This window comes from Papilio machaon, chromosome 17, assembly GCF_912999745.1.
Source record: "Papilio machaon chromosome 17, ilPapMach1.1, whole genome shotgun sequence".
In the NCBI taxonomy this organism is placed as follows: Eukaryota; Metazoa; Arthropoda; class Insecta; order Lepidoptera; family Papilionidae; genus Papilio; species Papilio machaon.
In genome coordinates this window covers 5,410,250-5,536,745 of record NC_060002.1, presented here as the reverse complement: position 1 = coordinate 5,536,745, position 126,496 = coordinate 5,410,250, and the positions used below count along the sequence as shown (strand labels likewise).

At 33.9% G+C, this 126,496-nt stretch overlaps 11 protein-coding genes across 11 annotated transcripts; 6 read left to right on the top strand and 5 right to left on the bottom strand.

The window, feature by feature from the left end:
* The first annotated feature begins 1,692 nt into the window (after positions 1-1,692).
* Positions 1,693-4,834, top strand: LOC106721434 (sodium channel protein Nach-like). Its single transcript, XM_045682011.1, has 7 exons — positions 1,693-1,817; positions 2,193-2,319; positions 2,404-2,553; positions 2,986-3,175; positions 3,577-3,754; positions 4,116-4,231; positions 4,689-4,834. Exons 1-7 carry the CDS (start codon positions 1,693-1,695, stop codon positions 4,832-4,834), a joined length of 1,032 nt encoding a protein of 343 aa, XP_045537967.1.
* Positions 4,835-5,632: 798 nt separating this feature from the next.
* On the top strand, positions 5,633-9,567 carry LOC106721435 (NAD-dependent protein deacetylase sirtuin-2). The gene is made up of 7 exons (XM_045681827.1): positions 5,633-5,847; positions 5,945-6,187; positions 6,390-6,596; positions 7,400-7,549; positions 8,049-8,241; positions 8,760-8,943; positions 9,169-9,567. The coding sequence occupies exons 1-7, from the start codon at positions 5,727-5,729 to the stop codon at positions 9,295-9,297; spliced, it is 1,227 nt and encodes a 408-aa protein (XP_045537783.1). The 5' UTR covers positions 5,633-5,726; the 3' UTR covers positions 9,298-9,567.
* Positions 9,568-13,816: 4,249 nt separating this feature from the next.
* LOC106721547 (DNA repair protein RAD51 homolog A) lies at positions 13,817-16,822 on the bottom strand. Its single transcript, XM_045681882.1, has 6 exons — positions 16,616-16,822; positions 16,345-16,544; positions 15,658-15,805; positions 15,069-15,277; positions 14,595-14,724; positions 13,817-14,104 (listed from the first exon to the last, which is right to left on the bottom strand). Exons 1-6 carry the CDS (start codon positions 16,697-16,699, stop codon positions 13,859-13,861), a joined length of 1,017 nt encoding a protein of 338 aa, XP_045537838.1. The 5' UTR covers positions 16,700-16,822; the 3' UTR covers positions 13,817-13,858.
* Positions 16,823-17,372: 550 nt separating this feature from the next.
* Positions 17,373-19,645, top strand: LOC106721436. The gene is made up of 4 exons (XM_014516374.2): positions 17,373-17,560; positions 17,652-18,661; positions 18,732-19,078; positions 19,352-19,645. Exons 1-4 carry the CDS (start codon positions 17,423-17,425, stop codon positions 19,585-19,587), a joined length of 1,731 nt encoding a protein of 576 aa, XP_014371860.2. The 5' UTR covers positions 17,373-17,422; the 3' UTR covers positions 19,588-19,645.
* Positions 19,646-22,298: 2,653 nt separating this feature from the next.
* On the bottom strand, positions 22,299-71,966 carry LOC106721672 (unc-112-related protein). The gene is made up of 11 exons (XM_014516691.2): positions 71,668-71,966; positions 29,841-30,076; positions 29,263-29,501; positions 28,926-29,149; positions 28,630-28,843; positions 28,214-28,416; positions 27,231-27,369; positions 26,871-26,969; positions 25,890-26,114; positions 24,742-24,978; positions 22,299-22,528 (listed from the first exon to the last, which is right to left on the bottom strand). Exons 1-11 carry the CDS (start codon positions 71,811-71,813, stop codon positions 22,328-22,330), a joined length of 2,163 nt encoding a protein of 720 aa, XP_014372177.2. The 5' UTR covers positions 71,814-71,966; the 3' UTR covers positions 22,299-22,327.
* On the top strand, positions 35,913-36,979 carry LOC106721673 (transcriptional repressor CTCFL). Its single transcript, XM_045681769.1, has 3 exons — positions 35,913-36,248; positions 36,325-36,461; positions 36,677-36,979. Exons 1-3 carry the CDS (start codon positions 36,132-36,134, stop codon positions 36,948-36,950), a joined length of 528 nt encoding a protein of 175 aa, XP_045537725.1. The 5' UTR covers positions 35,913-36,131; the 3' UTR covers positions 36,951-36,979.
* Positions 71,967-72,399: 433 nt separating the features above from the next.
* LOC106721542 lies at positions 72,400-74,933 on the top strand. The gene is made up of 3 exons (XM_014516500.2): positions 72,400-72,638; positions 73,146-74,162; positions 74,535-74,933. The coding sequence occupies exons 1-3, from the start codon at positions 72,578-72,580 to the stop codon at positions 74,897-74,899; spliced, it is 1,443 nt and encodes a 480-aa protein (XP_014371986.2). The 5' UTR covers positions 72,400-72,577; the 3' UTR covers positions 74,900-74,933.
* A 740-nt stretch (positions 74,934-75,673) lies between these two features.
* Positions 75,674-76,765, top strand: LOC106721544 (ATP-dependent Clp protease proteolytic subunit). Its single transcript, XM_014516503.2, has one exon. It carries the CDS (start codon positions 75,910-75,912, stop codon positions 76,657-76,659), a length of 750 nt encoding a protein of 249 aa, XP_014371989.1. The 5' UTR covers positions 75,674-75,909; the 3' UTR covers positions 76,660-76,765.
* Positions 76,766-77,099: 334 nt separating this feature from the next.
* Positions 77,100-79,254, bottom strand: LOC106721600 (chymotrypsin). Its single transcript, XM_014516564.2, has 4 exons — positions 79,040-79,254; positions 78,662-78,853; positions 78,316-78,454; positions 77,100-77,211 (listed from the first exon to the last, which is right to left on the bottom strand). Exons 1-4 carry the CDS (start codon positions 79,244-79,246, stop codon positions 77,189-77,191), a joined length of 561 nt encoding a protein of 186 aa, XP_014372050.2. The 5' UTR covers positions 79,247-79,254; the 3' UTR covers positions 77,100-77,188.
* A 1,466-nt stretch (positions 79,255-80,720) lies between these two features.
* LOC106721438 (chymotrypsin) lies at positions 80,721-82,697 on the bottom strand. Its single transcript, XM_014516375.2, has 4 exons — positions 82,391-82,697; positions 81,840-82,031; positions 81,209-81,348; positions 80,721-80,877 (listed from the first exon to the last, which is right to left on the bottom strand). Exons 1-4 carry the CDS (start codon positions 82,667-82,669, stop codon positions 80,721-80,723), a joined length of 768 nt encoding a protein of 255 aa, XP_014371861.2. The 5' UTR covers positions 82,670-82,697.
* A 4,286-nt stretch (positions 82,698-86,983) lies between these two features.
* LOC106721647 (neuroendocrine convertase 2) lies at positions 86,984-108,165 on the bottom strand. The gene is made up of 15 exons (XM_045682010.1): positions 108,162-108,165; positions 106,679-107,061; positions 97,082-97,186; positions 95,962-96,196; positions 95,522-95,559; positions 93,551-93,627; positions 92,024-92,112; positions 91,347-91,522; positions 89,713-89,825; positions 89,303-89,503; positions 89,082-89,157; positions 88,640-88,797; positions 88,185-88,349; positions 87,664-87,781; positions 86,984-87,523 (listed from the first exon to the last, which is right to left on the bottom strand). Exons 1-15 carry the CDS (start codon positions 108,163-108,165, stop codon positions 87,350-87,352), a joined length of 2,112 nt encoding a protein of 703 aa, XP_045537966.1. The 3' UTR covers positions 86,984-87,349.
* Positions 108,166-126,496: the final 18,331 nt, after the last annotated feature.

The following is a 126,496-nucleotide window of genomic DNA, read 5'->3' as shown; positions in this document are numbered from 1 at the left end:
ACAACCCTTTAATTCTCCTTTAAAAAAAACAAAGACAACAATATTTTTTTTGTACATATATGTATCGGCAATCATATCTTAAGGTTATCTTTTGCAGGATTGTATGGTTGGTGGTTTTTGGTTTAATGTGCGGAGTAGGTGGTTACTTCTTCTGGTATCTATGGTTCGGAAGTCTCTCTGTTCCATTGACGGTCACTATGGAAACATCTATGTACCCGATATCCGAAATTGAATTCCCAGCAATTGCCATTTGCAATACAAATATAATAAGCAAAAAAGCTTTGTTAGAATTTGAGTGGAACATGTAAGTAAATAATTATTTTATATGTGAAATAAAAGCTTTGTTTAACAATTTAAATTAACGTGAACGTCAACCAACCCGCGCTGTTACCAATCAGCGTTGTTAACTAAGGTTTAGTCACCCCTAACTTAATGTAGACTCCGAGCCCCTCAGTGGGGACATTTCGACGGTATTTTTCGAGGTTATGCTATGTCCGTTTTCTGTACATGTACAGTCAGAGCCTCGCGTGGTGTTCCACTTACAGAAAAATTGACTTGTTCCTTGCAACGAAACCAACTCCGCCCCTTCTTTCAAATAACCATTTAGATAGCAGTGAATTACGCAAACGATGACGTAACAAGAAAAACAATTATTCGTGTACCACTGGCCAACTTTTTCCAAACATACATATTTAAAAGCTGCATCCTATTTATTGGTTATTGTTTCCGCGCCATTGTCTCATTGCTTACGAAATGTTCAAACGACAGTCGCTTTAAATATGGAATACCGCCAGTTTCCCCAATAGTACATACCTATACTAAAGGAAAAATTGTTATCTCTTTCTGCTTTTAAACGTATGAGAGGGATGTTTTTTTTTTCAGTTTTAAGACAAATGTAAGTGGTAATCTGACTTATAGCAGAGTTAGACAACTAGGCAGACTGCTCGACTATTCCTACCACGATCGTGTGAAATCATTTCTAGAACCATACCTTGAACGTTATAACGGAGTGAAGTTTGCACCTAAGATCGTTAGTATTATGAAAAACGTAAGTTTATAAAGTATTATATCTACAAAACTTACTGCGCTTCGTTAAGGCTGACATTTATTTTTTTAAATATTTCATTACAATATTTAAAATATGGCATGTTAATGAAGTATTATGTTCAATCGTTGAAAACCGAAAAAAACTTGCCTCTTTATATATTAGTGTAGGTTAGAAATATAACAAACTAGCTGTCCCCCCGGACTCCGGCTGCACGGTTTTATAATAAACTTAAACCTATGTGATCATCCATATTAAGTTCTACATCTATGAAAATTTTCATCATTATCCGTTAAGCCCTTCTGGAGATAACTTCTTACAAATATCCATTCATCTATCCATATATCTAGGTAAAATTTTGCCTTTCTAATATTAGTAAGATTAAACAATCAATGTTGAATGTCGCCGAACGATTATGAAAGTCGTCAATTTGTGGTAACTCAGAGTAATTTAACAGTTGTTAACTTAGGCAATGCCCTATTGAAGACAAAGTATGAAAATTTTACACGGAGGGATTCTATATATCATCAATAAAAGGTTCTGAGATTTGCAGTTAGCCTCGTAGTATCATTAATTAACGAAGTACGCAGTTGATAGGTGTCATAAGCTTTGCTAATAACATCTAGTTGGCGCCTAAGTGTAGTGAAATGCTCCTGCTCTGCATATGGGCTGGGAAGAAAGTAGATTGTGAGAGCATCTTCGATACCCGGCGCACCAACAAAGGATTCTGTTGCACTTTTAACTACGTTCGTGATTATAACGCTAGTGAAAAGTAAGTAAATACAATGTAACTTAAAGCAAATACACACAACTCATTCTCATCACCCAGAGGAGTAGGAAGAGATTACGAGCTCACCTCACTTACCTCTTCCACATTTCAACATGTCCGCATCCATGTAACACGTTTCCGGTACTCCTAATACCTCTCTTCATGAATACTTCATGAATCGGAACGGTATACGTTAAGATGGGACGATTCCGACCAACACTGCCACTAATTTTTGCGTCATTAATTTTATTTCTTAATATGCATTCATTTATCCCCAAACATTTCCAAACCATTGAAGCATTTCTCAAATTTAATTACTTTTTCGTTTTTCCCTTAGAGTTTATAATGCCAATAAAAATTGTTAATTTTTTTTTTCAGTCCCACAAAAGTAAAAACCGAAACAAAACGTCAACATTATCCCGGTCCCGTTTACGGATTAAATGTAATAATTGATCCTCTTATAGAAGACTATGCTTATATAACACGAGGTGTACAAGGTGTAGAAGTAATAATTTATTTCTTCTTATTTAAGTTTTATCAGAGTTTTATTAACAATATTTGCAAATTGACGGTAACATGTATGTCGTAGATACTAATCTTCGATCCGACGCACTACGCGGATACGAACAGTGGCAGAGTGTCGCAGCGGCTGGCACAGCCGAGCCAATCTGTGCACCTGGGCCTCAGATCTACAAAACAAATCGCTACACCCGAAGTGCGCAAATACAGCGTCGAAACGGTACGTGTATACACACGTACATATGTGTAGCCAACTAACACTTTCACCGCTACATACGGAGATCGAAATTTCATTTGTGTTTATAACACCCCTGATGCCATCACCATTCAATAAATAAACTTAACTTAAAAAACCTATACGTAGATTGTCGCTTTGTCCGACATAGTACGTAAATTCGGGGTAAGCAAGTACTTGGAACAGTATTTTCTATTATCGTAAGATAATTATGATGTAAGTTTACAAGGGAGGGTTATACACACCCAATACCCTCTAATGGATGCGTGTTACAGTTACATCGTGGCCTCCTGCAGCCTAAATAGCTAAACGAATTTCAATTGTCCAGTCGATATTTTTCACCCGAGACTTACGGAGTTAGAATATAAAAATAAAATAATAAAATATCATTAATACCAACAATTTTATTCCTAACAGCGAGGATGCCTCTTTCGCGACGAACGTAAGAAAGAATACAAAGGCATGTATTCATATAGTGCGTGCATCTTAAACTGTCGAATAAGAACCATACACTCACTATGCGGGTGTACTCCATACACTTATCCTATAGTTTCGGACATGCCTACTTGCACTTTGGACGAATTACCGTGCCTGAATAAATTTAAAGGTAAAATTATTTTTTTATTAATTAAAATTGGAAACTTATTTTCATAAGGTAAATATTCTTCGTCATTATTACCTGTAGCTGATGATATTTAAGGCAATATAAGAAGTACACAAGGAGCGAGGTTACAAAGGTGCTACTGTTGTACGCCAATGTGCGATCTCAAAATTGACTTATTTGAATAGACTTGGATTTTGTTTTTTATTTATCGTTGGCCAAGTTTGGAAACCAAGAACATCTTTACATACATTTGTGTTTGCGTAAAAATTTATATGAATTCAAAATATATTTAACCTACATTGGTTTATTACCATTGTTGAACCGTTGCAATTAATTCCTACAAAGGTGAAGATGTCGCTACATCGTGTGTAGGTCATAGCTTATTTTACAATGCTCTGTTTCAGAAAAGCTGCTTCTTTTATATCCGATGCGCACAAAATTTACACAAGGCCTAGATAGAGAGTTTCAGGACTCGTTGTACTGCGAAGAATGTTATCCAGACTGCGAATTCACAAGGCACGACATCAAATCTTCCAAAATCAACCACCAACAAGAATACATTAAACGCTTTAATTTATATGAGTGAGTATTTTATACTTCTGCACCAAATACGATTTACAAAAACTATGACATCTTTTAAGTTCCATTAAATCACAGTTACGAAATTACTAGATTTTTAAATAAAATATAATAATGATCTTGTATATTTGGGTGCCAGCGAGTATTAAAAATGAATTTATTGCTTTTGTTTGCTCTGAAAGTCTATTTTAATAATAGGATTAAAAAATTGCATAGTACATTTCATTTTTATGGCAACACTATTCATTTATTCTTCGGTGTTTTTATTCGATGTATCGTTTAAAATCGATTTTTTAATGAATATTCAGATGTCAAAGATTTATATTAAGTAAGATGTAAATTATATATTTATTTCTGTTCGTAGTGGTGAACTACATACCTTGAATATAACGAATAAATGTTTCGTGTCCATATATCAATCCTCATCCCATGGGACCTTGAATCGCTTGGACGCGGTACGGTACTGGTATGAACTAGTTAGTAAGTACATAAAGTTTTTCTTTCAACATTTCCACGATGACCGAGATTTTTGGTAAAACTTTATATCAGCGAATCATGACTAATTTTTAAAATTAATTTCAAACGATAGGAAATGATCTCTTTTACATGGTTTTGAAGTTTTTTTGGGGTATTTGAAATAAGAAAAAACTTTTTGATATAGGAATTGTTTGCATTAATCGAATATTATTATTTATTTATTAATTATTAATAAATAATATATTTATTATTTCGCCATAAATAGCTTTGAAATATATTCAAATCATCTTCTGCTGTTTCAATTTTATAATCGAGTCCTCAGTCCTCTTAATACGTTTATTGCCACCAAGCCGTGGTAATTCACTTTAGTCCGTGAAAATCGTAATGAAACTGAAGATGTTAAGTTTAAATAGCAAGCGTTTCTATGTAAAGTATTACATTTACATTACTTCCCTTGCAGGTAGCGTCGGTGGTGTAGCTGGAATTTTATTAGGAATATCTATAGTCAGCGTATTTGAAGTTCTTTATTTTTTTATTTTAAAATTCCTCATTTTAGTTGTAAAGCTATATTTGAAGAGGAAACAATACAATGCTCTTAAATGCTAAAACTGTATTAACACTAATTTGCAATAAAATCTCTAGCTACTATTTCACATTAATTACACATTGAGCAACTTTTTCACTATTATTTTCAGTCACAAACACTACTGCATTCATACTTTTCGAAAACACTACTGCATTCATACTTTTACACTTTGCCTAATACTTGAGATACAAATACCACTAACTGATTCGAGGTTCAATTGCAATCCAAATAATCAAGCGTGAAAAGACCGAATTAATTGGTTCGAGAATGTATATTGAAATTAATATAGTGTAACAAGTGTCGCCACAATAAGTGTGAAATTGTACATTCAATTTACAAGAGTCTGTGCAATTCTTGCATATTATCAAATTAATTTTTAACTTTTAACGATTACCGAAGTTAACGTTTTAATTAATGAATCAACGATTAACGATGTTAACTTTTCCAATAACTGTGCCCACCTGTGACTAAATTATTTTTTTAGTTAATACCTAGACAAACTCTTGGACCAAAACTTTATATAAACTTTATAACGTGGGTATCGATTTTAACCGAATATTAACGATTTAAAAAATCGATTTGAAAGTAATGAAAATCCAAAATAAATCCGATTGTTAAAACATTTGATTATATGTAGATATATGTTTTGATATAAAGCCGATATTAGAATGAATTATTATGTACAAAATTTACATTTTCCTTATTGTACTACAGTAAGTTATATTATATGTCGTTTTTTTTTTTAATATTAAGTATGTTTAATTCCATAATAGCACACATTACAATGTTAAATTCTTATTATTAATTTAATAATTACCTTACAAAATGGTTACATAATTTTTTGGATTCGCGACAGTACGCAATTGATGCAAGTGCGTATTTAGCCAAATTTTTCCATAGCTATTTCCGAGAATGCGCGTCATTTATCTGTCAAAAAGACCGTGGCAGATTTGGACAAAGTTAAAGATTCAGAGTCGCAATTTGCGATATTTATCAAAAATGTCCGACAATTCTCCACCGGGCCAAAGTGACGGTAAGAAATTATAAAATCTGCGTTATATTTATGTATTGTACGAATAACATTTTCAAATAAATCAATCTTTTTTTTATTGCATTGTATTTGTACACAGAACCTGCAGTTGACAACATCCCGCCAAATGCATTCGAAAGCTTTGGTTCTAGACTTCGCGATTTAGATGTGGATTCAATTCGTCGTTATTTAGCATCAAAGCTAGGCTTTTATGAGCCATCGGAACCTTCAACACCGACAGAACAAGTATTGGAAGAAGTGTCCGTAGACGGAATTGTTAAATGGATCAAGAGTGAAAAATGCAAAAACATAATAACACTGTCAGGTGCAGGAATCTCTACTTGTAAGTGATCCCTTACTTTTGTAATGTAATGTAATGAAATTAAACAAAACAAAAGGAATGCTAAAGACAATTTTACATTGTTTTTATACCTAAATTAGATAAAATAAATTTTCATTAAACAGTACTATTTTATTAACATGAAACGCTTCTATACGAGGATAGACTTTTAACTCTTCTCTTTAATAAAACTTGTGTATTTTAGCGGCAGGAATTCCTGATTTCCGAAGTCCTGAAACAGGCTTATATCACAATCTCCAAAAGTACAATCTTCCGGAACCTCAAGCAATATTTGATATTAGCTTCTTCAGAGATAATCCTAAGCCATTCTTTACATTGGCCAAAGAACTTTATCCAGGAAGTTTTAAACCAACAATTTCACATTATTTCATCAGACTTTTACATGAAAAAGGTAACATTTTATATTCTAAATCAATTTATTGAATAAAACATATTAAAGTGCAATGAAATTAAGAAAAGTGACTTATATCAAACTATATTACTCCAACTTTCAGAGATTAATGTTATATCTCAGTTAAATTTGTACAAATTCCAAATGTGATTTGTAAAATATTAAAAAATAAGTATGTTAATCACTAACTTATATAGAAACGGCTAAAACACTCACATATATATATATCGGGTGTTGTCACCGACTAGTTTTGAGCCCTTCAAGGGCCCTTCATCAGGGTGAGTGGGACTGGTATAATTTCGCGGACGTGGCCCGTCGCTCACTGACTAGTCGGTGACGACACCGGATATATATACGTGAGTGTTTTAGCCGTTTCTATATAAGTTAATGATAATGTCTCACGAAAGTTTGAATAATTTAATATGTTAATCACATTGTTTTATGCATTCTTTGAAATTTGGAGTTTACAATTGTACCAATATAAATGCATTTGTGATGCAACCTGAACATTTCGGCAATGAAATTCAAAGATATGTGTGAAGTCAAAAAAGCCGCATTGGACTAGCATAGTTAACTATGGCCTTTTCACCTTATTTGGGTAAGCTCAGAGCCGCCTTCGGTGAAGACATAAATGAGCTTATGATGCAAAATGTGGAAGTTTGGATGTATATTACCACACAACTCCAACGACTGGATGGGTTTGGATAAATTTTCAAACTGACCGTGTGCAGTGGATAAAGTCACAGTATAGCATAAAATAAACAACAAGACATCTTTGACACTAATTTAAAGATAATTTTCAGGATTACTACTTCGTCATTACACACAAAATATTGACACATTGGAGAGAGTCGCCGGATTGCCGGAGGAAAAGATTGTTGAAGCGCACGGAACATTCTACACTTCGCACTGTTTAAATTGTAGGAAAGAATACTCCTTGGAATATGTTAAAGGTATGTCTAGTTTGTTTTGAAGTGGTAAGAAATGAAAATTTATTTGTAGTTATGTAAGATTTTAATTTTAAGATGCTGCTATATGCAGTATAATAAATTTGCAAAACAATATTTGTTTTAAAACACAGCAGTCTTATAACAAACTAGCTTTTACCCGCGACTCCGTTCGCGCGGAATAAAAAAAAAATGCACACAAGATAAAAAAGTTCCTATGTCCGTCTCCTAGTTCTAAGCTACCTCCCCATCAATTTTCAGCTAAATCAGTTCGACCAATCTTGAGTTATAAATAGTGTAACTAACACGACTTTCTTTTATATAAATAGATTTCTTTCTTTTATAATAAGAAGTCTAAAATGATTTTGATGACATTATATAGACAAGATAGAATTTAGAATTATTGATTTTTTTTTTTAATTTTAAATGCAATAGTCATCGTAGGATTGAATGTTTGTGTGGTATATCAATCTATCAAACAACACACAATAAATTTATTTTTCAGAGATAATATTTGCGGACCAAATACCAATATGTACAGAATGTCCGGGCATTATCAAACCGGACATTGTATTCTTTGGTGAAAGCCTGCCGGACAGATTCCAGAACTGTCTCCGGGAAGACTTCCAGCATTGTGATATGCTCATTATAATGGGATCATCCCTTGAAGTGCAACCATTTGCATCACTCATTGATATGTGAGTACTAACATAGTAGCTTAAAGTGAGTGAACTTATAACATTAGGGAAACCTTTCAAGGTCCTTAAAATGTGTGTACGAAAAAAGGTTGGCCAATAGTACACAACTAATTGCTTTTTACTATGTATTTGTTTGCATGACTTACTGCTATCTAATTAGTTATTTTGTATTAACGGCTGAGTTTGTCTCCGTGCAAAGAACAAAGCATTTTTTCTATAAGAGGATCACCGCAAAATTCCCTGACTGTACATTTATATCCCTTGTTTCAATTGAAAGCAAGGGACTGCAATATCTTTCTCACATGTAGAGGTCTCAAAAATGAGTTCTTTGTCCAGGTTCTATTGTATTTTATGAAAATTATGACATTAAGTGAAGTGATATAAAATAAGGGTAACTATTATTATGTGACCTGAATCTGTGTAATATTTTGAAATGCTCTAGTTTTAGAGTACAGTGCAGTTTGTCTGTGGTTATAGGTTTTGACTGGTACCAGTTATAAGTGGTCAATGTTGTGTAGGGTGCCGGAGTGGTGCCCCCGCCTGCTGATCAACCGTGAGAAGGCAGGAGAGCGCTCTCCATTGCTGCGGCTGTGCGGGCTGGCGGGTGGCCTTCAGTTGGACGAGGACTCGGTGCGCGATGTCGCTCTCCTCGGGGACTGCGACCAAGGCTGCAGGGACCTTGCCCAGCGCCTCGGATGGGGGGTAAGTCAAAAAACTACTAAAAAACACATAACCAGCAAATGTAAAATGCTGTTTGTTATTTGCCCCGACAAAACATACTCACATTACATAAAACAAATTTCTTTACAAATTTACGTGTTTTTAGAATATACTTCGGTAATTTGCAAAACTTAATTCATTCAATATTAGTTAACACTTCATTATTACTACAAATGCCAGTTTCTTTAATAATATTTCTATTTCCAGGAGGAATTACACGCTTTAGTGAATGTAGAACATGAGCGTTTGGAGCGGGAAGTGGGTATAAGTGCACCACAAATGTCCATACATGAGACAGCGGATGCTGCAGGGACCAGCGCTGAAAACAAACTGTAAGCATACTAATATATGTTTCAAAAAAGATTGTGCACGATTCTGCGCATTGTGACGTCACAGATTGACAAGAAGACAAACATAGATATATTTTAAATAATACTTTTTGGTACTGAAAATACCCGACTGACTAGTCATTGGCACTCGGGGAAAGCCATACCAATTGAATAACATCTTAGTACCCAAAATTGGTATAACTGTTTAGACTTTAGACCAGTGATTGTCAAACTTATGTCTTTCACCGCCCCCTTTGAAAATCAATTATATTTCAGAGCCCCCTAATTTTTATTCAGCCCAAAAACTTTAAAACCACAATTTCATTACTTTAATTAATTTCAATACCCCCCATTTTTTGGGCCCTTATCGCCCCCTCCTAGATTTCAAACGCCCCCAAGGGGACGTTATCGCCCACTTTGGGAAACACTGCTTTAGACGGTCACAATGGTACTTACATACAAACTTACATACGCGCATAAAAAATTTCCCTCTTGTCATTAATAATATTTGAATCTCCGAGTTCCGACATTTTGAAAAGGCTCAACTCCCTTTTCAAAATCATTTCATGCACAATCTTATTTGTCACATTGTATTTATGGTCTATGTTGTATTGCTTTATGTATACAATGACAAGGCTATATGAATTGGTGGTCATAAGTCAAACTAAATAATGTCACCTCACAAGCCCCTCTTGTCAATGTCAAAAAATGTCACAAGATCCGCTTTGTACTGTAGCTGACATGACACTTTTCTTTCATGTCATCTGTGTCATGTATATAATATGTATTGTGACATAATCAAAAGCGATAACAGCGCCTCTCACCGGTTCAAATACTCTTGTTTGAATATAAAAGCAAATTCATATTTGTGAAAAATTAATCAATGGTTGGACGGCTAAATATAAGAAAAAGCTACCATTTTTTAGTGAAACTGTATAAAATTTTACTGCGAATGGCAGATTCTTAGTCATAGAAGTCTTATTTAAACCTATAAAGGTAATTTTTTTTTTTATTAATTAATGGTGTCGAAAGAAATCTTGAGAATCTATGTAATTTTTTTGGTCTCTTGAAAGCAGTTTTTACGTACTTATACTTAAAAATTAATTTATTATAAAGTGAAGAAACATTTTATGGTATAGATCAATAAAATTATCTGACCCAGTGGAGGACCACCACCACATTTAGGAAAATCAAACTAAATTATGACCGCTCACTAGCGCCCCCCTGTCAACGTCAAAAAGTGTCCACAAGAGCATTGCCAGACATTAATATACAATTATGAATTAGTATTGTGATTATTAACTGACAATTAGCATTCTAGAGTCCTAAAATAACAGCTCACTTGACAGGTGTCAAACTAAAATATATGATAGTCAAAAGACGGAATTCAATGTTACATGAGTTCGTAATCGCTAAACATGTCGCGAAGTTTTTAGAGAAAGGTAGAGGAAAAAACACGTTTTATGTCAATAATTTGACAAATGCAACTGTCAAAATGTCTGTCATTTGACAAATACAGTTTTAGGTTAGGTTAGCATGTTTTATGCATTTCGTGTTTCGTGTAAAATATAATAAGAAAAGGCAACGCATTTTAAATCTAGAATTAGATTTTTTATAAATAAATTGAAAAATCGATAAAAAATATATAGCGTTTAGTTTTTTTTTATAATGGCAATAATTGTCTTTGCAATACGTCATATTACAGGGTGTGTTCCGATATGCACTGCGACCACTGTAGAGTGTGACGTCAATTCAGTATACTGTGAAGCCGTTCCTTTATAGCCAGTTATACTAGTTACGATTTAAAACGGAACACAATCTCGTATACTGTCAGCCGCATTTTTTGACGCGACATTCAAATGAGTGTATTCAAGTTTTCTAGTACATTAAAAAAAACTGTTTTGGAGTGCTGTCAAATTAAAAATATTTTAATTAATATTAATTATAAATTGAATTTATAATGTTATAAAAATAAGTACTTTTTCATAAAAAAGAATATGTTTTTCATTATCAACACAGTCTAATAAGGTTAATTTTTGCAATTCTTCCATTGTTTTATTTATTTATCCAAACAAATTACAGAACTTTAACATTTTCTGATTAAACTGTAGCTTTGTTTATAAGATGTGAGGCACTCGGGTGGTTTTGACTGATCACGTGATCAAAGTACTACGAATACCTTACCTCGAAAACGCCAGTGCTCACAGTAGCATATGGCGGCGATTTATGACGTCATATATTTCCCTAGGGTACTGCGGCAGCATACTGGCAGTCCATAACGGAACGAATTTTTCTACAGTGATAGCACTGTGCAGTGCTCGCAGTGCATATCGGAACATACCCACAATGAGCTTATTTATCCATAGTCAAATGTGGATGTTTTGTTAATTTAAGCCTCAACCGTAATCTTATATAACTCATAACTCCAATTATAAAGGCTTTCAAAATATTCCTAAAATAATATATTCCTAATAAATTATTTATAATAACAAATAACACTTTAATTATTTAAAGTAGTGTCTCGTAAATAGTTTTATTGGAGTTATTAAGTATTTGAATAGTGCTGGAAGTCATTTTCATGTGGGTGCAGGAAATAATTCCTTCGACTAAACTTCAGCCATTTTTTTTTTAATCACAAATTCTGTACCTGCTTTCATTACTCTTTAAAAAAAAATTCTAGACGTGTAATTTGTTGCTCTAAAATTTCAAACCTTTTTTTTATAAACTAATACAAATATAAAAAAATACTTAAATCGAGAAATTAAAAAATTTAATTAAAAATTCTAGTACTTATGATATTATCACATAATTTATTATAAAGATAGTATTTTCAAATCACGTGTTTCTGCTGGAAAAATATTCATACATACAAATAAATGGATTGTATGGGAGATTTGTGTAAGAAAAGAGTGAATTCAGATATGATAGATATGTTTAAATCATCCCTGAACCGGTTCAAAACTTGAATCATTGAGCTGCGGTTCGACAACTAAATTAACAGCTCATCGGGATGGCGTTCACTCTGTGAGTTGAGCCATGAGCTGTCCGGTGACTCGCAGTTCGTGGCTTGAAACGCAAATCATTACGGTTCACTGATCTACTTCATATGTGAGCCGTGACCTAATCTACATGTAATCAGTTTTAGTTGAGTTACCCATGTCTAATAGAAGACTTATACCTAATTAATTAAGAAACGGCTTAACTCACGTTTGATCGTCCGGTGACGGCACCGACTAGTTTCGCACTGTGCGAGACGCGACGCGACCGCGAAGTCTTCGGATTAAACACTCGCCCTGAAGATGGACCCCCGATGGGTTCGAAACTAGTCGGTGCCGTCACCGGACGATCAAACGTGAGTTAAGCCGTTTCTTAATTAATTAATTATGATGTCTCACGAAAGTTTAAACAATTGAAGACTTATACCATCAAGACCCTACATAGAGATAAGGGCAGGGTTACAATAATGAAATTGTTATTCTTTCTTCTCTTAAAATGAGGTAACTATATTTTTCTGTCTATATTTCTGCAGTGGAAACCGACTGTAATATCACTTCATATTGATACATCCTTTATTCCAGCTTTGAAATCATAGTACAAGAATAGTTTTACTTTTGAAGTACAATTATTTATTGCTCGTTAAAAATGAAACATATGGAATATTACGATTGGTTCTTGATTTAATTAAGTTTAATATTTTATTTAAATTTTGATATGAACCATTTTAATTCCTAAAATATAATAATGACAACATATTTTATTCCAAACTAAAAATAAGAAAAAAATCATTGTTCCAAATAAGCAATAAAATATTTGAAAGTTGTGAGATTCATTAGTTAGTATTTAAGACTCCTTGAATTGAAATTTTTAATATAAATAATTCTCAGAAAACGAAACATAAAAAGATGCATTTTTATTTCTCTCGAGTCTTAAATACTAGATGAAAATCAAAGACTGAAATGATAAGCAATATTAAATAACACCCCAAATGCCTTTACCTGTATATATTTATATATGCCATAGGTACATTATATTTATGTATAATTGTAAATTATAAAATCAATTATAGATCGTAATTTTTAAGGTGATTTTGGATTTTATTTAAGATTATTTATAATTTAACTCGATAAAGGGATAATGTTGAAGTGCTTAAATTAGTGAGTTAATAAAATGATTTTCTGCCTATATTGTTTTACTTATTTTTTTTCTTAATATGAAATAAACCATCATCATTAGCTCACTATACGTCCCCACTGAGGGGCTCGAAGCCTACCCTAAGTAAGGGGTGACTAGACCATAGTCAACCACAGCCAAGTGCGGGTTGACTTCACACATATCATCAAATTTCTTCTCAGATATGTGCAATAACCATTGTTTGACCATAATCCCGTTAAATTCATGCAGATCGTTATTAAAAACTAGTTTAGGAAATCTAATCCTGTGCAGGAATTAAGACATACCAAAATTTTTTTTTTTTATATATGGAAGATAAATTGAAAAAAAAAACTCATTAATTCATATTAAAATAGATACATTTTTATTTAAAAAAGCCAGCTTTACAATTAATTAATTTATTCCTTAGCATCAGTGATACCTTCCGTGCTAATAGCAAACATAGCCTCTGTCTCCGGAAGACATGGGCTGTCGTATATCTTGCACACTCTGTTATCTCCTCTTCCCTTCCTCAAGTACAAGCGCGTTGTGGACGCATGAGCTATGATATGGCCACCGATAGGTTTCTTTGTGTCAGCGTTGAAAACACCCACAGCATCAACTTGAGCAACTACTTGGTTGGTAATTATTACAGCTACACCGAACTAGAAAATAAAATAAAATTTTTGTTAATAAAAAAAATTTTGTGGAGTAGCCCTTCGTACACAAGATAATGTATATCTTATTTACGTTTAGTAGTTTAGGAACATATTCAATGAAAACAATATTTTTTTTATTAAATTAGGATGAATTACAAAAAACTAGAGTATTGTGACGGGTTTTAAACGAAATTACGAATAAATTATATAATTACTCATATGTTATTAAAAACGAGAATTCCTTAAAAAAGAAAATCTTATATTCAAGCTAGTAGTAACAAGTATATTACTGTAACTTGATAATTTACTATTAACTTGTTCACAGTAGGTTTCTGAAACCATTTAAAACCTATTGTTATATATTTAAGTCAAAGATAACATGGATGTTGATATGTTTTAGACAGATTTTCGTTGCAGAAATCAACGGTCAGTGCTACAGGCCTGCAAGATAAAAAATCCCAGTGACATTGAAAGTGTTAAAGTAAAAAAATGTCACCTCATCAGCCAATCGTAGCAACATCCTCATAAAGCGGCCGAGATGTAATTGCCTAGAGTTCAACTCTCCTCTGCCAGAGTAGTCTGTTCTATACAATGCTGTTGCACTGTCAACTATTAGTAATGAATATCTGAAAAAAAAAACAATGTTGTTGATACAATATGCAGTCACAAAATATAGTTTTGAGAATGCCACTGACAAAGAGGGTACATCGGAACAAAACAAATCTAGTGGATGTAGGGTAAAATTTCAATTCGAATCTCACTTGTAATCTTTTTTTACATCGCTAAATCAATTTTTGGTTTTTTTTTCGAGTATATTTTAATATAAAAAAGTGTTAAGTAAAATCAATGTTAATTTAAATTCAATAAAAATTTTAAACATAAAAATTTTGCCAATTGTAATCCAGCACTAAATACAATCATTGTACTGGAATAGTACAAAAGAAAGACAACCAGTACAAATTTCTCTTACCTCGATTCAGCCATCATAGCACAAGCCTGTACTAGAAGTTGGGTCTGATGGTCAGTATTGTAGGCGCGCGCGTAGGCGACGTTGTCGAGTACAGCGGCACCCTCCATACCGTAGCGCTGCGCCACCGCCAGCAGTCGCTCTGGACGGAATGTGCCCTCTGTGTCTATGTACATACATTTACCCTCACCTCCAGACTGTTCGATTGGCAACTGAAATAAAAAAAAATTGTTGACAATACAAAGAAATGGTACATTTATAACTACTTTGCAAGTATTTCCATAGGTGAATATGGCTGAGGCCCAATAGACTGTCCCAGGGATCTGCTGGAGCTCCAAGTCTTAGTTTGTACCAATGTTGAGCAGGACCATGAAAGGTGGAGACTTTCGCCAAGTCCCACTTAAGGTCAATGCACCACTCTAGTTAATAATTCTTGTGTCAAATTTATGAAGGCAAATGGATCAAGATTGATAACTAATTCTAAAAGGAAATAGTGATGTCAATGCACAGATAGGAGTTACCTAAGGCCATAAAAACAAAGTGTACATAAATATGAAAATTTTATTAAAATGCTTTAAAAAATGAAATATACCTGACATGTCACTGCTAATGTGTGACATAATTGTGTTTTTCCCGTTCGGAATTCACCAAAAATTTCAGTAATAGAACCTGTTTCTATTCCTCCACCCAACAATCTGTCCAATTCTTTTGATCCTGTTGTTAATTGAATAATTTCTGCTCTGGAAAATTAGTGTTATAATTTGTTAAAAGTAAAGTCTTTAACAATAGAGATTGATAAACATAATTACTTAAAAACATATTTATTAAAATTTAAAAAATTAGATTATTCCATATTTAAATTTCTCATTATCCTTATATATAGACCTTAACATATCCCACACTACATTTCCTAGATATATATAGACCTTAAACATACATAGATCTATCTTGAAGCTTACTACAGGATAGAAATAATCAATTAAGATTGATGTAAAAAAGTGATTATAAGTCATTATTTTCTCCTCGTATAGCATCTTTAATTGGTCATTCTTTGAGTTTGTAGACTGAACTCTTTTATTGTTGAAATCAAGACTAACATTGTATGGAAAAGAACACTTAATGTTTTTTAATAAAATTTGATAAATTTTAATATATTATTTTCCAATTTACATTTCTGATGAAAATATAAGAAAACTCTTTACGTGAGTGAAGTTTGTTCATAACATTTATTACGTCTTGAATTGGAACACTGAAATACATGTCTAAACAAGTTTGGTACCTCTTCTGGTGAAATTCTGTTGCAGTTGTGAATCCCATAGGAACCAGCTTTGAAGCTTCCAATAATATTTTATCCGCTTTGGCTTCTGATATTCCTTTTATTGTTATTAACCATTTTTTTGGAGCATACGCAACAGATTCCACAGTGTGATAACCCGCCTCCTCCAACTTCTTTATATCACCCGAAGTTATTCCATTTCCCTGAATAAATAAACTTGGTTATTTAACTGTTTGTATTTAAAATTAATTAACAGCGTAAAAATTGATATTACTTCTAGTTTACTAATAAGTTGTGGTCCACAGTCGTCCAAATCTTCGTCGACAGACGCAGTTACAGCGGATGCTGTGGCTGTCATTTCTTATCATTAAATATTAAATTAATTTTAAGAATTATAAATATTTCAATCGGTCGCTATTTTCTTTATCGTCTTGATTATTGGAAACAAAATTCATAAACACAAGCACATCTCTTTGTAATTTACAAATTGTCAATGTCAAAAATAGGAGTTGAACTTGAAGTTTTACTTTTCCCGCTTTCCTCTCCTTATTTTTTTTTTTTTTTTGAAGATGTTATTTAGTACGCCGAAACCATTGTATAAAGTATACCAAAACTTTAGAAAGCCGAAGAAAATATTTATTTATTAATTTTTCAAGGTATTAAATACGAAGCTTAAGTCTACAAATATGTTACCTGTGCCACTGCTATTTTTATCTAGGGATGGTAGTTAACGGTTTTAGCGTCAACTACACCAAATGGTTAATGGTTTTTGCTACAAGTCGAAAAACTAGTTGATTTTGTCAACTAGATTCATACATTCAATAAACAAAGACCCCGAAAACTGGCAGAGAAATAAAAGAGTGTGATTCCTACGTAAATTTACATTGAATATTGAAGGGTGATCAACAGTTGATTTAATTAGTTCGTTGAATCAACGCCAACCCTACCACTGTCACACGCTGACATTTATCAGCTGGTGTTGACGTTTTTTTAGCGGCAAAAAATAAAAACTGTGCTGCTACCTGCTACTGTATTGAAGTGGAGCTTTTACATACTTACTATAGTTTATATTTTCTTGATTATGGAGGAAATTTCGCTTTTAATTCGTGGAGAAGAGTTTATAGTGAAAAAAGAGGTATTGTGTGAATATAGTGATTATTTTAAGGCAATGTTCAGTGGAAATTACATAGAAAAAGAGAAAAGCCAAATTATCATAGATGTAAGTTTCCCGTTTTAATATTTTTATATTAAATCAAGATGTTAGAAATAGTTTAGCTCTAATAATCGCTAATTTAAATATTAACTTGCAGGTCTTACCGCCAAATATAATGCAAATTATTCTTCAGTACATGAACATTGGTTTAATAGACTTATCAGATTATTCGCATCAAATAATTGGTGAAATAGCGATGGCTGCTAATTTCCTTCAAATATCAGAACTTATAAAACAGATTGAATACACATTAGATATTCAATTATCTGTTAACAACTGGATTGATACAATGACAATTGCTGAAAATGCTTCTTATATAAAACTGGAGGAACATGCAGTTGCATTTGGTCTTTTTTCCTTTAAATTAATGAAGCCTAGTTTCATATCGTCAATAAAAAAATTATTCTGGTACCTATCACATCCATATTTAGATGCAGAATGTGAACTAGATGTGTTTAAATTTGGTCTAGATTGGGTACTGAATAATGAAACTGGAGCAGATGCTATTATGATTGTATTAGGAAGTCTAGACTTAAGTAGGTTATCACTTAGTGATTTTTTAGAAATGAAATCATTAACAACTGATTACAACAGCAGTCTGCCAGCTAAAGTAATTGATGGTCTGGTCTCTTTACACAAAAAATATGGAGAACTATCACCACAGATAATATCTGAACAAAAGGAATTGCAATGTGAAACATTTACGAGAAGAGTTTACGATGAAATTTGTAATTTGGTTAAAGAAAGTAAACATCGGAAGTTAAAGTTTACATTATCTCTTCCGATGACAATCAAACAACCATTAGCGGATGAATCTCCACACTATATGTATACATATACTTTAGGAGTCGGATTTGGCAAATGGTTAGAATTGGTTGAGAAAAATTTATGGGGATGGAATGTGGTGTCATATAATGGGACAAAACTTGTTATTGTCTGTGGTGAGTATGGCAAAGGCACTGGTATGTTTATGAGAGATGTAAAAGAATATGATACATTGAGAAGAGAATGGAATAGACATGGAGTTCAGTTGCCACAGAGAAGACATGGCAGTGTTGCCGTTTTGGGTGACTCTTTATACATTATCGGAGGTGTAGGTGGGTTTAGGTTAGTAATATTATTTTGAAATAAATAAATTTAAGTCTAGATTTATTTTAATATGTAATTTAATTTACAGGGTAGTATTAGATACAGCAATAATATATAACATGAGAGAAAAGACTTTTAGAAGTATCGCAAAACTTCCAGACGCGATACAGAATCCAGCAATTTGTTGTCACAATAATTATATATATACAGCTGGTCACAAACACATTTATAGGCATGTGGAATCTGATGATAAAGATCAATGGGAATTAGTTGCTACCGTTAGTTTTCGAGTTAAATGCATGGTGTCCCACAAAGGGTACATATACTGTACACAAAGTTATTTTAACGAATTGTATAGATTTAGGCCATTTGTTGACAATGAATTGCAACCACTTACTGGGTTTTACAACATACCTACAGTATTATGTAATTTAGGTAAGTGTCGTTAATATTTTTTTACATTTTTATAAATATTTTTCAATACTTTCTTTATTTCTGGAAAAAAAATTAAGGCAGGAAACTAATTTAACTCAATATGTTAAAACCATGGAAACAAGTAATTCCTAAAGCTACAGGTTCAGTGAGTCCCAACATTGGTGAATGATGGAAAATAAACCAGCAATGTATTCACCGGAACCAGCATAATTTAGATAGATATTTATGAAAAATGAGAATGGATATCTCTGATGTAAACCATTTAACTTTTAGGCGGACGATTGTTAGCATTCACTGAAAACAATAAACTCTTCAAACACACTGACGTTTTGTCTTTAGAAGAATACACGGACAATGCAGAGTTTCCCGAAGTCCTTTACACACAGACAGATGCTCCGATGACAGTAAACGAAACTGCAGGGTATTGTGCCTTAGTGATGGAAACACCTCCGTTATGCAAATCTGTGTCAACATACCATTTGCAATATTTGACAAAATATCCAGATTGAATTGTGACTCAAATTTAGTATTTTCTGAGAATGTTTTTAAGACTTAAGTATAATATTTATGCAACAAATGCTATGTTTCATTACCATTTGAAATTAATTATGTTTTCTAAATAATTTAATAAGTTTTATTGCAATATAACCTTTTTTTCTTTATATGAATTATAGGATACCAAACCTTTTCAATCTAAACTCAAAACCTATAATGATGACTCTTTTCTACCGGCATCTTATTGAAGCAACCTTCTTGTTGAATTTAAACATACATTATTCACAAATACGTAGTACAGTCAGCTGCATAAATATAGTGGCAGTCAATATATCCAAATATATAGGAACACCTAAAGTGATCAATTATATAAGTACAACCAAAGTCATCAAATTAATTGAAGCATCCACTCTGCTCAAAAACATCGGAGCGTTCACATCGTCATATATATGAGCACATTCAAAGTGCCCATAATTATAGTAACAGACAGAGCGTCAATAGTAACGAAGCATCGAAAGTATGCAAAAATATCGTAACATTAGACAAAATTAAACTCTATTTCTAGTTCCTTAAGATACACTATGAAATATACTACTTCTGGTAATTTTTGATGTTTAATATTAAAACATTTTCCTGCTATTTACTACATGTTTACGTCCCGCATGACAGATACTAGATCTATATATATAAAAGAAAGTCGTGTTAGTTACACTATTTATAACTCAAGATCGGTCGAACTGATTTAGCTGAAAATTGATGGGGAGGTAGCTTAGAACCAGGAAATGGACATAGGATAATTTTTACCCCGTTTTCTATATTATATTCCGCGCGGATGGAGTCGCGGGTAAAAGCTAGTAATACATAATTTATGCAGCTGACTGTACATGAATATAAGAATCTCAAACAATAATTATAACATAATTAAAAAAAGAAAAACAAAATTTGTTATTAATTTACATTTATTTAGACATTCATTTACAAACATACAAATTTATTTTCATTTAAAATGTACCATACATTTTGTACAAATAAGGCGTATAATTTTGTTAATACTCATACAAACTACATTCAAATAAAAAAATGTGACAGCATTTCATGCGATCTCAATGAGACTAGTGAGTCACCAAATGCTAGTTTCACACGAGGGTAGCACAATGCAGAACAGATTCAATGCAGTATAACTGTTTAACATTCAAAATAGTACTTGATCCATTGAAACAATAGCAGTACTACCTCACTGTACTGTCCTCGTGTGAAAGTGGCATACAAGAGAATTCTTTTTTTTAGTTTATACGAATATAGAAGCAATATATATGTATATAAATCCAAATAGTTATATCTTCAACACTGGTGTTATATAACTTATGTTTAATGTTATTTACAATATATAAAAACCTTAGCATTTGTATGTAGACTTGTTCATTTATTTTAGTATGTGTTTATAAAAAAAATTATACAATGGTCGCCCATTTGTCGAAATTCATACATAATTTAGAAACAAAGTATTGTTTATTTTTCATTTAAATATATTTATGAATAACTTCAAATCAACTTTAACTATATCAAATTTCATCCGTTCGCATAATTTCATTTTGCAACAAATATGACATCAATTTATTACAAAAAAAAAAAAAACTTTAATATATTTAGGATTCGTTATATAAAGTGTATATTAAATTAAAATTTCTACCAATCTTTTTTTTACATTTTTTATATTAAATCTATATTAAAAGTGGGGTAAAAAAAATATTTTTTTACACATACTAAAACAAACAATAAGTCTAGATAATTAAAATTACATATTCTGTAATAATAAAAGCACCAGAGAACCTGAAATGTAGTAATTTATTTTTGTTGCGTTTTGTGAAGGCACTTCGAGAAAAGAATTTTATTTTTGTACTAGCTGTCGCCCGCGACTCCGTCCGGGCGCAGTTAAAAAAAAAATGAAAAATAGATGTTGGCCGATTCTCAGACCTACTGAATATGCTCACAAAATTTCAAGAGAATCGGTCAAGCCGTTTCGGAGGAGTACGGGAACGAAAACTGTGACACGAGAATTTTATATATTAGATACATTTTTGTTTCCTGTTTGCAAATATTAATTTTAGATCACTTTATTATAAATACTAACAGAATAATAGCGTAAATAATCTTAAATAACTAATTATGTATCTATAATTTGTATTAAATCTATTAAAAAGCTCATTTCTATCGCATTTCATTTAAATCTTAATTTTCAAATTGACTTTAAAATATAATTAAATAAGGCGATGTTTTATGCAATTTGGATATTTTTTTTATGTGGCAATTATATATTTGGCATTTACAAGTTTCGTGATATAGATAAAAATATTGGAAGCACTACTTTAATATCTAAAAATTAATGCAATTTTGAATGCAAATAAATCACCTTTATTATTTTAAAGTATACAGTCAAATAATTGAAAGAAAAATAGTTTAAATCGTTAACCGATAGATGGCGCTATTTCAAATATCAATAAAACACTTGTTTTTTTTTTTTCAATCTTTCCTACAAAGTTTCCAGTAATGTTTGCTATTGCTCAACTATTTTTTTTTTCTGGAAACATTACAGTTCATATCAATATAACTTTTATTAACAAAAATATTTTAATATTCATAGACAATATAGATTAAAAAAAATTAAATTAATATAAAAGTTAAAGGCACAATGAGACTTCTGTATATAACAGAAAATTCTCAATTTAACATTAAATTTTTATATATTTTACAATTTTACGTCCAACCACCGGTCAGTTTGTGGAATAATTCCTCATCTAGTGTTTGATTTGCGTCTTTGGAGCGCATTGAGAGGAAAATGTAACCTCCGATGAACTCGTGAACAACTTTACAATCCGCAGACTGCACAGAGAATATTATATTGCCTTCTTCAAATTGCACCATCATGTGTTTTATTTCCCAATTCACGTTCCATGCCTGTAAAATAAAATAAAAATTATAAATCACTAACAGTTGCACGCGACTTTGTCCGCACAAAAATAAAAAATCAAATTATAGCTTATGTCATCTGAAGATAGTGTAGTTTTAGATCCAATTCAATGCAAACAAACAAATCATCTTTATAATATTACAGCTGTAGCCCGCGACTCCGTCTGCGCAGAATAAAAAAAACTTAAGTAGCCTATGTGTTCTTCCAGACTATATTCTATGATGATACCTTCAAACAAACATTCATCCATCCATCTAAGTATAATCCATCCATCTTTTAGTAAGATATAGTACAGATAACAAAATATATTTAGTTAATAGCAACATAAGGCACCCCATACACCGGAGACCAAAATTCTAGTCTTCTTTCCCTTCCCGATATCTTATAATGAAACGATAGCTAGGGATAGATTTGGCAGGGAAGGGGAAATATAGGATTTTGTACCAACTCTTAAGTCTTAGCAAATATATCACTACCCTATTTTTGTATATATCACAAGGTGGCAAATAGACAATTAAATTCGAAATTGCAGATGCGTTACCTTTTATAGATAGAGGAGGGGACACATTAGGGGAAATATTCTTTTTTTGGACATGTCTACGTCAAATCCACTTTCTTTTACCATCTTTTACTTACAAGAAAAGGATAGGAAGGGGAAGGGGGAATTAAACAAATCAAGTTTGCTCGATTGTTTATCACAAAAATATTGTATACTAGCTTTTACCCGCGACTCCGTCCGCGCGGAATAAAAAAAATAGAAACCGGTGTAAAAATTATCCTATGTCCGTTTCCTGGTTCTAAGCTACCTGCCCACCAATTTTCAGTCAAATCGATTCAGCCGTTCTTGAGTTATAAATAGTGTAACTAACACGACTTTCTTTTATATATTAGGTCCTTACATATGAAATTGGCGTTTTGTATGGGAGGAACAAAAAGTCGAATATTTTTTAATATAATATATTTAATTAATCAAAGTATGAACCATTATTTTCTATGCACTTTTGCTATCTCATAGGTAGTTCATTGATCCCTTTACTAAAAAAAAACAGTCTGACGGGAATCAATAAAATCTTTGAAGGCGATTTGGACTGCCCATCGGAGTTGAATTTTTTCCCTTGCAAGAAGTTATCCAAATTTCGAAAAAAATGGTAATCTGTTGGAGCAAGGTCCGGGGAGTACGGAGAATGTCTTAGACTTTCCAATTGAAGCTCTTCTAATTTAGTAGCCGTCTGTTGCGCAGTGTGTGGTCTAGCGTTGTCGTGAAGCAGCAGTTGCGTAGAGCGATTGACCAGCCTAGGTTGTTTAGCCGCTAGCTTTTCCATCATGGTTTGCAATTGCTGACAATAGACATCAGCCGTAATAGTCTGGCCAGATTTGAGAAAACTGTAATGAACAATACCGGCACTAGTCCACCAAACGCTTACAAGTAACTTTTTTGGGGTTAATTTTCGCTTGGGGCAGGATTTGGCTGGCTGGCCAGGATCCAACCATTGCGCTGAGCGCTTCCGATTATCGTAAAGAACCCATTTTTCATCACAGGTAATGATTCGGTTTAAAATACCTTCATTATTGTGCCGGTTTAGTAATGTAACGCAACAGTCGACGCGCGTTTGCCGGTTTGCTTCAGTCAATTCGTGAGGTACCCACCTTTCAAGCTTTTTAATCTTCCCAATTTGCTTCAAGTGAATTAAAACAGTTTTATCACTAACATCGCAGCCTGCAGCTAACTCGGACGTGTTTTGCGATGGATCCGCTTCCACAATAGCCTTCAACTCTTCATTATCAACTTGAGTCACAGGCCGTCCACGGAGCTTGTTCTGCAGATCGAAATTTCCAGAACGAAAACGTTGGCACCAAAAACGAACTGTGTTTTCTTTTGCAACACGACCGCCATACACATCATTCACCCTTCGAGTCGTTTCCGCAGCACTAGTGCCACGGCGGAACTCGTACTCGTAAATAATGCGATATTTTAAGTTTTCCATTTTGTAAAATGAGTGACGCAAACAGAAAAAAACAGAAGAAAAAAAACAAATGAATGACGGTCATCGAACCACAAATACATGAGTCTATAGCTGTACAAATTTGAATTTGGAATTCCTTACCAAAGAGGAAAAATTCGTGATTAAAGTGGCTAGTACGAAAAACGCCAATTTCATATGTAAGGACCTAATATATAAGATATATAAGATGAGCTGACCTTCATGGTGCTGTATCGCCAGGTCTTGATGTGATCGCCAGTGTTGGGGTCGAGGCGCATGATGCGGTTGTTGGCGATGCTGATCACCTCGTCCTTGCGATGTCCCATGAAGCGGACCACGAACAATGTCTGTCCGTACTCGGCGAGGTTCTGCCAAGTCTTTATGTACTGCAGCTTCGCCTCCAGCAGCGGCAAGTCTTTCACATTCGCATGGCTCTCCAGCACACGCTGTGTGAACTGCAATTTTTAACATATTTATTATTATTTTTTTATATGAAAAGGTCACCTAAATTTGCCGAAATCGCGAGGCGACCGTTGCCCATAGACAGATGCGTTGTTTAACTTTAATCAACGGAGAAGGGGACGCACAGGAAGAGGATAGTTCTCCTTCCTATGCGTCCCCTCCTCCGCCAAATCCTTCCCTAACTTTTCTAAAAAAAAAATTAGAAAATGTCTAAAATTCAGCACCAAATTTAAGATAATTAAGCCGTGGATCTGGACCTGGAATGTCTCCAAAGTTTGGCGGTGGTGGTCTTTTGTGTCTTTGGGCTGCGCCAAGGAAGTACTTATGTTTGGTGTGGTTGATATCTTAATTAACTAAGATCAGGTTGGTTAGAAATCTTCACGCCCTTCGTCTAAAGTTCCATTGGACTAGGGAATATTCTAGTATTATTTCCTTTAATTAAACACAAAAGATTAACGTTGTTTGTTAAAAAAAAAATTTACGGAATACAAAATAATGATAATTATACTTCTATATCCCAAACGCGGAGAATGAAAAATTTCATACAAAGACCTTTTAGTCCACTGACAGTGGTGACAAACATTTTATGTTATGTGCAATTTAACTTGTATGAGACAACATTTTTAAACGCGGAATGGACAGCGAGTTAGTTTTCTTTTTAATTCATAAAAAAAAATCACTCCTTTTTCTAATATATCAATGAAAACTTTAGTTTGTTAATTATAACATAATTCAAGGTCAAACAAAAATATAAGTAAAATGATTACAATCCCTCAAACAGGAGATCATTGTATCAAAGCGAGGGAGACACATAATATTTAAACAGAAACGAGAGAGATGACTAAAAAACTATTGTACGAAGCAATTCCTTCTGCGCTTCATCACTTTAGATGTAGATATTTACCTTTCCCTTGAGCTTCTTGAGATATTTGGGCGCGAGGTAGTTCTCTGGCAGCAGATGGTCGAGATGCGGCAGTGCTCGGGGCGGGGGCGAAGCGCCGGGCTGCGGGCGCTGCAGACGGAGCAGGGCGCGCACTCCGGCAGCCTCCTGCAGGAACGCCGCGTCAGCCAGCGAGCGGCCGCGCGCCCCCAGGCGACACGCCGACACCCACTTCGCGTACTGATCCTCCTGCATGTTACAACATTATTTAAACACGACATGACAACTAATTTCAAACTTTTTTTAAATATTATTAGATGGCTAGCGAAACGATCGTTGTTCATAGACATCTCGCAATTGCAGATGCAATCTACGGAGGAAGGGACGTACAGAAAAAGAATATTTTCCCTTCCTATATGTTTTCTCCTCAATCAAATCCACTTCTTCTTAAAGTCATTTCATTATCAGAAAATGGTGGTTGTTTAATGAGAGTGGTGACATTGAACACGCGGCCGCTGCGAACTAACGTCAGTAGCAAGAAGCGCTACGCTGGTGATAATATCAAACATATGATGCTGTATGAGAGTGGACACATGTAAATAGCGACGGAGCTCGCGATTTACTAACAAAAATATCTCCCTAACAGATCTTGATAAAATTAGGCACAGATGTAGAACATAGTCTGAAAGAACACATAGGCTACTTACTATTTTTTTTTATTTCGCGCAGACGGAGTCGCAGACGACAACTAGTATTTAATATATTAACCGGTTTGAAGTAATCAATCGCGCAAAACACTGACGACCAATTTGAACATTAGCTCGCCACATAGAGCTCATATAAGTATTAGCTTTAGGAAGTAATTCCATGTTCTGATGAGTTATTGAGTTCTGATTACCTTTAACATGGTGCACGTAACAGTAGAACCAACATCTAACTTCATCAGTACAAACTAACCGAAGTAATCATTAAGATTTAAAATATAAATAGGTATATAGAACTTACGTCGTCACATTTGAGCCACATCTCGTTCATGGCGTCTTCAGCCGGCACCTCCAGCTTGATGCTGTAGCGACCAGACGCGGGATGTGCGTCCGGAGTCACCTGCACATAACACAATATTTTATTTAAAAAAAAAATAATTATCCGAAAGGACCTTAGCAAAATATCAACAGCGCCCCCCTTTTATAGGAGACATACCTTCTAAAATAAAAATAAACACAAAAATTCATTATAAATACGAAAGCAATAGATTTTGTTCAGTGCCCCCTTCTTACTAGGTCTGGGGGTGGGAGAGTTAAATGAGACTTTTGGCGCCCCTTCCTATAGATAGCTTTTGCCCTACCCAAGGCATTGAGAGCATACCTCAGCACCACGCAGTTCTACAGCATAGGAAGGCGGGTCTCCACGTGCGGCTGCCTCACTGGAGGAGTGTATACGCAGTACACCATCACGACATGACACCCAGCCACGTTTGTATGCCTTCAGCGTGAACCGCTTCGGTCTATAATAACAATTACACCCTTCATTATTATTATTAGTTTAATTTTTTTTGGTTCGCTCATGGTCTTTCCCCCTCCGCATCCCTTTATCCCACCATGCATAAGATTGGGTTATGCATTTCTAGAGTTTTGAAGCGCCAAGATATTGAATAACTTTAACCCCTTTAAACATCTCTAAATAGAAAACTCAAATTTATATACGAATAGTACAACAACAAGCGGATTTAGGGCTTAAAAGATTTTCACATGAACAAAATTATCTATAGTGGGCCATAATTTACATTGTATACGGATCTAAAAAAAACAATAAGATGTTAATTAAATAAATCTAAATTAATATGAAAAAAAAATTACAGAACAAGTTATTGACAAAAATCATCACATTTATCACAGTATTTTAATTGAAAAAAAAAAATCAGTGATGTAAGATTAGTACATATTGATACTATTTTTAGTAATGAAAGAAAAAATAAAAAACAATTTATACACAGGGGAGGGGGTTTAACTCTTACGCGATCAAACAGCGTCCGTTGCTACACTCACTTGTAGCGCGCACGCGACGAACGAAGTAATGATGCAAAAAAAATCGCATTGTCAATATTGTATATGTAATAATTCTACTGCATATGTTTAAGCTCCTTCTATACATATAAATTGTTAAAAAAATTTGACCCTAAAATGTATTCACCATTGGCCCCAGTAGGTGCTACTAACTGATCTTAGAAATCGTTGACGAGACTTTATTAAGAAATTACAAAGAACTGATCACGTTAATCAATAATTATGCCACCGCATGTGTCATAAACAGTTTTATGTAAGATATGATGTGAGCTAGTTGTATGTTACCTGAGGTACTTGAGGTTGTCTGCGAGTTCGGGCACGTGTGTGATGTCCTGGCGCGCGGGCGGGCCGCCCTCCAGCTGCTGCTGCAGTTGGCTGAGCGCCGCGTCGATGTCGTCCTCGGGCGCGCCCTCGGCCCCGCCGCCCCCCACTGCACCGTCGGCCGCCTCCGCGCTGCCCCCCGCCAGCGTCTGCAGCTCGATTTGTAACTGCAATATACAAAGTAAACAGAGTTGAAAATACAGCGAAATTATTTTTCTTGTCCTTTATTCATACCTGCTTTGTCATGAATAGGATATCTGAAAATATTATAAATCGGACTCGAAGGACCAAAAAAAATCACCATCATAAATTTCAAACTAAACTGTAAACATTAATATGATAATTATACTTATAAATAAGGATCAAGATTGCAATTTTACCTGTAATGCGGCGAAGAGAAGCATCTCCTCCTCAGTGCAGTGCACCTCCTGATTGAGGATCTGCCAGCGCGCCTGCTGGTAGAGCTGGTTGAGGCGCGCCGCGTCCTGCGCCCGCGCCGTCAGGTCGAAGAACGAGTAGAACTTGAAGCGCAGTTGCAGCGTGTCCCACTCGCGTACGTACTGTTCCATTATAGACAACGACGAGTCCAGCCACCTACAAACAATGGCTATACACATTAGCTGATCTCATTTTATCGAAATCCTGTTAAAACAGAGATCAAATTATTTAGGCTTACCCGACATTCATCCTGGCGCGTTCCATAAGAGACTTGGGAGTGAGTAGTGATTCTCGCGACTGTGAATCGGGCTCCAGCGGCGAGTCAGCGAGGGACAGGTCGCTGAGAGCATCCAAAGCGTCAAGAGAGGAGGCGCGCGGCGGAGTGCCGCAATAGCCACCATCGCTGGAGCCGTCGCTCTGTGTACTGTATATGTGACCGCCGTAGCGCCGGATTGTGCCATTCTGTAAAAAAAGGAACATAAATTTAAGCACGATTGATTCGACCTTCCATTATCCCACCACCCAAGAGATACAAATTAATTTAAACCATTTGAAATAAGACTTGCAGTTCTTACATGATTAGAAGCGACAGGCGTAGCTGAAAGGGACCTCGGTGGCGGCGGCGTGGCGGGGCAGGGCCCGTTGGATCGGTCCAGACTGTTGGAGGAGCCGCGCGTAGCCGCTATGAATGTGTTAGTGTCCGGTGGCTGTGTGGACTTTATTTTCTTTGCCTCCTTTAAGTTCTGGTAGTTCTGCTTCAAATGTGAGGGCTCGAGGGGATAGTATAGGGACAGTTCCTCTGGATGCCTTATACCTGAAACACAGCAATCACCGTGTCACATTACTATAGACACGTAACAACTTACCACAAAGTCTTACATCAAGTACTTTGGTCAGAAAAGGGAGGACCTTTTCTGAACAAAATGCTTGAAGTAAAATGACTTCATAAGTGGTCAGAGCGTTCTCTTCTCTACACCTCTGTATTTTTTTCTCATCTATATTACTTCTCTGACCTACGTAAATGCTGACAGTACACCACGTCAGACTAACAACTTGCTCAATTGCCAAATATTCATCCATACACAAATAATGCTCTATAAATAAATGTATAAGTATCAAATTGATTTAAATACCAAAGAAAACATTTTCTTACCGAGATTCTTACAGAGCTGTACAACAGCACTAAAGGTGTCAATAGAGAAGTCTATCTTGCAGTCGATGTATCTTAGATCGGGGAGTTGTATGCGCAGCGGCTTGTGCATGGGCGTGAAATGCAGGGCGGCGTCTGCGTGCACGCCGTATTGGTCGAGCGTGTGCTTCGGCCGGGATAGCCATTTGTTGCGCGTCGGCCACCATAGCGCGTGGTCTGACCAATCCTTTTTGAAGTCTGGAACAGATAATTATAAGAAGTTAGATTATATATAATTCTCATTTTCCAAAAATAATTATATTTTTCTGGTAGAACCAGGTACTGGATTGCACACTACGCTAAATATGTATGTAGGTAGTCAGAGATTTCAAACATAATGATAGGCAACGGAACGTCTTGTTAATATCTAATTTACTGTGGTACATCTAAAATAAAGTTCGTAATTTGTTTCTTCATACAAATTCAACACTTAAAAAAAAAAAACATGTAACATCAGACGATTAAAAAACCAAGATATCCCGTTTCATTTCCGTTACAAAAACGAAAAGGCAAAGAGTAAAAAACCATCACAGCGATGACGTCAGCACTGTGAAGATATCTTTGTTACAAATGTTTTTTTTTTAATAAATGCAGCACTGAGGGGATATAAATTCAGTATCTCTTGTGAGCGCACATTCCCTTTCGGACCATGACTCAATGATATTGATGGGGCATTGCCAGACTAAAGTAATATCGTCTAATTATTTGGGTGAGCTCATTGCTCTAAAAATCTATGTACCACCGTTATCTATGACGCCAGTAGCTGAACTGGTACACTCGTGAGGAACATTAATATACATTACTGTTTGTATGAGTATTGTTCAAAAACTAGAGGCATTTGATAATTGTAGAAGGTACAACAAGATTGCACAATAAAAGCAGCCAAATGAATTACTTATAATTTGATTGGAACCACAATCTTACTAATATTATAATTGCGAATGTTTAGATGGATGGATGGATGTTTCTTTGAAGGTATCTCCGGAACGGCTCAACGGGACTTGATGAAATTTGACATAGATGTAGTCGTGTAGACCATAGTCTGAAAGAACACATAGACTTATTAAGTTTTTTTTCAATGCCACAAGGACACAAATCTCGAATGTGTTGACTGCACGGCTCAAATTCTTTAAAGTTGCCATTTTTAAAATTATCAATTAAAAATAACGTGAACCACATATAATATGACAGATTGAATTGAGATATAATTGAAATAGATATATCTGGTATTTTAGACGACATCTGACAATATAGCAACGGCGTCAGGTCATTTGTTCACCCCACAACTTGCAGCCTGACATTTTTACTGCGACATTTTATAGAGGACCGTAAAGTGAAATGTTACTGCGCTTTTACTATTTTACGATCGAAAATTTTGTACAAAAAATGCGCTCCCCGTAAATCCTCGTTAATCTGTGATTTACAACGCTACTTCTGATTTTATTATATGTTTAACTTCAAATCGCTTTAATGGTGTTTGTTTGATAGGTTTGCAGAGAAAAAGATATATATCCATATTTTTTTTAATGACTTGTTTTCAATGAATTGACAAGTTACACTTTCATTCCATAAAAAACACTTTCTTTAATTCAAAAATTTAATTTATTACTCTCTTTAGTAACATTTACTGTATAGAAAAATAGTCATTATGGCGTCAACGTGACAAACCATTCAATTGTTTAATAGATGTTCCACTTTACTATGCTTTCAAAGAACGACTAAACTCATTAAACAATCACCACGAGACATATATGATTGACGTATTGACATAGACGCCACCAACCTGTGTTTAAATAGTAAAGGAATGGACGAACACTACTAACTTCAACCCTAAGTAGGCTTTAGCCTTCGAGAATAAATTTTTGGAAAGCTACAATTCTTATTTTAAAAAAAATCTTTAAAAATATAAAAAATGAGGGTACTATTATTGTTGCTGTTATAAATAACATTAATATTGGAAAATATAACAGGGTACATAGAAAAAAATTATAAATAAAAAGGTTGGGCATCACTGACATCGGAGACAGTGTAATAAAAGTTATGACTACGCGCTTTACTTATCTTACTTTGAATAAGGTTATAATTTATGTTAAAGTACCTCGTGTTTACTACCTCATGCTTTTTATTGCTAGATAAATCATTAGGCATTTCGTTTAAAGACAAGTGTGAATTTTAACCTTAATTATGACACTTATATGAATAGATAACACAATTTTATTTTATAAGTTTATAAAATATTTTATTCTATGAAAAATCAGTATCACAATATATTTATGTAAAAGTGACATTGATAATTCTTTTACGAAAAGACATGGTAATACTTTTCACTGCCTTATTTAATCTTTGGTTCCGTGTTCGTAGTTCACGCGTCTGCCGTCCGCCATTTTGGCGTGATTGTCGCATTTAACACTGAGTTTGTTAATCGAATTGGAAGATTTGTGGTCTCGTTTTCATTTCACAGGTACGAATTATTTACTGATTTAATTATTGACATTTATAACATGGTTTGAACATAAAATTCAGCACCACTATAGATTTTCTTTATTAATAACACAAGAATAATCGAAATGTGGCATTGACGACAGCGCCGCGCCGTCTGTCTACGTTTAATTCGTAAAAGTATTTCCTAATAAGAATGTACAAACGATTTATACAGATGGCGTTGATGTATCTCTGCGTTTATACTTGTTAGATTTTTATAAGTTGTGCACAAGACAAGAACTTAACAAAAACAAGTACATAGTGTTATGTACAATACTTTTGTAAAGATCCTATATACAAGTGTAGCTATATTGGTGTAAAAAAGTACATAATACAAGCAAATTATGTCTCAATCTGATTTTTATATTACGAATTAGGAATCATCTTAGGCTCTTACAACGAATATACGTCTATATCATCCTTGTGTAGTTAATTATTTTTACATATTTTCTTGACTAGGAAACCTAACAATAGATTTTGTTTTATAAAATAGATATTATAGCTTTTACTTGTATGACCTGTAATTTATATATTACCAATAAAATTGTAATTGTAGCTAATTTTGCAATAGAAATTCTACAAATTATGGATAATATTACTAGATAAATTTTAATTTATTTTATATAAAATGTTGCAAATGTACTCAGGAAATATTAATACCATTTAAATGATTTTCAGATTCCTTACTTTGAAGATAAAAAAATACATTATTACTTTTTCAATAATGACAACTAAAAGAATTGTAAAGGTAACAAAAATAGTACCTCCTTAACCGTTGCTTTAACTTTATTTATTTTTAGCAAAGTAATTATTAAATTTATAACAAATAAGCAAACTAAATAACTACATTGATATAAAATTGCAAAATACAATTTAAATTTTTCAATTGCTTAAAAAAAATCCAATAAACTTTTAAATTATATTCTTGTGAAGAGATAAATAATTAGCTTTATTTTAAATTTATGTTATTTTTACTTTATAGCCTATGCAAGAAATAGATGTAAAAGAAATTGACATAATGGTGGAAAATTGCAATAATGAGTGTGAAGGAGTAACTATGATGCCACTAAAAAATATATCTGGAGACATAAACTATGTGATTATGGTACAAGAAGACACAATGCAAGCTAACAATAATATCCAGGTATTTAATTAAGCCTAAAAAAAATCAGTGCTACATTTACTTAATCAAGAGGGGACTTAATATGATCTAAAGAAAAGATCAATGTAATTTCTAGTATCTAAGGGGGCCTTACCATAAAAAACTTATCGTGGGTTTCTGAAATGAAAATCCCCGTTTAAAACATAATATTACCTCTATTTTGTCAAAAATAATGACTTCCCAGATGATATATGTTTTATACAAAGAATTTGATGTCAGAAACCAACGGTTAGTGTTTCAATTACAATTTATCGCATGCTTATTTTAGAACTACCAAAAATTATTTTTTAATTATTTAGCGTAGGCTTCCGAAATGCGATCTTGATAAATAAACAAGGTATTTTTAAGGAAAGCCGTTTTGGTGATACATATTTAAGGGTAAAACTTTTATAACCACGTTCCCGTCCATAATATCAATCACAAGCAGTCAAAGGGTTAAAAAATGTGTTTAACTAAACATTGTCAAACTATATTTTTTGGAGTAATACAATTAGCGTTGCCAGGCGTCCAGATAAAGCCGGACATAGGTAAGCTTTTTGATTGGGTGTCCGGCCAAAATAAACGGTGTCCGATTTGTCCGGCTTTTGTTAGGCTTTTTACATTTCCCAAACGTGAGTGTACCTATTAATACTGAGACAAAATTCTAAATAATATAGGGTGTCCCGACTTTTCTACCCAAATGTCCGGCCAAACAAGGCTGGTTTGTCCGGCTAGTAGGCTTGGCGACCTGGCAACCCTAAATACAATAGATGTTTCCAATTATTAATATAGGATAAATAAGTAGTAGAAATAAATAATAAAATACTTGTCAATATTTTTTTTCTATTTTAGGATGACGGTATTCAAATTTATGAGTGTGATAAAAATGAAAATCTTAATATTGATACTAACAATATTAAAGCTGATGCAACTGATAAAAAAGCAAACACGAAGCATTTCCGAGGACATTTCGAGTGCAGTTTCTGTTCCTACATTGCAACTCGACGGTAAGCCAGTCATTTATACACAAGAAATTTTTTTATTAAAAAAAAAACGGAAATTCGAAAACACAATGGTACTAGACGGCGATTGAACCCGGACCTGCTACTTATTAGACTGTTGTTAAACTACTCATGTCTGTTTATACAATTAGTAATAAAACCTATATATGTAACAACATAACTCAATCAGTAACTAAGAGGGGTAGACAGAGACCACGGACATCAATTTGGCGTAGTCCTGACTCTCCCCATAAACCTTATATTTACAGATATTTGCTCTTGAGACATGTGAAATCTCATTCGGAGGTTCGACAGCACAAATGCGATGTGTGCGGGCGTGGCTTCAAGACTGCCAGCTCGCTGCAAAACCACATCAACATGCACTACGGCGTCAAGCCGCATCTGTGTAAATATTGTAACACTTCATATACGACCTCAGGTAAGTTCAACGTCGTACATAACATAAGACTCTCAACATTTCAAACATCTTAGCGGCTAGAAATATCACAAAATTTTAGTTCTAGTAAGGAGCAAAGGTATGCACTTCGCAACTGACCTTGAACCGCCAAAATTATGTAATCGGCCAATATTATGTTAACAAATTTGTTTAACTTTTTGTTGTTAGAAATTTAACCATTTTAACCAAATTACTAAAAAATAATAAAAAATTCCAGGTGAGTTAATACGTCACATCAGATATAAACATACTCATGAAAAGCCTCACAAATGTAACGAGTGTGACTACGCGTCCGTGGAACTGTCAAAACTACGCCGACATCTACGATGCCACACAGGCGAACGTCCGTACCAGGTATAGTTTCGACCAATTTTCATAGCGGCTAGAAATGTCGCACAATAGACTGAACACAATTTTAGGTGTAGACAGAACGTAAAAGGGCGCGGGGGCGGCGCATAATTACATCTTGAATATAATTGAATCTGAATCTGAATTTGAAGAACATAATTGAATCTTCTAATACAAATAATAACAATGATTTTACCCTAATTCAGCTATCATAGTACCAATAAGGTTTAATATTCGCAGGTATTAAACATATTTAATGAAAGATGTCCGTTGAAATTATACTTTTAAAAAATACTTTTGTATTACAGTGTCCACACTGCACCTACGCATCGGCGGACACTTTCAAGCTGAAGCGACATCTGCGCACACACACCGGTGAAAAGCCCTACAAATGTGAACATTGCAATATGAAATTCACTCAATCAAATTCATTGAAGTCACACAAACAAATACATAACGGTAAGAGTTTATTTACTAAATAATGTGAAATCACAAACCAACAGGTTTACAAAATATTTTCGGTTTTTCCGCAACTAGATCCTCGGAAAGTGTAGACTGATATATCGTATGCGTATATGTTTTTTATCTTCAACCTTCTCATTGTCGCTGAACCAGAACCTATTTTGACAAGAGTGCACCGACCTCTATACATGGACTGGCAATAAACCGTGATAATTTGTGCCTATTCGATTTTCGCCATTTTAGTGCTGACGGTTGCGATTGATTTTTTTTATTTTACTACCAGTTATAATGAAACCAAGATTTTGTTTAAAGCAACCGAGAGGCAGGTGTTCGCGTGTGACGTGTGTCCGACAAAGTGTGGCCGCATGACGGACCTGCGCATACATATACAGAAGTTGCACACCTCCGCTGATCAGCCCTTTAAATGTAAAATATGTGATGAAATGTTTCCTGATCGTTATACCTGGAAAATTCATCATAAGGTAGGTTAAAGGCACCGAGCTCGAGAGATCCTGCATGTTTTAGCAATTAACATTAAACAAATTTAATTAATTGTAGACGCACAAAGGTGAGAAATGCTACAAGTCTAAAATCTGCTCATTCGCCGGATGTTCGATGGCCAGGCTCAAGACGCACATGCTCAAGCACATGGACATCAAACCATTTGCCTGTAAACAGTGCGAGCAACGCTTCAGGTAACTTGCTTTTAAGAAGTAATTTTCTTAATATTTCATTTACCATATTGTTGGTCAGGTTGTCGTATAAAGAAGTAGTAGAACTATTAATTAATTAATCAGTAAACAAAAATTTTTGTGGTGAAGGAAAACATCATAAACCTGCACATATCTGTGAAATTCAAAGACATGTGTAAATTCAACTCACTACTAAACTGTTAATAATATTTCTTCAGACAAAAGCAGTTGCTAAGACGACATGAAAATTTGTACCACACACCGGGATATGTACGTCCACCATCGAAAGAGAAGACTCATTCTTGTCATGAATGTGGTCGCGCCTTTGCTTACCCAGGCAACTTGAGTCGCCATCTTAGCTTCCACGAGCCAAAGCCTGCACCATCCGAACAGGTTGTAATTCCTGATCGAATTAAAGAGGTTCAATGTATCAGTGGACAGCCAAAGGTTGGTATTGGGTTTTATTTGTATGAAAGTAGCTACAGTATATAATGCATGCCAAGAAGTATCATCGATTGACTATTTTTGTTAAATACCAAAACCTTAAAACAATTAGTTTAGTTTTTTATCTATATATATAAAAGAAAGTCGTGTTAGTTACACCATTTATAACTCAAGAACGGCTGAATCGATTTGACTGAAAATTGGTGGGCAGGTAGCTTAGAACCAGGAAACGGACATAGGATAATTTTTACCCCGTTTTCTTTTTTTTTTTTTATTCCGCGCGGACGGAGTCGCGGGTAAAAGCTAGTTATTTATAATTTCTATATAATACAAAACCTTCTATTTTAGGTAAAACCTGAACTGTCTATAATTGAGCCAATGTATATAGATGAACAGAAGCATAACAAAAAAATAACTTTGTACGATACCGACACAAAGTCATATTTTCTCATAGAAGTCATCAACTATGATAATTCTGAATCTATGATTGCATTCCCCACTGAATGTATTGAAGGAAATATACAAGGTAATTTAATAAAAAACTATTTTATTCGACACTACGCTAACTTTGACATGACTGAAATCTTTCAGCTTTTAACTTCCGAAACATATGCAGAGAAATATATTGTTATCTCTTTCTTGTGAAAGACACAGGAAAAATCTTGATAGTAGACACCAACGGTTCAGAAACAACTAATATTACGTCAAACAGTTGTATTTCAGCTTGAAAGGTTAAAATTATAGAGACATCTTTATTTATAGGCGAGGAACAAGAGGTGGAGGATGCAGAGGACGTAAAGAACAATCTGATCACGAATGTGGACACATGTTTCGGATTTGATGTATAAAAGCTTTTAAATAATAGTACAATGATATCGTTTGATTAGAATAATTTGTTACAACTGAAGCAGTTTTCTTAGTAAGAAATAATTAAGTTCAAGCTGGAAAAGTTTAAAAACAAAATTAAATCCTCCGTTTAAAAATAATCACTTATTTTTGTTCTATACATGCGATATTCGCATACTATTTTAAGGTAGCATACGATTTATTTTCTTTATTTGTTTTCTATGTGTTTAAGGTAAACTAAGTTTAATTTTGTTTCATTTGATCTACACAATGTAAAAAATTGTTAAGTTTACATAAATAAAAAAATTTAAAAAATTTTAAGAGATTCAATTTTACAAACATTTCTAAGTTCCATTTCGATTATCTATATATGTATTTTAAAATTTGTATAGTTCAAAACTTTTTCGGAATTTACCTGTACAATAGAGCAAATCAAAAGGAAATTTTCGTTGTCTCGAAAATGGCAACACTTTAACATAGAACGATAATAATCCACCGAATAAAATTGATATGTTATGTTGAATAATTCTAAAATAATGACGTACATGGCAAGTGTCGATATTGCATGAATTTAATTTGCATATAATTGCAAAATTTATGTAAAGTTTAAACGATGAACAATGATTTGTTATGCATTTTCTTGAGATCGCTTTAATAAGGGTTATGTTACTCAAGACTTCAGGACAAGTTTTAATTTTCATGGCTCTCGGTTTATTATACTTTAAATTTTAAACGATCAAAGTATCGTCAACACTATACGAAAAAAAAAATTGAAACAAAAAACCAAATAAAGTTATCGTGCTATATAAAAAAATGTTATCTGCAACCTACATTACAATTTTCAACGTTAAGCCAATGCAGATAAAATTCAAATTAAGATAGTAATGTAAATTTAAAGGTGATGTTAGAGGACATTGGTAGGACGCGAAACTTGCAATTATATGCAATGATTTTAACGAGCTCTTATATAATCGTAATTGTTGCCTTAATAATTATTCCAGTGGTGTCTCGTGTTATACCTTACTTGGTTGTAGTCCTTTAAAGGGGCGCCAATACTTGGTAGCTTTATCTTAACCTTGATTTAGTACTCTCTGCATATGGCCGTCAATAAACTACAGGTTGCCAGTGTACTCAATATTTCTGGAATTTTCTAGAACTAAATATTTAAAGGGAATATGACGATAAATAATTAGTAACACGGTACCAAATATAGACAATTTATATCCCGAACCCAAAAGTCTAAATTTATCGTGGTACAAAATTAAGAGGCAATATCCATTGGATTGGATTTCGTAGAAAACAAAGCCAAGTTCTTTAGATGTTTTATTGTATACTAGCTTTTACCTGCGACTCCATCCGCGCGGAATAAAAAATAGAAAACGGGGTAAAAATTATCCTATGTCCGTTTCCTGGTTCTAAGCTACCTGCCCACCAATTTTCAGTCAAATCGATTCAGCCGTTCTTGAGTTATAAATAGTGTAACTAACACGACTTTCTTTTATATATATAGATTTTAGATAAAAAGAGTTCTAAGTGATTGTAGATTTCATAATAAATACAGTCGAACCTGAATAAGCGGAAATCTCTACGAGAGTCATTGTTCAGTCCAGATGGTCGACCTCCATAAGCGAGAAACTCGGGTAAAAGAGAAACCTTTATAAGCGAGAAATATATCGTGGTCCCTTGGATTCTCGCTTATCAAGGTTTTTTTTTTAGTTTGAATTTTAACACAATAAACTTTTAGAGAATTATTAGTCAAGATCATCTCGAGCGTATTGCGCGCTAAAGTTCCCAAAACCAAGTGACAGATAGCTGTAGTGAGGCGACGTAAGCGTTGATATTTGACATGTCTAGTGCTGCGCCGATACACCGGCACAGTGTTGATTTTTGTCTCTAACAGTTCGGCCATCCTGCATTTCCTTCGTCCTCGAAGGAGTATTGATCCTTGCTGCATCGTTTTACACGCTGTCCCAAGCGCCATGAAGAGCCAGAACACCTCCAAGAAAAAGGACCTAAAAGCAAATCAGCCCCGTAGGCAGAAAATATAGCCCCGTAGGCAAACATATAGCCCCGAAGGCAAACATACAGCCCCGTAGGCAAAACATATAGCCCCGTAGGCAAACATATAGCCCCGTAGGCACAACTTAGCCCCGTAGGCACAACTTAGCCCCGTAGGCAAAACATATAGCCCCGTAGGCAAAACATATAGCCCCGTAGGCAAAACATATAGCCCCGTAGGCAAAACATATAGCCCCGTAGGCACAACTTAGCCCCGTAGGCAAAACACAGCCCGGAGGCAAACATATAGCCCCGTAGGCAAACATATAGCCCCGAAGGCACAACTTAGCCCCGTAGGCACAACTTAGCCCCGTAGGCAAAACATATAGCACATTTTGTATCAACCATGTATCTGAAATAAAACTAATAATAATTGTTATTAAACATACGCCCGGAGGCTAAACATACGCCCCATAGGCAATCTTTGATTTTCTTTTATCAATCATGTGTCTGAAATAAAAGTTTTATTAATCATACGCCCCATAGGCAAAACATACGCCCGGAGGCAACATATACGCCCGGAGGCTAAACATACGCCCCATAGGCAATCTTTGATTTTCTTTTATCAATCATGTGTCTGAAATAAAAGTTTTATTAATCATACGCCCCATAGGCAAAACATACGCCCGGAGGCAACATATACGCCCTGAGGCTAGACATACGCCCCATAGGCAATCTTTGATTTTCTTTTATCAATCATGTGTCTGAAATAAAAGTTTTATTAATCATACGCCCCATAGGCAAAACATACGCCCGGAGGCAACATATACGCCCTGAGGCTAAACATACGCCCCATAGGCAATCTTTGATTTTCTTTTATCAATCATGTGTCTGAAATAAAAGTTTTATTAATCATACGCCCCATAGGCAAAACATACGCCCGGAGGCAACATATACGCCCGGAGGCTAAACATACGCCCCATAGGCAATCTTTGATTTTCTTTTTTTTTTTTTTATATCGATCATGAGTCTGAAATAAAAGTTATCATTATTATTATTTTTTACTACCATGTCAAATACCTGGCATTCCGCGCACCCTGTACTCCATGACATCTATACATCAAGACTCTCCACAGATTCGCGGCCTCGGCCTGCTCGCGACAGGCACTTCACGAGCGTACTACTCGCGACGGGTGCTCCACAAGCGCCGTTGCTCGCGACAGGTGCTCCACAAGCGCCACTGCTAACGACAGGCACTTTACAAGCGCACTGCTCACCACACGCGTTTCACTGGTGCGCTGATTGTAAACAGGCACCGCTCAGGCGCGCTGATTGTAAACAGGCACCGCTCAGGCGCGCTGATTGTAAACAGGCACCGCTCAGGCGCGCTGATTGTAAACAGGCACCGCTCAGGCGCGCTGATTGTAGACAGGCACCGCTCAGGCGCGCTGATTGTAGACAGGCACCGCTCAGGCGCGCTGATTGTAAACAGGCACCGCTCAGGCGCGCTGATTGTAGACAGGCACCGCTCAGGCGCGCTGATTGTAGACAGGCACCGCTCAGGCGCGCTGATTGTAGACAGGCACCGCTCAGGCGCGCTGATTGTAGACAGGCACCGCTCAGGCGCGCTGATTGTAGACAGGCACCGCTCAGGCGCGCTGATTGTAGACAGGCCCCGCTCAGGCGCGCTGATTGTAGACAGGCACCGCTCAGGCGCGCTGATTGTAGACAGGCACCGCTCAGGCGCGCTGATCGTAAACAGGCACCGCTCAGGCGCGCTGATTGTAGACAGGCACCGCTCAGGCGCGCTGATTGTAGACAGGCACCGCTCAGGCGCGCTGATTGTAGACAGGCACCGCTCAGGCGCGCTGATCGTAAACTGGCACCGCTCAGGCGCGCTGATTGTAGACAGGCACCGCTCAGGCGCGCTGCTCTCGACACGCGCTTCAATGGCGCGCTGCTCGCGACACGCGCTTCAATGGCGCGTTGCTCGCGACACGCGCTTCGATCGCGCGCTGCTCGCGACACGCGCTTCAATCGCGCGCTGCTCGCGACACGCGCTTCAATGGCGCGCTGCTCTCGACACGCGCTTTAATCGCGCGCTGCTCTCCACACGCGCTTCAATCGCGCGCTGCTCGCGACACGCGCTTCGATCGCGCGCTGCTCGCGACACGCGCTTCAATCGCGCGCTTCTCGCGATATGCGCAGGTTCGGACCCTTAGGCGGTAACTCGATCTACATGATTTCTCTTGTCATCTCAAACACCAAGTATCTTTATGGATCTATAACATTCATCACATGACCATGTAGGGCAAGCATGTCATGACATACCAAACAATAAAATCAAGTTTTAATTCAGAAGTATCCTGGTGACACACAAATTAAAATAAACTGAACTTAGAAAGGACATCAATGACTTAAGACATAATGATATCCATCTGACTCAGGTAATGGCTTTAATTTTATCACAACTCTGCTTTACCAGACCCTCACTAATAAACTGATCTATATTCTCAATTTCAGTTGTTAGGAAAATTCTTTAAATTAATTGAAAAACCTGATCTTGTCTTATTAAACATCAACACTAAAAATATAAAAAATGTTGGTTTGATCTTACCGCAGTACAAATTGAATAAGTATCCATGCCAGGACATCAGGCAGCTTATACCAATAACGGCTTGAGCAATCATGCTATCTGTCATATTACATGACATGTGACATGCCAATCCCAAGTTTGTCATAATAAAATTTTACTGAATCCTCACCCTTTGGTTTAACTCAATTGGCATGTTCCCTAGTCTGAACTACTACTACTGTTCTTAACAAATGGAAACACTTGAATTAAATTTGTCATCAACTGACATAATGAATACATGGGGTCCTCCATTCATATCTTGGCAAAGTTATCTTTGCCATGCAATTGCATTGTAACATCTTTTCATGCATATTTGTCACAACTTCAAAATTATATTCCACATAATACACCACTGACTTGTATTTTAGTTTTTGTACCAACTCCTTTAATACCTCAATTTGACTGTCTTTTCTCTTTATTCCTCTTTGTGTGTCTTAAGATCCAGAAAAGTATTTTTAATTATCCTGTTAAATTATAACATAACCTGTAGTCTTTAAAAGTACTGTCTTAAAGCCAACAGTATATTTAAATATTCTACACAAAACTTTTATCTATTAACCAAATTATAATCTTAATATTAAATGTATGATTCATATTAATTTACACACCACTTTTGTGTCTCAACATAAATCATACCTTGTTTTAAAATGAAAGGCACTTTTAATATTTTACACAAACTTTTGTGTCTTGACAAACCATAAAACCAAAACTTTAAATCAAACATTAAAATAGAAATAAACACAACAAATGTTGATTTTGTGTTTTCAAGCCAATGGTCTTTTCATGGTCTGTTAATAAAACAATTTTCGTAATATGACTTTATGATTGTACGATTACGGACTTTAGGAAAATGTTTTCAAGTCTTTTAGAAATCACCAAATTAAGAAATCAGTAAATAATTTTGTACAGATAATTAGAAACATGGAACAATCTCACCAAATATGAAGATTTTCACGCTGGTGTGCGTTTTAAGTTTACCATTTACTCGAAGTTCTCAATATCCTTACAAATTTAAAAATCTTACTCTCCGGTAAACAATACGATTCTTTTATGCAACAAAATCACTTTGTGAGTTTGGGTAATATCCCTCTTCTGAACTTTTAGAAAATTATTAGTCAAGATCATCTCGAGCGTATTGCGCGCTAAAGTTCCCAAAACCAAGTGACAGATAGCTGTAGTGAGGCGACGTAAGCGTTGATATTTGACATGTCTAGTGCTGCGCCGATACACCGGCACAGTGTTGATTTTTGTCTCTAACAAAACCAATATAGTAGAAAAAACAGCTTCATACTTAAATCTGTACAAATCGGTACAGATAAATTCAAGCACTTCGAATTATTTTAGTTAGGTATCAAAGTATATTAATGCGTTTTTCATTACCTTAAAATGGTACAGTTTTAAGTTTACGACGTTATTGTTTCATAAGTTTCTCCAACTAATTGGGTATTTATTCTCGACTTTATCGACTGCTGACGGCTATGTGGGACAAGACAGAAATAATCTTGTCTTTACGCGTCCGGCGTCGGAACGGACGAGCCGATGACATCTATATAGAGTTCGTTACTCAAGTACTCAGTTATGAAAGAGGAGACATGACTAATGTACATAAGGAATGCATATTTAATATTATGTATCAGTTATTACACACACACATTACGCATCTGCATTATATACTAAAGTCAAGGCATAAAATATAAAAGGATAATCAAGTTTTATATTAAAACTTATTGTAGTTTATGTACGTATTAAACTGTATATACGAGTACAAAAGTTGTTTTGAGACCAATCGAAACTAACGCAATAACAGCTAATAATGGAACACAGCGCATCGACCTATTTAGTTCGCATAACAGGAAGTTCGGCTAATTTAATTGGGTCGGCATTGTTGAGATTAGCCGGCAAGTTTGCATTCTAAATATCCGCTAAAACGCAATGGATACCGCAGAAGTAAATTTTGCCTGTCGATATCCATAAACTGCGTGCTTGAATCCATTACGCACCTCGAACCGCGAAGTTACTCGCACTGTTATGCACAGAGTAAATATAAAACAGACAAAGTAATTAAACAGTACCGCTATCTGCGCATTGTAAATAAATCACAACTGGTGTAGTAAAACAAACGGGGGCAAATACTGGTGCGTCCGTTCTGTTTATTTTGTTTAGTCTTCGTACAATTTGTATTGAGTGGTGCGGCAACGACAGCACTTAGACTTACATCAGTCAATATTTAACTCGATAATTACTACTTTCTCCATATTTACAAAGCTACCGCTTCTAAGATTGACATTACATGTCGTTTTCAAATACTAAATGGACAATTTTTTGTATATATTATTAAATGCGTAAATTTTAACCTAATATGAGATGTTCATATTGACTTAAGAATTATATTTTTAAAGTCTAATATTCGAGTTGGTTTGGAATATAAAGTCAATAGTATTTTAAGATAAACCAATACAAAGTATATACTACAAAACAATACACATCTCTAAATTTTTCATATCTTCTAGTACAAAACTCTACGAAGGTCTATATTTACGCTCGGCTCTTTGACACATTAGAATGTATGTGACATTTGCATAGTAGTAATTTCATTACATTACGCCTACTTTTAAATCGGAATGTAGAGTGTGGCACTTGCATGTTAGCACAACCGCGCCATGATTACCTGCGTTCAATTATTGGCTAGATATAAACATAGTGCGGTAGATTTTACGATTTTGTTATACTAAAGATATTAGAAGCACATAGACTTACTCTTGTAGTACACATTGAAGCTTTGAATCTAGTATATTCATTTGAGATAGGTATCAATTTGTGATTATATGTAGATAACATCGCCATATGGTGACCTAGATATAAACAGAAACACTAAGGCTTTAGGCATTCTTAACGATAAATCTGATAAAATTACAGATCACAGTGTTCTTTAAGACTTGGTTGCTTAAGATATTTGGAAGGTGGGAAAAATAGATTCCTTTTTTAATTGTAGTTTTTAAATATTGATATAGGTGGCGTTATACATTATTTAAAAACATCCTAATGACTGATGATACTTTGCAATCGGTGAAACTTTGTGAAAACAATACAGGGGACAAATCTATATATATAAAAGTCGTGTTAGTTACACTATTTATAACTCAAGAACGGCTGAATCGATTTGACTGAAAATTGGTGGGCAGGTAGCGTAGAACCAGGAAACGGACATAGGATAATTTTTACCCCGTTTCCTATTTTTTATTCCGCACGGACGGAGTCGCGGGTAAAAGCTAGTTTTAATAGGTACATATTATTCAACTTTAAACAAGTTAAAATTAAATCAAAATACAAGACAATTAAAGCGTGTTAACAAATATATAAATGTTTTTATAATCTGTTATAGTAAACAAATAGTATCCTACACAGCTGGTGACATGACGTAAGGGCGTAGGCTTCAGCCTCCCACGGCTTCCGTCAGCCCACGGCACCTGATCTCTGAAGCAATGGACTACAAGTTAGATGGATCGCTAATTCTCTTTTATATGCTACTAGCTATCGCCTGCGACTCCGTCCGCGCGGAAAAAGAAACGTAATAAGTAGCCTATGTGTTCTTCCAGACTATGATCTACATCTGTACCAAATTTCATCAAGATCCGTTTAGCCGTTTCGGAGATACCTTCAAACAAACATCCATCCATCAATCAATCTAAATAGTCGAATTTATAAAATTAGTATGATTAGTCGATTTTATACGAATAAACAATTGAAACAAAAGATGAGAACACATCACAATATGATGTATGTACAGTAAATAGCATCCACCAGTTATAAAACGTAAATGAGAAATTTAATTTATTAAAGTCGTATCAAGGATAAAACTATAAAAAATAGTTTGAACAAAAAATTACATTGTACATATTTATTAAATCGAACCTACGACTGACTAAAGCAGTCAGCTTAATTAGACACTGGGTCATTAGCGCTTCTGACTAATGAGTCGTTTAAAACAATTTTTAGCCGACTTCAAAAAGAAGGAGGTTATCAATTCGACTGTATTTTTTTTTTTTTTTTTTTTTTTTATGTGTGTTACCGCGAAACTCGGCCCCTGGTGGTCCGATTTTGATAAAAATTATTTTAATCGAAAGGAAGTGCTTGCAGGTGGGTCCCATTTTTTTGTTTTTTTTTTAAATAACTAGAAGACTAGTAGATTTTGAATATAGCTTCAAAATTTGTTGCGGAAATTAGGGACATTTTTGCTTTCAGCGCTTACGTAGGCTAAACTATAGGACCTACATAAAAATGATGTATGGCGATTTGTAGCTCTTTAAATGTGCTAAATAAAAGTCCGCGATAGCATATATCTATATTTTATAGTTTTCTCACAATAACCATTGTTTTCTTTACGAAACATTAATTAAATTCATGCCCTATTTCCGACGCTATTATTCAAGTTCAGTATTAACCCTTATGTAAATAAACATGTTCATTATCAAGAGAATTTAATGTAGATTATATTTGCAATTGAAACTATATCATTCTGTCTAATAGTTTAGGAGATATCGTAAGAATAAAATTACGCGGAAACGAAAAATGCTACATCGCGTTACAATGAATAGCACAAATTTGCTTTCTGGGCTTACGTAGGTCAAACTATATGACCTACATTAAAATGATGTATCGAGTAATTATAGATCCTTAAATTTTCTAAATAAAAGTCTCAGGTGGCATATATCTATCATCTATGGATGTCTCACAAAAACCATGTTATTATGAACAAACTTCGATTATATTGCACACGAAAAACAGCGTCGTAAGCTTACGGCGCTATTATATTATATTCGATATGAATCCTTATCCAAATAAATATGTTTGATGGCTAGAGTATTAAATGCAGATTACATTAGCCTTTAAACTATGTAATTCTGATCAATAGTTTGGAAGATATTAAATTATTAAAAACTACGCGCATTCGAAAAATGCTACTGCGGCGCGCGGCTGGACAAAATTAAAGGCACGCTACGATGTATTAGTTCGTTAATTTTCAATTTGTATACCGATTTTGATAATTATTTCATTGTTTAAAGGATAAGTGGTTATCTGGTGTATTCTAAATTAGTTTTTGAATTGAAGTACACACATATTAAATAGGAAAGTCCTTTTCTTTATTTGTCTTATTTATGTCCTTATACGTATTAAGGAAATTTGTAATTAAACTTCAAATTCACTAAAAATTGAGAAATAAAACAAACATTTTAAGAAAAAAAAATAGCCGACTTCAAAACAAAAAAAAACTATGTCAAACAAAATGCGCTTAAAAGTAACTTAAAAAAAACAATTTCAAACAAAATGCACTCAAAAGTAACGTAAAAAAACAATTTCAAACAAAATTCACTCAAAAGTAACATAAAAAAACAATTTCAAACAAAATGCATTCAAAAGTACCATAAAAAACAATCTCAAACAAAATACACTAAAAAGAAACAAAATAATGTCATGAAAACTTCTTTCTTTCTTTCTTCTCTCTTTCAAAAACCCTCTAAACTCTAAAGAAAGTTCTCTTCTTTCTTGTAACATGTCTATATTGTATAATTATTGTTATTTTGGAGTCGGTTTCGGCCTAAGTAGGGACATAAACGTAAGTATGTCTAATACATCTCAAATATAAAATGTCACCTATTTACTTCGGCCGACACCGACTGCGAAATAACAATAATTATACAATATAGACATGTTACAAGAAAGAAGAGAACTTTCTTTAGAGTTTAGAGGGTTTTTGAAAGAGAGAAGAAAGAAAGAAAGAAGTTTTCATGACATTATTTTGTTTCTTTTTAGTGTATTTTGTTTGAGATTGTTTTTTATGGTACTTTTGAATGCATTTTGTTTGAAATTGTTTTTTTATGTTACTTTTGAGTGAATTTTGTTTGAAATTGTTTTTTTACGTTATATATAACGTGTTATCAGAGTTGAGTCATCTTTGGTCCTAGACTATGTCGTCAACTATAACTCATAAATAAATTACGAGTGGTTATTATGCCTTATATGGGTAAATCTGATTTCCTCGTATACGTGGCGTCAAACTGCTCTGATGAGTTATGCGTTAACAATGTTACTATCATTATTGTTAATTTTTACCTCGATTATATAATAACTTTAGAAAAACGTGTAACTGCGATGAAATATAAAAGATTTGAAATTATTGATGAGATTTTTATTTCACGCATGTTGCATCAAGACTGCAAAACCGGTAAGAGTCGGATCAATTAGTGAGGTATGCGGCATGCACTAAAGCATACCTTGCCCGCTCTTAACTGTGAAATCACTTCTTACGCCTCCAATGTAACGTAAATAGTACTACATTACTAGAATTCAATCAACAAACGGACATTGCAACCTAAGTAAAATCAGATAAACAACTAATAACACTAATGAAATGAAAAACAAACCCATCTGTGATCGTAAAAAAGTTTGAACAACCTCTTGATATTCCTTTCACGTAGATCGTAAAGGCGGGTATACAAGTTACATGTTACCATTCTAAATAACATTATTTCGAATGGTGTGATAGAAATTGTGTTATATCCAGTTATCTATTATCCAGTTTATCTGTCTTTCATCATAATTATTAAATTAAGTAAACCAAGTGAGAGCGTATTGGATGCAAATAAAAAGTTTATAAGTATTGCGTTTAATTTAAGATGTAAAAATAATTATTCTCTCTAACCAATGATAGCTTCCGATTTAAATGATTCGCAGTTGCATGTGTATGGGAGCCTTTATAATAAAATATGTTTTACCATGTTTGTTGTTTAGGTAAAAACTAATTAAATGGCCTAGCGTCGAGTAATGTGCGGTTTGATCGAAACCTCTTTAACAACAGTTTTTTATGCACAGCTTCGTACTAGACGACTATGGAAAATAGAAAGGAATTTTTGTTATTTTGTTGTTCAAACGTTATACAGAATAGTAAAAAAATGTATGCTATTAACTTTATTACAAATTTGCTCGAGAAATTCTATGCAATACTGCTTTAGAAATAGCGATAAACTATTTAGATAAACGTTGAAATAAAAAAAAGGTTCAAGTATCGAACATCAACAGGTATCAGACATTATTGGAGAGAGCGTTTATTTTCGTAGTCATTTCGCAAGTTCACGTTAAGATGTTTTCTGATGATTTGTATATATTAACATGATTCCGGTTAACGCAAAAGTGATTTCACCAAAGACATTAGCAAATATCAGCATAAATATCAACTTTTTTGGTTATAAACCTAAAAAGTTAAAGCCGATTCTAAATTGAAATAGTAGTCATAGCTTATATGCAATACAGAACATAAAAATATAATAAAAGCGGACAAACAATAAAGACACGTTTTGCTTCCTTGATAACTTTAAACAGTTAGAAGCGATCAAAATTAATCTTTATGTGTTATTATTTAGAATTGAATATTGAATATCTGACGTTTGACTGTGTATGACTGTCTCTGAGGATACCGGTTTGCGGAAACATAGGAGTGATCGATGCTATGAGATCAGTATTATAGGTTTAATATCTGCATAATATTGTCCTCACAAAGGACAATCTTCAGCAAATCATTAATAAATCTGAGGATATCTTTGCAAAAACATTCCCATGTAATTGCGAAATAATGCATTGAATGTCTACCATTAGCTCTCAATATCGGAATCCAGATCTAAACGAAATTCTGCCATTAACATTGAAAAAAAAAGTACCGTACACGCATAGCTAATCAAACAATTATAATAAAACCAAACAAAAGGTAAACCGTGTATAATCACATAGAGGTACACTGTTAGGTTTCGTAACCCCATTATACCAGAACAATGAGACACGTGGAGTCGTGTTGAAATATGAAAACATATTATTTTAATAGCCCCGCTCTAATTGTTCTGTGCACGTGAAACAACAGGATGGATCGTTATGTCGCTCTCGCGTGTTTGACTTACGAACAGGGGTCGTATCTACACATGAAATGTTAGAATTTCACGTTGTTTGATAACGAATTTTTAATCTACGGAACACACGCACTGTAAATACACAAATGTGGTAACCGTGTATACTTTACTAGAATTCATTACAGATTTTTCCTACAAAACAGAAACATGAGTGTTCCAGCACTCATTATCTTGGGCAGATAGAGTAAAGGTTCCCTTAGATCATCATCAGTTCTTGTAGGGTTCAATTTCTTGATGTAAACTGAATGATTACAGAGATCTTTTTTGTTCATTATATTTTATAAAATACTGGCTGTTTTCAATCTACTCACGCTTTCTAAACGCAACAAAATACATAAACAAAAGTGAGTGCAAAAAATGAGAACGCCCCTACGCGGTGTAGTTAAAGAGCCGCCTACTAAGGCATTCCATTCACGAGTCCATTGACAAGAAACAGTTGTATTAGTAAATCGCAGCCAACCATTGCCAACCGTGGGAGATTAGATAATAAGGTACTCGTATAGCCCAAGGTGGTGAAAGGTTTGTTACGTGTTGATATTGGTTGTTTAATACTGATGATAGGAACGCGATTATGTGGGTGTAAAATTACTTAGTAAATTGCAGCGGACTGATAAAGCGTACATCATATTTTCATTGCTAGGGTACGACAAATCTTGGTACTTTCTATATAAAGGTACCTATTTCTACTACGTTTACCCTAATAATGAAATTGACAAGTAAGAAAAACATTCGACGCAAAACAATATTACAAATACCGTAACCAAATGCACAATTTCACGCTGAAGATAATAGAAAACAGTATCACCGTTAAACGATTTTCATCCATATTTCTTAGTCATAGAAATCAATTTACACTATTTATTATATCGTCCATATACAAATTACCACTGTCAAATCCAGGTACTGCAAAACAACTGTTTTCTCGCATGATTTACCATTTTTACTCACCAAATTTATGTTTTGAAAACTGGCTCTATATCTCACCTTTACCTGAAAACAAAAAATAATTATTACTAAACTTCAGTCATTGGACAAAACAAATCTATTGCTTTCGTTTTTATACAATGATTTTTTAACTAATTTCGTGTCTGTATTTCGTTATCAGGAGCAAAATGATGTAAAGGTAACTACCGTTATTTTTAAAGTTGTATAATATGCGTTTAAAAATGAATTATAAATAAACTTGTCAAAAAAATTACGAGTTTCTTAGAACTCCTTTTGACAGATTAAATCGGAGGTCAATCGTATTCGAAAGCAGTTTGCAATCATTTTGCTCTGACAATACACCGTTTATACTCGTCTACACTCAATGCCAAAAATAACAGACTACCAAAGCTAATCATTCATTGCCAAAAAACAGTGGATAATTAGTGAAAGTATCCGCCAACATTCAATAGAATCGTATCTTATTGCACATCCTAATTTCGTGTTTCGACCAATGTCATCGTTCCTCACATTCTCTTTGAACAGAAACAATGTGTCAATACTAAAGTCAACAGCAATAAGTGTTCGAACTAATGTCACGGCAGTCGAAAGCTCTGTAATACCGGTATATTGCAACTGATGAACCGGGTATTTGGCAACAACTCAATAATATCTAACGGTAGGTTGTGAAATTTAATCTCATATGAGTTGTTAACAAGTTTAAGATTTATATCTAAGACTAGTCAATCAACAATACGTCATGCTAAGAATTAAACAAAGATTAAGTACATGTTAATTTTATCAACTTATAAGGAGATATTTAGAGATACTTTGTCTGTAATAACAAGATTATATTTGCACGTTATTGAATAGTATTTAATAGTGCATTGAACTGTAACCGTTAAATCCTACTGCTAACACATTTGTTATGTCAACATTCATTACCGCATATTGTTATTTCATTTGTTTTCGAATATGAGGTTTAAGAGGTTTCGAATGATAAGGACGTCAATATATTTTGTAAAAGAGTTCCGGCAGTGGATTTACAAAACATTCGAGTATCCGTTCATATGAACTAACCACAAAAGACGTGCTTTGTCTAACAGTGAATACGTAAACATTGCTAGACGATACAAAACGTCCGCGGCCGTGGCACAATTAACAATGGCACACCAATTATCAATTGAGGCTCTCTACCGACCCATTAGCGGGCACAGGCTAAATCTATCTAACGAATTACATCACGTGTTGCTACATAGAATTTAAATTCAACCACTAGCTTGGATGAATAAGAGGCAAAGGGATATAATTTCGTCGAAGCCTTGCGGGTAAAACATAACCGATACCCTAAATCACTTGTTCGTAAAGGTCTCAAATTGTTTTTTTTTTTCATGCATTTTATAAAAGTTATGAAAAGATCGATGAACTTTTGATATCAATGTCTGATCTATCTAATATTGCAAATAAATTTTCCTTCATTTCATTTTTACGCAGAACGATATCTAAATCTCGGCTAAGTAAATATAATACAGAACTCTTTAAGACTGGTCCAGTTGTAAAGTAGTACGCGGGATCACTTCTCTGCGCTGATAAGGTGCGTTATCGCGGGCTATCGGGTGTCGACATCAGTGTTTTTCTCACGAAATCGTAACACCGCCTCGCCTCTACTCTTACAACACCATACTAAGCAAACTAGTTTTTGGAACGACAAAAGTGTAACGAAATCAGCGATAGTCTAGATTTGGGAAGCTAAAGATAGCAAATAAATTTATTTACGTACTTAGTTAAAAGCAGTAAAAACTTTTTCCAGAATATCTGATGCTCCAAGATTTTTGAGCAGTTATCCACCATGTAGAAATAATAGTTTTATTATTTCCATATATGAATCCTAGCAATACGCCTTACAACAGTCTGATTATTTATGAAAAACACATATGCTACTTATTAAGTTTTTTTTAAATTCCGCGCGGACGGAGTAGCGGGCGACAGCTAGTAAGTTATAAAGCACCCACCAGTATCAGGAAAATATTTATTATCGGAGTCGCATGTGGAAACGAAGCTACCATCATTCACTTAGCACGTTCGCAGATCGTCGTCTGGTTCAATCAAGTCGTTAACCTTTGCCTGTATTGTAGGGCTTACATGTACCGATATAAGAAAGTGGGCCGGTAAAATATTAACATTTACTAACATCATAAGTATTATAAATTAAATCGAGTCATGTATAAATAGGCTATAGACATAATGATACAGTTTGTTTTATTGAGTGATGTCTACGCTCCGTTGACTTTTGATTAGTCAATCGTATCGGAATATTTAGAGGTCATTGATCCTAAATTAGCGGTAAGGCTATTGACTAGCTGTTACAAAAAGCTGTTCAAAAATAGGTTTGCACGCTGATTAGTAAATGGGTTTCTTTGTAAATAGTCTAAAATAGAATGTAAACTGGTATTCATAATGTATTAAGAAATTAACCATTAAAAGGTTAAATATATGCCTTGCCTTAAACCTTGCTAGTTTCTAAGATGAGGATTTATTTACACAGATAATTTCAAAGGATATGACTGTCACACAAATACAGTGTATAAGCTAGATGTGCGTGCGAGCATGCACTGAATGGGCTGAGTGCATCGATGACGTCAATGCATTTAGAATTTTAATATGTCCAACAGCTGTTCGGCACAGATGCTATTGTCCATTGCGGCTTTATACAATCAATGTTGGCGCCAATTAAGTGAATCGCATGCAGCTTGGAATTAATTCAATGATGTGTATCCATTGACCAATTTATATATGGAGGTATGTCTGTTAATTTTTCCTATCACTCCATATATCACCACTGAAAGTCTCAGCCAACCAGATATACGAGAACATATAGGAGTAAGTCCCTCTTCTATTCATGTTAGTTACAACGCATCAGCAACTTTTACAGATATCTAAGGGCAGCGATTATTTTCCTGTTTTGGCAAAATATGTTGCTTCTAGTACGACTGCCATTTTTTTAATAAACCGAAGCACCAAACGGCAACATTTCCAACGTTATTGGGTAATCAAAGCGGTTATTCTTAAATCGAGTTCGTAATTAGAGCGTATCAATCGGAATTGTCATTGGTTATTAAGTTACGAGACGCAGCAAATGCGTAGTAAATTGCCCGAGCCATCGAAAAAATAAGGGCAGACTAATGACCAATCGCTTACGTTAAGAACTTGGTTCTTAGGGTATAGACCCATTACATTGTAAATGGAAATTAAGTACTTTTAAAATAGATAAATTAAAATAAAATCTTTGTTTTGTCTGCTACGTCCTTGAGGTAAAAGTCAAAATGTCAGAGATATTTTGTAAGAAACATCACCGCTATGAATTAATAAATCACTTATTTTACACTAGTACACAATGCTATGATGTATTAAGACTTTACAAGACACCATATGCACTATGAGCAAATTTAGTCTTACATAATGTAAACAGTTCACACTTTCTTAGTTTATAACATTTCTTACAGAAATACAATACATATATATGTATAAAACAAAATATATAAAAAGTATATAATTGAGATATCACATAAATATAGTACAATAATAACAACTAGCGTATAATAATAATAACTCCACCTTAGTGTGTATTAGCCCTTAGTGAGGTCGAATGGAAAGCTGACAGAGGGCACGTAGACGAATACATAAAAAATTACGGTAGCAAATTACAAAATAATTTTTATTGTTCGTATGAATGAAATAACTTTTAGAACTGTCGATATATTTTTTTTTCAGCATCTAAATCTAAAGATATTAAGCATTAAAATATTTATAAATATGTCACATAGAGAATGATAGATATACCAAAAAAATAAAGCCAACTTTCTCATGTACTGCTTCAATGAAAGCAACTTCTTACAAATGATAAGAATATTACAAAATACAACAGTGATACAATATTTATGATAATATTTCCCGTTAACTGTAGATAAGGAAATATACCCATACTACGTGACCTATTTTTTAAGATTTTTCGACCCCTCCCTCCCCTCGGTGACCATTCGTAGTATATGCCAAGACCCCCCCTCCCCCTTTAGTTTTCACGTAGTAATTCATAATTATGATTTTTAATCATTTCACAGGCAAAAATTGAAAAAAAAATAATTTGACTCATACTCGTCTTTATTGCATAAGACTGCAATAAAGACGACTTCCAAAACACATAAAACTTCTTGTAGCCTCCTGGATAGAATCCGCAGAGGTCGCACGCGAGACAGGTTGTCCACTGCACCACCATGCACCAACTGTGAGTTTACAAAGCGCTAAACACCGCGCTATATTCGAATATAGGTCGAAAAAATACGAGATTTCTCTTATTAAAATCGACTACGTGACAAAAAGCTTAACCACCCCCCCCCCTCCCGTGACTGACCGTAGCATTTTAAAGACTCCGCCCCCCCCCCTAAACGGGTCACGTAGTATGGGTACGTTAACTAAGAATAAATTAAATAGGTAAAATCAGCACAATCGAGTCGATTAGTCGAGCAATCAGTAAACCAAAGCAGTCGATCTATAACTAAAGCATACATTTGACAACCCAGTATTCAACAAGTCGACCAACTAGTCGTGCAACTGGTAGAGAATAAACCTTTTCAATAAATGCTCTCATATACATATGATGTCATGTAAACATTGAGAACAAAGGTGAAGCGATACGAGCCAAAGAGGTTCACGACGGACCGTGACCTAGATTACGTTTTATTTGTAGAATTAATTCCAATACGCATATATTTATAGGTAAATAACGTAAATGTTACGCAACACATTCTTTTATGAAACAAAATTAATTGCTTATTATATGTAGGTATAAATCAACAAGTGTCAAATAAACATCAAAACATCGTAAGTTCAAGAGCCTACATACACGGACGGCTTCAAGCTGTCAGCGTACGGCAATCTATACACTTGAAACTGTGAATACCGACTGCTTCCGTGTACGTCGATCCTAAATGTAACAAGCTTATGCACTAAACGCACAAGGAAAGTGTCGACGTGAGTCATCATTTGGCTATTCTTTGTGAGTCATCGATATATATTAAGATGAACGTTAACCATATGAGTTAAGATGTCTTCGCTTCGCCCACGAGCCATGCATAAATTACAATATAGATAATAGCAAAAAAGGAGGATGCTGATTTTTTACAACGGCGCCCACAACTACAAATCTGGTTTATCAATGTTATATAATTTCTTCATATACATTGTTTATCATGTGGTTGTGGGTTGTGGTATTATGAATGGATTAATTACATCAAGATAATAACTGCGATAGAAATAAATAACTCTGAACCAAGGGATCTTATACTTTTTCTACGACGAAGACTTTAGTCGTATATTTTCCTAAACTATTATCATACTCACCAATTGTAAAAACAACAGAGAACTAAAAAGTGTATAGAACAACTATTGATCTAACTGAGGACAAAAATATATGTGAAGATATTAATGTTTTAATAACATACTATATTCGTCATGGTAATTACATCACTATGGGTGCGACTCGTGCTGTTTGCGAAGTCATAAACACATTTAAAAATATTCATAACGCCCTCGCTTCGAGTTTTTATCTGTACTAACGTCCTCTAAACGCTCCTCGTCGCTTCATATAAACTCCTTAAACAGACCTGTCAAGAACACAAGCCATCGCTAAAGTAGGAATTTCTCGCGATACGGACATCAAAACAAAGAAATTACAACTACTGGACACTTTGAATATAGAGAAACGGACTAGGCAGAGTTGCCGCTGTATTAAATAAATTCAGCAAATTTTCACAGGGGGTGAGGTATTGACAAAAACAGATGTGCATATCATGCCGACACTTATATCCATTTGCCATCTTTATGAACGCATAGTCTCAAAAGTCTAAACACGTAGACAAAGCAAGCACACAATGAAGTAAGTTTGGAACTTATTTGTTTTCATTATACGGCAGCGCGAAGGTGTACGCTTTTGACTAGTCCTGTCACTTAAACGTCAAAGATTTGTTAGCTACTATTTAGATACAGTAGTTATGTGACTAGATCCTGTTAGGAAATATTTATCACTGTCGCACAGTAATTTATGAGTCAGAGAATTAAATTATAATATGTAAAGTAGTTATTGTTGCAACATATAACAATTACTATACTTTGAGAAACATATTGTACAACATTGGTTGATGTTAACAGTGCATAGTCTATAATCTTTGCTCAAATCATTTTATGGAAAGTTTATTTTTCAGTTTTTATAGAATTAATCAATAGTTCCAAAACTGAAAGTGTTACCAGATTAGATAAATTAACTAAACAAAAAATAGCCTTACAGTATTTCTTTGTAAGTCTGTTTTAAAATTAATTATTCAAAATGCATTCCTCGAACAAGCGTGTGTAGTCTGTTTCTGAATAAAAATAAACTCGTAACATCGTGCGTATGAAAAATGACTATAAAGGCAAAAACGGGTTAAGGCGTGGGCGTTCACATAATGAGAATCCATTGCCTTTTTAGTTTAGCGTGAGCGAGTGATTTATGAAATGTTTCCGGTCCGGATGAAGAGCTTTCTATTAAATTGACTTTCGCACCATTTTTGCTGGGTGGTTAAATTTCATAACATTATCAAATGATGCCCTAAAACAACGTATTGATTGACTTCATATTGTTCTATACACCTGCGTGAATTAATAATTGTGAAAACAGACCATTATTCTGGCAATCTACATGAGAGTTAATTTAATTCATACTTAAATAGAAAACAATATTAATGAATAAGCGAAAAGACTTGGTAGCAGCTGTATTAATTGAATTTTAATTAGCAAATTATATTGATTGATGAAATAGAATCGGACGTAGGTACAGAATACCGGCGCCATGTTCCTTGTGTTGCGCGTGCGCAGGGCGGATGCGCGGTATAAATAGACTATCGTCTATTTCAGATGGGACATAGCCCGCCATGTGCCACTCTATACGTCTGGGATTCAACTTGTTTAAATTAATAGAATTCTTATGTTATTGAGTCATCTTACAACGGGAATATCGGTGTCTTGTTTGTATACATATCCAATAGAATTTAATTAAATATCATGTTATTTCATTTTAATATTTAAAGAGCCCTTCTAAGGCAATTAAAATAGTCTCATACAAGAGAATATGAAAATGGAGATTTGTAATGCTCTTTTAATTAAATTATTTAACGGCAAAAATAAAAATCATATTTAACAAAAAAAAACATAAAAAATAAACTATTTTTACAATTATTTATCAAGTTTTTCTTCATAACTATATACGTCGCATATGAAAGAGGTCATGTACACACTTCAATATTGATTCTGTATCTTCACAGCAGCTCGCAACAGTCAGTTTAAATATTTATCTCTCCATTCGCCACCATCGGATATAATTTTCGCGTGGGAACCTACACTTACGTTCAACTTATCAACTATAAATGCACTTTAATCCAAATCAATACGCCTTAACTCAAGCGCATAAAATGCAAAATGGAAGATCGTCACGTTGTTGAATTCAGACACATGATTATGATACTGCAGTCTTTTTTTTAATATTTTTAGAGTTTGTAAGATAACTTTCATTAAAAAATCTCATGTTTGAGACCACACATGATTGAGTGTACAACATTAATTACAAAACAATGTTGTATTAAGATTCGTAGTCGTTAAATACTTTCATCCGTTAGGGATCTATCAATTGGTACACCCGTTGGTTTTTTTCGTAATTTATACTAATTTAAATGATTAACATCGACAGAGGTGGATGTTATTATGCGGGTGGTCATGAATTAAGGAGTTAATTCAATTGTAATATTCGGTTTCCGACGAAAGTTGAACCACGATAAGACAGAAACTTGAGTTGGAAAGATACCTCCATAAGAGAAAATTAAATCGCGGTCCCTTCGACTGCACTTGTAGGATAGATTGCTGATTGGTACAGTGTGTTAGGAATTGAGATCGAATTATAACAGGACAACACAAGTTTGTTTGTCAAGTTACTACAATTCGTAATATTATTTTTAGATCTATTATGCACAGTTCAATTACCCTCTTGTACTCTACGACACCGTTAAAATTTTCGTAAATGGTAGTTATTTTTGACACTTCTAAAGTTAACATTTTAAAATCGCACAACAAACATTGCACAAGCGAGACCAATATTAGGTATGTTTTTATTAAATTTTTAACTGATACGTGTTTTTTATACAAAGAAAATCAATAAAAAGCTGATGAAAAACCGAGAAGTGTAAAAATCTTGTAATCCTGAAAAATGTTGTATGTTGGTAGTCGCTAGAAATCAAGCCCCAACAAAAGCTTTAAGTGCATTGACTTGTTCCACATCGTCCCCTTTTAGAAAAGCTAAGAGGGATTCATTGCAGATTACGGAGACTTATACATTTAGTATACACTCGTCCATTGACAAATAAAGTGTCGACAAGTGTAGTCTTCAATCTTTGTCTAAATATAATACACTAGCGTTCACCCACGACACTTTCCGCGGGGAATTTTGAAAAAATAAACTTAATAAGTAGCCTATCTGTTTTTCCAGATAATGTTCTACATCTGTGCCAAATTTCATCAAGATCCGTTAAGCCGTTCCGGAGATATCTTCTAGCATCCATCCATCCATCTAAACTTACGCATTTATAATAATAGTAAGAAGTAAAAATTTCAAGTTAACATAATATATTACAGTATATGTTTGGGTTTGTTTTACTTCATTATGAATACGATGTGGAGAACATTTAAACGGTTACGTTACTAAGAATTAAAACTTTTTTCTCTTTCTTAATGATAACATCCTGATATTTAACTCTGCTATTTTTGTACGGCGAACGCGCCATGTTTGATTAATGTGTACAGATTAAAAATATACAAATCTGGAACGGGCATTCCTGACAGACTTCTCGTATAAATTATCTAATGCGTGAATAGTATTTATTTTCTTAAACACAAGGCGTAAAGAATGTGTAAGAACAAAGTGCAAATGCATTCAACTAAAATTACAGCATTTGAAGACATCAAATCAGAATTGTATTAATGGTTAATTTATTGGTTGGTCAAACCGTAAGTTTTATTTCAGTAGCACAATCGAAATGAAATTTTTCCCTCTTGATTGACTTTAATAGGGTCCAATCGAGACGAATTTTAGCTTGAATCGGATTCAAAATTAACCCATAACTATAGGCATTGTAGAGGAAGTTTATTGTCAATTAGAAACCTAATTGGAACATACGTATGAGGAAAAATTTTAGACACAAAATATACAAAATAAGGAAATATCTTCTTAAAAATAAATGATATAGAATATTTCATATTTTTTGGAATTCCTAGGAATGCATATCAATTTAATTAACAGTAAATAATTTAATTACATTATATAATAGTGAAGTTTATCTTACACTTTTTTATATTGTTTGACCTAAGATTAAGAATTATTGATACATGTTTATAACCTAACTAACCTAACCGTGGAGTTGCGGAAAAAATAATCAAGCCCATATCTTACTAATATTATAAATGCGAAAGTTTAAATGGATTGATGGATGTTTGTTAGAAGGTATCTCCAGAACGGCTTAACGAATCTTGATAAAATTTAGCACAGATGTAGAAAATAATCTGAAAGAACACACAATTTACTTATTAAGTTTTATTCATTCCGCACGGACGGAGTCGCGGGCGACAGCTAGTAACTACATATTCGTATGTGACGTATATTACACATATAGTGCAAATATACGACATTGCTATCACAATCTGTGCCACGGACACGACGCTGACATCATGAACCACCGAAATTAAATTAAAAATAATGTTTATGTAAACGATTACTTGTTCTGACCTTGTTTGATGCCCAACACGATTATATTCACGGTTATTGAATGATATAATACACGGATACAATCTGATACCGCTTTATTCACACATCTAGTGTCATGTAATTTAGTCCGATTTTTTTGCCTTAAAATAACCAACAATTTTAAATTTTTACAGCAAAACTACTGACTAAATTTAGTGCCTTCAATCTTATGAGCCGGTTACAAATCAAAAGCTATCAAAAAAGAGAATGCCAGAGTAGCGCCGATCCAAATATGGTAACAGAATTCCACACACGAGCGGCCTTGTAACTTGTCGTGCTGACCGTGGGATTCCACTGCCAAAACTTACGGTGACAAATAAGACTTTGACGGGGACTTCTTTTTCCTTTTAAGATTGTGATTTACTTCGACATTGTTATAAGTGACCCGAAATAATTCTTTAACGACCAAGTTTATATTTAGTTAAAAATATTCTATCCTATTCCACCATTCATCAGGATTTTTTAACCACTAACGCCTATATTACTCAACTAACTACGCGAAGTAGTAAACGTTATGTACTCTTAAATTATTCGACCATAAAATCTTTGTATTCCAAGACGATGAAACATAATGAGGGCGTATAAAAAGGAAGGGTCCGTTTAAGAAAACGATCAAATAATAAACAGAGGACGTCGGTTAGGATTAAACAAAGAACGTGTTGGCAAAAACAATTGCCGCTAATGGCATGGTAAATAAAAGAAGCGAGACCTATTTGTCGCCAGACCTTGACCTGATAAAAAGCTTTAGAGAACACCACTTAATGACTCAATCAAAAAAGCTTCTGTACAAAAACTGCGCCTTTTTTCATAATACCCTCTAATGGTGTCCTTGGTCGGTTCACCTTGGCGAACTTTTTAATTACTTGTATATCAGTTGACAGAAGGCGCAGCATATTTTTATATTCTTTTTAGCACGCCTTCCTATTACCACTTGTGTTCTACAATTACTTGAATCCTTGTTCGTTGTTCCTTTCAATGAACTTTTCCTGCATCGTAAAGGATGCAGTTTGCAGTTGCAATTGGATCGGTACATCCGGAAGGGAAGTGAATGAACACCAATTGCATCCTTATGATGCGCAGCTTACTGCAGTCACGTTTAGCTATTGCAGCGATGTACTTGCAAGAAGGATCTTCTTTCCTCTGTCTTCACACACACTTCACACTTACCATATGAACCAATCGTGCATATAATTTCTTAACTATATCTTTTATGGTTCATCAAGCAATATAAGATTTTTCATCCGATAATCAGAATAAAAGTTTACATTTTCCATGTTCACTACAGAATACAGCATCAAGATTATAGGTTATAGATCTATAAACGCAGATAACAGCTGCTATCACTAAACCTCAATCGGATTACGATATATTTTATAACACACAAATTTCGAAACGGTTTGTTTGTTTGGCAAAACACCAACGTTCGGTGTGTAGGGCAGCAACAGAGCGTGCGCGCTGCCGGCCAACGGGACCCCTCGGTGAAGTCACACTTTATAAATAGACGTACGAATAAGAATGGTTCGACTTCGAAATTTCACGGCACGCTCTGAGATTTATTACTCTTTAGCGGAATGAGTAATGCAAACAAATAACTAGTTGCTAAGATCAGATACAAATATTTTTTCTCATAATAGCTAGAATCAGTGTAAGCAGAAATAAAAAAAATATCAATGCAAGATCTAGGCTCTCCTTTCTTGTCTACATAGGTACAAAAATATTCATCATCGATGAATTTATATAATTACCTCTAAGCAATATAAATAATTTCGAGGAAAACAGAAAAAGTTCAATGAACAGAAGTTCAATTTCGCGAAAATTCAAATCTTGAATAACTTTTTTAACACTGCAAAAATAAAACTAAAAGTACAAAAAGAGCAACGTGAGAGATTCGGCCTTGTGCGGTGACCAATTAACCGAATCAACTTCAGTGACCTCAACTTTAGCCCTGACGAGGGAAAAGGTTGGTCGGAATTAACAATAACGTTCATTTCATGTTAATAACACTAACGAGTTTTATTTTAATCTAGTTATTACCTCCGGTTTATTTTCAGGTTTCAGGAAAATCTACCTCGTTTGTTACATACTATAGTTACTATACTATACTAGGTATATATACTATACTATACTATAGCTACAGTTAACAGTTAAATTAACCCCGTAGATAAAATAACAATCGATTAGCGATATTGATAGTAGAATCGCCAAAATATGTCAAAATGAATAGGATTAAATACGTGACAAGCACGTGACGAATGATGAGATCTTACTAATATTATATATGCGAAAGTTTAGATGAATGGATGAATGGGATGTTTGTTAGAAGATATCTCCGGAACGACTCAACATAGTCTGGAAGAAAGCGTAGGCTACCTATTAATTTTTTTTAGCACGGACGAAATCGCGGGTGACAGCTAGTATAAAAATCATTGCTATAAAATACCCTTGGCTCGAAACCAGTGACGTCATGATCGTGTCAGGAACCGGTCGCTGGAATCGTGTATGACCGCAACAGTCTTCAAACTTGAATCATCTTTTTACATTGCAAGCGTTCCTTAAACCATTGGGTAGAGTTTGCAAATCATATTTATATGTTAATTTAAATAAAAATGATACTGTTTATTATGACTGTAGTGGCACTTGTATTTAAACATATTTTCATCTCTTTCGTTCTGATTGGATAAACAGAGACAACAATGTGTTGGACAAACCAACGTTGAACAATCGAATGTGTACAAATCGTTTTATTGTTTATCTGGTAAGCGAAATGTGTAAAAAATATTAAAATTACACAGTTGGATTTTTTTTTGTTATTTAATACATGCATATAAAACCTTTAATTGAAATAAGTATTGTTGATATTAATATAAACGTGTAGTGTACTTCAAATTTAAAGTATTGAAACGAACGCGGGGTACAAAGATCATTTTGTTTTATTTTATGAGTCATTTAAGATGACATAATTTAAATGATCACTGAAGGTCTATCAGTATAACATGTATTAATCATTTAGCAATGTAATAATACTAAGTAAGAACATTTTATTAATATTATATTACATCTTATCGTGAGTTTCAGACAACAAAAAATTCATTAACACATTATTGTTGGAGGTCTTAAATTTTAATTCCTATCTTTCACATAAATGTTATATTTTATTTTATAATCAGGAAGCGTACATTTACTACAAATCTTCAACGTCGTCCTCGTCGTACAAAGTCGTTCAAATGTAATCAGTTAAATGCAGTTACTTTGAAATAACAATGGTCTTAAATAAATAACAGGGGAAATATTCTCTTTCTGTCCGTCCCCTCCTCCGTCGATTAATGGAAATACATCTGAAAATTGCGGATATCTTTGCAGCGGTCGCTTCGCTATTTCGGCGATTTAAACTTGTCGCTTGCTTGTTTCTCACCTTATGATATAAAAAAAATTTTTTTATCAAAATCGGACCACCAGGGGCGGGGATTCGCAGTAACACACATAAAAAAAAAAATCAGTCGAATTGATAACCTCCTTCTTTTTGAAGTCGGCTAAAAAATTGACTAAAACATAGCGATCTCATTTCCCTCATTTAAATAAAACGAACACTTTAATGTTAATATGTAGAACAATTGGACCAAAACATACATGTTCGCTTCATATACTAGTCTTAAAAGTAGCTTTCATACAGAGAAGTGCACTCGATCATTAAATTTTTTATTTTATAACGTATTTCAAGTGATCCGAATGCAATCGTTAATATAGCATTAATAAAAGTGAAGCAATCTTTTAAAACTATTTTATGTCGCAGGTACAGTGTCCTACAAACTTTAGGCTTCATACAGTAAAAAAAGGCTGCACAATTTTAGGTATTTAGGACGTCAAATGATGCAGAGGGGGGAGGGCATATTATTACGTGCTCTTTTCTTTATATGCTTCGAGTCCACGTGGCACGAAATTTCGCAGACTTGCATTCACAACTAATCACGAGTTTGAATGTTATTATATCAACATAACGCAGCCTTATTTGAGTTTTTTTCGTATCGATAACAAATTCAGTACTAATATTGATCTTTGTGTATATCTTATAAACTTACAAAAAGGTGATGATATTTATCTTGTCGTGAGCATAATGACACTTTTGCGGGTAGAATTAAATATCTTAACACTTCAAATGCCATTTGACACCGCGTGATTGAAATGTCAATGGTACTTTATTAATTACTCCCTTGCGGTTGTGTCAATGTGATAAGGCTTGTTAAACTTGCTTTATGAATCTACTGATGATACATGTAATTAAACTACAACAAGAACTTCTAATTATCAAAATAAGTTGACACTTTCAAACCTGTAACTAATAGATAAACGAGTAGTATTTAGTAGTCTATGTGTTCTTCCAGATTATGTTCTACATCTATGCCAAAACTTTCAGCTATATCTCCAGCAAACATCCATTCACGCATCCAAACATTCGCATTTATAATATTAGTAAGATAACACAAAAACAAATTCAATAAATAGATTCAGTCTTCATATATATTTACATAACATACGTTGCAACTTTAACAAATTATTTTGCATGCGTTGCATATTACATTGCCTATTTAGACGCAGGCATATTAATGCCAACAGTACGAAACCACAGTTTATCCATAAACAGTACACCAACTTAGTATTAACAACACTTATGGTTACATATTAAAGAACGTGATCATAATTTATGCGCTATGGAAGTCGAGGGATTTTTTCACGACAATTTGACACGACCTTTATTTTCAGTACAATAATTGACAGTGTTTCCATGAAATAAATTTATTTATATTGTTATTCCTTGTAATATTTTATATGAATGAGCCACAATAACCACACGAAGGGATTTCAAAAACGTAACACTTTACCTAATTGTTTGTACAACATAATGAAAACCGCTTTAGTCATATTAGATGCGTTGTCATCCTGAGAACTAAGCGGGAATTCTATAATTAATAAATGTTAATAATGTTTTCTGCAACAGTAAAAAACATATTTTGCGTCATTTATTCCAACATCTTTTAGTCACAAAGTTGGTGTCATTATCCTATTTTTATCCCTATCCCATAGACACAGTGAACTTACAATCTCTTTAAATAAGTGACGTCAAATGGCTTTGGATTATAAAATCTACCACTATGTTTAAACGGCCAACTTACGTATTACAATAGGAAGAGCGTCATATCAAGCAGTGACGCAGGACTATTTCGTTAGTCTTCGATCGCTACTTAATTTGCATTGCAAACCTAGAAGAAATATAAATACATATATTTCTCGAGTTAAATTGATGCACGTAAATGAACTAAACTATAGTAATGCAAACTTCGATGTATTAAATCCTATCAATCTTTTATAAACCAAATTCGTACGCAACTCTACAAATCTCTAGTCATACTCTTAGCATAGATAAAGACATTCACGCATAAGCAATTAGCAAAGTTAGTAGGGTGATGGTGTTGAGGCTGCAGGGGCAGTGGAGGGAGGGGGGGAAGATATGCACGAGACCGTTAGCGTCCGGCAGTGAGCCCTAGTTGGCGACAGTTCCCAACCTGCCCCGAGCCGCACCGTAGAATGCACCGGGCATTTATGACCGTCTACACCTTTTATGGTAGTTTATGATTCGCAAAAACCGATAAAATCTTATAGCTTATGTTCTAACTACGGTGATAAAACCATAAACCATAGAGCATTCTTTCATAACTGTCAAAGTGGCGAGTTATAACCCATGCAATGTAGGATCACTATTCTAAAATGAAGACATTGATTTTTTTAAAACGACAATATGGTAAAGGCCATTGCTTCACTAGAACTAACAAACTTAACAACAAAGCGAAGCTTTAAAATATTTAAGAATTGACACTGCATTAAGTTTTTCGGTGGCTCAGGAAGTGCGTCGGTGGTTCAGGTGTTAAACATTTGACTTGTAATCTACAGGTCCTGGATTGGAACCCCCCACGTACCAATATGTTTTTCGATTTACCTATGTTTATTCGACTTTCTTACGGCGAAGGAAAATACCGTGATGTAACATGCACATATCTGCGAAAAATTTCAAAGATATGTTTGAAGTCAACCAACCCGCACATGGCTAGTGTGGCTGACTAGCCTACGCATGCACTTAGGGTAGGCACCAGTACCTCAGCGGAGACATATAATGAGCTGATGACAATGACACTGCATTTATATTAGCATTGGTTTCCTTCCATTCCATCCATTCAACCTCGTTACGCCCACTGCTGGGCATAGGCCTCCCCCAAAGATCGCCACGATGAACGGTCCTGTGCAACCCGCATCCAGGATACTCCCGCAACCTTGACCAGATCATCGGTCCATCTTTGGTTTCCTTAACATAATAAATTACTGGAGAAGTTAACAATGGATATGGATCTGCTGTCTCAGGTTAAAAGATTCATTTTAAAAGTAGTTGGAAAAAATTTTAGAACCTAGAATTATTATTCTTAGAACTTAACTGGAATAAAGACATTGTTAATACCATATCAAGTGCCATCTTTTCCCCAGATCGATAGTTCTTCGTCTAGTTATCTCCCAGCAATACAAAGTTCATGCACTCTCTCATTATCACATTGATATCGCTAAATATATTACATCTCGTGGAATTTTACCAATCTACATAAATCACCAAAAGGCGCCATATAAATTGTATGCAATTTTAAAGACCGGTACCGATAAAGACCGCTTTTGGTCATACGAGACTAAATTCAGATCGGCTTCTTATTTGCCTTCACTCAATGGGCAGGCACATCACTAATATGGTATTTACAACATTCTTTAGCATATTTTAATGCTAAATTATTTTCTATTTGTCATTCAAAAATAGCGTAAAAAGTACAATGTGTTCTTAGTATTGCGAAGGTCATTTTACTGAGATAATAATATTAAAAAAAAACATTAAAAAATAAAAGAATAAGCCATAAATTATCTTGAAAATGAAATATATAATAGACTTTATTTTTCCTGACACTTATTTCTAACCCTAAGTGCAAATTATTTGCCATTATAGTGTTGTACCGGTATCGACATATTGATTAATATCGCAACGTTGGAGTGCTAAAAATACAATCGAGTCAACGGCCGTGCACGATTGGCCGGGATGCATAGAGGAACAATGAACGGATGATAACGTTATCTGCGCCGGCCGGGAGGGGGCGCCGGAAACTACGCACATACGCTTAAACGAACGCACTAGCGTCACTAATAAATTAGGTGCTACAAGTGATTGAACCACGTTATCTTAATTTTAGTGCCAATCTTACTAATATTATAAATGCGAATGTTTTGATGAATGGATTGATGTTTGAAGGTATTTCCGGAACGGCTCAAAAGATCTTGAGGAAATTTGGCACAGATGTAGAACATAGTCTGAAAGAACACTAACGCTACTTATTAAGTTTTTTTTTATTCCGCGCGGACGGAGTCGCGGCAACTAGTCTTAGACATATAGCTAAAATCGTTATTTTAAGGATAATGTTACAAGGGGTTATGTCAGTCTGTTTCGGAACGAAACAGCCAAAATACTAAGCTTGCTCGATTATAAGTTTAAGATGTCTTGAATTATTTTCCTTCAAATTGTTATCGGGTTAAACAGTCAGAGTATCTTTTTCAATTATATGCTTACGCGATAGATGTACACAACTCTACTTCCATTAAATTGAAAGACGTATAAGCTAATCTTGGAAAAGGACTTACAGAAGGCATCGTTTATGTTATCTCATTATGTCGTTATGGCAGCAGACAGTCTACGCAAACACACATACAATGGTTCTCTATTTAGATTTTAGATAAGATATTACTATTTGCAATTACGTAACACAAGCGTCGAATTCTTTAGATCAATGAATACATCGCTTATCTATACAAAGACCTTCAAATTATTTTCAATGTTATTTAACATAATCCATGATACTAAATATATCACAGTACATAGTGGGTGCAATTTTATTTATTTTATATGAAAAGTCTCAGAATTTGATTAAAGTTTTTCTTTCATAACATTTTACTTTGTCAGGTTAAATTACTTCATATAAAATGTGTCATTTAGAAATCCTCAGTTGTTAATTAATCTCTTTTATTTTAAATTTACATATAAATATCAATTAAAATATTTAAAAATATACCGACATATTGCTAACTAAGCATTGAGAAGAGGAATTTCTTTTACATATCGGTCTCGGTAAAACATTCGGCTTCTAAGTTGACTAGTTGGAACTGTTTTCGTCAAACATTAATAAGAAACGTACTCGTACGTGTTATAGTGAATAATTCATGACAGTGGGCGAATATTGCCGCCATTTTGAAAGTTATCTCGCCGCGCTGTGCGTAGGTGAGAATTTTAATATTATTTACGTAAACTTAAACAAATCTTTGCAAACATAGTTAACTTAAAATTGTTATACGATGTAACGAAATGAATCATTAAATACAAATAAAGTGTTTTAAGAATCATCATCGAGCGCATAGCATTTGCAGATATTTGAATACATCATTAGTAAAAATAAAAGATTAGCAATTAATGAAAGAACCGGAGTCACCTCTAACTTGGGGTAGACCCTGAGCCCCTCGGTGGGGACGTATATTGAGCTGATGATGATGAATTAATGAAAATTACTTATAAATAATTATAAGAAACAAACAAAAGACAAATATAACCTAATACAAAATATTTATATTTACATTTTAAATCTATTTTTAGCCGACTTCAAAAAGAAGGAGGTTATCAATTCGACTGTATTTTTTTTTTATGTGTGTTACCGCGAAACTCCGCCCCTGGTGGTCCGATTTTGATGAAAAATATTTTAATCGAAAGGAAGTGCTTGCAGGTGGGTCCCATTTTTTTGTTTTTTTTTTTTAATATCATTGAATCAAATATAGAACTAATTGTCACCCGGTACTCCGTCCACGCGAAATTAAAATAATAAAATAAAAAGTAACCTATGTGTTCTTCCAGACTATGTTATACATCTGTTACAAATTTCATCAAGATCCGTTGAGCCATTCCGGAGATAATTTCAAACAAACATCCATCCATCCATCCATCTAAACAGTAACATCTCGTAAGAGTAATTGACTTAAGCATTCATAGCAGTAAAATAAGACTTAATTTTTAAATACATTTCCTTCATATTTATAATTTGCGGTTCATCCTCACATACAAAAACGTATATAAAAAACTTGTTTAACATATTTTCCGCGAAGGACGCGTGCCTGAATGCGAATACGCGCTATCTCCCTCACGCAATTTGCTGTTCCTTACACCAACTGGTATTACTTGATTGCTTTTATTACCAATGAAACCAGTTAAGGCAAAGAGATTCTCTAATGGATTTTGATGTGTGGATAAATGCAAATTTATAAAACACTAGCTGTGACCTGCGACTCCGTCTGTGCAGAATTAAAAAAAACTTTATTAGTCTATGCGTTCTTACAGAGTATGTTCTACATTTATCCCAAATTTCAGCTATATCCATTCAGTCGTTCTGGAGATACGTTCTTACAAATATCCATCCATCCGTATAAACATTTGCATTAATAATATTAGTAAAATTATCATAATTTAAATAAATTAACGCCCAAATCTTTTAAACTTTAATATGTCACTTTCTGTAAATATTTGTTGATTGTATTTTGTATTAAAATGAAGTAAAATTGTTTAGAAGTGTGAAAACCATTGCAACAAAAAGTCTCCTTCCAGGTTTAATTTCAAATTAACAAGTTTTAATGTAAAATGTGAAGTGTATTTATTAATTACAATACTTAGGTTTTCATTGGTAATAACAAACAGGTGGTAATGAGTATTCCTAATACCAAATTTCTTAAAATGTACTTACACTATTAAACTGACAAACAGTCATTTATTCTAACACCATTTAGCTTTGTTAACTATACACTTTCCTAGACTTTTCAATCATGTTTTTGGCAATAACTTCAACCATATAAAATCATCTTTTAATATGTGGTAGGTAACTGTCTATAATAATAAAATTATTTGTACCAAATTATAATATCCAATTAAAAGAAAAACATATTACCATCAGTATCATGTTGCTTGCTATTAAAGTAAATATATTCAATGAAAACATATGTTTGGTTTAAATCATCCGAATAAATAAAATTGATTCTGTAGTGCATTTGCACTGAATTTTATACATACATTTATTTATAAATGTTTGTGTTATCACTGTGTAACTGTAAAGTTATAATTAGGAAAATGAGGACTTATGTGATAACTTTGTGCTAAGAATTTTTATTTTTATTATGTAAATGATGATAGTGAAAGCTGTTGTTTATATTGCCAACAAATCTTTGCTAATGTTAATGTATGGTTTCCATTAAATAGTTAAAAAACTCAAGCGCACATAAATCCCCATAAAAGGTAAACATGACTCAGCATTGAAGATTGTTGTACGATGCAATTCAATGAAATTTTGGTAATCATATCTGGTAACTATATCAGAAACTATCAGATCATCAGACTTAAATAAGAAAACGTATGTTTATTATTACTTACCGAAGCTTTCTGTAAGTTTAAGCATTACTCCGCCGATGTGCATGTCTCCTTTTACGACCATGGTCCTCTTTTCGTTCAAGTCCGTAACGTAAATTGTGAGGTTCCATGATCCGTCACCAACAACTTCTCCGTCAGCAAGCATTTTTCACAAGTTCTTGTACACTTTACACTTTTAAATGTCACTTCCGATGTAGCATCGCGACTGCAAGCAATATTGTAAGGAAGACTGAGCAATGCTGAGCAAGACGACCGATTGTTTTGCTGATCTTTGCCCGACTGACCATAGACCACCGTTGGTGGCTGCCTGATTGGTTGATAGACTTGACAGCAATAGAGAATGGGTTTGTTTTGCGGTTTTGCCGGATGTGCGGGCTAAAGCAGTTTAATCGCGAGTATTAACATAGTCTACACTTTAATTTTATTTTAAGTAGAACTTTTGTATAATTCTGAAAATTAGATTTGCTATCATTATTCAGCAGCTAACTGTTTTCAACTAAAATATTTCTGTTTAAGTCATATTTATCTAGCATTGATAACCAAGGATAAATTTAAAACAGATACCAATACTTGGTAAATCTAGTGATTCTTATGTTCAAGAAAAGAAACGTCGTTCATAGTGAAATTTTTTTGACAGAACATCAGGACCAAGACAGTGACATTTATAATTTGACAAGTGATGTGACATAATATGGACGTATGATAGGATGTCTGATCTGTCCGATGTTCTTTTTCCATTTATTTTTTTGCTTAAACTTTGTTGATCAAACTTTTTTAAGTTACAGTCGCATTTATTGTTGTGTTTTGTTGTATGTAACGCAGTGAATTAGTAATAATTTGTTATTTGTGTCGTTGATATGTAGTGCAAGCTTTTCTGTTTTGGAACTAAAATTATTGTGATAATTATTTATGACAAGCCAACGCGGTAAATCTTCTAATGAAATGGTTGTGCCACGGAATAAAAACAAAAGTAATTTTATGTGCCATTTTTCTTCAAATTTTCAAATAAATTAATAAAAACATTCCAAGTTACTTACAGTAATTTTGAATAGATTCATAGGCAAGAATTTGTGAAAATTAAGGTAGTAAATAGCCAAATTAGCAACTTTAATCACTTACTGTTAATTGACAATCGCTCAAGAAAAAAATCATCTTTATTTGGGGCTATTTACATCACAAGTCTAATCTACATTTTCATGTATAAGACAGCTGTTGCATGTCACTAACCATACCAATCTTTAGTATATAGATTAGATGCATAATACTACAGCTAAATGAATAGTGCACTATTTTTATATGTTCTATTTTAAACATTTTTTTTATAAAAGTATTAAATTGAAAATAAGTCCAATAAATATATACAGATACTCAATATAATAAAATCCTTTATCAACATTTCATATAGAAGAGCTCCAAGATTAATAGTTGGCACTTACAAAAACTAACAATGTTTTAAACTACTACTTTTTCTTTGCAGTACTCTGCTCAACACCGGAACATAGAAATGATTCACCATCAAGAGACAGTGACTCATTATGTGATTCAGATTCTGCCAGTCCGGTACCATTTCTGTGTACACAGGATGGCACTGAAGGTGAAACTGATGTCATATGGAACCACTACACACCAAAGTCAGGCAACAGGGCACATGTCAAAAACACAACACCACTCAGTAGAAGATCAAAAAAATCTTTAAGACCCAAAGTATTAGAAAAACCATTACCTAAAAGAAGAGCTATAAGGCCATCAAAAAAGAAAAGTGCACTCCTACAAGAATTACTAGAATTAAATCAGAATTTGAATGAGATAATAGGCAATAAGCCTGAAAAAACATCCATTCCAGAAAGAGATGATTCTGAAGATGACATATTTAGAGATATACAAGAGTTTTCTCCAAAAAGTGGTTTGAGAAGTAATACTTGTTTAAGGAAAAATCTTTTAAGTTCAAGGTTTTCTAAACCGGAGCCAGAAGTTGGTTTAGATTCAGACGATTCCATGAATGAATGTTTGTTGAAAGCAACTCAGGTGGTTGAAGAGAATTTATTTAAAGATGACAATATACAGCCAAAAGTTGACATTCCTGGTAACAAAACTAAATGTATGAACTCATCTTTTTTCAAGATAGACCAAGATTCTATGGATGCTATACTTCACAGTATTAAATTCGATTCACCAAGTGCGAAACGAGTTAAAAAGTGTAATTCACCGCAACTTGTCAATGATTCATTTGATGGGTTCGTTGGAAATTTAAATGATAGTGCTTTAGAAAGATTAACGCAAATGCCTACAAAAATAAAGTCTCCAGGGCATGAAACAAAGACTGAAAAATCAAATGAATTACAGTTAGATTTCAATGGTTCATTTTCTAAAACATCATTTAGCCGACATAGTTCTATGCCAGAATCTCCATCTATAGCGCAACTAAATAAACCATCAACAAGTGGTATGGCTTTTGGAAGATACAGTTCAATGCCAATGGATAAAAATCAAATGGGTAAAGTTTATACAAATTTACGCTATATTCTATATACAATTATTAGAAAAGGAGTGTCTGTATGTTATACTGACAAATAATCGTACTTCGCAAATATACAGTATGTTTTTTATTTGTGATGCTTATAATGAAAAACCAGTTTTTATTTTTCTTTTTTGTCTCTCTGTTCGCAAGTCCGCGATTGTTCTGAATATTCACCGAAACGAATGGCCTGATTTCGACATTGACGGGAAAGTCGTTGATAGCTAATGCATGCGGGCATATTATTTAGGCTACTTTTTTTTATTCTGCGCTGACGAAGACTCGTTTTAATTAATAACTTCAAATGCTTAATTTTTATAAATTAAATAAATATTTTTAATTTCCTTACAGATCCAAGTGATTCTCCAATAAGATGTACACCTGATGAAATTAAGAAGAAACATCAGATGGCAAGAGAAAAATTGCTAGCGAAAAGACAATTACCATTTACATCTTTGCCATGTTCAAATGCACTACCTACGATACCAGAACAAACCTCATTGAATAAGTACAAATTCCAGCCCAAAGTTCCTAGTGAAAAAGCATTTATTCATACTAAATTATCTAATATAGTAAATAAACCTAATTGTACTAACCCACCGCTATCAAATCTAAGGAGTAATACTGAAATAGATATAAAAGCAATAATTGAGAAAAAGAGACAAGAAGCATTAATGAAATTAAGACTGCGTAAGCAGACACAAGCCAAATCATGATTGTCGCATGTAATTTTTTAGTTGTAATGTTAATCAATTCTCCTTGTTTTTGTACATCATATGACATACTAGTAATACCGACTGTGTAAGGGACTTAATTTATCTTTTTTTTAAGTAAGGTATCAGTTTTTGATCCTGCTATGCCATATTATATCTATAATTATTATAAATGTTAAATGAGAGTGTGATTTTACTTTTTATTGCATTATCAATTATTACTATGATTTTTATATATAAGCATAAATGTAAAATAATAACAGTTGATTCTACATATCTACATTTTATTTACCCATTTTCAAAAATATTAATTTTTAAATCTAACTAATATTATAAATGCGAATGTTTAGATGGATGGATGTTTGTATCTCCGTGAAATTTGGAACAGATTTAAAGAAGAACACAGGCTACTAATTAAGTTTTCTTTTTAACCCGTGCGGGTGGAGTCGCATACGACAGCTAGTGGTATAGCAAAGTGTAAGTCGAATCCACGCAATATTCCATACAATCCAGAGCTAAGACACTACGTATGCAATCTTCTAATAATCACCCCCCTGTATGTTACAATGTTAAACATGTGTTAATGTGACCATACCGATTTGTTATATCGTACGACAAGATGAGTTAAAGACACAAGCCCCTCAGAATCAAGAAATTTTTGAAAAGGATAATTTAATTATATTTATATAAAACAGGTTAAAAAAAAACAACGTCTGTGCGTAAATCAACTTGTCTGTATAACTGTACGCTAAAAGAAAAATAATGTCACTGTGTCAGCTGGCTGTCAATTTTAATTTCGAAACGTCAAGAACGTTAGTGTATCTCACAACTTTTTCGAATAACAAAAACAAATTTAGTAATATTACCTTAGTTTCGTGAAGTTTTAGGGAACCTTTAAGTTGAGACAAATAATCATCTACACACTACGAAAATAAATTGAAGAATACGTAGACAAACACGGTATAGTGCAACTAAAACAAATTATTACAAAAACTTATGGTAATTTGTGCAAAATGGCCTTAAATTATGTTCGCCACATGTTTAAAGTTATATCTACAAACTCTCAAAGAGTTCATTCGAATATACGATACATAAGTTCGACGAATCCAGTTCGACTTGGAATGATACCAATCGTTGTGGAACAAACTGGAAGAGGTGAGAGAGCGTACGACATTTACTCAAGACTTTTACGTGAACGGATTATATGTTTAATGGGTCCTATAAATGACGACATTAGTTCATTAGTTGTTGCTCAACTTCTCTTCCTTCAGTCTGAATCTAGTAAAAAACCAGTACATCTTTATATAAACTCTCCAGGTGGTAATGTAACAGCTGGTTTAGGCATATACGATACTATGCAATATATTACTCCACCAGTAGCTACATGGTGTGTAGGTCAGGCGTGCAGTATGGCATCGTTGTTGTTAGCAGCTGGAGCACCGGGCATGCGTCATGCATTGCCTAACTCACGTATAATGATACATCAGCCATCGGGTGGCGTTAGAGGTCAAGCAACAGACATCCAGATTCAAGCTGAAGAAATATTAAAGCTCAAAGCTCAGATTAATGCATTGTATGTAAGACATACAGGCTTAGAATTAGAAAAAGTGCAGACTTCGATGGAGCGTGATCATTTTATGTCACCCCCGGAAGCAAAGGCTTTTGGTTTAATAGATAATGTTCTTGAACATCCTCCATCTCACGCAATGGAAAATGAAGCTGTGGCTGCAACTTCGGGGTCTAATCCTGCACCTGCTAACTGATTTTCCGAACAAACATATTTTATATGGACTCATGAAAGATTTCTCATTATGTAAAAACAATGGCTGAGGGTTTATAGATAGCAAATTTTTTAAAATTTTTTTAGATGATTGAGGTAAAACATTGTTTTCAATATTGTAAACTGTTTCTTTTGAGAGGTAAATATTAATAAAGGAATTATTAAAAACTGATGTTTCACTAAAGGAAAAAAATCCCACTACACTAAAGTAAATCTTCGGTTTAATGGGATTCGGTTTTTGGGAGAATCTATTATAATTTTTTTTTTACTAAAATCTAGATTTCTACTTCCCATTAAATTTTTTACGGTAACATGTTTTATTGTTTTAAACTGGTGTTAAAATTAAACATTTGATAATGTAATATGTTAAATTTTTATTTAGCCGCAATACATCAATCTTGATTTCTCTTTAATCCAGTCATAGTAGTAAGAGACATTGGTGTAAACAACTAATCCCGGATAAGTCACAAGACGGTAAGATACGATCCCAATCTGTTGGTAATCTGCTGTGATTAGAGCACTTCCTGAATCACCTCTGCAAATAATATAGATTTATGATTAATAGATTTATCCTACTGCAAAGTACAAGCGTTGGCAGACCTCCCGCAAGATGGACCGATGATCTGATCAAGGTTGCGAGAGTATCCTGGATGCGGGTTGCACAGGATCGATTATCGTGGCGATCTTTGGGGAAGGTCTATGCCCAGCAGTAGGTGTTACGAGGATGAATAGATAGATAGATTTATCCTAGTAGTCACGCATCAGAAATTCATTGATAAAATTTGTATTAAAATTTGAGTAATTCATTCCTATCGTGCGTAAGGTACACAAAAACTTCATAATAATTTTGACATAATTGACAATGAAGGCGATTGTCACAAATATTCATGCTAGGCTCGGAATAAAACCTTAATAAAACTTGTCATATTGAAAATTGAATTCGTCAAACTTTGCCCACGGGTTTCGCAATATGGAAATGTTTTCCTTTTGCGGTCAGTTGAGCACGTACGCTACCCGTTTAATCCAGATTCATATTTTAATGTTTGTGTGATTTTATTCCCGAACGTGCGAGATAGCCCGCAAAAGGAACATTGCCCTTTATTTGTTTAAAATACTATATTAAAGGTTAAAATTTTTGTAATGTAACGTTTTAGTAAAGTGTAGCCTATAATTCTCAGGACTAACATTCTAATGGCTGGTTTATTCGTTACAATTACAAACATAATAAAATAAGAAAATTTCAATGTATCATCATCATCAGCTCACTATACGTCCCCACTGAGGGGCTCGGAGCCTACCCCAAGTTAGGGGTGACTAGGCCATAGTCAACCACGCCGTTCCAGTGCGGGTTTGGTTGACTTCACACATATGTATCTATGAATTTCTTATCAGTTATTTGCAGGTAGCATTATGATGTTTTCCTTCACCGTAAGAACGTCGGATAAACGTACTTATGTAAATCGTGAATTGAAAAACACATTCGTACACGGCGGGATTCGAACCCAGAACCTGCAGATTGTAAGTCAAGTGCTTAACCCCTGAGTTACCGACGCTCTATACTGTTTAAGTGTAGAAAAAGAAAGCTACGGATGCACAACTTTTACTTTTGTTAATATTAAAGTTTAATGTACTTACTTACTTGGTCGCGGATGTTCCTTGCTTGTGCTTCCTGCGCACATCATGCCTGGCTTCAGCTTGCCGAGTTTGGTACAAGTTTTCTCGGATCTCACTTTCTGGTTTGCCCATTTCAATGTATCGGTACCCCTTTCGGGCTCATCCTGTAAGAGTTCTTTATTTTTTTAAGGACTAATAATATTTATGTATTTGGCTGAATTACAGTGACTTGTGACTACTATTTGTGATTTAAAAAATTACCACACCTATTCTTTTTAACGAAAAGTTAAATTTTGATGTTTGTCAGTGAAAGTTTTGAAAATAAATGGCAAATATTGTGAATGTGTATTAAAATGTATTATTGTACTTACACTTATTGCCCCCCACCCCGCCACTACTGCGCTAAGGCCGTAATTTGATTGTTTTACAAGTATGACCCTTTTTATTTTTTTACCTAATGGCAAATCTTCTGAAAGCATTACCAATCCTATATCGCTATTGACATTTCTATCAGAATATTTATCGTGAATTAACACTTTTTTAACAGCTCTATTCACACTTGTCTGTAACAAATGTAATAATAATAAGTATTAATTTTGTAATCAAATATATATTTGCATTTATAACGCAAAACAAATCCGACATAAAAATATCAATTTTCATTGGATGTGTCAAAGTTTACGGATGTATATTTGGCGCCATCTTGACACATCTTTTGGATGTTTCGTTAATTATAGGAATTGAATTACCTGTTTGATATTCTCGTGACCAGCAAATGCATCAATTTTGGGATTGGTACTAGCACAATATAAACAATGTGCAGCGGTAAGAAGTATTTTCTGATTGATAACAGACGAGCCACATATCCATTTCCCGCGACAATTCACAACTAAGAAAACGCAATGTGGATATTGTTTTATTTTTGCGAAATCTCCATTCACCACAAAAGATTCCATTTTATTGTTCGAAGATCTTGCTATTTTATATAAAAATAATGTTGCAATTATTAAATGATTTTTTAATCCACGCATTGTATTTTCCTTGTATTTCTATTTTTTTAAATTTTTAACTTACATAAGTTTAGTTAATTAGTCAATTTAACGCAATACGCTAATGAGGTAATTAAGCTTAGGTATTACGTATAATTTTTCTTGAAAAATTGAGACATATCGGAAATTTTTAATGTTCAATTATAATTAACAATTCCTATAGACCTGGTAACACAATTTCCTATAGAAATTTATTACATATTCTCCATTCTAATTGAATAATAATAGAATCATTAATGATTTGATTAATGATAAATGTCAGTCCATAATTTGATTATTTGAATTCGAAAGTTATTCATCCATATTTAAGTACATACGAATGCAATATAGTTTAAAGTGTTACATGTTATCTTTCTAAAAGAGAGTGAGAGCTTGTTTTATGTATTTTAAATCTGCAAAACACATGGTCAAAGAATCAACATTTATGTGTTTTAATGATTAAACATATTCTGCATTACTCCAAAAAATACATTTACACACTGTTTGATTAAATACGAGTTTTAAGTGTACTGTTTTAACAGTGGTAGATCCCGCAACAACATTATTTGTTGGGTGCACGAATTAGCCGGGTCGACCGGTGCAATACCACGACCACACAGAAGACAGGCGTGAAGTGGAAGCAATTCCACGTTTCGTCTGATGTGTGTGGTACCGGAGGCCTAATTTTAGTCCTCTTTCCATTCCCACCCTTTTCTTAATAGGAAAGGATGGGAAGAGGAAGAGGATTTGGCGGAAGAGGAGGCGCATAGGAAGGAGAAATATTCTCTTTCTGTGCGTCCCCTTCTCCGTTGATTAAAGGTAGGCAACGCATCTGCATTTGCGGCTGTCTATGGGCAACGTTCGCCTCGCCATTTCGGCGAATCCAGGTGGCCGTTTGCTCGTTTGCCACTTTATGATATAAAAAAAAAGTTAACCCTTTGACTGCCGCTGAATGATATTATGGACATCAACGTAGTTATAAAAGGGTATGTTTTACCATTAAATATGTGAATATTTTGTTATTTATTTGTCAAGATCTAATTTCGGAAGCCTACGCATAATCATATTTCAATAGTCATGGGTTTTGTTAATGTCTTATATCAGTGTACGATAAGAGGGTTGACATATATTTAAGCTAAAATGTTATATAAATACTAAGTTTTTACGGTTAGGCCCTTAGTGTTATTGAGCATTTTTTGGCAGCCGTGCTGTTTGAGAAGATAACCATTCAAATTGTTAAAACTTTATCTTTCATCTGAGATTCATCATGGTTTCTAAAAAGTTTAAGGTTTTATACACCGAACTACACGTGTAAAATATTCCTTAAGGAAAATCATTTAAGCAATTCTTTAAATGAAACAAAGTATTTAATGATTTAATTTTATTAACTTTCCAATGATTACTAGCTACAATGTAGAGAACGGGATTTAGTATTAATCCAATTGTAATAGTGAGAGACGTTGGTATAGATGGGCATGTTGGGATACTCGGAAAATATGTACGACACTAGGCCGATTTGCTGCATGTCCTTAGTGATGAGTGCACTGCCCGAATCGCCACTGGAAATAAAACAAATTACAATCACAAAAAATGGGAGAAAAAACTAGTAGTTACATCAGTATGCTCGGTGTTAAGACAGTCAGATTGACTATAGAATACAAACATGCATAATCTTGAAGGAAATTTATTTACTTTTGAGTATAGCTTGATAATCTTATTTTTTAAAGGTCCGTACCCAAAAGGAGAGATTTTGAGACTATTACTTACTAGTTGTCGTTATAAAAATCGCTATATTATTTAGGTCTTATGCTGTCTTGTTATTTAGTATTCGTACACATATGTGCAGCGCGACGCGGCGTAGACCATGTTATATTTTCCTAAGTTACTTACGATGCCGGGCTGGTATTTTTCTCCGGACTTTTGGCGCACATCATTCCGGTGAACATGCCGCCGAAGCTGGCGCACACCCGCGGCGATATTAATTTCTGCAGGGCTCTTTTCAAATGTATCGTATCTTTATTTGTTACTCTCTAAAAAATAGTACACATTATATAATTTCTAACACGATCAATAATCGCTTGGGTAGATGAATTTGTAAATAAAGCATAGGGCAGAGATGGCAAACCAATGGTACGTGTGTTATTAATGTCAGTATTGGTCAGTTCCTTATCGCGCGTTGTGAAAGGGGCCTAGACGGAAAAAATTCTTACGAAAAGTTGTCACGACACTTTTTGCTGTCTGTCTCTCTCTCACTTATAGAACACGACACTCTGTCTGTCTCTCTCTCTCTCTTATAGAAAGCAAGCCAGATATTTTCATTTCTATTTCGCATTGAACAGTGTGGTGTCGCGACTTAAAAAAAAATAAAAAAAAATTATTACAATTCCTTCACTAATTAATCGAAAGGAACTTCGTTCCATCCGGGTGTCCCTTGACACCTCTCAAGTTTTTTTTTTAAATCTCTACTATTTTTACAAATTGAATTTAAAAAACAAAAATACACATTTGGAAAAGTGCTTACATTGACAATGCCCCATCCCGCGACACTGGCAATTTCATTGGGTGAATGCCATCTTCTGATCGTCACTCGCTGTATATATTTACCAAGAGGTAAACTCCTCTCCAGATAGAGTAATGCTATATCATTGGCCATAGATTGGTCGTTGTATTTTTCGTGCTTTAGTATCTTTTTTATAGTTCTCATGACTTTTACCTGAAATTTTTATATTTCACAATTGAAGAACTATATTATTTTAACCCTGTTATTTACAAACACGAGTACGTGGACTTAAGCGCTATCAATTAATATCATCGTGACTCTTCTGTGACTGAGATTCGACTGCATTGTCAATTGTATTGTCATCTGTTTCAATCTCTTTAAAAAAAAAAACAGAGACGATATGTGTCAATACTCACAGGGTCAGTTATTTTTTGCTGTGGCATTCATAGTCGAATTCAATGGAAATTAAAAACCATTACAACCTACGTTACCATAAACAGACGTGTTTGGATCATCAATTTAAGCACTTAAACATTCCAAATCGAATCCGTAGACAATATTACAACGTGTACCTTACTGAGATTTTCATGGCCAGCGTAACCTTCTATTTGCCATCGTCTTTTGCAGTCGTTAATACAGTGCGCCGCCGTTAGCAATATTTTTTGATTCAATATCGATGAACCGCATATATAAGTAGTCACGCAATCAATGTTCAAGAATACTGAATGTGGAAAATGAGATATATCTGTAAAGTCACCCCCTATAACATAAGGTTCCATCGTATTGTTACATCTTGCATAAGAAATACACAGTAATAAAACGAAATTCAGCATTAACTTTTTCTTCAACATTTCTACGAATACTCGACATTGTTATTTCGTTTGTTTTTCTACTCGATTTACGATCGTTGTAAGAATGAATTTCTGATTCGACGCGTGATTTAATGCTTCTTTATTACTGTATCGATAGGCGCTATTAAAATGTAATTGTTTCTCTGATAAGCTTATAACTGGTAAGATTTCTGTTTACTGAAATTATTCATTCAAATAACAATGTTTTTATTTATAAGGAAAGTGTGATTTAATTATAAGGATAACATTATCGTAAAAATTTTTGTAAAACATTTATAATCGTAAGTTAATTTGTATTGAATTTTATATTTTCCTTTGTAATAGTTAAGGTAAAGATTTTCTAATTAGAGAAAAGATTGTTAACACTTAATATATCTTAAATACTTTAGTTCATTAGATGAGATGCCGAATTTCAATATGATTACTTGAATTCTTACAGTGAATTTTCTTCGAGCCTTCAGCTAAAGTTCATTAATTAAATTTACGTTTAGTCTGAAACTCCCAACTTCCAATATTCGGTTTCACAATTTTACAGTTTAATTTGTCTGCGAAATATTAATTATATACAATAAATGAGTCTAGAAATAGAAAAAATCTTTTTGTAAAGAGAAATTATACACAAAAACATTTCTTAATTAATTATCTGTATTCAATATTTTTGTGTACAAATTTCTCAGAAATGACAGTAAAATAAAATTAAATCATAAATAGATATATAAATGTCAAGCAAAAAGTGCGATGAAAAGAATTCCAGTTCCCAAAGAATTCCATTACAGTCATATGGAATCCTTACCAATACTAATAAGTATTCGTAGAACGTCTGAAATGGCACGGTAATGGATTTCGTAACATCTCCAGAGGGCGCAGACGTCGCTCAAGTGTCACTTATCTGACAACACTTTTTACGAGCCTGACGAAGGTCCTACGAGAACCCATACCTTATATTTATACTTTAATGTAAATAAATAAGACACGGTTCTTAAAATAATCACTACTTACTAACGTTATTACCTCGTCAATCGCCTATAACATTCTGTGAAAGAATAACAAACTCATGACACCTCACTCGCAAAAATTACTCCAGGCGTTAATTTTTCAGTTTACAATGCAGACGTCTAAATATATATATATCAAGCAAACATGAACATATACTTGGCCTTAAGAATAGAGAATGCGTCATTTCACAGTAATATCTTAATCCATACTAATATAAATGAGAAAGTAACTGTCTGTCACGCTTTCTCGTCAAAACAATAGAACCGATTTAAATTAAATTTGGTACACATTTTGTCTAATGGAATAAGGATTGTAAGGGATTGAAATAAGGGGGGAGGGGTTAAGAAAATTTTGTATGAAAATATGAAAGGTTTATGTTAATGTTTTATAAGTTTGCGACAATAGACGAAATATTTAAGATTTATTCTATTGTAACGTTTACGGAGTCGTTACATGCTACCCAAAAAAACTATTCTACGTGGACGAAGTCGCGGGCACTAGTAATAGTATATGTCGACATGTCTAGAGCATAGTGATGTGGCTTTTATTACAAGCTATGTACGAAGACATGTCAAGGTCAGGCGGTAAGATGAAGCTAACGTAATTTTATACGTATGGTTGGAAGCCTGAATAAAATTTAACTTTATTCATATTATCTCTACTTATTTATGCTATGAAACAAGTCGTAAATTCAAGTTTTAGTGCGAAATTTAATATTCGAGAAACTTGTATTAAAAATAAATCTAACTCTCTCTGAGAAAAAAAAAAAAACAGAGAAACTATGTCTTAAATACAAGTGTCACAGCAGTGGTATATCACTGTTAATTAGAGATGTTTTTGTTCCGGGATTTACCATAGTTAACATATTTTTAGTATTCCATTCAATTTATACGATAGAATTAAATTTATCTCTTAAAAGCATCATTAAATTCAACAAATAGATGATTGTACACTCAAGTTAGTATTAGTTTTCCATTTCAAATGAATTTAATTAGCATTTTAAATGTACATTTACATACAAATGAGATTGCTTGCCTTTAGAACTTTAGTTTTAAAAGCAAAATTAATTCTAGACTGTTTATATTGCATCTTCATTTGTTTTTAATATTTTTTTTAAACCCGTATAGAGATAATATTTTTAAGGTATAATGGGTAATGAAAAGTAAATTTATGTTTCACTTCGTTGACATACCTCAGATTTACTCGCTGAAAAATATGTTTTTTTTTTCATTTACATATATTTTTCTGTTATGTTTCAGACTCCGTTTCGTATTTATCCAGGTATCAGGTATCATTTGTGTAACTTAAGTTTACTTAGACTTATTTTTAGGGTTCTCGATTAAGTGTACCGTAGGTTTCTCATACCAAAATCTCCGGTTAAATTATATCGTCATTGTCATTATCTTTGCCAAAGCAGAGATAATCTATATATATAAAAGAAAGTCGTGTTAGTTACACTATTTATAACTCAAGAACGGCTGAATCGATTTGACTGAAAATTGGTGGGCAGGTAGCTTAGAACCAGGAAATGGACATAGGATAATTTTTACCCCGTTTTCTATTTTTTATTCCGCGCGGACGGAGTCGCGGGTAAAAGCTAGTAACATATGTTTTAAACGGAGATTTTGATCTTATAAACCCACGGTCATTCGCGGAACCTTTTGGTGAACTTAAATTAGTGTTTTTGTATCATTGTATGGATGAAATCATAGTTATGGCAATTTCATCGGTAGTATGTATTTCATAATGTTCTTATTTCTTTCAAATTTATTTTGGGGTTAAAAACTTTTATTTGGAAATTATAAATCTACGTAGTTTTCTTAATTCAATCGACATTAAAAAATTACTGGTTTATTAAACATTTTTTTTTTACATTAAAAACTGTATCTTTGAGTATTCACAATATAAATAAATATATATTCAGGGTAGGAATATAAAATATAAAAAACTTCTTTTAATTCAAATACAACATCAAATCACATTATATTTTCTATAATAATACATAATAGATTTTTCTTTTTCATATACGAATTTATGTTCTTAACAATTATGTTATATGTTGTAATCTTATGTTATGCCCAAAAATAAATATCCTATTGTTAGGACATATATAAATGGTATTTCAAATTGTTATTGTGAAATATATTTCTATGATTAAAGATATAATGAAATCCCATTTTAAGAAAATAGTATTAGTAATTTTTAATGCATTTAAAACCGATTACAATATTTTAAGACGTAATTTTAATACAAATATGGTAGCAATATGTTTTTTATTAATATTCCTTTTACCTCTGATTACCTTTGATACGTTCATTTATTTTTTTTAACATTTTTATCAAACGGACTTAATTCTGCTGGGTAAATTAAGTTCGTTTGAATTATCAACAAAAAAATAAATATTGTTCCGAAAATAACATTTTCGTCATCTTAAAGAATTGTTACAGTAAAATAAATTAATTGTTAATACTTTTTTTAATTATTAAATTTATTTTTAATGTTAATTTTATTTTATGATTATTATGCAAGTTTGTTTGCGTTTTAATATGTTAAAATATAAAATTAAAAATGTAAAAAAAATCTATTTATAAATCTTGCTCAACTTCATAAAATTCTACGTTACAAAACATCTAGGAATTATTGGTTCTCTCGTTAATGGTGTTGTGACATGATATGTTTCTGTACCAATATTTATTTAAATTTCGAGTAAAGAAGATGAACAAAATTCAATAAATAATATTTTTGTACACACTATCGCAAATATAATAAAATGTATTTCTTTTATAAAGAGAATGACTAGATTTCTTTGGAATGTGTTGATTTATAATAATTAAATACACATTTAATTATTTTAGTGAACATAAATTTAAATGTTTAAATATTATATTATTAATGTGTTCGAAGAGTTTGAATTTACACCTTTACTAAAGAACAATTTATGAAAAAATACTCAAGAACACGAGAAAATCTAAAATACAATGTAGTTATCAGTATCGATGTTAACGTAGAATTATTTTTTTTAAATAAATTTAAGATTATAAGAATAATTTTCTAATAATATTTTATATTTGCGCGAAGCTTTGCAGAAAACTAGCCTAAGCAAAACATTGTGTTTCAAATTATTCGAATAAATCAGTTGATAAATCCCGAATTTAAAAACATAAATAAAAATAATGTTTGATGTAATATTTTTTGCGTCAAAAAAGTCAATTAAAAGTAAACATCTTTTTTTCTGAATACGAGATTTATAGCATTAGAAGAGGTTAAACTATAACATTTTTTTTAGTTTAGTTTCAGCATTTTTAAAAGGAACTAGAAACGAGTTAGATCTTTCCATGGTGTTTCTAAAAAAAGTTTGAATTTTTAGGAACAATAAAATTTTAAAGAAAGAAGTTTGGTAAAGAAAACTAGCAACTACCAACATAATCTTACCAAACCAGCCCACTAATTTTGGACAACGGTTGGCGACAGTTTAACGCAAAGAAATCATAGTAGACGAAGAGATTATAACGAGAGTTGCTCAGTGTGTTAACACTTGAGGTTTTAGCAATGGTCAGATCGAATAACTATCTTCTAGTTCCCCACTAATAAATACAGCAAAGAGCTTTAGTTCCTTGCAATTAGATTTGCCTGTCCTTCTGTCGTGATGAACAAATAAATCTAATTACAATCAAGTTACAAGATCTATTTAGTAAGGGCGTTGTCCTCGTGAGCTTTCTTCACAACGGCCAGCTTGGAGTTGGGATCCTCTGGTTGCAGTTGAGCGTAGGGCGGCGCGCGGGTGCCGTGCAGCACCAGAGACCATCCACGCAGCCATCCTGACGCTGAACTTGGTCCTGAACCACCGTTGAACCTCGCCTAGGATATAACAAATATGTTTCTCACGTCATATCTTGAATCATCATATCTAGTCATATCGGGGTATACCCATAGGTATACATATTAACATGGGAAACATTTAGAATATCATTTTTTGTGTTATATGGTGTAAATATTACCTCCAATGTCCAAGTTCCTTGTGGGTATTCGCCCCACGTGTGGGTAGTCATGAAAGGCCACTTGGTAAAGCCGTCCCTGGAATCATCGTCGTTGGAGCGCCTACTCAGGATCATTGACCTGGATATAAAACATTAATGACGTTTACGCCAGAAATAGCCATAAAACCCCAAAGATGGCCTAAGGAAGGATAAAACCATTTATCAGTAATTTTTTCACCATGTTTGAGAACAGTAAGTCAAGTGATCTGATTGTCTGACTACCGCTGCTGCTCTTTAGTGTTAGCGATGATTAGAAAGTCACAAATGCGCTTACAGTATCTACAGTTTTTAGAAAAGGAAAGAAATGAAAGGTGGAAAAGAGTCAGCTTCACTTTTTCCTGCGATTGCGGTAACTGTTGTTGTTGGTAGCAATTAAATAGATTTATGTCGATAAATAGCTTATGCGAACCAATTCTGTTGCCTCAAACAATAGGGCGTTGGTATAGTAAATAAGGATGTACTTATATCCAAGGTATGTGTACCTGGTGCCCATAGGACTGGTGAGGAAGAACTCGAGGTCACCGCGGCGGCTTGCGTTGGCGCTAACCACCGCCTGCACGTGCTCCAAGTACCGCACCTCGCTGCCACTGCCCGCGCACGCCGCCGTCTCTATGCGCAAAGTCACGCTGCCGTCTTGCGGGATCTCACTGTTTCATAACAACCGAAAAACCTATCATATTATAATATAATATACTTTTTATTTGTTTGAGAAATCAGGAGAGTAATAAAAAAAACTAGAAGCTTCAAATTTTGAAGTACTTCTTATGTCTACATTAAAACAAGTAATATACCGGTTCTTATTAGTTAACTTTTCATAATATATTGCTTGTAAAACGTAAAGTCTAAGATTTTCATTCGATTAGTATTTCTGTTGAATTCAACTAATTAAACTATTAATTAATTAAACTATTTATATATTTTAAAGTATGTTACTCACGTGTGAGTATTAACGGAGCCAGCCTCACAATGATACCTTGGCGGTACGGATCGCCAGTTGGCCGCTAGCGCAGTCATGGCGCCGGCGTCGAGCACACCGAAACCAAACAAATGGTTGAACTCGAGACCCACCCCATTCATAGTCCAGTGGAAACGACCCTAAAACAATCGCTAAAATATAAAAAATGAGGGTAACATGTTTAATTTACTGTTCACTGACACTAGAGAGTAATGCTAAACAGAATGTTTCAGTATAAATTGATTTACTTACTTATAGTATAACATACCCATATGCTATCAACTGATATTGTTCGTATATGTTTTATATATAAGTCTTATAATTGAAGTAATTAACTTGATGTAATAAATAGTAAAGACGAGGTATATCATTAAATAACAAAAGAAGTACAATTGATGCTTTGAAAGCTAATAACGTTTATTACCTTTGCGTCATACAATGAATTTCTCTTTGATGTTAGCACCGTTAAATGTTGAATATCACGCCACGTTAGACTTGGACTGTAAAAAAAGCGATATTGAAATGCTCGTGTCAAATAACACTTAAGAAACAAGGTAATGTTTTTTATAATCACGGTAATTTTGATTTGCTTTTGTTTATTATGGTAATTTTTAAATGAATAACTAGTAGAACTAATATATATACTTAGCGTGTAGGGCGAGTGCGAATACTCCCGCGGCTTCCGGCGCAGCGGCGGATGTTCCGGAGTGAGTTGCTGTGCACTTGCCGTACAAATCTGTGGTAGCTACCCCCGTGCTAGGGTCCCGAGCACCATTGCTGAACGTGCTAGCCAGTGTTGACGAGCAGGATTCGTCGTAATGCGCGTTCTGTCCGTCATTTATAGCACTGAAACAAAAACTCTGGTTAGTGTTACTATTTAGACACGTAACTTTACTGGAACCTTATGATCTCATAGATTAATGGTTCATATGGTTTGATTTTTATAATCATAGTGGAATTATCTGTTCAGTTGAATATACGATAATTCTAGGTATATTACGTGCTTTTTAAGTATTTTTTTAGGTTATTTTCTTTACTTGATTACGTTCAAATACCTGTTTATAGATACAGTCCACATGGAGGCCGCGTATCCGTCGCAGTTGCAGTCGTCGTCTTCTCCGCCGTCGCCGCTCGCCCACACGTAAATGTTGCCCAATCCATTACGACCCTAATGATGAAAGCAAGGGAAATACTTTATTCAATAATGTCTCATAGAACGGGTGAGATTAGTGTTCTACATCTCGTCGTAGATCGTAGCTGGGGCTACACAATGCTACGCGAATCGTACAACTTGCCGCTCTAGATGGTACGCTAACTTATTTCTCTGCTATGCTTTCATTAACCATTTTTATTTTATCTTTAATTTTCACTTGCAATTGAATATTTGAATTCAATTTCTACATATTATATGGATTTTCAAGTGACTTTTAGTAATGCAAATATATTGTTTTCTATACAAATACTTTCGTTTTATAAAGCTCTTTGTTTGTGAAGATCACAGAGGATCGTATTGAATATTATCTTACGAGTCTTTATGAGCTTTTCTGAACGAGAGAATAAACAAAGGTTCTCCTTTGTCGTGATGTATTGTCTTTTAAAAGGAAACGCAGATAGGTGTTCTATTGAAAATACGTAACGACTGGAAGATTTATTATCTTCGTTTATATTGTGAACACCTTTTAATTTAAAAAATACATTATTATTTTTAATGTACACCTATTAAAATATTTATAAAAACAATACAAGTATTTAAAATTAAAATACCTACATTGTTTCAACGAGATAATTTTCTCTCGACATATACACGTTGTTCATAAATGAAAGCATTAAACTAAAAGAGGCAAGTTTCATGATTATTTTTTTGCACTCATATTAAAATTCGGGTCTTTCATGTATTCACAAATTTTACCTAAACTGTGAACAGTCTGTTATGTTTCGAACATTATATGCCTCGTCACATATTTTCGACAGCGGTTAGCAAAATTATTCATCCATGGACATAAACATTGTTTCATGTTACAGTTTAAATATTTAGCGAACTTTGTGATAATCACGTATTCGCTTTTAGAATGTACGCACAATTTTACTTTCGAAGCACTTTTAGCAGGAAAATTAACTATGATAAAATCATACCAATTAAATATAACTGTATATTGCATAGATGTCAAATATCTTTCTTTTTAAATTCTCTTATATAAGAAGGCATAAAATATAGAAAGAAAATAAAAGAAAATCGATAATGGTATGGAAATTTTCCACGAGTTATCAATTAAAATGAAACCTCTTAACAAATACTACACATCAGTGTGACGATTCAATTTACTCGAGCAAACATTGACTCATCCCTTACTGTATACACATAGTAAAACAAATAACTAGAACATTCTTGTTTTTACATTACATTTATATTCAAAAATTATAAAAATCTTTTCTTTGTGATACGTTTCTTTTTTATCTATGGAAAATGATTCAAATATAAGAAGTAATAATAAAAAAAAATTGAAAATTGTGTAAAACCTATATTTGTATATACAAATATATAAGTTTTTAAGATTCTAAAGTTTGATATATACATATTCACAGTATACTACATAAAATTTCCAACAAAATAAATCCAACTTCATTCAACACTTTCTCTATTTTACACATTAAAGGACTCAATATGATCGGTACGTATTTGACTTTTTACCTCATTGACTCCACGTACAATTGCCCTCATAGTCGCGTTCCTCGGTCCATCAACAGTTCTGCCGTCATCAGTAGGTCCCCAAGATGCGCTATAGATGTGGATCTTGTGAGGCTCGTGGCCCATAGAGTTGGCTTCTATCAGATCCGTCATGTACGGTTGATCTAACATACGGATACCTGTACAAAGATGTAAAAAAATAATAAAAAAAACTCACTGACCGATCAAATCATCGGAAGTCGAATAACATAGACCACATTACATAGATGCACAGTATGTATCGAAAGGACCCGCGAAAAACATTACTTATCCCTTCATTCGTACGAAATTTTTTTTTACCCCACCTCGAGATTTAAATTATTACGAAAATAACCGGCGGCTCCTTGAGCTAGATGCCAGACGCGACGAGCTGAAAGCCCGACCACCTGCGGCTATCAGCTATAATTACGTGAACGGTGTGCTCTCATGTCCGCAATGTGCGAGGATTTTCGCAAACAAAATTGGCTACATAAGCCACATGCGAGCACACCAACGTCAAAACCGGAGCTGAAGACAGTCGCCGTGGCCGATATCGGCCGGGATTACATCATCATCATCATCATTACGAAAATACAAAGCAAAAATTTTTTACTTATGCTATGATGTTTCACAAAAGTACATTTAAATATTAATGAACATACCAGCAACTTTAGAGTGATAAGCAACGCCGACACCGCAAACGCCGTTGTCGCGCGCTGCAGCCACCTCCCCGGCACATCGTGTACCATGGCTGTACATTTGATACTTAAATAAATAAACAGGCACTCACAGTCGAACCCTTGGTCAGTAAACAAGGCCAGGTCAGGACAAGCATTTATTCAAGCTCTTTGTTTATGTATTTTCTTTTTCTATCTTCAGATACATTGACGAATGTTTAGACAACGTATGTGTTGAAGTTAGCAAACATTTTAAATTTATGTTACAACGATAAGTAACTAAATCAAATAGAAAAATAGTGTAATCCTCTGTTCCTATCTTTTTAACTTTAGTTCTTTGGAATTATTCTATTAAGGAGTTATTCGATTTCTACCAACCTCCTTTATTCAGCGTAAAATTATAAGTTGTCGAATTGGCTTATATTTTAATCTCAACTATGAACAAAAAAGAGAAATGTTTTGGAAGCCTTGAATTTAATAGTAGTCCTAAATTTAGAACAAACTGGAAAGAAATAAAAATCTAAATTATACAAAAGGCCAAAGGTTCTTACTTAATTTCTAACTTTCATTACTGTGATGTCTCTCAAAAAACGGACAAAGCCCTTCACAATAGTCTGGATTTCAGACAGGTATTGAGATAACGTTGAAAAAAAATTGAATAGTGGTATATGTGTATATGTATAAAGAGGTAAAGTTAGTAATCAAGTTATTTGTATGTAATTAGATTTTGGTGTACTTTCTTACTTACTCTTGTGAGTAATACCCGAAAAAAATGTATAAGTAAATATAAATTCTAAATACAAATTAATTTCATCTTTAAGAGTTACATTTAAATATTATTTGTATTTAAATGCGTTCTAATATATCTCGAGCTCTTTGTGGAATATGAATGGAATGCCTTTAATAAATCCTTTTGCTTTACCTTTTGGAGCACTCAAGGTATGTAGCTAGCAGACATTTCTCAACCAGATAAACTCGGGACCTTTTTACATGTAAAATTTTATATTTAGAAATAACATACAAATATACTGCTGGCATATTTTAGTGCAAAATTACCTATCGTATATTTTTGTAAATAATTGTTTGTTATTATTATTAAAACTATTACAAACATACAGATATAAAACTTTTCCCCATAAATCATTTAATTCTATGTAACTATGTGATCAAATAATCAAAATTTTTGTTGATAACATTTTTAATCTATTTTTAAATTTTGTCACGGTAATTTATCACGCTTTTATTTTGTTTAATTGAACTAATTTCGTTTATACTTAATTTAAAAATAAAAGAATATAATAAACAATCGTAAAGCTCAATGACAAGATAATAAAATATCATTAACTTTAAACCAAAATAGATAAGTAATAAATAAATAAGTAATAAATTTTCGGGCGTATTAATTGCTTAATTTCACGAGCTATTGAAGCGGCAACTGATCGGCGTCTACAGAGGTGAACGATAATTAAAAAGTTAGAGGCCATTGATTGCTATCGAGTGTTTAAAGCTTACCTGTTAAACCAGTCGTCAGTATACCGCGGGTAGGGGTAGGGGTCGTTACTACTGAAGTCATACGACGCCTCTGCGTTCTGAAACAAAATTATTCTTTAAACTTGAAAACTATATTTAATCTATACAAGTAATAATATAATATTTTTTTTTTTGGATCACCTTATTTCACTTATACATGTATGAAAATTAACAATTATTTACTGCTGTAACTGACGTACTGATGCTAAGGCTTTTGCAGAATATCAGCGCTTATTTCTGAAAAGTAATAAGCACAATGCTGAGTAAAGGCCTTATCGATTCAGCATTGCAAATCTAGTAGGAATTTTAATTTTTTATACCTGTTAATATGTACATGCCTGTTGCTTTTTTATATATAGCTTTTGTGTTTTTCCCTCCCTTCAGCATGTTTTGTTATTTTGTTATTTTTTTTTTTTTACATTATTAGTGTTTACTTCCCAATTATTGTTTGCTTTCTGAATGGATTAAATGAGTTTATTATTATTATTATTATTATTAATAAAATTGTAGTGTCTATAAGCAATATGGAAAAAATAGATATTTTGCGAACATTATGCATTGTTAACTAATATGAGAAACGGCTAAAACACTCACGTACCCGATGGGCTCGAAACTAGTCGGTGCCGACATCGGACAGATGTACGTGAGTGTTTTAACCGTTTTTATCACACGAAAGTTTGAATAATTTAACTATGCATTATGTTGCTTATAAGGCAAACCCATTTTTTTTATTTTCGTCTGTCTCTCCGCAAAACCGCGTTTGATCCGGGTAATCTATGAAACGGCTGGACCAATTTTGACGGGACATTTACTGGAAAGTAGCTTATGTATCCAAGTGTAACATAGTCCATTTAATTTTTTATCCCCTGCTGAAAAAGCCGCGGACTTCCTCCAGTTATGAATAAAAAATTAAGAACTCCGATTGACATTCGATATATAATCTGAATTACGAATGGAACATAGCACGCCTTAAAACCGGTCCAGCCTTTTATGCTAAATGGGGTCGGTAGAACAGACTGACATACTTATATACCCTAGAAAAAGTTTCCCACGTGCCGGCCGGACAAAAGTTCTAACACCAACGATGGCGTAGACAAACTTCCATAACTATAATTTTAAACCTCGATAATTTCAAAACAATATATTCGTTATTACTTTAAAAAAGCATAAAAAATTCTTATTTAAAAATCAACCTATGCAGAAGTATCATAGTAAATAAATGAAATGAAAAAGCTCGGCAGCTTCACCACTAGAGTGCACTTGATTCAATCACTATACTCCGTATACAGTTTAGTTAACCACTCTCATTGCTCTAGAGAGACTATATTTATACGACTATCTACTTCTATAAGTTTTTTTGTATTAAAATCACTTTAAAAATCGTTTATCAATTTTTAAAGGTATTTTATAAATGAAAATATTATCAACGTGCATTTTATAATGACCATAAAGTATTGAAATAGTTATTTATCAGATAGAATCAAAAAAATTATTAAATACTTTATTCGTTAGTTAGCGAACGTTAATTAAACCTTTCAAAGGAATTAATTCGGTATATAAAGTCGAACGAATTTTATATCTTCAAAAAAGCAGAGGCATCTAATCCCATATTATTTACCTTTCATTAAAAGAGCTTTATCTCCGAGATTCACAGAGAGCTTTCGGTTTTGATAAAGCTCGGCGGTCATGAATAAAGCATTTTAATTTAAAGTTCAACATCGGCATAATCTGGACTCGTAATCATGCGATATCACAGACTTTTTATTTTTTTTATTAAACCAAAGCTGTGTAGAATGAAAATGAAAAAAATAAAAATGATTTATTGGCTTAACAATACATTGTACAAAGTTAAACTAGTGTTGGGAATTCCATTTAAGTATCCGGTAGGTACTTGTGTATAGGAAGTTTCGCTCTTCCATGTAGAAATAAGCTATATAACAAAAAAATACTCACGTAGTTGTATTTCAAGTCCGGATGCATGTAATCTACGCCTAAAACAAACAAAGAAAGTTAGTTACTTAATACATTTATTATTGCTTGAAACGAATACAAAAACATGATTTTAATATTTTGACATGTAATAAAAATAAGACTAGCAACAAAAAAGTCTAATATTTCTTTGTCTAGGCTAATGCTATAAAGGGGAAAGATTTAAAAGCTTGTTTGCTTGTATTGAATAGGCTCCGAAATTACTGAATCGATTTGATAAGTTCTTTCACTGTTGGAAAGCTAAACTATCACCAGGTGACAAAGTATTTTTACTAGAATTTTTTACAACTCCGCGCGGACGAAGTCGCAGTCAACTGCTATGTAAATAAAGACGGATCGCTGATGTACGATTGTCAATTATTTTATTTTTCGTAGAATCAAGTGCTTATGTTCTTGTTACTTACCATCATCCATGATGGCGGTGGTTACATTTACCCCAGTATACCCCTGTGCCCAAGCAGCCTCTACATTCAGATCCAGCTTGGGCTTGCCCCCGTTCTGTCCGGTGTTCTTGAGGTACCATTGTAAGGGGAAGTAGGGGTCGCGTGGCTCAGCTGCTGGGAGCGGTTCGGGTACTCTCAGTAGACGGAAACCGCGTTTCACACGCTTGAAACCTGTTTGTTGCACTGCTGTATGCACCTGGTATTAATGGGGAGGATAGACAAAAATGATTAACATGCTGATAATATCTTTATGTTGCCGTTTACGCCCACTCCACTCATCATCAACCTGCCCTTATCCCCATGGAGGGTCGGCACAGTATGTACTACTCCTCCATACATCTCTATCAGCCGTCATATCTGAATTCACTTCCTTCTTAAGCATATCCTCTTTCACACAATACATCCATATTTTCTTCGGTCTTCCTCTACCTTTATAGCCATCCACATTCAATCTCATTACTTTTTCGAGTGAACAACGCCCACTCCACTAACATGTCAATATTAAAAATAAACATGCGAATGAATTTGTATGTATCTTAGTTTTTTTGTGAACTTTCAGTAAATTTGTGCGTGCGTCAATAATTCAACTATTTTGATAAACTAGTACATCTCTTTCTAAAAGTTAAGCTATACCTACGACCCCATAATATGTCGAAGTGACTGGTACATCTTTTGAGATGATTGATGGCCGTCGATATCTTTGATAGTATGTTAATTTTGTTGACGCAATTTTCTTTAAAAAATGTATATATAATTCTCAAGAAACTATCAATCACAGGACTTATTATATGATTGGGTTCACTAAAGTAAATTTACAAATCACTTCAAATTTGTTAGGATGAAATTGATCTGAAAATGACAAGTAAATTAATGAACGATCTATCGAAAGTGGAAATAAATTGTTTTTTTTTTTTACAAAATTTACTTACAAAGTTTAAGTAAGTAAATGTTGATTAATTAAGATGTTTGGGGTTGACGTTAAGGCCACATATCACCGATAACCTGAACTCAGGTTAATTTATATAAAACACTGTGTAAAACGTAGGATATAGTAAGTAGAATACTAGTAGAATGAACTTACCAGAGGATGTTGTTTCAGTAGACGCGCATGAGTGATGGAGCGACGCGGCCGGGCGTGCGGGAGACCGCGGTGAGTGAAGTGCCACTCCGTGTCCGAGCCCAGCACCTTCATAAATATCAGTATTTGTTAACATTATAAACTAGATGTTACCGTTACGAAAGGATTTTATTATTAATTTTGTGACGGAAGATCGTTCGGATTACCGTCGCATAAAAGTGACGAGTGAGTAATATTAGAGCCTCTGCTACCTAACTTGATACATGCATAGCAGAGGGCATGCAAGCTTTAATTGGGACGAATCCCCAGTCGAGGCAATGACTTCGAACTCTTTAGTTCATTTAAGTCTTCTATATAGTTGTAGTTTTACAATGTTGAAATTAAATAAAAACAAGATTGTGTCCAATACTTGGATTAGGAATCAAACATTGAAGGGTAAGATTTCTAGCCATTGAATTTCATATCACTTTTACTGTTCAAACAATTGTTAATAAAGTCTTCTCTGTCCAATAAGATAAAGTAAATAAGAAATTGGAATGAAATAATATGTAAATATTGTCAATGTCCTTACAAAGCTATATTTATTTTCCTCTGTTAACCGCATTGCAAATAGCCTCAATAAAATATCAGTCCATTTAAGTTGCCATGGAATAAACATATATAGGTAGAAGAGTATTTTTACGTCAACACTTTTGTGTACTTTTTCTACAAAACATGATTTTAGTCTTATTAGATTGTGTACCTGTCACAATATGCGAAGAAATGAAATTAAGAGAATATGCGTAGTGTTTATTAATATTTTATACTAGCTTTTACCCGCGACTCCGTCCGCGCGGAATAAAAAATAGAAAACGGGGTAAGAATTATCCTATGTCCGTTTCCTGGTTCTAAGCTACCTGCCCACCAATTTTCAGTCAAATCGATTCAGCCGTTCTTGAGTTATAAATAATGTAACTAACACGACTTTCTTTTATATATATAGATTAACTAAGGCAATTCATAGATGAATTGTTCACTAAATAATTAGACCAATTACTTAGCGAAAATCGAAGAAATAGTGTCTTCAAAGTTTAGCGTTATATTATTTTTCCGTTAATTGCTCACTAGCATTTATGTCACACTCAGACTCATTGGACTGTTACTTAAGAAGTCGATTAATATAGAATTAGTCAGAGAAACCAGCATATCTCCGCTTTTTAATATAATTTCATTTACCTATAATCAGTTTGTTTCGCATTCTTCCTAAATTCTTTAAGACATTATACCTGTATTACTCCAAAAGATAAAGTTAGACACTGTTTACTGTCAAACACGTGTTTTAACATTTTGACCGCCGGTGATTCACTGCGTCGACGTTATTATATAAGGGTAGGAATATAAAGGGTATATAGCCTTAAATATTTAGTAACAAAACTGCTTCCGGTATAAATAGTTTTTTAGGTATATTTCAAGATAGAGTTTCAAAAGTCTACGCATAATCATGATTTCTAGTAATGTCTAATATCAGCTTACCGTAAACACTACCTAAGTTTTGCTATGGTTAAAGCGAATATTTAGACTAACGCAAAGTTTAAGTATTTACACATTCAAAGTCATGGCAGTGACCGTGAACGAAGTACTGATGTGATTACTTGAATGTCTGACCGTGAACAGAGGGTCAAGTTTGCTCACACAACTATGGACTATAACAGTTTCGTAATAGACTCTTATATTGGATTAGGCTAAGTAAGTGTAATACTGTTTCCAAGTTCGCGTTATGGTCAAGGATTTTTCTCTAAGTAGTTTATATTGATTGCTTTTGTACGGACTTTGGTGTAATAAATAGAGGAAATAAGTTCATTATTGAACTTCAGGAGAATTTAAAATTAATTTTAGACTAACTTCTGTATTGATGTAACATTATAGTTATGATTGAAAAAAAATTCGTTGTAATGAAATTTCGTACTAGAAGTGGATAGTATTTTACATTCTAAAATTGTTCGTGTCTACTATTATATCTATTTTCTAGTTGAAAACTAACAGATTTTTAGCTATCGTTATCGTTAGCAAAAGATTAATAAAACTTTACGATATCACAATGGCATTTTAAAGAAGTAATAAATTCTTTTATAAACATTAATCGTAAAACATTTCAATTTTGCTCCGTATCGGTTGTTAAAGTTAAAGTCACTCTGAGTTTTATTGCGAGGTAATAAAGTTTATTGTTATTTGTGCCAAGTCTAATCATCAAGGCTGTGAATGATGCCGCGAATACTAAATGAAAGCAAATCATAGAATTATAGTCATTTTTATATATAATTTATAAATAATTTTCTGATTTCTTTTTTTTTATATATATGGTGGTAAAAGAGCAAGCGGCCACCTGATTCTCCGAAGTAGCGAAGCGACCGCTGCCCATAGACATCCGCAATTGCAGATGCGTTGCCTAATTTAATCGACGGTGGAGCGGTGCCATAGAAACAGAACAATTCCCTTTTCACTTTCTCACTCACTTTCCCTTTCCACTGCCTCTTCTCATCCCTTCCTTATAAGAAAAGAGTGGGAAGGGAAGAGATTTCATTTTAATTTGGTTTTTAACACTATAAGATACTTTTTAAACTGCCAAGAGCTACGGCGTAGCAAAATGCTACAGTATTTCTTTAACAATTTCTAAAGTAAGTTTATTGTATTTGTTATTTAAGTACTATCATTGTTATAACTTTAAAGGCAACATCAAATCTTATGTCATATTTCATATCAAACTTTTTACTTGTTTTGTAATATTACACCGTGAGAACTTTTATATGTATTCTCTATTATGCTAGGAATTCAAGACATTCTTTTATCGTTCTTGATAGAGCATTAAAATGTAAAAACTTGTACAGTAAATAATCTAACCAAGTGTTAGTTGAACTTCAAAATGAAAATGTTATTATTATGTTGAACCATGACGCGTGTTACCTGTTGGTCATTAGTTATTTTTTTTAGTTCTTAATTTTATTTTTCACGACTGACAGAAGGAACGGACAATTAAATTGTGTTCCGATTTTTATAGCGAGATAATAATCTTGTCCAAATATTTGGAGGATGCCGCCATAACTGTGAATATCATGACGTCATAAAGGCCACTCCACTAATAAGTTCCGAGCCCTTTATTACTCGCTGATAATAAATGAACTCCGGAGCTATCAAAGTTTGCTTAATTTAATTACTAAGGGGACGTGCTTCATTGCTAACAAATGTGCCCAGCTCTGAAACCACAGTGATTAATTATTTCGGAAATTTTGAATGTTATAGTTAATTCGAATTATTTTGCAATTTTCAATACTATTTCTAAAGCCCCTTCCATACGTGATTTCTATTGAAAAATAGAGAGAAATAAGAAAAGAATAAAAAGAGATGTGGGTTTTTGTCATTTTTCTATGTGGGTACAAATATATGGAAAATCAATTAAACATACATTAAAAAATTAAGTAAGGAATATAGGTTAACAAAACTATAATATTTTGTCTCGGAATATTACCTAAACCTTACTTTTTATTAAATTTTTTAATGTTAGAAAAAACTTGCTACACGCTACGGCGTAGCATAATGCTACGTTACTTATTTTCTGTACCAATGACATGACAGAATAAGGTTACACGACACGGGTCTTAATTAAAGGGTGTCATGTTGCTTGTTAACAGCTAAGGACTAATTTTCTTTTTCTTTGACGAATAATTATAGAAGATTCTGAAAGTATTTTATTGATTTTAACAACGCTCAGGCATTTTATATAAAACTTATAAAAAAAGATAAAAAAAATATATTTAATGTCTGATTTAAAATTAAAAAATGAACTAGGACTCCAAGGGTTTATTAAAGAATTTCTGGTAACAAACAGTAGTAAAACTTTATGACTTTCGGCTTGAGGAACCTTCCTTGAGGCTAGAAATTGCCTTTTAAAAATTTTAGTTTCCCCAAATATTTGATAGGCAAGTTACAAGATATTTATTCATTTTACGACATGAAAATGTCACAAAAAAGCAAGAAATAGTTTTATTAAATTCGCTACAATCAGCCTAAATTACTTTTATTTTACTTTTGTAACTGTCCATTCACAAAATATCGTTTTATGAAAAACATAACATTTACATAAACTTGTAAAATATTAATAACATAAAAAAGAAACAAATCCGTGACACCTTTGACTTCTGACCTTAATGTAGTACAGAATAATATTACTGTCTTTCAACTATGCAATTTTTATTCGAAATCATTAACTTCATTTGTAATTGAACAAATCAAACAGCCAATAAAAGTAATTCGACAAATTGGCTTTGACCTTTCAATACAATAAAAGTGGAATTGTTCAGAGGCTTTTGTCTGATTTCAACAGACTTGATGAAAAAATATTTTCGGCTTTTCGTAAAATCAATGTTATTCGATATGACATTTCTATATCACCTTCAGAAAGTTTTATCATTTTTTACACTTTGTATTAAGTTATTTATTTAAGAATGTAGGTAAGGAACTTAACGTAAATTGCCAAACCTAATATCTATATACATGGTCCTAAATCATCCCAAAAGTTTGCTTGATAAAATTGTATTTTATTTATCTTTCGTCCGGCATAAGTTTTAGACAATCGTGGAAGTTTGGTAATTTTAAATGTTTCCATAACATAAACCTATTTGGTTTAATACCACACTGACTGTCGCCTGTGACTCCGTTAGCGCGAAATTAAAAAATAACTTTACATGTAAGACTATACGTGCTTACAGACTACATTCTACTTCTGTACCAAATTTCAGCGAGGTCCATACAACCGTTCATTTTAACAAACAAAATATATCCATCCATCAATCTAAATATTCGCATATTAGTAAGATGAGATCCTATAATTTAAGGGCAGAACGATCTTTGATCTTGTAATCATCTAGAGACACGGCATTGATTACTTTAAACAATTTTATTCGATAGAATTGGGTTAAGTGAATCCGTTCTTTAACAATGAAATTCCACTGCTCTAAACACTAATTGTCATCTCTGTATTTTAAAAGGAAATAAGAGAGAAAACATTTTTTTTTCATGCAAGTTTTTTGACAGTAGAAACTAACAGTAATGTCTATCAGTGAATTGAATGAGTTAGTCGTAGGCGGTTACATTAGGACATAGTGTGGGCATCTGAGTCTCTACGTCATGCGTATTATCTCAACATTAATACGTAATGATAGGTTTTCTCAGTAGCACTCAACATGATGTGTATTCATTTCATTTTGTATAGAATAATCTCCAAGGTATATTCATTATTGAAAAAGAAAAGGTTACTCCCACCCGAGACAAAAAAGGAGATTGTTATCTTGGTTGTTTTTTTTATTGATTTCGTCGGAAAATTTATACAAATTGTCGAAGTGTAAATACTTATACATTAGGATTTTTCAAATCTTTTCGGTAGTTCATATCTTACTAATATTATAAATGCTAAATGAATGTTACGATGGATGGATGGATGGATGTTTCTTTGAAGGTATCTCCAGAACGGCTCAACGGATCTTGATGAAATAATAGTCCAACATAGTAACAACAGATGCAGAACATAGTCTGGACGAATACGTAGGCTTTGTATTAAGTTTTTTTTATTTCGTGCAGATGGAGTCGCGGGCGACAGCTAGTATTAGTATAAATATAGAAAGAAGCTGTCTCAATAGTTTTTATCTTTATAAGAAAGTAATATAATGTAAGTAACAAAGTTGTCTAGACTCGAATTTTCAGATTATTTTTTTGTACGATATCTATCGTTAGGTTGTGTTTCTAGAGAGAAATTTAAAAATCGTTTAGAAGCACGTAATTGCTTGGAAAGAATTTTGTTTTGTAAGTTGAAAAGTTTTTCGTTTCATTAGCAACGCTTTTAATGTTCACTTTTTATGTTTTGTATTTATAAGATTTTTTTTTTTGTTGTTAATGTTTTTGAAATTTTTTTTCTTTTGAGCACAAGGATTCTAACGAAAAACCTACGGAGAAAATTTATACAAATTAATTCCAACTAGCAGATACATTTGTACAAAGTTAACATGGAATTAATTACAGATCCTATACGTAATACTCCACCTTATTCTAAATCCCTAACGCTGCGGTTATCAAACTTTTTTGGGAAGCGGAGTATTTCAGGGAAACCTAGAGGTTTGAGGGAAGGAAGAGGGAACTCTTAGGAGGGGATTAAACTTTTAATGCGGTTTTCTCTGGAACCTTACAGTACCGCTTTAAATTTTTTTTGTACCTATCTTTGTGGACTCCCCTGGAGGTTTTCGCGGAGGAGTTTAAAAAACGCTGCTCTAACGTATTCATTTCAAATAATTAAATTGTATCTAGTACTAGACTCAAAGCGCTAAATGTCCTTACTTTCAGTCTGCACAAATCAAGTCTATTTAATTAGCTCAAATAGCTCCTAGCTAAGTTGCCATTTCAATATTTAAATGTTTAATATTTATTAAACAAAGTCAAATGAGTCAAAGTATTGTGACCATTTAAGTTCTCACTATTAACATGTCACATACAGACCAATGTTTGAATGCGAATTCTCTATATGTATGTGTGTGTTAACTATGCTCTAGAGTGCGGATTTAGGTCACGACACTGTCTCTATGGGTTTTGTCAATGTGTGTGTGCAGCACCGGAACTTTAAACAGACTGAACGATGTATAACACTTTGTTTCAACTTTCTTTATACATATATATCAAAGATCATCTTACATAGCGATAGGTTCTTCCCCTATGGCTATTAGGTAACAAACTCATCTATAAATTTCTTTATATAGAATGTCTTTATATAGAAATAGTTAGCAGTTTTTACTCAAACCATCTATGAACGCACTACTCCTGCTCTAGACCCGAGCCAACTACTATGTTGATAGTTTGGTCAATTTTCTGATATCGTGTCTACACTTAACGCCTTTTCAACGCGTCTTAAGTTATAAAATGTATTTAGTTTCCAATAGCAAATATACTGTAAATGGCTAGAAAGGTCATGGCTGGTACTTTATATATAATGATGCTTGTATTATCTTATGTAAACGAAGTAATTTCAGAAGCTTAACTGTTCAAACAAACAGCAGTTCGAAATACTAATATTTCACTAGCACTTTCATTTGTATGCAGATGAGTAAGTAAAATTAATGCTGAACGATGTAGTCCCAGCTTTTCCTTATTTGTAAAATGCTTACGAAAATGTAACTAAGCTAAACCTAAATAAACAGGAATATATGTAGCATATTATTTAATATTTGGAATAATATATTATACAGAATTTAAATGGTCTCTATTAGTGTAGATTTAGTATGAAAATTAATTGTTTAATGCGAAATAACTAATTGGTCACCAAGAGCTGAGTGCGGTACTAAGAAGGTTTTTTTTTCTTGTTTAAAGATGGCAAAAACAAAACTGGACTGGAAAAGAAGATGATTATAAAAGATGTGACAGCTGAGATGATCAATCTTAAAGCTAGAACGGGTTAGTTTGTTGATAATGATTATAAGTAACTTAAATTTTTCTTGAAGTAACTATAGTCATATAGCATTTATGCCACTATTATGGCATCTATTTTTCATATTGGTAAATGTAATTTTGAGTAGATTTTTGACGTAAAATTGAAAGCCGAAATAACGAGTACAGTGAACCGTCCCGCATTCCACGTCGTAAGTACCCAATTGTATCGTTATCAATGTCAGGGATAAAGTAGAGTTATCTTGCGACGACAACGATGTTAACGATTATTTCGAAACGCGACACAACGCGGACATAAAGTCAATGCGTTTAAAGCAATAACCAAGCTTTATTGATCATTCAGGGTAACGCATCAGTTTTATTATTGCCTGACGAACTGCTCAAGCCAAGAAGCCAATCAGATATTAATGACAAATGTTGAAGGTAACCTTAAGATTTTAGATATAGGCTTAAATAATACTGATGAAAATAATGTTACGTTAAAATAATGAGGAAGAAGAGGCCTGAAAGAAAGCGATAGCAAGAGAATTTTCCCTATTTGCATATGACGAAAATAGTTTAATATTAAAGTAATAATATTTTATTTTGTTTTAATTAAATATCCTTGTCAACGGTTATTGCGTACCAAATGACAAAATAAAAAAACGAGAGAGAAACACGTAAAGCTAGCGATTAAGTAATGCGTAGTCTTAAATAAAGGCTTACGGTTAAGCCACGGCTTCGTTATGCCATAAAACGCCAGTTCATTGTTTATAAACTACCTCTAGAAACAATACTGGAAATGTTGCAACGACGCGTGTAGTCACATTAAAAAAATAATAAAGGGTTTAAACACTTGACTTGTAATCTGCAGGTCCTAGGTTCGAATCCCGCCTTGTATCAATCTGTTTTTCCGACGTTCTTACGGTGAAGGAAAACATCATGATGCAACACATATTTGAAAATAAATTCAAAGATATGTGTGAAAACCAAGCCGCTCTGGGTCAGTATGGTTAACTATGGCCTAGTCACCCCTAACTTAGGGTAGACTCTGAGACCCTCAGTGGGGACTAATGATGAAATAAGTTATTAAATGCCTTAATTTGTTTATTTCCATACATATAATCTTATTAATATTTTAAATGCGAATGTTTAGATGGATGGATGGATGTTACTCGGAGTGTATCTCCAAAACGACTTAACGGATCTTGCTGAAATTTGGTATATAACATACTGGAAGAACACATGGACCACTAAGTATGTTTTTAAATCCCGCGAGGACGGAGTCGCGGGCGCCAGTTAGTGCGCTGTAAAGGTCAAAATATTTGAAGGTAAAAAAAAAGAATGGTCCTTTGCGTATGTTAGATTCTTACAATCAGCAAGAGATGAATATATTTCATACTCCAGAATTTGGAAAATCTAAGATAATAAATAATTAAAAAAATGGTACTTAGAACTTTAGAACCATAGACAAGGTTAATTGACACTTTAGTTAGTAGTCACTTAAAATAAATGCTCACGCTATTAAATGCCCCGTAATTCTGTAAAAGCTTTATCTCGCAGTTAATTCTGCAACTGTTTTGTACTAAAAGCTTTTACCAATGGGTTAATTCATAAAACTAGACATAAGAGATATGAGAGTACAAGCAATGTTAAAATTGTAAAAAGCGGGAAAACACAATTTTTTGGTTTCGCAAGATTGATGAATGTATTATTTCATTTATATTTAGAAACTGTGTGGAAGAACGTAAATAAAAGGGATAAAGCTCAAATTGAGATCTTTAGAAATACATTTCATTACTTTGGCAACAAATATTTTAAAGCATTTTTTCAAACATCTCAATTAAATTGATAAAGAGCCGAATTTGATATGTGAAAGTGCAAATCGACTTAGAAAAGTGTGTAGTACTTATTGCGAAATAAAAACCAATCAACATCGTTGAAAGTTGGCTCTGAAATGGAAGCCGTACGTACAACACTTGCATTTATCAGTGGCTAGTAATACCGGAAGTTAATCACACAGTAGGTATAGTGGGATGGATAACATCTGATTGGATTCAGTAGTGCCGCCATAAATTCAGATATGAAATAGCGAGATATGAAATACGGAATGGCGCGGTTGGTGGCTTATGTTTACTAAAGTATCACGTGGTCACTCACCGGTCCTAGGTTGTCAAAGCCGTGGTTGCGGGCGACCTCATGGGCCTCCTCGTGGTTTAGGGACCTCTTAAAGCGGACCAAGAAGGAGTTGGTGAAGACCTCGCGGGTAGCGACGCTGGAAACGCTGGCTACGAGCACCGTGGCGGCCAAGCATTGCAGCCACATGTTCGCGCTCTGGCCGGCGGTGCCTGACTGAGGCTCGTCGTCTCTGACGTCACCGTATATCGACCGCGCGACCGCGCATGCCTCGCCCAAGCTCCACAGATTATGAAAGGACCGGCATGACCATTGTTTTGAATTAAAACAACCCACATTCAGCCAACGTGTCGTAATCGTTTCGTACTGATCGTAGAGTATTGCGACTACTAAAGCGTTTACATTGCCTACGAGTGTTATCTTTTTTACAGCTTTCTTGAAATTGAATCAGTGGCTTATGTGCTATGATTTTTTATGATTTCCTTTTTTTAGTTTCTTTTCAATAAAGTTATTGACTTGTTTCATGACCTATGTTATGGTCAGGTTATTGAATTTGTTTTATGTTTATCTAATTTTTTAAGCCAACTTCCAGTGATTGATAAAATGCGTCTGAAAAGGGCATCGCTACATCAATATATGTCATCCGTAGCGTTGTTTGCGTTTTTGGTTGTCTAACAAATTGAATCATATCAGCGGACTTTATATTCCTGTCGAAGTATTAATTTTTTAATAATAAATTAAAAACGATTACAAAAATGAATGTACTAAGATAAACTAAAACTTTATTCTTTTTTTTACTGACCAATTACGCGCAATGTTGCCGCATAAATGTCGGGAAAATTTCTTGATCTATTTCTACCCAAAAATGGAAGAATAATTAGATTATTCCAGTTGTTTTTTCGGCGTTCAAAGTTTACTTTATTCGATTTATAAAATCTCTGGACCTTTTTTATTATTCAGTACAATGTATTCCGCCTCGCTTATTTCTAAATCTGTCCAAACTTTCGGGTTCGAAAACCCAAATTAATGTAAATTGTCCGATAAATTTTGGCCATCAAAATTTCTCGGCTCGATTGGGCTTGTAACAAAACAACCAGCATGTTTAAATACTTTTAATAAACATTATCAAGTACAAAAAAGTAATTTCCTACAATCGTATAAATTAGTATACGTTCAATAATTTTGATTTCCCATTCAAATATTTCATCAGGAATGTCATTATTACATTTTACAGCCATTGACATATAGCATTTACTTTTTAAATCTGTAAACTCTAAAATGAATGAAATAAAAAGTATAAATTTAATAACATTCATAATGGTATCGTCAATTGCATTTACTTCTAAGTATAATGTACCGTAAATATGTATACTGTGTCGGGTAAGAGGTTTTACTTTTAAATTAAATTAGTAATGCGCTTCCGCAATTACAAACAGGCTTTGAACAAAGTAAATATTGAGGTCATTGCACTCGTAAGCCTATTCAAACTAACTGTTTGGGATTGTACCCATTATAACCTCATCAGTAGCCCTGTAGCTAAAGAAAAGCACGAGGTTACGCATAGCCCTTGTAACATCGAAGTTCTATAAGTTATAGAAAATTTGTTCAGCTATCAAGATTCTGCCTATCACTCTCATAAATATGATTGTTTTTGTCTTTATATGAAACTCAAACCCAGAATAGCTAACGTGACTGACGCACAACACTTTTTAACCCTTACCTCTCTTATAAATATGTATTCCGCTAAATATTTTTTACATAATTCATATACTATATTCCAATATCGGGTGAAGGTCAAATAAGGGAGGGAGTACACAGTCGGGCGTTACTCGCGCTCCACTGGGCCGCGTGATTGCCACATTTTTGTAATCGTCCCCGCAGATGTACACCCAGCTTTATATTTAGTAATTAAGATCATCGTTCTGTAAACGAATACACCCTAGATAGGTTGTTTTATAAATGTTGTGAATAGTACAGATATAAATGTGGTGTTTTTTGTCTTAGTATATTCATACCTTTAGAATACAACGAAATATTATCGCAACATTTCATATCGTTTTTTTAATCGCCCGTTTTATATCAGAAATCAGTTTAATTTTAGGTTCTCATCAGATCAAAGACTTTTGTTAAGAAATATCGGTTTGTATTGATAAAGGTACTTACATTACTTAAAGCGAAAAAATATTCTAAATGCTTCATAGCGTGACATTTTGTCCTCAGCGTAAATCCGGGAAGTCAAGCCGTCGTTCACTTTTTAAGTTTTATCGTCAGCTTCAAGAGGAAATGGCGAGCGCACGTCAACGGAAACGAAGGAAGCTCGGCTCTTCTAAGTGCTGAGATTAAAGGAAGTCGACAACTCTTAAGAGACAAAAAAAATTCCAACAGTATTTGAAAATACTATAAAGTAACTACGTTATATTTTAAATGTTAAATAAATTATATATTGTAAGATATTTGATGCAAAAGTATTTTAAAAGAATTAAACTAACAGCGAAATAATGAATTTAACTCTACTTCATAATAATCCTCGCTGTAGTATAAACTCAAACCGAACGTAAGTAAACAAAAATGTCAGACGTTCCGCAATGACGGATGGAAAGAGACTGCCTCGAGCAGCAGCGCATACTTCCTTATAAAACCTTTTTTTTGTGTGGCTACCCTCAACAGTCCTAACACGGCTTCTCCTGACATGAGACCGTCCTCGGGCTCGTTCTTCCAGCATCTTCAACACTGGAATTCGTCTGTAACAATGGCATAGAGTCTTTCGATACCAGCTCGTTGGCAGGCGCGATGCGGGCGCGCTGCTCGTCGTCAGGCGCTGCACTGGCGCGCTGCTCGGCAACAGGTGCTGCATTGGCGTGCTGCTCGCGACAGGCGTTGCACTGGCGCGCAGCTCGCGACAGGCGCTGCACTGGCGCGCTGCTCGGCAACAGGTGCTGCATTGGCGTGCTACTCGTCGTCGTCGTCGTGGCTGTGGCGCGCTGATTGTAGACAGGCACCGCTCAGGCGCGCTGATTGTAGACAGGCACCGCTCAGGCGCGCTGATTGTAGACAGGCACCGCTCAGGCGCGCTGATTGTAGGCAGGCGCGGCTGTGGCGCGCTGCTTGTAGGCAGGCGCGGCTGTGGCGCGCTGCTTGTAGGCAGGCGCGGCTGTGGCGCGCTGCTTGTAGGCAGGCGCGGCTGTGGCGTGCTGCTTGTAGGCAGGCGCGGCTGTGGCGCGCTGCTTGCAGACAGGCGCTCTCCTTGTAGACACGCGCAGCTGCGGCGCGGTGCGCAACACAGCTACATAGTAGGACGCAAGATCCGACTGAATCCGCATCTATGCCGTTAATGGTGTCCTGGATTAGTTGATCATATCTCTTTATGGTTCCAAAACATTCCACACATGACTATGTACAGCAAGCGTCCCGCAGTACGTCCTCTACATGAGATCAGTGGCAGCCCGCAGTATGCCAGATACTGAACGTCCCGCAGTCCGTTCAATGCCTTAATTCACAAGACCATGTAGGGCAAGCGTCCCGCAGTCCGTTGCCGATAGGAGCGTCCCGCAGTCCGTCTTCTACATGATATTAATGGCAGCCCGCAGTATGCCAGATGCTGAACGTCCCGCAGTCCGTTCAATACTTTACTTCAAAAGACCATGTAGGGCAAGCGTCCCGCAGTCCGTTGCCGATAGGAACGTCCCGCAGTCTGTCCTCTACATGATATTAATGGCAACCCGCAGTTTGTCAGTCCAGAAGATACCCTAGAGGCATCTTCTGATGTAAGAGATATTTGATGCAAAAGTATTTTAAAAGAAACTAACAGCGAAACAGTGAATTTAACTCTACTTCATAATAATCTTCGCTGTAGTATAAACTTTAACCGAACGTAAGTAAACAAAAATGTCAGACGTTCCGCAATGACGGATGGAAAGAGACTGCCACGAGCAGCAGCGCACGCTTCCTTATAAATCCTTTTTTTTGTGTGGCTACCCTCAACAGTCCTAACATTTGTGTGGCTACTCTCAACAGTCCTAACATTTGTGTGGCTACCCTCAACAGTCCTAACAATATAATAATATTTATTTACTTTCGTAGTGAAAAGAGATTGAAAGGTGTACTGATAGCATACGGAAATTAATTTACATAAAGATTTCATTTTATTATGCTTAAAACTAATCGATTTATTTATAATAAAACGTCCAAAAATTAATTCAGTTAGTTATATTTCAACTCCCTCACATTATGACTAAATTATTTCGTTTTTTCTAATATTACTAAGTCTGAGTTTATTTCTTTCAATTGAGAAAAATCTGATTGACATTATCAAATAATGTATATTTGATAATGTCAATCAGATTTTTCTTTAAAAATACAATAATTTTAAATAATTTAGTACACTTAAATATTAATTAACTGTCAAATAAGTATTCTTGATTTTATTTCAACCAAAATATATCGCAAAGACGAAATAGAGATTTCATCAAAAAACTTCCATCTTGCCGAGGGCCGATAATTGCTTTCTCTGAGTTCGCATTCGTGAAATCATATTAAACGTTAACGTCAATCGATGACGCCATTTGCAGACGGAATTACTTTTGGGACATATGTTTGGAGTATGTAATAAAATAAAATGAAAAAAAAATGTTATAATTTTTCGATATCTTATCTATCTATATATATAAAAGAAAGTCGTGTTAGTTACACTTTTTATAACTCAAGATCGGTCGAACTGATTAAGCTGAAAATTGATGGAGAGGTAGCTTAGAACTATGAGACGGACATAGGAACTTTTTTATCTTGTGTGCATTTTTTTCATTCCGCGCGGACGAAGTCGCGGGTAAAAGCTAGTTATAATTATATAGCAGTAATTTCGAAACTTGAAATGATCACTTAAACTTAAACAATCAATAATTATAAACATTTACAGAATGAGATATGACTCGATGCTTTTGTACGAATGGTAATATTACTTTGCCATGTCTCCTGTCTCCTGTCTATACAAATTTCCACCTTAATCTATACAGTCTATACAGTCCGTTAAACTTATCTAGCCCGGTGAGCATAAATGATACTAAATTAAACTACCTCATTATGTAAAAATCGTCAACAAGATCCATGTACTGTATCTTTCATGTATTTTTATTTGTCATTTTCTATATAATAAAGTACCGCCTTTCTCATCAGGCCAGATATGTTTTTCGCACTATAGTTTCACTTATCCCCACCGGGTCAGATTCGTTTAGCGGTCTATACGTTGGCGTATATTTTCCGAGTGGATTTCTATCATAAACAATCTGTCACATTGTATCAGTATTGGTTCGAACGCATGACGTTATTTAGCAGAAGCCCACACCTTGTTTCCAATATTAACTACGCCCACTCAATGCAATGTATTCTTGTTTTGCGATGATAAAATTAACCGAGAATATTAATAGGCTAGTGTCGAGACATGATTTTTTGTGTTCAAGTGAAATTGACGTGAAGAATATATTACTTTGATTCTTTGAATAAGGAGGCTTCCACGAGGAATCAAATTTGATTTCTATATAGTACGATTTATTTAATTAGATATTCAAAATAATAATAATGGGTTACTTAAATGGTGAAATCATAAATATGTACAAATATACTCGGATTGGCTTTTAATCGAATTAAAAGTGAAACTGAATATTCAAAGTGAAATGCGAGACAATTTCGCGAATCGAAAACGCTGCAGTATCTCAATGAAAACGTTTGCTTACCAGATGAATGTTTAGTTTGTACAATTCAAGCCTTAACAAGTTCATTTTCACTTACAAAGATGTAATTTTTAAAACATTCCTAAGATTTCTAGCAGATTTACACGGTTACATATTTTTTTCTAACTTTAAACCTGTTTTTTTAACCATGTTCTAACTATAAATACAAATTATTTACGTGTTCTTCAATAATAATTTGGTAAACATGAATATTAGTACTTTTTATAGCGCTTTACGAAATTTAGTTAATGAAGTTACAAAATTAGACGCCTGTAGCGAAATTGCCAGACTCTTGTACCGCCCCTTCATTAGTTTAATGCCCAAGAAAATTACAACGGCAGCCGGTGTTTTATTGCTGTAAATGTTCTAGACACAGTTCTAGAGATTGGAAGATCTGGCTATGATTTTGGAAGGACGAAGACGGATAATGAAAGTCAGGAATTAATTCGGCAAATATTTGTAAAAATTGAGATTTATTTTCTATTTCTATATTAGCATAACTGAAGAACTGTTGTACAGGGTGTGTTATTTTCGAAAGATTTAGGTACAAATTTTAGATAAAAATATTGTAGTTTTTTTTTAAATTACGTTTTCTTACGTATGTTTTATATGTATATGTGTGAAGATTTGATTTTTTTGGGGAATTAAAAACTCAATTTCATCTTACTTATATAAATGCGAATATTTAGATGGATGGATGTATGTATGTTTGAAGATATCACCGGAATGAGTCAACGGATTTTAATAAAATTTGGCACAAACCTACTTTTTTAATGCCGCGAGGACGGAGTCACGGGCGACAGTTAGTAAATGTGCATTAAAATCTAACTTGTGATCTCCCTCTAATTAATCGATTTTTAAGCTTGATTGAACAAATAAGATAGTTCATGACGTAACTATCCTGTTATCTAGAGATAATAGAAGCTTTCAATGGACCAACAAGTCATGGAGTATGAATGAGAGTATAAATAGATAGGACGGCACTTTTAATAAGCAAGATAAGAATACTATGACAGGTAATCAAGACACTAATGAGACAAACAAAAGTAATCAAACATCCTTTATAGTTGTTATACAGGGTGTTTGTAAAATTACATTTTGATATTATACTAAGCAATGAAGGACAAGTTTTTTTTTGTTATGATTTAATTTAATGTCCTAAAAACATGTGGGCAGTAGTGTAGGCATTTGTATTAGAAATAAAATGTATATTTTCAGTTTTATAGAAGAATAAACGCAATATTTGTAATTATTTTTTTATATCATAAGGTGGCAAACGAGCGACCACCTGAATTCGCCAAAATTGTGAAACGACCTTAGACAAAGGCAATTGCAGCTGCGATACCTAAATTAATCGATGGAGGAAGGAAGGAGGAAACAGAATATTTTCGTATGCATCACCTCCTCCATCAAATCCACTTGAGAGAGAGAAGAGAGAGAGTAGGGATCTTTAGTTGTGAAAGAAAAAAAGTATAAAATAAATAATAAAATTATATCAAACTCGAATTCCTTTGAGTGAATTAATAGCAAAAGTAATTACTTATTTTAAAGTAATTAGAACAAGAATAAAAAAAGTATATTAAGATTTAATATAGAATTGTTTTCTAAAAGCGTCCAAGCTAAAAGCAATTACAAAAACACTTAGTTGTAGCAGTTTTAATCTCAGTTAAGCCATGTCGCTCCGCGCAGCAATGAAACACTTTGTTACAATTAGTATTGGAGTAATGGGACACAGTTATATTTCAATCTATTTTACCTACTTCTAGGTATATAATAATTAAATTATTAGGTGTACTACAAATTAATTAAGGATCAATTATATTATCAGTTAAATAACAGTGGTAGTCCGCAAAACATCTGCACGAATAAGTCGACTCAACCGGTGAAATACCGTGACTACAAGTACACAAGCGTCAAGTGAGTCATTCCGCGTTTCATCTGATGAGTGTGTGTGCAAGAGGCCTAATTTTAATCACGACCCCATTCCCACCCTTTTCTTATAAGGAAGGGGATATATTTTTGGCAGAGGAGTATACGTATATGAGGGTGAATATACTTTTGCTGTGCCTCCTCCTCCATCGATTAAAGGCAGGCAACGCATGTTGTTTAATATCACTCAAAATCGGTTTAGTCGTAGAAAGTGACAACAGAAATATATTATCATCTTGCAAATAGGGCAGAAATAAATTCCGATGTCGAACTCACTAATTCAATTAGCTAGTAAAATTAGTTTCAATTCTAATATTAACAATTTATGTATTTTCTACAATTATACTAGAACTACCAGTATTTTGGATTTCTTTTAATTTTATACAGTTTTGAATAAAGTAAAAATTTAAATCAAAATCTGCTAACATTATTTATTTCATTTCATTTATTACAATTTTTTTATCGCATTATTTTAGCGAGCGGTTTGAAAACATCGTTGCGATTATCTCGATCTCGCCAAGAATTTACTACTGATTCGCAGAATATTGGTTCGTCGCAAACGTAAAGCAAAATACAGACATTATTGGTCGTATTATTCGTTCCATTTACATTTAAATTGAATCTGGTCGCGTCTTTATTTGTAACATAAATATGTTATAAAGAAAATATCACGTGTAGATATCTTATTTACAACATCTAACAAAATATTTATTATTATACAATATTAAATTAAATTTTAAAAATAATTAAATTGGTTAATGTATTTTTAAAATTATGTAGATCACAAATATAAATTAACTAATGTTACAAATGCGAAAATTTAGATACGAGTATGTTTGTTACGAGTTAACCTTCAAAACAAGTAAACGGATCTGAATGATTGTAGAGATTACATGATGTATTTGCGTCCCTGATAACTGAAACTAACAGGTAGAGAGTCTGTCCGCAAAGTCTCGTTTGTTCCGAGTAATCTCCGGAACCATAGGACCGATTTTAACGGAACTTGGATTGGAAGGTGAAGGATGAACGCGGGCATATTATATACTTTTTTTTAATTCTACGCTGACGAAGTCCCGTGCGTCCGCTAGTTTAATAGTAAAAATAAAACATTTAATCTGTTCAAAGGTGTTTCTCTTTCAAAACAGAGGTACCTTAATATCTTTAAGAGCAAATGTAATTTACTGTGTATTTAATAAAGTTAACCTTACTAAGGTAGCAAATTACTAAACAAAGCTTAAGAAAACTAATTGGAAGTAAGTAATTTAGTTAAGCCTCCAGACGATCGTTACAGGCGTCTGCTCCGCTACGTGATCTACACGTCGTAGCACTTACGCGTAGCTCTCGCTTTTATTCCAATCACTAGTTAATATTTAATATATAATTTTATAAAGATTAAATATTTGTTTGGTAAACCAAGAGCTTGTTGCAAATTTATTGCAAAAAAAATATTAATTTTCATACCTATGCTAAAATTACTTTAAAACAAGCAACAGTGCACGCTCGCAATCTACTATTGAATAAAACATTCCAGTTCTTTGAATAATTTCACTATAATTTTTCAAGAAACTTTCATCTCCTGGGAACTGAAGATTTTCTTTAAACCATTTGGTTTTGCTGCAGCGCTATGTTCATTTCCTGTGATCTTCGATTGTCATTTCCGTTTCCAGTTAAAGTCCTGATAGATAGTTATTAAAGATTGAATACATCGGCTCGATATTTATATAGAACTAACTGGCAACTCTGTCCGAGCGGAAATTAAAAAAAAATGAGAGGTGTCAAGGGACACCCGGATGGAACGAAGTTCCTTTCAATTAATTAGTGAAGGAACCAATGTTTATTCTATGAATAAAAAACTTAAGTCTTCACAAGAAGTACATTTTACTTCTATGAATTTTCGTTATATATTGTCACGTCGTTGCCATGGTTACTATAGCAAAAAGTGTGGTGACAACTTTTCGTAAGAATTTTTTCCGTCTAGCCCCCTTTCACAACGCGCGATAAGGAACTTCGTTCCAAAAAAACGTAATAAGCCTAGCATTATGTGTTCTTCCAGACTATTTTCTACATCTGTGTCGAATTTCATCAAGATCCGTTCAGCCGTTCCGGAGATAACTTCATACAAACATCCATCCATCTAAACATTCGCATTTATAATATAAGTAAGATTATTTGCATGTTCAATGTTTTTAATTTTTTTGTATCGATTATATGGATTCTATTATAATCAGATATACTTGAGTGTAAGATTTATTATAAATTCAAACCAGACTACTAAAGACCTGTATTAAATATTATATTTAATATATTTATTTTAGTTGAGCTAGTTAAGGTCACTTTTTTACACAATGATACATATTGTTTGTGTTAAGTCTGAAAAAAAATAGATGTTGAAAAACATTGTCTCTTTTAACTCATTGTCAATTGTACTCATAAAACCATAGATAACAAATGAATGTCATAAAGTTTTATGATAAAAGCATTAAAATGATGATGAAATGAATATTACTATTTAATGATGAATATTACTTTTGAATACAAATACGATACAGATACGAATAAAAATAACGATTGTGGAGACATGATAACGTGAAGAAGAATTACGAATAAATACATACAATGTCATTATTGGGTACCATGTTTTTGAATTTCGCGGTTCGCCTATACAGGTTTAATTTAGATTGCACGACTCATTTTTATTCTAACCGCATATATGGGTAGATTAAAATCCCGCACCTCCACGGTTGAGCGCAAGTCCTGCGGGGAAGACAGTGCGTTGGCAGAGTTTGAAGAGTCAGCATCTTGAGTCGAAAAATGTTATGTCGGTTTCCTAGCGTACAAGGTCGCCTAATGACGTATCACGCTTATGGGAAACATATGGGTGCAGAGGGAGTATCAGGAGAACAGCATCACTAGCGTCTATAGATTATTTGATCCTACTGACACCGACACAGTGACCAGGCACCTGTAGGGGGTGAACAGGGCATCCAGTTGCTAAGTGTCACTTCATATATTTACAATATTACGTCATTTCCTCAAAGGTGTAGTCCGAGATGGGTTGTGTCGCGGGACCCGAGCACGTCGTGTACGGCACTATAATAAACTTCTAAGAATTATTACCAAAGCCAGTCAGTCAATCGTATAACTATTCTTTGATACAAATAAATTATTAGAGCCGATTCCAAGATTCCATTTACGTACAAAATTTATCTTACTTATATTATAATTGCGAATGTTTGCATGGATGTTTGTTAGAAGGTATCTCCAGAACGACTCAACGGATCTGTATGAAATTTGGCATGGATATAGAACATAGTCAGAAAGAACACGTATCACGTACCCTACTTATAAAGTTTTTTTTTTATGTCAGCACGGACGGAGTCGCGGGCGACATCTAGTATAATATAATTTTCTCTTTACATGCTCGTACCATAATTTTACAAGCAGAATATAAATTGAGTGTTACACAAATATATATGTTCTCGCACGCCTGCTTCCTTTTGACCTTGACCCTTTCTTGTATTATAATTGTCAAGTGTATTTGCTCCACGAATAATTCAAGTCCAATACAAAGCCGACGAATTTGCTTTGTAACCGTTATTTTCTACTTTGAATCCGCACAAAAACATACAAAACTATGCTTTTTTTGTTTTTATAACCCCAGAACTGCGCTACATTGACAAATGTATTAATAAATATTGTTATCTCTTATATTCTGTTTGAGAAAAGAGTGACAACAATATGTTTTAATGACAGAGTCACGCCTGTCGAAACCCACAGCAATACGGAAGGAGTAAAATACACGCAAGAGAAGCAGCGGGATGTATACTCTAGCTCATATTAAATGTACGTGACCCACTGCGCGGTTACATGGATAATATAGTGTGTATATTATACATACATTTGTGCCGGTTTCCTACATTAACCTCCCAGTGGGTCACGTCCAATAAATATGATTGATATGTATAAAGTCGTATACACATACTCACGTACTGTTACATTCATGCTGAAAAACTGATTCTAATTTTGAATTCCCACACAGGCTTATGCTCAAGTTAAGATCTAAATATATATACTAAAAAGGGCTGATATTAATAATTTAGTAATAATTTAATGTAGAAGAGAGATATATGCCCAGATTGTACTAAATAGAAAAAGGTTATATGTGACAAATCTAGTTCTAATAAAAATAGTCAGGGGCGCTTTTATCAACATCATCCCAATATACGTCCCCAGTGAGGAGGCTCGGAGTGTACCTGCGTGGTTTACTTGGCCATGCTGGCCCAGTGCAAGTTGGTTGACTTCACATCTATCTTTGAATTTCTTCGTAGATAAGTGCAGGTTGTATCACAATGTTCTCCGTTAGAACGTCGGATATGTATATGTAAATTGAAAACACATTGGTACATGGCGGGATCCGAATCCAGGATCTGCAGATTACAAGTCAATTGCTTAACCCCTGAGCAAAGCTCGCTTTTATATTTATTATATTTTAAAATTAGGAACAAAAACCTTTAGTAATTTATTTTAATTTATTACTCAATACATTTATTTAATAAAAAATTAAAATGATAAGCAAAACAAGCAAAACTTCCTAGAAATAAATTGTATGGATAATGTATGAACAAACTTTAACTCTCGGAATTGTACACGTGAATAAACTTCGTACAAGAAGCAGTATTGTTTACCTTTAAAACAATGTCTACACTGTTAGATTTGTTTACGGAAGTTAAGAACACAGCTGACGCGAAACAAGCTTGTTTGTAATGAATATCGTAGACACATTTCCATAAAAGCATTTCTCTTATTGTTTACGACAATATGCGAAACATTAAACTAAACAAATAATGTTTCGCAGTAATGACGTTTCACTTTTAATGCCTCTTTTTTTCAATTATGTATTACATTTTGTTATTAAAATTATTTACAACTTCTACTGCCAATCGTCCTTAAATCTATGCAGTATTCTTCTTTTTTTTAATTCACTAATTTGTTAGCAGTGTACTTTAATATTTTCACTCAAAGAAAATTATTAAACATTATTACTCAGAAGCGAATATTATAATTTCTTTTTTCTTTAATACAAAAGAAAATAAATATTGTAATTAGTAAGATTTGGTTTACAAACCTACGAAAAATATTTCGCAGTACACCATTTCCGATTTCCGTAATCATTAATAGCGGCGCTCGTGTTTAATCTCCTGGGAAATACACCCGTTGATGGATTTTCAGAGCCTATTTCTGAAATGTTTTATCGTACATAGATGTTGCTATTCATATAAGTATTATATAAACTTAATCTTTAAATAATACAGAATGTTGGTTTGTACGCTAAAATGTGTAACAAAGCTTTGGGATGGAAAATAAATGTTATCCATAGACACTTCTATTTCGAAATATTTATGAAATATTTTTTAAATGCTTTAATGTAAGGATTTTAAATTTATGAATCGAATTTAAATTCTTATTTAGCTAAAAATAGTCTGTCCATTTTCGTGACTATGCTTCTATGGCGTATTAAACTTGTACTATAAAATCAATAATCCATTATTATATCAAGAAGGAAATTAAAGATATTATGTGTGAATTCCCGGGAGAAAAAGACGGCGACGCGGCTCGCCACACGTCATCTCGCCTCCCGGGAAACGCGGCGTCGTCTACCGAAATGGCGAAAAGTGGATTGCAGAGCTTCGTTTGACCATGCTAAATGGAGGTCCGTAATCTCTGCCTACCCCTCTGGGTTACAGGCGTGAGTGGTGTGTGTATATTAAAAAGGAATTCATAAAAAGTTTCGAGTTACCACATGTTGATACCTACATCAAAATCCTCTTGAAATTAAAAACTTAAAAACTCTGCAAAGCTCCATAATTGAGCGGCGGTTTGACAGCCGTGGATTATCCTCCTATTGTGCTAAGTTTTAATTATTCATATCGTATATCGAACGTGAATTTAATATCGCCTGAAAACGAAGTGAATGTATGCATAGAAGTATGAACGTGGAAGAGGCGAGAAGGTGTGCCAGGACTATAAAATGGATATCCGTTGCCTTTGCCTACTTCTCTGGGTTAGTTTTGTTGTTATTTTCTTAAAAATACAGTCGATCCTGGATTAGAGAGTCCAAGGGACCGCGATATTTCTCGAGTTTCTCGCTTACGGCGGTTATTCATCGCGACCGGACAATGACTTGTTTAGAATTCTCGCTTATTCAGGCTCGACTGTAGAAAGGCTCGTCTGAGAAAAGTTTGAAACTATACATTTTAAGTCAAACTTCTTAAAGCTTGCAAAAATATATCTCACATTATAACTGATATATGTATTCATATGGACGTACTAAGTTCATTAATTAGCGACTCTCCAAGATCGAAAACTTTAGGGACAAGTGACACATCGTTAAAAGTTTTGAAGTCTATTGATCGATAGGTCTTTACTTGGAAATTACAGCTTTTGCTTCGTTCCGACTTAATACGCGGCTGTAATAAATTTGAACATTTAATTCTATCTATACTATTAGTTAAAATTTCACCACAACTAGCGATCGCTACCGTTAGCGCCAAAATAACGAAAATCATATAGGCACAAAATACGCACCTTACAGCCTGTCCATACAGGGAGGTCAGTTTTTGTAGCCACTTTGTCTTTCAATCCATCTATCAATATGTCCTATGTGATTAGAGAAGTTTTTGAAAATTTTACAAACTAACTATATCCTTTAAATGATAATATGAAATTAAATTAATGCTTTAAGTGATTAAATCCCCTTTCATGAAAAGGAAGCTTCTATTTGTCCTCGTATGAGCTAAAAGAATTACCATCTTACAATCAAATTTACCTACAATTTAGGTAAACGTAAAGCACTTCGCTATATTAAAATAGTTATCAGTTAGTTTAGTTTCCAACGTTTCCCGCATCCAACCTTCCACTTAGCTTACCAAGTTAGTCGCAGACACAAAAGACAGATTAATTGCAATATTGCGCACAAAGGATGACCTTAACGCCTTCATTATTTTGCGGGCACTATCATAACGATGAACATTTATTAACTGTATAATGAAAAGACTATGGACATAAAATACAAAAAATGTATAAAAGGGGATTCCATTAAAATGTCAAAGTAAATATTCATATTGCAATCTTATGTGAAAGTTTGGATGGATGGATGTGTTTACTATGTAAATACAGAATGTTAAAGTTGATTTAGATGAAATTTAGAACAAAGATAGATTACAACCAAGAATAGGGCATAGACCATTATTAATATAGAGACAGTATGTGGATAAAAGATCTTTAAGTACCAATGATCGATATTGCTTCACCTAAAAGGAAAATATATTTCATTACACGTAAATAATAAAACAATCCGTCAGATTAGCTCACAATGAAAGTAAGATCAAATAAGGTAAAAGGTTTGCTTGGGCTGATAAGAACAATTTTTGTGTTACATTTACATTACATTTATATTTTAGTCAGTAACAATATAATACCAGTATACCGAAATAATACCAGTCCCACTCATCCTGATGAAGGGCCCCCGAAGGGCTCGAAACTAGTCGGTGACGACACCGGATATATAGACGTGAGTGTTTTAGCCGTTTCTATATAAGTTAGTGATAATGTCTCACGAAAGTTTGAATAATTTAGTAACAATATTGTTTTACCACCAACAAATGAAAATCGAATTTATATTTACTCGTCAAAAATATCTCCATCTGCATATTAATACAGTATAGTATTAATATGCAGATGCAGATGCAGATATTATATATATATATATATATTGCTGTCGCCCACGACTCCGTTCGCGCGCAGTTAAAAAATAAAACTAAATGGGGGGGGGGGGTTTATGAAAAATAGATGTTGGCCGATTCTCAGACCTACTGAATATGCTCACAAAATTTCATGAGAATCGGTCAAGCCGTTTCGAAGGAGTTCAAGTTCGAACCCCGTGACACGAGAATTTTATATATAAGATTATAATATATTATTATACATGTATAAAGTATATATACACTTTATACATTTATTTATCTATGTATTTTAATTATTAATCGTTTTTCACCATTCAATTATTTGATTCTATCATAATGTTAGATTGTTAGCGTAGGCAGTATAATAATGGTGTAATACCGGCTCACTAAATCCGATTATATGACAAGAACACGCCTAATTACCCGAACACTGATTCTCCAAGGAAATAATCATCTATCAAAGAGATTCGTGATTACTCTTCGTCGTAATGAATGGCAAGAAACGAGGGATCAATGTGATGAAGTTTTGATTAAAAATCTTTGCAAATCATTCTATTATTTAGCTATTATCTCCAATTCTTAGCATTAGCAGCTAACTTAACCCTAAGTAAATTGGTAAACTTCATGAGTACTAAATACTTCTATATTTTAATTATTTTGAATAAAAAACACTAGTTTCTGTTTTCAAATGCTCACTAATTTATATAGAATTAACTAGCTGTCGCCCGCGACTCCGACCGCGCGCAGTTAAAAAAAAAACACAAAATGAAAAATAGATGTTGGCCGATTCTCAGACCTACTGAATATGCTCACAAAATTTCATGAGAATCGGTCAAGCCGTTTCGGAGGAGTACGGGAACGAAAACTGTGACACGATGAATTTTATATATTATATTAGATTAAGTGGTAGTCGACGATTACAATTATAACCATTCATACATGAGGCAACAAAAATTTTCGATACTGGGCGATTTTAGTCTTTGGAAGTTCGCACGCGGCGACCGTTGCCGACATTTCTGTCACCGCTAAAGCCGTTAGCAACATATTTATCAAGATCGTCGTGAGTAAATTCACTGCTATTTTCAAGATGGTGGAGCAAATCTATACGGAATATACATGTAGTTGCTATGACTGTACTGAAAGAAAAGACGACTCGCGTCAACGATTCAATGTTGTGTGTATGGAGCGCGAGCAATGCGATACTCGCGACAGAACCATACAATATTGGTTTCGAAGTTGCCGTACGAAATGGTTACGAGTATGTCTACGATTTCGTCTACGGCTACGTTTACGTTTCGCTATAGTATGGCGAATTGTAGAAACTCGATAGTAATCTCCGCTGAGCTACGGATAGTGAGAGTGCTTTACATTGCGAACATTCCTTAGCCCGGATTAACAAGATTGAAGTGGATTTGTTGAGTAACTAGGATACTGTTTGTTATTTCTTAACTAATTCAATTTATATTATAGATATTCCTTATTCTATCTCAAGTTTTATTCTGTATATTTTTTAAAGTGGAAGCTAAAAATATTAATATATATATATATATATATATATATATATATATATATATATATATATATATATATATATATATATATATGCATGGAAACTGTATCAATTTCTGCTTATTGTTTAAATTTTAATCTTCGATAAAGTTTAGAAAGTTTTTTTATATCGTAAGGTGGCAAACGAACAAGCGATCACCTAAGTTCGCCTAAATAGTGAAGCGAACGCTGCCCATAGACATCCACAATTGCAGATGCGTTGCCTACCTTTAATCGACAGAGGAGGGGACGCACAGAAAGAGGATATATCCTCTGCCTATGTTGTTAATTGAATGTATCACTTTAATATGCTTTTATTATTTAAAATGCCTACCGAATATAACATAGTTACACATATGGTTGTGATTTTAATTCAATATCACTCGACCTAATTCCATTCCGACAGAATTGTGTCGACGTATGTTACGCATCGTTTCATCTGGCTAACGTAAATTCTCTCATTAATCACACAACATTACGTACATATACATATATTGCGATCCGTTAAGGAAGATATATATATTGTACTAGCTTTTGCAGGCGACTCGAGCAGATAAAAAAAAACTTAGTAGTCATTGTTCTTCCACACTATGTTCTATATCTGACAAATTTCATCGAGATCTGTTGAGACGTTCTTAAGATACCTTCCGAGTAATATCCATCCAGCCATCAATCTAAACTTTCGCATATATAATATTACTGGCTGTCGCTTCGCGACTTCGCGTCTCATCGACTTAGCTCGCGTTGTATTAAAAAACACTTTGGCAGCCTATATGTTCTTCCGGACTATGTTCTACATTTTGCCAAATTTTAGCGAGCAATCCATGCATGCGTTCTGAAAATGCCTTCTAACAAACATCCATCCATCCATCGATACATACGCATTTATAATATTAGTAAGAACTAAGACTAGTAATGAAGATTAAGATTAGAAACAAAACATTATCAATAAAAGGGATAAAACAATATTGATAGTTCTCGCTTAATGAAATAGCCATTTTCATGTTACACATTAATAAATGAAATAAAATGATTTCTTTATTTTAAATGAATAATTATCAATCATCATTAAAGTTCACATTGGAACCAATGTCTGAATACATTTATTGTCCTAGATCAGACGGACTAGTTAGCGCGATTTCATGACGTAACCAAAATATGAAAAATCAAAAGTTCGTAACTACATTTCCCGGTGCGGTGTAAAACTACATTGCGTAAACAAATCAATGTAATACAATGCGATGTTACTATTAATATACTATGAATATTAATTATTTTGCATTAATAACATTTTCATTTTAAATTTGTCCTAGCTTGACAATAGTAATTTGAAACTGAAAAATTCATATCTCTAAAAAATATGGCCTTTATAAAGCCAACGAATTTCGTTTTAATACGCTAGACTGTTTTAAAGAAGAAACCCTTTCTATGCCAACATTGTTAAGTTTTTCTACCTGCTTTTGTTCAATGTTTAAGAACTTCAAAATTGAAATCGCATTTAAACTAAGAAACCTTACCGTACCGTTTGAAAGGGAATTTTAATTAAAATTCTGAAAACTTACAAAAGACTTTTGTTCCTAATATTTCTACAATTTGAATTTTTAACTTTGTCTATATACTTTCTATGTATAACAAGTTTTACTGCTTTATTCAAATTACAAAGACAACTCTAGTACGATCCGATTACGAGCTGGAAAAGGTAATCAACAACTTGAAAACTGTAATTTCCTGTTTCACAAAGAAATGACTTTGTACTCTATCCTTTGTTCCAAATGAAAGCGTGCATATTTAACACAATATATAGGTATAAAGCTCATTTTACGCAATTATTGAGCAAATCTTTATATCAAAATACTACATTAGTTTAATCTATATATATAAAAGAAAGTTGTGTTAGTTACACCATTTATAACTCAAGAACGGCTGAATCGATTTGACTGAAAATTGGTGGGCAGGTAGCTTAGAACCAGGAAACGGACATAGGATAATTTTTACCCCGTTTTCTATTTTTTATTCCGCGCGGACGGAGTCGCGGGTAAAAGCTAGTCTATATATATAAAAGAAAGTCGTGTTAGTTACACCATTTATAACTGAAGAACGGCTGAATCGATTTGACTGAAAATTGGTGGGCAGGTAGCTTAGAACCAGGAAAAGGACATAGGATAATTTTTACCCCGTTTTCTATTTTTTTTTATTCCGCGCGGACGGAGTCGCGGGTAAAAGCTAGTTATCTATATTTTATAGAATTATATTTTACTTTGATTAATTTTCAGAAACAAAGACATCGCTCGCAGATCGTATAACGATATAGTTAGTTTTTTTAGTTAATTTCTTCGTTCACAAAAATTCAATGAAACTTGTTTGAATATAATTAAATTTTGTAGTACCGTAATCTACATAAAAGTAGTTTTCACGGCACGTATTTATATAATGAAATAAAAATTCTGTAATTTATAAATAGTTTGTTTATTTTATGATAATTAACAATACATAACAGTGCAAATTCTTAACATAGGTGAAACTTATTATTTGCATAATAGGTAACTTTTACATATTATTTTAATAAAAATTTAATTCAAAAAGGCACATTTGGGGGAAAATACGCATAAATATATTTTAAAACTAAATTCGCCGGCAACTCCGTCCGCGCGGAATTAAAAAAAAACTTAATAAATAACCTATGTGTTCTTCCAGACTACGTTCTATATCTGTGCCAAATTTCATTAAGACCCTTCAAACAAACAAACATCCATTCATCCATCCAAACTTTCACATTTATAATATTCGTAAGATAAAATTACAGTAAAATCTCGAATATCAAGGGATATGCCAAAAAACTTCAACTTATTGACTCAATAACGACCTAACTAGTCGTTCATGAGAATTATTTGACGGTGAAT

What these genes read in the sequence shown, in the direction of transcription:
- LOC106721438 (XM_014516375.2), bottom strand. Translation starts at nt 82,669, where the DNA reads ATGTTGAAGAAAAAGTTAATGCTGAATTTCGTTTTATTACTGTGTATT. An exon ending in CGGGATGGGGCATTGTCAAT is followed by an intron (nt 81,349 to 81,839) that starts GTAAGCACTTTT and finishes ACTATTTTTTAG; the next exon opens with AGAGTAACAAATAAAGATAC. An exon ending in AAAAATACCAGCCCGGCATC is followed by an intron (nt 80,878 to 81,208) that starts GTAAGTAACTTA and finishes TTTTATTTCCAG; the next exon opens with TGGCGATTCGGGCAGTGCAC.
- LOC106721434 (XM_045682011.1), top strand. Translation starts at nt 1,693, where the DNA reads ATGCTCCTGCTCTGCATATGGGCTGGGAAGAAAGTAGATTGTGAGAGC. An exon ending in GAGGTGTACAAGGTGTAGAA is followed by an intron (nt 2,320 to 2,403) that starts GTAATAATTTAT and finishes TGTATGTCGTAG; the next exon opens with ATACTAATCTTCGATCCGAC. An exon ending in GTACTGGTATGAACTAGTTA is followed by an intron (nt 4,232 to 4,688) that starts GTAAGTACATAA and finishes CTTCCCTTGCAG; the next exon opens with GTAGCGTCGGTGGTGTAGCT.
- LOC106721547 (XM_045681882.1), bottom strand. Translation starts at nt 16,699, where the DNA reads ATGACAGCCACAGCATCCGCTGTAACTGCGTCTGTCGACGAAGATTTG. An exon ending in AACTTATTAGTAAACTAGAA is followed by an intron (nt 16,545 to 16,615) that starts GTAATATCAATT and finishes TTATTTATTCAG; the next exon opens with GGAAATGGAATAACTTCGGG. An exon ending in CATTAGCAGTGACATGTCAG is followed by an intron (nt 15,278 to 15,657) that starts GTATATTTCATT and finishes TTTTTATTTCAG; the next exon opens with TTGCCAATCGAACAGTCTGG.
- LOC106721436 (XM_014516374.2), top strand. Translation starts at nt 17,423, where the DNA reads ATGGAGGAAATTTCGCTTTTAATTCGTGGAGAAGAGTTTATAGTGAAA. An exon ending in AAAGCCAAATTATCATAGAT is followed by an intron (nt 17,561 to 17,651) that starts GTAAGTTTCCCG and finishes ATTAACTTGCAG; the next exon opens with GTCTTACCGCCAAATATAAT. An exon ending in TACAGTATTATGTAATTTAG is followed by an intron (nt 19,079 to 19,351) that starts GTAAGTGTCGTT and finishes TTTAACTTTTAG; the next exon opens with GCGGACGATTGTTAGCATTC.
- LOC106721647 (XM_045682010.1), bottom strand. An exon ending in GCTTTGACAACCTAGGACCG is followed by an intron (nt 97,187 to 106,678) that starts GTGAGTGACCAC and finishes ATATTTATGAAG; the next exon opens with GTGCTGGGCTCGGACACGGA. An exon ending in TGGACTGTATCTATAAACAG is followed by an intron (nt 89,504 to 89,712) that starts GTATTTGAACGT and finishes TTTTTGTTTCAG; the next exon opens with TGCTATAAATGACGGACAGA.
- LOC106721600 (XM_014516564.2), bottom strand. Translation starts at nt 79,246, where the DNA reads ATGGAATCTTTTGTGGTGAATGGAGATTTCGCAAAAATAAAACAATAT. An exon ending in CGGGGTGGGGGGCAATAAGT is followed by an intron (nt 78,455 to 78,661) that starts GTAAGTACAATA and finishes GAACTCTTACAG; the next exon opens with GATGAGCCCGAAAGGGGTAC. An exon ending in CAAGGAACATCCGCGACCAA is followed by an intron (nt 77,212 to 78,315) that starts GTAAGTAAGTAC and finishes TATTATTTGCAG; the next exon opens with AGGTGATTCAGGAAGTGCTC.
- LOC106721435 (XM_045681827.1), top strand. Translation starts at nt 5,727, where the DNA reads ATGCGCGTCATTTATCTGTCAAAAAGACCGTGGCAGATTTGGACAAAG. An exon ending in TCCACCGGGCCAAAGTGACG is followed by an intron (nt 5,848 to 5,944) that starts GTAAGAAATTAT and finishes ATTTGTACACAG; the next exon opens with AACCTGCAGTTGACAACATC. An exon ending in CAGACTTTTACATGAAAAAG is followed by an intron (nt 6,597 to 7,399) that starts GTAACATTTTAT and finishes GATAATTTTCAG; the next exon opens with GATTACTACTTCGTCATTAC.
- LOC106721672 (XM_014516691.2), bottom strand. Translation starts at nt 71,813, where the DNA reads ATGCTTGCTGACGGAGAAGTTGTTGGTGACGGATCATGGAACCTCACA. An exon ending in CGCGCCAGGATGAATGTCGG is followed by an intron (nt 28,844 to 28,925) that starts GTAAGCCTAAAT and finishes CATTGTTTGTAG; the next exon opens with GTGGCTGGACTCGTCGTTGT. An exon ending in TGTGGCTCAAATGTGACGAC is followed by an intron (nt 26,115 to 26,870) that starts GTAAGTTCTATA and finishes TGTAACATGCAG; the next exon opens with GAGGATCAGTACGCGAAGTG.
- LOC106721673 (XM_045681769.1), top strand. Translation starts at nt 36,132, where the DNA reads ATGACGGACCTGCGCATACATATACAGAAGTTGCACACCTCCGCTGAT. An exon ending in CCTGGAAAATTCATCATAAG is followed by an intron (nt 36,249 to 36,324) that starts GTAGGTTAAAGG and finishes AATTAATTGTAG; the next exon opens with ACGCACAAAGGTGAGAAATG. An exon ending in CAGTGCGAGCAACGCTTCAG is followed by an intron (nt 36,462 to 36,676) that starts GTAACTTGCTTT and finishes ATATTTCTTCAG; the next exon opens with ACAAAAGCAGTTGCTAAGAC.
- LOC106721544 (XM_014516503.2), top strand. Translation starts at nt 75,910, where the DNA reads ATGGCCTTAAATTATGTTCGCCACATGTTTAAAGTTATATCTACAAAC.
- LOC106721542 (XM_014516500.2), top strand. Translation starts at nt 72,578, where the DNA reads ATGACAAGCCAACGCGGTAAATCTTCTAATGAAATGGTTGTGCCACGG. An exon ending in GCCACGGAATAAAAACAAAA is followed by an intron (nt 72,639 to 73,145) that starts GTAATTTTATGT and finishes TTTTCTTTGCAG; the next exon opens with TACTCTGCTCAACACCGGAA. An exon ending in AATGGATAAAAATCAAATGG is followed by an intron (nt 74,163 to 74,534) that starts GTAAAGTTTATA and finishes ATTTCCTTACAG; the next exon opens with ATCCAAGTGATTCTCCAATA.